Raw genomic sequence first — 127,001 nt, 5'->3', positions numbered from 1 at the left:
CGAGCAACCGTTACTATGTAAATAGGGTCTGACATGCTCAGAGTAGGCGCAACGCTGAAGCGGTGTGCTCATGGCTTGTGCAGGTCAGATACCAGGTACCCTAAGAGTTTGGCTGGAGGAGTCGTGTTCTTTCCGTTCTCAAAGCTGAAAACACAACTGGAGCAATGTCTACATTGGAATATAGAACTATAAAAAAATCTCAGGGATGTGTGTGTGTCAGTATGCCTGTATATGTAGTATGGGAGATGCAGTATGTATGTTTTTAACATTATCTTAACTTGTCTGCACTCATGTGTATGTTCAGCAAAATGACATTTATTTTGATTAAATTAGGAGACATAACTATACATTCACGTACCTTCGCATGCCGGGTTAGTAGCGCCGCTAGCTCGTCCATCTTATTGGAGATAGAGCTAACATTCCCCATGATGACAGACAGGAGGACAGGCTGATATCTTCTCCTCCTTGCTCGGCGCTTTGCCAGCTCGCGTCATCCTTGTCGTTTCCTCCTCAGTTCACGGGGGAAGTCGGGTCTCGCTGCATATGCTGGCGTAGCATTAGCACGAGGTGCTAACAGTTGATCTTGGTGTAAACAATCCGAGTAGTATTTCCCGACACAATCGCAAAAATTGCAGACACAAGCAGCAGAAACAATAGTGCAGTTTGAGCGTCCATGTTTGAAAGAAATAAAGAAGCCATTCCAGATGAGACCAACTAAGGAAAATGTTGGACCTCGCAAAAGTAAGGAGTCTTTGACAGCTCTCGCTGCACTGGTGCTCATATGACGGTGCATAAAAGTATTTTGGCACCAACGGCACTGAATGTTTATGGAGCTTTTCTAGCAACTGCGTGTCACACTTCCAAATTTTTTTTTTAAATATGATGCATATTTTTTCTGTAATTTACTAGTTCAAACTTAACTTTGAAGACTACATGCACCGGTTACTATAACTAAATACAGAATATAAAATGCAAACTCACCTGGTATAATGTCATCTGAATTAGCACAAAGCTCCAGACAAAAATGCGTCCGCAGCTGCAGCCGCTCTATTTGACTCAGAGCCAGCTGAAGTCGTCTCCGCAGGTCCTCGTTTTCAGTTTGCAACTCGTTGGCCATTACCCCAGTTGCCAGTGAATCACAATAATCGTGGTCAGGAGGGTTTTCCTGCCGTGGCCTACGTTCCCACAAACTGGGTCTTGGCTCATGCGATGAGTAGTTGTTCCACTCAAATAGAACTGGCACAGCCCCCCTTTTTAGCAGCCTTTTTCCCAGTGTAAGCACAATATCACCAGGTAAGAAATGCCGGCTACATACTCTTGTGTCTCTATTTGGAGTGAAGTTATCTCTCTGGATTTTGGCTAGCCATTGCTGACGCGCTGCATTGTCAGCAGGGAAGCAGTGAAAGCTAATGCAGGAATTGTACCGTGAAGAACAGGTACATCTAGGTACACAACAGTGTAATGCTGAACCTCCATCCCATTGATAGGCCAATATCCTCTTTTGGACACCGTACATACTCGTTTTTTCCACCACTCGCTGGCTTCACTAACAACAACTATTCAGGTTGATTGGCAGGACCTATGAACCTCAAGTCCTCGCCCACACACACTGTGACCAGACGTTATTGGACGCCATATTGTGCACATAGCCAATAGTAATGCTCAAAACAGCTCATGGACCACATGTGTTTGTAGAAAGATCTCTGATTGGCTGACATCCAGACTCCAGGAGTGTGACACTCCTGGATTTCTAAACTTCATTCACAGGGCCAGGAGAAGGAGATGAGATTCACTGTCCACTCAGAACACTTTGGATTACAATATGCTCAAAGATGATGATGGATTTTTTACCACATTATGCCAAAAAGGTTACAAACTGCAGCTTTAAGTCAGTAATCATTCCTTGTGTAAAACAAAAAAAAGCTATGCTCTATAAAACATGACAATTATTTATGAGAATTGTTTTTAAAACAAACAATGAAGATACTTGCAGCCTATCCTACTTAAACTGTAAGCACACCCCCAGGTTTTTGCTGATCTGCCATAAGGGGGAAATTCAAAAAATGTCTTGGTTATGAGCATTGCTCTTAGAGTAGTTAAGACACGCCCAGTCACAGCAGCCTTGCCCCCACAGCGCTGCACAGTTGCACATGGAGCTGTCAATCAGTGCTCACTGAGTGCTGTGGGAGGAGGAATCTGACGGCCAAAAGTGATGGTTAGTGACGTCATTGATCCAAAAAGACGTCACTGATATAACTCGGTAAGATTTTACTTGAAGTTTTATACAGAAAGGCTGATATTACGCTGTCATTATCATGACATGACACCTGTCATTCGCAAGGTGTCATTAAGTGTTGTTCATTACCCTCACCCCTAACCCTAAACCTTACTATACCTAACCCCACGAGATCCCTCCACCTAGCCCCAAAAATGCCAACATAGCTCCAAAGGTGTCAAAATGTTGTGAACAACACTTAATGACAGCCTTCATGCTAAAGACAAATAATGACAGTGTAGTGTCAGCCTTATGTATAAAACTTCAAGTAAATTGTTACCTCTAACTCTGATGTTTTACAACTAAAAATGCTAAATTTAAAAATTTAGACTAAAATGTGAAGAATGGGACTAGGATCAATAATCTACATTACTTTTTACCTAATCATATATGAAAGCTGTTTTAATATGGGTAAATTCAGTGAATATTTCTACTGTGAGATTTTTAAGTGTTTTTTTTTTTATCTCTGTTGATTTCCAAACACTCCTGCAGTCTGCTCCCATACATAAGATGGCAGCGCTTTGTCACGCCTCCCGATGGGCGATGACGTCTGTGGGTTTATTAAAGAAGCAAAGCCTGTTATATTATCAGTTAATTATATTGGTTGAATAACCAATGTCCGATACTTCATTTTAAAGCATTTTATTTGATGATACTGATAACAAGCCAATAATATTGTGCATCACTAATTACTGCATTTTTTTTCTTTCTTTCTCCAGACAAACTGAAGGACTCTGAGCTCCCAGGTTTCCCAGCACTCAAACCCCTGCAGTCCGGCCTTCACTCCTCCCGGGGCTCAGTACCACACCCTGTGCCCAGCCTTCTGCCTTCTCATCTGGGGAAGCATCATCCCGCTGCCTCCCTGGGGATTCATGGGGCTCTGACAGCTGCCATGATGACTCAGAGGGCCAGCGAGGAGGCATGGTTGACACGACAACGGGGCCTGGCACAGGAGAGGGACGGTCCTCAGGACCTGGGCCTGAAGTCCCCGGGGCGAGGAGCAGAGATGAGGAGAGAAGGTCACAGGTGAGACTGACTGTTGGATCCCAATTAAACCATCACGACAACCAAATTCAGTGAAATGTAACGCTAGTGTACGTTATCATCGCACACCAATATAAATTACATTAGTATTTAGAATAACAGAGCATTTATACACCAAATAACTAAGGGTTTAAAGTGTGAATAATCATGGTACCATGAACAGAATCACTGACAATATCTGGAAAAGAGTAGATTTGGAGCTTGGTGTGGTTTTCTGCAGTCATTTTGTATATTCTTATGTAATTTGGGGTTGTTTTGTGTATTTTTGTCATCCCTTTCTTTGTTTTTCTCTAATTTTGTATATTTTTTACTATATTTTGTGTTTTGGAGTCATTTTCTCGGTATTTTATGCTGTTTTGTGTATTTTTATTATCCTTTTTTTATTTTGATGTGTATTTTTAGAATTTTATTTTAATTATTTATGTTACCATTTTATATATTGTTTTTTTTGGAGCCATTCTGTCAGTATTTCTGTGTATTTTATGTTGTTGTTTTGTATATTTTGTTATCCTTTTCCTTGTTTTTCTGTAATTTTGTATATTTTTGTATTTTTTCAGTTGTCGGTGTGTTATTTTTTGTGTATTTTTGTTGGATCATATTTGGAGGACACACACAAACAGAATTAGACCAATGTCTGCATGTGGCCCACTTGTGTTCTAAGTCACACTGTAAAGAATCAGCTTCTTGTCCTTTTCTCCAAACAGAACCAATTCCATCTATCACAACCCTGGCAGCAAAGACACCCCGTCTGGCCTCGGTGCCCCACCCCCCCTCATCTCCCCTAAAGGTCCCCTGCACGCCCCGGCCCCTCCCACCACGCTCTGGAACCCGGCCTCGTTCGTGGACACTCCGTTGGACTCCCACAGAAAGCTCACCCCCCCCACTCCCCCCACGCCTCCGAGCCGACCCCCTCCAGGACTGACCCGAGCTGACAGGCCTTCAGTGAACTGGGGGGAGAGGCTGGAGGAGGGGGGCAGGAGGTTGGCACAAAGCCCCGAGAGGTTCACGACCCTGAGAGGATCTGGTTTCCAGGAGTCCTGGATCAAGACGGAGCAGGACCGAGCCATCCAGGCCCTGTACCATCGACACCACATCAGTAACCCCCATCAGAGCAGCAGTGGGACCGCTTTGGTTCGTAGTACGTACCATGACCTCAGTGCACGGGGCCAGGAGACATCAGTGAGCCAACCAGCCAACAGCAGGCTGGTGTACGACGAGGTTCTGCAGCAACACCGACAACTGCTCAGCAAACTGGACCTGGAGGAGAGGAGGAGGAGGGAGGCCAGAGAAGGAGGTGAGGAACAGCAACACAAAGAACCACGTTTGGTTTTATCTCATAACTAAGAGATGATCCAAGGTCATAATTTCACCTGCGTTTATATGTGTTTGTTTGTCTGTTAGCAAGGTTGGGTTATGTCTAGATCAGGGATCTGCAACCTTTACTCTCAAAGGAGCCATTTAACCTCATCTCACCTGGATTAAAGTCCTCCTGGAGCCAGAAAAAAAACCTTCTCAATGAAGACAATACAGTGAATGAAATTCTATACAGTTAAAATGACATAGAATAATGTTTGATTTCATGATTTGATTTATATTGATCATGTAAATGGAAACCTAAAAACAGATTAAAATAAAATGAAATAAATTAACATCAAGAAATAACAACTAAACAGTATCTTGTATCTTCAAATTCTTACACATCTCAGTTTACATGAACACAATGTTATTTAAAGAAGATTATTTTTAGTTAATGTATTTGAAGGCTACAAAAAGTAACTTGAAGTTTGATAACACATGATCATGTGATCAACACATGCTAATTTCTCATTTCTTGCCACACATAAAACATGCATATTTAACCTGCACATTGGTGGTTAAATGAATCTGTCTCCACACAATTAAAATCTATATTTTCTTCCAGAATAGTGTTTTTGTTGGTTTAGTTATTTACCAGGGATTTAAAACTTATGGTTAGTCACAGGTGCAGGAAAGTTGATGGTCTGTAGATGTTGCAGAAGATGAAGTAGGAAGGTGCTGAGTCATTGCACAATGTGATTTATTTTTAGGTTAACAAATTGTTATATCTTGATTTTTATTTGTCATTAATCAATAATAGCCTCTGTTGGAAAATAACAACTCTTTATTTCAATAGGTTTTTTTTAAAGCTATAGGGAGCCATTGCAAAAGAGTCAAAGAGCCACATGAGGCTCCAGAGCCGCAGGTTGCAGACCCCTGGTCTAGAAGTACTTCACAGATTCTAACCAAAGATAAACCTTACAGCAGTGGTTCTCAAACTGGGGGGTGTGCAAGGGAAGGGGGAGCTAGAATGGCCTTGCTGAACCTTGAGCATTAAAAATAGAAAAAGTTTTTTCTTCTTACTTTATTTATGAAGAGCTTTATTACCGTTCTTAAATATGTGGTTGTTATTTTTTTTTATAAGATTTGAAGAACAATGTTGAAGAACAATTTATTTTTATTTTTTTAAATGGTCAGCACAGCAGAAAAAGTTTGGAATAACGACCAATCTGAGCATTTACACCAGAAACAACAAAGGGTGTGTGTGTTCTTGGAATCAATTTATGCATTTGTGTTGTCATTTAGTGTGGGGTTTTTTAGATCACTTTGAGTGTTTTTAGTTATTTTATTTTATGTGTTTTTGGAGTCATTGTGTATTTTTGTTGCCTTTTGTATATTTGCCATTTTATGTTATTTTTGTGTATTTTTGAAGTCATTGTTATGTCATTCTGTGTATTTTTGTCTTTTGTATATTTTCCTTACCATTTTATGTATTATTCTGTCATTTTGTATTTATAAAGTCATTGTTGTGTAATTGTGTTGTCATGTTGTGTATTCATCTGTCTTTTGTGTGTTTTTGGGGTCATTTTGTATATTTCTCTCTCATTTTATGTGTCTGTTATCGTTCGGTATATTTTTCTGTAATATTTGTTTAATTTGGTGGTTGTTTTGTGATTTTGTCATCCTTTTCTGTGTTTTTCCTGTAATATTTTCACCTGTGTTTATGTATTTGCTTGTTTGTCTGATAGCAGGATTACGTCAAGAAGTACTTGATTGATTTTTACATTTTTTATTTTATTTAAGAATTTTTAGAATATTGTTTTATTGTTTCAGTTATCGTTTTGTTATTTTGAAGTCATTTTCTCAGTATTTTGGTGTATTTTATGCTGTTGTTTTGTGTATTTTGTATTTGTTTTTATAACTTTTCAGTTATTTATTATATTGTTTAGGGTTAGGCTGCCAATATCAGGAAAAGAGGAGATTTGAAGCTTGGGGGGGGGAGGTGTTCTTGTTTCAGGTTTGTTTTTATCAGAGTCTCACAAACCAACTTGTTTCTAATACTCACAGGTTATTACTATGACATGGACGAGTCCTACGATGAAAGTGATGAGGAGGAAGTCAAAGCCCATTTGAGGAAAGTGAGCCAGCAGCCTCCTCTGAAACTGGACACGTCATCTGAGGTGCACACACCCACTGACTAGTGTAGAACATCTGAAAAGTTGTGTTTGACTCACGTTTCCTCTTCCCCCAAAGAAAGTAGATTTCCTGCGCGTGTGCGGCCTCACCACTCTGTCCCACCGTGACCAGCTTCTGGATCAGAAGAGGAGGAAGAGGCGGAGGATGATGAAGGAGCGGAGCCCCTCTCCTCCTGTCATTCGGGAAAAGAGGAAAGCCTCTTCACCTTCCACGGCGTTAACCACTCAGTACTCTGCCGAGCAGATGGACAGCACTCCTGAGCTGGAGAAGAAGAAAGACTTCCTCCTTATGTTCGGCCTGTCCCATGTCAGCCCTCGGCAGAGGAAAGGTAACAACACACACATCCCACGTGCTGCTCCACTCTCCTCAGCGTGCGTTGGTGCTTCCCTCGTAGAGTAATGCTGACTCTCAGCTTGGTATTTTTACTCAAGCTGTGGAGGTGTGAAAATAAATCAAATATGGAAGAATTCAGGGAAGGAGTTTGTAATTGGAGACTCACAGATTTTAGTCCGGAGTAAAGAAAAGTGATACGCTGAAATATAGTTGAATTCAGCAAAAAATGGCTAGCAGATGAAAAACATTGCAGCCAAATCTGGCCCTTTAGATCAGTAGTTCTCAACCTTTTCAACCTGTGAGCCCCCAAAATAAAGGTGCCAGAGAGCGGGGACCCCCACTGTAGCTGAAGGTGGTTGAACACAGACATGAACACTGAAGAACAGTCTGGTTATCACAGATTCATAGAACAATAGACCATCATTTTGCTGACTTTATTGATGGGCCCCAAAAATCTCTCTTATAGATGACTGTTCTTCAATATTCATGTCTGTGTTCAACCACCTTCAGCTACAGTGGGGGTCCCTGCTCTCTGGCACCTTTATTTTGGGGGTCGTGGGCTGAACAGGTTGAGAACTGCTGCTCTATGGCATTGTATGATAACTTATGAAGAAGCTTGTGTCAGAATTCTGTTCATCAGGAAAAATTGCATCAATTTGCTTTAAAAGTGTTCAGATTATAATTTAACATATTATGAGTATTTTGTTTTTTAATAAAAAATAATTATAAATTTATTTTAAAATTGGTATGGAAAATACTGTTGGGAAGTGTTTTTTTTATTTTTATTTTATCACGGTTGTGTATAATCATCATCTTTAATGGTGTGGAGGTTTCACCAAAGAAATCAGCATTTTTTATGAAATTTGTTACCGAACTCTATCAATTTGGTTTGGATTCTGCATTAACAGACCCAAATAATGAAATATGGACTTGTTTCAGTTCTTCCTTTTTGAGCGCTGACATCAGTTTTCCATCAGTGACGTGTTAATAATGCTGCTCATGTCTGATGTTTCAATGTAGATAAAGACAGAACGGAGGAGCTTTTGAGGGCCATTCAGAGGAAGACTGTCACTTTGGACACAATCAGATATAATCCTCTACCGGCATGTAAAAGTCCTCTGGCGCCCTCTGCTGGTGAGACAAACCCTTTCTGTTTGTCATGTCAGCATCATAGATATTATTATTAGGCTTGAGTTATCACTTGTGTGTTTTTGAATTTGTGTTTAGTTCATGAGTGTGAGTAGTTACATGTTTATAACATTTCATTTTTAGGGGACTCCTCCTCGACCCCACAGTCTAATGGACACCCATACCCAGACTCACCCAGTCCCTCTCCTCCTTTCACACACAAGTCCCTCAAACCCTCCGCAGACTCCCAGCAGCCCCGGGTCCCTCCGCCTTTGACCCCTCACCCTGAGAGGGCTGACTTCTCCGAGGGCCACTCAAACTCAGCCATGCACAATGGTGTAGTAGCTGCATCCAGTTCCCAGAAGAAGGAGGTGAAAAAGGAGGTCAGCCCCCCACAGAATGGACGAAGTCGGCCGTGGGAGAGGTTCACGTCAGAGGCCTTCGCTCAGCACTTTCACCAGGCTGTGCTGCAGTCCACACAGCACCACACGCTGAAGAACAAAGGTATTGGTGCGTCACCAGGGTTGGGGTCAATTGTAATTGGTAATTAATTACTAGTATGACGTAATTATAATTGTATTTTTAAATTCCGTTGTAATCATAATTGAATTGTAATTGTGTTCAGATAAATTACTTTGTAATTGGAATTGACATAGACATTTTATAAAAAACTGTCAATTACAATTTAACGAAAAGCAAAACTGGGGAACCTTCTACAGCAGGGGTGTCAAACTCATTTTAGTTCAGAGACCAAATGTGGAGCAGTTTGATCTCGAGAGGGCCACAGATTTTATGCAAGAAAATGAGTCATTTCAACATTATTGTGTCCGAGTTTACACTTTTACGTATACATAAAATACAAAATATGTAAGAAACCGACAACATCCAAGCACGAAGTGATAGATATCAGTCCCAACAGGGTCTTTACTTCAAATGCCCTAGATTTGTGACTGATATCTACTGGTGACCGGGGCTCAGGTGGTAGAGGGTCGTCTTCTTATCGAGAGGTTGGGGGTTCGATCCCAGTACCTGACTATGTGTCGAAGTGTCCTTGGGCAAAACACTGAACCCTAAGTTGCTCCCAGTGGTCGACTAGCGCCTTGCATGGCAGTCCTGTCCCACTGGTGTGTGAATGTGAGGGTGAATGAGCTGATATGTAAAGCGCTTTGAGACTGCTTCAGTGTGGTGATAAAGCGCTATATAAATCAAGTCCATTTACTGTACTTTTTCCTTTTGATGAAATTATTTCAGTGGAATTTATTCAAATTTGACTTTTTTTTTTTAGTCCCTTTCCTTTTGTGTGCATTTGTTATCATTTCTTTGGGATAAATGGAAAGGGTAACGTTTTGTAACATTTTTAAAAGCTACTTTTTGTTTTTGGTGAAATCATGTCTGGAATTTATTCAAATCTGACATTTAAAAGAATAGATATGGTTTTCCTGAGCAATTTTATTTGTTGAAGGAAATGTGTGTGAGTGGGTACTTTGGCTTCTTCCCACAGTAAAAAAAAAACTAGACTCATATCTCAAAATGTCTCCAAAATGCTGCAGAAGCACAGTTGATATATACATTTTTTTGTGTTTTAGGAGTGTCTAACTCATTTATTTCAGGGGCCAAATCACAGATTTTTTTTGCTGGAAAACAAGTAATTTCAACATTATTGTTCCCTAGTTTGCACTTCTACATACAGTATACATAAGATACTAAATATGTAAGAAACCAACAATATCCAAGCAATAAGTGATAAATATCAGTCCTAACAGGATCTTTACATTTCCTAGATTTGTGACCAATTTCTATTTAATTAAGGGAAATATTATATAATAATTTGAAGGATTTTGTAAGAATTTTGAGTTTTTTTTTTAACAGTTTAAGAATAAAAATGACCGCAATCATACGATATACTCACTGTGAAAACTGTGAGCCCCTGCAAATATTCAGTTTTATTTACCCATTGATTCATGTTGTCATTTTTACTTTCTTCCACAAATTGGAGTCTCCAAAGGGCCGGATTTGGCCCCTGGGCCATGAGTTTTACACATTTATTAAAGTATGTACCCGTTAAAAAACAAATAAATAATTTGAGGGGTATACTGAAAACAAAATTTGATGACAAATAATATTTTTTAGTGTATTTTACAGCTGATTTAAGACATGTGTCAAAATTGACACTTTATCATTAGAGATGCTAACAGAAAGCTAACACAAGAGGAATGTTACATTTTATGAGATTATTTATCAAAGGTTCAGTAATTGTGAATAATTAAATTTAACCTTTAGTAATTAATAATATAATTGTAATTGACTTTCAGGGGTAAAATAATAATGATAATAATAATAATAATAATAATAATAATAATAATAATAATAATAATAATCTTTAATTGTAATTGGAAGAACTGTAATTGCCTCCAACCCTACTGCTGTCTGACGCTGCTTTACATCTCAACACTGTTTCTGTCTCATCTTCCAAGGTGTTTCAAACTGTGTCCCAGAGGCAGCGGTGAAGGTCTCTCACAACCGTTCTCATGTGAAAAGCTCCAGTGTAAACCACACGTTCCAACACGTGCGAGTCAACGGACATCACTTCCACACGGCCGTCGCCAGCCGGGATGCTGCGTTACCCCGAGACCAGCTCTCTGACGAAGACCAGGACACGTCCACGCAGGAAGAGGACGACGAAGAGGAAGAGGAAGAAGAAGCTCCGAGGAAGTGGCAGGGCATCGAGTCCATATTTGAGGCCTATCAAGAATATGTGGATGGTTAGTCGAACTAATTTAAAAAACCAGTCAGTAAATCATGTATTTCATTCAGGCATGAGGAACTGGTGGCAACCCGCAGCCATTAGCCTAATTTTGTGCAACCCCAAAATTAACACATAAAGTTCCCCCAAAACACGTGCGTAATTTTGGTATTGTTTTGTCAATTTTTGTTGTTTTATTTGATTTTCTGTATGTTTGTGTTTATGGAGTCATTTTGTGCATTAACTTTCTCACTCACCTATAGTTGACTGGAATGCAGATGAATAACTGTGATTAAATAGTATTAATTTAGAGCAATTATGTAAACTTCAAGCGTTTTACAAGAGTTACCTGCTCAACTAGTGCGCACACACAAATTTAAGTTCCCATTTGGTCGTACGACCAACGTTTGATTTATGTAATATTCGGATCTGACCAATCCCAGTGTACAAATGATCGGGTGTTGATAAATGCGGCGACTGAATTTGATCGTCATTAACTTGTTACGCCCTCCTGTTTCGGAGGCCCTGCCCACTGAGGTCAAACAAGAAAATAAGCTTTTCCAAGATGAAAATCAGCATCTTCACATCTGAGGTTAAACAAAACAAAGACGTCCGCCCCCCCTGTGTGCGCTGAGAACAAAATGAGATTCTGCCGACACACGGAAATATGACGTTCATATCGGCCTCAGTCTGCACGCTTCAGGCAATAAATATCACATTAAAAGAAATTAACGAGGCTTAAAAATGACTAAATGTTGTCTCTTGTCTGTGTTTATTATGCCTTTAGTCAATTTCACCTTTACTCCCTCATATTATTGATTACTGCAGCACATTTGTGAAAGTTTAGGGAACTATTTACATTTAAAAGCATGATTGAGGTCATGTTTTCTCAGTACAACCCCGAGAGATGTGCTGTGTGGAGGAAATAGACCTCATTCTCCAAGACTGTGTGTGTGTGTGTGTGTGTGTGTGTGTGTGTGTGTGTACTGGGTGAACCCATGCGCTCCTGCTCATTTTAGCCACGGGGTTATACGGTATTCCGTGAAAGGAAAACCAAAAAAGTGGTATCAGTGAAAACGGGGGCTTTATGAAAATTAATTTTGTTTAATTTGTTTTAGCTGAGGTTTGTATAGTACTTTATTTTCAGTCTCACTCAGATTATCGTACACATGCTCAGACCTGACGTGAGATCTGATCATAGCGTGCGATTTTGTCAGAATTGATAAATAACGAAGCTTGCGTGAATTACGTGAACACACGGGGCAATCTCAGATCTGAACGTATGAACAGTTGATAAATGAGGGCCAGTGGGTGTAAATCGCTGGAAAGTGTTTTTTTTTTAACTAAAAGTTTGTATCTTTAGAGCCAGTCGTGTTTAAACACAATGATTCATCAGGACTAAAGCTTCCTGTGTGTTTCCTCCTGACAGACTGGAGCATAGAGAGGCAGGTTCTCCATAGCCAGTGTAAAAGACTTGAAGCACAAAACTACAACTTGAGCAGAACAGCAGAGCAGCTCTCGGTCTCCATGGGGGTGAGTGATGCTCTCTAGTCTGAAGCTGTGATGGGACGACCCCAGTCGTGTTCTTTTTCATTCACGTTCCTTCATGTTTCTCTGTCTATCAGGAGCTGGTGAATCACAGGCAGAAAATGAGGGAAGAGAGAGAGCAATTGCAGGCCCAGCTCGAGCACTTCAGGAGATGTTTGACATTACCCAGCATCCACTGGGGCAGAGGGCCGTTCAATGGCCACACGCCGAGGTGACCTGACTTACTGATGGAACATTCACCAGAACAAGTCAGACTGGATCCAGACCAGATCCCATCCCTGTAAGCACTTGAAGGAGCCAAAACTTTATTTCCAGAGTTTTTTGTTTTTTACCACAGGAACCTTAACTCAAATGTTCAAGTGTCGACAGCATCACGTTGGTCAAAGAGCATCGTTCTACCACCTGAGCTGAGCTGACACTCTGTTTTTGTGCATATCATTGAATTCCTGCATCACGGTGAGATCACCTGTTCGGCTCTCAGAGGGTCGAAGGTTGGTATCCAGGAATCAAAGCACACCTCAGGCCTTAAACTTGACAGGATGCACTTGAATTAAAGCTGCTGGGGACAATTCCCTAACATTTTCTAAACTACCTGTATTCAGTGACGTGCAGTCAGGGTAGGCAGAGCCTCATCTGACATCATGGCATGTAAAATGCTAACAATTAAAAAAGAAAGTTAATTCGTCCAGTTGACTGCTCTATACATTTGTTTTCTAAATTTTATGCTTTTCGGGCTCTATTCTCCCATGTGCGTAAGTCCAAAAATCTGCGCAGCGGTGCTGTTTTTGGTTGTGTGCCATTCTCCCCCTGTACTTAAGTCAGTGCTGCGCGCCTTCATCCAAGTTACTCACTGTGGATGGAGCAGCCCTGAAATGTGGGTGTTACCATTCAAATCTGGCTTTACACGCATTCTCCGGTGTGCGTTAGTCCTTTTCCTCTTACGCACTTCTAACCCTGGAATAAGTGCAGCGCCCCGATAAGGTCAAACATTATATTGCACTAGAAATATGGACTTAGTTACATTTGAAGCCACACGGACTTGTGCGTCGTGCAGCTGCAGCTGTGATCACTCAGCTGCTGCTGCGTGATTAATTAAGTCTCTGACAAACGCAGACTTCTGTCCACGTTGGTCACAGTGATTCAACTATTTTCATACTATGTCCAACATAAAGTCACAGTTTGATCCACTACAGAGTGAAACAAGCTGTCATATGCGGATGAGGATGGACCAGAAACTGTTCCCACACATATTTTAATGAGGCTCAGCTCAGGTCGCTTTAAACTATTTATATATAAAACTGCGTATTATGGAAGCCAATAGTTCTGTTTCACAGCAAACATCTCTCTGTATTAAAGCAGGACGCTCTGCGGAAGAAAAAACACTTTTCTGTTTTGGCGCCGTCTTTGCGTTGTTCTGCGGGACTCCAAATCCCACAATCTAATGTGCCAAACTTTCAAAAAGTTTAAGTCACATGACCATTTCACAAATTGTTCATTATGGAGTTAAAAAAACAAACCTGCAGTCGGTAATTTCAACATTTGTGAGTGTGAATTATCACGTTTTTCATAAGAAATACCTTCAATTTATTGATCAGTGATGCCGTTGCCTACACCAGTGGTTCTCAATCTTCTCAGCGCGCGACAACCAAAATAAAAGTTCTAGGGACAGGGGACCCCCACTGTACCTGATGGTGGTTGAACACAGACATGAACATTGAAGAACAGTCATGTGGAGACAGGGTCATCTATAAGGGGGAATAAAGGGGAGAGATTTTTGGGGTCCATCCATAAAGTCAGTAAAATGATGGTCTATTGTTCTATAAATCTGTGATAATAACATTTATTTATTTATTTACCTGAATAATATCCACTGTTATTCAGGAAGTTTACTATTATTTGCATCATAGTATATAGTCATCTTAAAGATGGAATAAAAATGACCAAAAATGGTGAAATTGGATTCTAAAAAAACACAGAAATTGGTTAAAAGTGACAAATTAGAATGGCTAAAAATGGGCAGAAAATGTAGTAAAAATGGTTTAAAGTATCAATATTGGTTTAAAAGTGGCAGAAATGGGGTATTGTAATTTAAAAGATATAGAACAAGTAATAAGCAGGACAAATGGTAAATTTGGTTGAATTGGCAACAAATAAGCATGAAATATGGTGAAAAGAAGTAAAAAGTGAGGATAACAGGTCAACATATGCAATATTAGTTGGGAAAAGTGGTGAAAAGGTTTTATAAGTGCCAAAAATGTCTTGAAAGCAGAAAGAAATAACAGAAAAGACATTGAAATTTGATGGAGAAGTGGCAGAAATGGGAGCATTAAAAGGAGCAAAAATATGGCAAGAATAAGAGATGGAAATGGGTTAAAATTTTGCACGTTTGGTGTAGTTGCAGACAAAGGGAAAAAATAAGCAAAAATGGCCTCAAATTGTTAAAAAATATATTTTTAGTTTCTTGAAGGCATCTGGCGACCCCCTCCTCAACCCTGAGGTTGAGAATCCCTGTCCTACACTACTGTATGTCTTTATCTGTGTGATGAAAAATGTTAGTTATCGTCCCCAGCAGCTTCAAAATTGGAGGAAATACTTGTTCTTTATCTGCGTGGCGTGACATTTTAGTTTCTACTGAGTGTGTGCTTGTAACGGTTCTACAGAGAATAGACAAATATCTATATAATTAAAAAACGATATCAATGACGTTTTCTAGGGGGAGGATTTTTCCATTGACAATGTTGCTTGTGATAGATGAAGAATTTTTGTACTTTTCACTGCTTTAATGTGTTTCTTGGGAAGCCATATGTTTTGTTGAACTGCTGCTGGTCAGGAAAAAAAAGCCTACAGAAATTTGAGGCCCATTGGGATGTTTTAGTTTAAATATAAACATTTTGCTGCACTGGAACAGAGGCGGGTAAGTCATTACTGAGTGTGTCACGCGTCTGCTTTCAAACAATAGCAAAATGTCTTCACACTTTTACAGATCATGAGCATCACGATGAGTATTATGTCGTAGTTTTAGATTCAGGATCAAACCAAATCCAATCGTTTTAAAGTAATGCTGGGTACGCACATAAGAAATTTATAAATCTAAACTGATCTTCCTCCAAGACATAAATCTCAAGTGATCAAATGTGATCTAACCAAGAAACTCTGGACTCTGCAGTTTCTGACCTCCTAAAGCAGTGGGTCGTGACCCCATTTTAATATCACAAATTTCTGGCAATATCAGGGACATTTTTTCTTTGGAATTACTTTTTGTTCATTTTAGTCATACTGTGTTTTAAATACAAAGAAGCCAGGATTAGTGCACAAAGTGACAAGATGCACCAGCACAGATATGTTTATACTTTGTTTATTTTAATTTATAGTTCTTTATTTATTTACATTTTATTTGGACTAGATTAATATTTGAGAAAGTGAAAGTATAGGATAAAGTTTAGATTTGAAAAAGATTAAAAATATTATTTTCATTAGTATTTTTTTTAAGCAATTACAAGACATTTCAGGCGAACCCATTTAAATTCCAGGCGACCCCACATCATGGGGTCACGACCCCAAGGCTGAAAAACACTGTCCTAAAGTGCTCTAAAAGTGACTTGGAACACCACCTAAAATCTTAGATTCTACTCGGAGAAGTCGGGGGAAACGAATCGATTAAATTCAGAGATTGGAATTTTCAACTGGGAAAATCTGACTTCCCAGTGGCCTTGAACGCAGCATTGTGTGTTTCTCAGTCAGCTCGCTTCTTGATTAGCTACTTTTCGTTCCACATCATGACAGGGTCATGAGTTAAAAGAGTTGTGAGCTTTCCTCAAACACACAGGAGGAGTTTTGGTCATAAATATTGAGTTTAACAATTAAGATTGTTGGCACCGCCCCTTTTCAGAGCCAATTATGAGGACAAATTCACTTTGAACACACCTCAGATAACATGATCACCTTATAAGACATCAGGAAAGTGAGGAATTGGGACAAAAACAGCCCAATTACTGTATCTTCTGAAGTTTATTATGTGTGTACCTGACTAAAAGCCAAAAGAATAATTTGTTTTTTCAGGACTTTCATACCTGAGACGTATGCTTCTGTTCTTCTGGGACTTGAAACTCTTCTGTTTATGTGTGACATAAACAACAGATTCCTCTGGATGATGATGAAACATTGCACCTGCTTTGAACTTTTGATGGGAAATGTTTGAGATTAAAGCAGAAAATGTAACTTTCCTTCCATCTAAATGACAGCTTTTACAAGCACAAGCTACAGTAGCAGATCTTCCCTGGTTTTTCTCCACCTGCAGCTCAATCTGTCTGCAGCTCGCTTCAATCACTCCTTTTGTGTATTGTTTGGACTGTATAATTGCAATGAACTATTTATTAACATATATTGCTGTACATTCGGACGGGAATTTACATAAAAATATTTGTAAAACGTCTCTTGACTTTTGTGGCTGTTATCGCCCATCACAATTTAACAGAGGTTTTGATTTATATTTCTTCAACATCATGATTACAAAATTACACAATACAAAATAACAATACATGAAATGACAGAAAAATACACAAAAACAATACAAAAACTATAAAAACTCCAAGAAAATACACAAAAGTTATAGTAAAAATAAGTAAAAACACAAGGTGACGCCATACAATAAAATATGTATAAGGGCAACAAAAATAAACAATTAAAAACACAACATGAAATACTCAACAAGGATGGCAAAAAAATAACAAAATTACAGTTATTGATATTGAAAAGTTATTGATATCCTTTATAAAGTTTACATTTTTTGAGCAGACATGGTGGCCCAGGGGCCACATGCAACGCTCGCTCTAATTTTGTAGGCCCCCAAAATATACACACAAAATAACAGAATTTCTTTTTGCAAAAATTCACCAAATGACTCTTAAAATACACAGAATCACAGAAGAATATACAAAAAGACAATATAGATATGGAACTACTCCAAAAAAAAAATGAACAACACAACATAAATATACAAAATAACAAAAAAATAAAATGTCTTGATACACACACAAAAACAAGCAAAAATACAGAGAATTACAGAAGAAATAAGTTCAAAATAACAAGACAAATGCACAATGACCTCAGAAAATGTACAAAATGACAGAAAAATACACAAAAGGACAACTAAATACACAAAACATACTCCAAAGACACACATATTGAGTAAAAAATACACAAAAATAACAGCAATAAAAAGAAAAAAAAGACAAAACTCTCTGTTATTGGTCATTATTCTAAATGCTGACATGAATGTCAATTATGTGACCCTCGGATCAGACAATCACATTTTTCCAGCCCGTTTCTGTTTTAGAGTGAGGCTCACAATACGTCTCGGTTCTATTAAAACAGATTCCCTTTGAAACTAAGTAGTATGGGGTGCCGATTGTAAAGTTGTGCATGCTAAAATAAACTGCAACTTATAGCAACCAACCACGTTTAAAAAAATGTATGTTCATTTTGTGTTTACTTTTGACCAGATTTACAGCAATATTTGTGAAATTTGTGGGGTTTTTTTGTCTTGTAAGAATATAATGTCAATGTCAACGTTAAATAATAAATGTTAATATTAAATCTAAATCTAAATCTAAATGTTAAATATTAAATCTAGACCTAAATGTTAAATATTAAATATTAAATCTAAATGTTTAATATTACATAAAAAAATATTAAAACATAGTTACGTGGCCTGTTGCTAAATGTTGCAAAAAGTTGCTGTTTATTTTAGCATGCACAACTTTACAATCGGCGACCTATACAGTTAATAAAAGTTAAAGTCAGTTTTATTGTTGATTCCAGTTTAGCCTATGTACAAGACATGTAGAGAACTGAAATTACTGTTCTCTCTGCCCAAAACATTTACAATCATAAAAACACAACAATGTAGAATACCTATTTATAGATAGAAACGCAACAAGAACTTACAATGTGTGCAGTGAGTGTGAAGATATGACATATATATATATATCTGGACAGAAAAAAACAGAAATGTAGACATTTTTGCAAATTCATTAAAAAATAAAAACTTAAATATCACATGGTCATAAGTATTCAGACCCTTTGCTGTGACACTCATTTAACTCACATGCTGTTCATTTCTTCTGATCCACCTTGAGATGGTTCTGCTCCTTCATTGGTGTCCAGCTGTGTTTAATTAAACTGATGGACTTGATTAGGAAAGGCACACACCTGTCTATATAAGACCTTACAGCTCACAGTGCATGTCAGAGCAAATGAGAATCATGAGGTTGAAGGAACTGCCCAAGGAGCTCAGAGACAGAATTGTGGCAAGGCACAGATCTGTCCAAGGTTACAAAAGAATTTATGCAGCATTCAAGGTTCCTAAAAGCAAAGTGGCCTCCATAATCCTTAAATGGAAGAAGTTTGGGATGACCACAACTCTTCCTAGACCTGGCCGTCCAGCCAAACTGAGCAATTGTGGGAGAAGAGCCTTGGTGACAGAGGTAAAGAAGAACCCAAAGATCACTGTGACTGAGCTCCAGAGATGCAGTAGGAGAAAGTTCCACAAAGTCAACTATCACTGCAGCCTCCACCAGTCAGGGCTTTATGGCAGAGTGGCCGGACAGAAGCTTCTCCTCAGTGCAAGATGTATGAAAGAACCTCATAGAGTTTACCAAAAAACACATGAAGGACTCCCAGACTATGAGAAATAAAATTCTCTGGTCTGATGAGACCAAGATTGAACATTTTGGTGTTAATTCTAAGCAGTATGTGTGGAGAAAACCAGGCACTGCTCCTCACAGGCCAATACAATCCTAACAGTGAAACATGGTGGTGGCAGCATCATGCTATGGGGTGTTTTTCAGCTGCAGGGACAGGACGACGGGTTGCAATTGAAGGAAAGATGAATGTAGCTAAGCACAGAAATATCCTGGAAGTAAACCTCTTCCAGAATGCCCAGGACCTCAGACCTTCTAACAAGACAGTGACCCTAAGCACACAGCTAAAATAACAAGGAGTGGCTTCGGAACAACTCTGTGACCATTCTTGACTGTAAACCATCCAACCTGACAGAGCTGGAGAGGATCTGCAAAGAAGAATGGCAGAGGATCCCCAAATCCAGGTGTGAAAAACTTGTTGCACAATTCCCAAGAAGACTCATGGCTGTACTAGCTCAAAAGGTGCTTCTACTCAATACTGAGCAAAGGGTCTGAATACTTATGACCATGTGATATTTAAATTTTTCTTTTTTAATAAATTTGCAAAAATGTTTACATTTCTGTTTTTTTTTTTCTGTCAAGCTGGGGTGCTGAGTGTACATTAATGAGAAGAAAAATGAACTTTTTTGATTTCAGCAAATGGCTGCAATGAAACAAGAGTGAAAAATGTAAAGGGGTCTGAATACTTTCTGTACCCACTGTACAATATAAATATATATATACATTCAATATAAACTCAATATTTATATCATATTTTTTAAAAGTGAAATTATAAAAAGCTTTTATATAAATGATACTCTTTAGACAGGACATATATGTTGTACAATAAGTGGCGGCTTTATTTAAAAGTTAACGCAAAGAAAATCAAACATAACGTTATATTTAGGAGGTAATATTTTAATATTTATGGTACGTATTACATGTGATCATGGGACAGTTTTGTCTTCTCTGAGTGACAAAGGCTCACTGTGATGAGGATGCCTGGCAGCTATTCACATGGGTTCTGGATGACTATCAGCAGGAAGTTGTTCTCTACAGGGAGACACAAACAAGGAGAACATGCAAACTACTGCACATCCAACAGCTGACGTTTATCCAAAATGTAAAAAGTGCTGAACTCACCTGGTGACACCATGATCTCGTGCTTCTTGGAGCGGATGCGGAGGAAGGTGAGGTCGTTCTGAGGGTCCATGTCTCTGACTGAGCTCCTGGCCCTCATGGTGAGGTCCTGGAGGAGTCCTGCATACTGCACCGCTGAGGAGTTATCCAGAGAAGTCCTGATGGGGATTCCTGAACAGGAACAAAGCTACTGTGAAGGGCTAAAATATGACTTTTTTTTAATATTTGATTTGTTAAGATGATTCTACCTTCAGCGTTGACCACTACGGTTCCTATCACCCCTTTATGGGCTTCAATCCTCTTCAGGGTTTCCTCCACGTCTGCCAGTTGAGCCTGGAAAATAAAGTTCAACTTCATACCTGAGGATGAAGAATAAACACGATTTTACTCAACTTAACATTGATTCCTGAGCTCTGCTCTTACCATTTCAGTCTGTGAGCTGTTGGGGAAACTTTCTCCAGTGTCTGCCTGTTGCCAAGGGAGACGGAAACTGCGTTGCCAAATCCGGTGGTTCCCCGCCTTATTGGTTGGAAATCCAGCCCACTGGCAAAAAAGTGAAGGGGAAAAAAATAGAATTTAATAGGGTTTGGGATTGAAGTGTATCCAAGTATTTAACAACTTGATATTAAAAGGTTTATACTTTTTTCAGCTGATCTGGCCAGCTGCTCTCAGCAGGTTTTGACACCCTGTTTTTGGACTCTGATTGTACAATAGATGTCATAATATTTGCAATTCAGTTGTCCCGAAGATTTCTTCTACACCACCTTTTTTGTCACCACCATCCACACCACCAGATGGAACAGGATAATTATATAATTACATGTACAAATGGTACAGATCATATTGTTTATTATATTATAGTGTTTCTCGTTTATTAATTTATTTTTTGCACCATCCACCAAGCCACATTCCTTGTATTGTGTAAACTTTATTTGTTAAATAAATAATTTGTTTCTGATTCTGAACGTTGAAATAATGTGACCCTCGGATATATATATATATAATCTACTTATTTTTATTTTAAATTTCAAATGTTTTAGATTTTAAATTTCATTTCATTTGGTTTGATTTATCGTTCATTGATTTTCAGACCCGCTTTGTCCTATTTCAGTTATTTTATTTTATTTTATACTAACAGTGTGAGTGTCAGATCAGACGATCACATTTTTGTGTCCCTGCTGTGATAAATGTGACCTAGCTCTATTACCTACAGGTAATAACTACTGGTAAATAGAGATACACCTCTGATCAAAATACAATAAATAGAAATACGGTGCAGTTTTTTGACGCCCACTGTATTTGGCAACCCTGGAACGTGGTGACGTCAGACGCACACGGACGTGCAGCGCAGCGTCATTGTGTCGGAGGTTGTGGTTGCTGTTTATATCCACTTCCAAAATGCCGGAGTTAGCGGTTGATAATGTGGTCGTTCACCCGCTGGTGTTGCTCAGTGTGGTGGATCATTTCAACAGGTGAGTGAATCAAACAGAAGTGTAAGGTTTAATCACTTACATACGAAGAAAATATTCATTAGCGACAGGCTGATGCTAAGCTAACGGCTAGTCCTGCTGAGTCAGAGCGCCATTGGTAGTGAATGAAGAGTGACAGAGCTAGTTAGCTTTACATAAGTGTCAGCTAACAAAGCGCAACATTGTAATAAGTCAACAAATCTGTTGGCTTCTAACACATATCTTTCATAGAAATCCTAAAAGTGAGTTGGGAAAATAGCAGGACGTGGACGTTAGCTTAGCTACCACACAGCATGGCTAACAATATACATGAATGTGAATGAATTATGATGTGATCATAATACCAGCTTGTTCTGGCATCCAGGATAGGAAAAGTAGGAAATCAAAAACGAGTGGTCGGTGTCCTCCTGGGGTCGTGGCATAAAAAAGTCCTCGATGTCTCCAATAGTTTTGCAGGTAAGTGTCACTAATATACAAAAGGTTATTAATTTATTATTGATTTGGACAATGAGGTTAATGGTTGAGTTTGATTTATTTTTCTCCACAATCAGCAGGAAGTTTGATTGACAGCACTCTGATTTGAACAAACTCCAAACTTTCAGGATTTCAGGATCAGTGTGTACTGGACTTCGTAGCTTGCTAACATCTTACAGAGCTAAATCACCATGGAAACTTATGCTGAACAGCTAGCCTGGTCGGGAGCAGGTTTTACTCTGGTTAGGATTTGAGCGAGTGCTAAAGTTCCACCTCCTGACCAATCAGTTCTCTTACAAAGCAAGCTGTCCAGTTAAAGGTGATGTGTGAACACGTCACTGTGTGGAGCTGACAGGAGAGAGAATATTAGACATTGATGCAATCCTTTCATTTACTGTAGATTATATCCTATAGGAAATATATAGATTTATATCTGATAGACTGATCTAAAGTCAGCTGATGAAACCTGTGTCTTCGTAAGCGTGGACGGGTGAAGTCATTAATTAATTAATTTATTCATACGCTGACGGCATCAGCAGGAACATACTCCAGACTGTGAAACAATGTGCTCTCATCCAAGTGTGTGTGATTAATAGGTCTACTTGAATAGGAAAATGTGTGTGCTGTAATAAAGTGAAACTGAGTGCTGTCCGTTTATCATCCAATAAATTAATATCTTAAATAATGTCACGCTTTTATGCATTAACAGTGTCAGCAACTTCCTGCCTGGGTTCTTTCATTCCTGCCTTTTCTGTAACAAAAGTGTTGTTTTTAGTTTGAATTATGGATTTTAATTATTCATAATTTCAAACTTGAGCAACACCTAACCTGGTCGGGACCAAATTATGAAGTGGATCAGATCTGAGCGAGTATAAATGCTCCGCCTCCTGGTGCGCTGCACTAACACTGTTGCTCTTTGCTGTCATCATGGATTTAAAGTCATTATATTTGTTTTAGATCATAAGCTGTTCCTCCATTGTAAAGACTGTTGCTCTGCCAGGTTCTCCATTGATTGGTCAGACGCTGCAATCTCAGTAAAAATTGACACTACTACACCATAAACCAGGGGTGCTCAATATGTCGATCGCGATCTACCAGTCGATTGCAAAGGAAGTTTTGGTAGATCGCATGACATCAAAAAATAGACGTCAGCAGCTGATGACAGCCTATTATCCATCCCGTCAAAAAAGCGAGGGCTTAAAATCGGAGGTAACTCGCTGACTAGCTTGTTAGCTTTGTTGCACTTAGCGCCGTTGTTTGCGCATGGGCGGTGACCTAAAGGTCAGCCTATCAGCCATCGCGTCACTTGATTGACATACAGGGCAGCCAGTCAGATGACTACTGAATTTTTCTGACCTTTAGGTCACCGCGCATGCGCAAACAACAGTGCTAAGTGCAGCAAAGCTAACAAGCTAGTCAGCGAGTTACCTCCTATTGTAAGCTAAAGAAAGCTTATAGTCATCAAAAATGAGCGGGGTTGCTGGACCAAGTAAGAAGACAAAAATGTATCACTTTCATGGGAGGTGGACTTTTTTTCACAATGTCATTTTCTAAGTGCGTTTGCCTCATCTGCCGGTCTGCCATCGCAATACCAAAGAAAGAAAATGTGGAGCGGCATTTCTAGACTGTTCATGGAAAATACGACACCGACTTCCCGCCAAAAAGCGAGCTGAGAAAGAAAGGTGTCCGAACTAAAATCCCAGTTGTCCAGACAGCAGTCATTTTTCACACAACATACTTCAAAAGCAAAAGCCGCCACCGAAGCATCGTTCCGGGTGAGTCACGTCATCGTTAATAACATGATGGTAAAAGAATCATTCGTTGAAGCAGCTGACTCATTGTTTCAAGACTTTAAAAATAAGGCAGAAATATTATCTTCAATCAAAGCTCTGCAGCTGTCAAGAAGTACAGTTACACAGTGCTGTGAAGCCATGGCTAAGGATGTAACCCAGCAAATGTGGAAGGACATCGGAGATTGAGTGTTTCTCACTGCAGTTGGACGAATCTGACGTGAGTGACACAGCCGAGATGTGCATTTTCATTCGTATGGTGTTTAGTGATATCACTGCAAAAGAGGAGCTATTAATAGTACTTCCCATGAAAGAATATTTCAGTCGTTTAAAAACTTTTTTGAGAAAACTCAGCTCCCAGTGTACAAATTGGTCTCTATCACCACGGATGGAGCACCCGCAATGGTTGGCCGCGTGAATAGATTTATTGCCAAGTGCAGGCAGGACGACGCTTTCCCAGACTTCTTGAATTACCATTGCATAATCCACCAACAAGCGTTATACGCTAAAATGCTCAACATGAAAAAGATCATGGATGTGGCAACGAAGATCGCCTGTTCTATTCAAGCCAGATCTTTTCAAAGACGGTTATTCCGTGCACATCTGGAGAAGGCTGACTGCGACCACTCTGAGTTGTTGCTACATACTGACGTGAGATGGCTTAGTCGAGGGAAATTCCTGCAAAGATTTCGAGAGCTCTGTCCAGAGATTAAAGAGTTTTTCTGTGTAGCTGGACATGCAGAATACAAGCAACTAAATGACTATCAGTGGCTGTTAGACTTTGCATTTTTAACCGATCTGACAAACATGTTGAATTACCTTAATCTACAGCTGCAAGGAAAAGACAAAACAGTGTTCAATATGATCAGCTCAGTTAATGCTTTCAAACGAAAGATGCAACATCTCTCCTCAAAGCTGCAGCGCCATGATTTGGCAAATTTCCCAAACCTGGCGTCAGAGCTGGAAACACAAGAGAAGGCCTGTGTGCAACTTGACAGTGCACGCTACACGGAGCAGATTGACAATTGTCTGTCAGAGTTTGACAAACGCTTTCAAGACTTTTCTTTGCTCGAGCCAGTCGCTACATTCATGTGCTATCCTTTTCGGGAAGATGCTGATGTTGATTCACTCGCATCAAAAATTGCAACACTGTTTGACCTGAACTCTTCTGGAGTGGAAGATGAGATTTTGACTCTACAAGCCAACATTGAGCTGAAGTCAAGAGCTCATGGACAGTTCTGGAACTTACTCAGAGGTAAAGTACCCCAACATGAGGAAATGTGCTACCTCCTTGACTGCATTATTCGGCTTCACTTATTTATGTGAGTCAGCCTTTTCCCACATGAAGATCATTAAGTCCAAGTACCATTCCACCATGACTGATGAACATTTGGAAGTGTGCTTGAGGCTGGCTGTCAGCAGCTACTGTCCAGACTATGCATCCCTCGCTGATTCAGTTCAGTCCAAGTCATCAAAGTAAACTCGGGTAATTACAAAAAATGTTCATAGTTAATTATGTTGTGTTGTGCAAAATTAGCTCATGCGGTTATGCAGGGTACATCAACATACATTGTAAAGAATCCTCAATATATGTGAAAATAAATATATGTGAAATATGTTTTGCATTTTTGTGGTGGGTAGATCTGGGGTAGATCATTGTGACTTGGTAATTTTATAAGTAGCTCACATGCTGAAAAAGTGTGAGCACCCCTGCCATAAACCCTCGATTCCCACAGAAATAAAAGAAAAATATACAAAATGGCAACAATATTACACAAAAAACAACAAAAATACACAAAATGAAAGATAGAATTTACAATACTAGACCAAAAACACTTTCAAAAAACAACTGAAAAATATACAAAACGACAACAAAATAACAGTAAAAATTGACAATACTACACTAAAAACTCTTGATAACTACATTAATAACAGGAAATTATACAAATCATCATAGATACACAAAGTTACAACAAAAACACCCAAACACACAAAACCACAAGAACATAAAAAAATAGGGAAAATATAAAGAATAACAAAAACCTTTGTTCTTTTCTGTGTTAATGCTGAGATTGTTCATTATTCTAAATGCTGACATCAATGTTGATAATGTGGCCCTCGGATCAAACTATGACATTTTGTCAGTGATTAAAGTTGCTCATCTCTCTACTTAAAGATTTCACATTTTTGTATAAAAATCAAATAATTGTGACCTCTAAGATTAATATCCTGCTTTAAAGCTCTTTTCTGCATTGGATTTGTTCAAATTAATAACTTGAACATGATTGTTAAACTTATTTCTACAGGTAATGTCAGCCATTTTTATTGTCAATTTTTTCAACATGCACTGGACATACAGAAAAAAATGAAAAAATGTTTGTCTCTGAGCCACACCTCCATGTGGTAGTTTTCATTTGTGGTTCATTCATAAATCCATTCTAAATGCCTGGACTTTATATTCTGCTGCTGTTTTTCCACACAGTGCCATTTGACGAGGATGACAAAGATGATTCCGTGTGGTTCCTCGATCACGACTACTTGGAGAACATGTATGGCATGTTTAAGAAAGTTAACGGTGAGTCACCATCACAGAGATTTCTGGAAAGTCTGTCATTGCAATTGAACTCATCTTTACGTTGTTTTCAGCCAGAGAAAGAATCGTTGGATGGTACCACACTGGACCCAAGTTGCACAAGAACGACATTGCCATCAATGAGCTCATCAAGCAGTACTGTACCAATTCAGTGGGTTGACCTTTAATTAGCATCTTCTTTTCACTTAATGAAGATTTACTTGTAAATGCATGTTCACTGTCTATCTCACCAGGTCTTAGTGATTATAGATGTAAAGCCAAAGGATCTGGGTCTGCCAACAGAAGCCTACATCTCAGTTGAAGAAATACATGATGTGAGTGAGCAAGTCATCAATAGATTATTGCACTTCTGTGATATCAAAACCAACTTTGAGGAAGTTTAAAGAGGTTTATTGCTGATTTCTATGGACAACTGTCTGTTTCTAGGATGGCACTCCAACATCCAAGACCTTTGAACATGTAACCAGTGAGATTGGAGCTGAAGAGGCAGAGGAGGTGGGAGTCGAGCATCTGCTGAGGTAATAAACAGTATCATTTGGTTTGATTTTTTTAATACGCAAGGTGGCTGAAAAAAATCATCTATTTCTGTATTAAAATGTCAAAAATTCTGTTTTCCCGTCACGCTAAACTTTTCCATTTTTGTTTCATTGTTTTTCCCTGTTTTGATGACTTTACTGGCTATTAGGCTTCCTGAAATCATAATACACATGCTAAATAGGATCAAGAGAGGCAGCTACTGTCATGCTTCATTATTATTTAAAACGAGATTGTTATGCTGAAATCACGTGGCTTTATTTGTGAAACCTTGAATTACCGCCAACCAGCGAATCACCCTCACGTTTTGAACGAAACACTGCACAATTGTGTGCAAGATAAATGCACAAGAATGACACTAAAACACACGAAACAGAGAAATACACAAAATTACATAACAATGACTTCAAAAACACAAATATACGCAAAAATGAACAGTTGTCTGTATAAATTAAACCTTTACATGTTAAACTAACATCTACAGTAACTGTTCTGTTGGTATTGTAATAAAATTTGTTTCACAAATTTCTTCATCACGAAAACCCTGAACTACAACTAGTACACAAATTAAAAAACAACTCTATGTGACAGGGCTCTATATTGCAAATATTTCACTTGCATTTGTGCACATAGGTGAAAACCTTTCTGCAAACGGCAAAAATGAACTTTTTTACTGTATAGCTCTGCCAAAGCAGAGGGGCTGTGCCTGGTCTGCTTCCTGAGGCTACCATCTCGGCTACACCTTTTTGGCCAAAAGAACCCAGTTTGTGTTCAGGGCTTGTGCCAGAGCTTAGTTGGTTCTAATCCTGTTTATACTAAGAACCGTGTTTGCCGAGGAGCCTGTTCAGTTTATTCAGCCCGTGCAGCCACAAGGTGAAGGCTGCCTAAAAAAGTAGCAAATTTGGTACCTCTTCCTAGCATGTCATGTTGGGTCTTTTAAATAGAGAGAGAGAAAAAGAAACAGGTTGATTGCTTTCTCTGTTTTTTCTATGATTATGAAAAATCAGCTTTGATTCTACTTCCAGAGTGTGAGTAGAAATGATCAGCAGTGATTTTCCTGCTGTTAGCATAAGACGTCCTTGAAAAACTGAAAGGTTCAGACACATGCTCACTGACCTCCTGCTTTATGTTGGAACCACAGAGACATCAAGGACACTACAGTGGGAACTTTGTCTCAACGAATCACCAACCAGGTCCACGGCCTGAAGGGACTGAACTCTAAGCTGCTGGACATCCGCTCCTACCTGGAGAAGGTGACCACAGGGAAACTTCCCATTAACCATCAGATCATTTATCAGCTGCAGGATGTCTTCAACCTGCTGCCAGATGTCAACCTGCTGGTGTGTACTTCACTTTATTCTCTTCATTTATTGGTGATACCTGACTGATTAAAAAGGTTTTTGTTTTTGGTTAAAGAGTAAATTCATCTTTCCCACTCATTCATGTCATGAATTGTTTTGTTGCAGGAGTTTACAAAAGCCTTTTACCTAAAGACCAACGACCAAATGCTGGTGGTGTACCTGGCGTCTCTGATCCGCTCTGTGGTGGCCCTGCACAATCTGATTAACAACAAGATCTCCAACAGAGACGCAGAGAAAAAGGAAGGACAGGAAAAAGAGGAAGGCAAGAAGGAGAAGAAGGACGACAAAGAGAAAAAAGATGAGAAAGATAAGGAAAAAGATAAAGAAAAGGAGAAGGCAGATGCCACCAAGAAAGAAGAGAAGAAGAAGAAATGAGACGACTTCTTCTGTGGGTTCCTCTTAAATCACGTCGCCCTCGTACTACGGATGGTGCCCTACTTTCTGCCCAACATCACAACCTGGCTTTTGGCTCTCAGGCTGAAAGTAGGCCTCTATATGGGGTGGCAGTGCTATTTCAGATTTGACCCCATGACCTCATATGGTCCTCAAAGACTTTTATTATAATATGGAAGTACAGTCTTTCTTGTCCGGGACTTTGAGAACAAGTTGCTTTACACCGGGAGTTCCTTTTTTTGTAAGATGGAGAAAATTTTCTGTTTTTCTGTTTCACTTAATAAAACATGATCCTATTGAATTCTGTTCAATGTCTGTTTTCAGTTTTCAACTTAATAATAAAACCACAGAAAGCCACCTGTCCTCATTTTCTAATGTGATTTGTTTTGCTAGTCAATTACAGCATCCTTAGACACGCAGCACAGCTTCCTGTGTGTGTGTGTGTGTGTGTGTGTGTGTGTGTAGATGGTACTGTACGTGTCTGTCCAAAGTGTCCAGACTGTTTTCGCTTTTAGTACTCGCCTCCATCTACTTCAGTTTGTTACAGATGTTTATTCATCCAGCTTCATTCTCTTCACCAGACATAAGCAACTGAGGGGCCCCAAAGTAAATGCACAAAATTACAGAAAAATACACCAAAGGAAAATGAGAACAAAAACAACAGAAAATAAATGACAACAAAAACACACAATGACCTCAAAAATACACAAAATAAATATATTAGCTACATTGATTACCAAACAACAAAAATGCACAAAATGACAAGACTATACCACACAAAATGCAAATTAATAATACACAATCTTTGCTATAACAGAAAAATATAACACAAAAAATAACTCCAAAAGTATACAATGTTAGCGACATCAAAAACTGACAATAGAAAAAGCTAAAAAATATACAAAATAAAGGTATATTAGCTACAACAAAAAATGACAATTTACAAAATAACAAAAAGCACAAAATTACAGACTATCTCACAAATATACCGATATACAATATTAGCTATTAGAAATTACAGGAAAATTTAACAAATCTCAATGAAAACACAAAAATAACTCCAGAAACACAGAATTATAAAAATGCACAATATAATATATTATCTATCTATAAAGCAAGGAATCTCTGTGTGTGTGTTCCTCAAATATCTTGGTGGATCAGACTGCCATGAGACTTTCAACATGGCTGCTGCTTGGTTCAAGGGTGGGCAACGTTGGATTTGTTTGGACTGCAATGATTCTGTTAATAAATTATTTCATTAAATTGTCCACTGGAGCGGAGCCACCACAGTCGCTTGCGTACCAGAGCCAATCGCTGCACACCGCAGTCAAGTGCGCACCACACCAGAGCCAACCCCACCTGGCACAACCCTCACCTCCAACTGCGCTGGAATAAAACAAGTTATTTAAATAAATAAACCAAAATAAATCAGACTGTCTGATCCTGATCCACAGAGATATACAGACAGACAGAGATTCCTTGCTTTAGTCTGTCTGCCCATGTATGTATGAATACAGACTTCCTATGGGCACTACACTAGTAACAAAAAAATACACACAAAACTAAAAAAAAACATGCAAAACACAAAAATTACCAAAATAATACACAAAACATGTCTCGAAAATCGATTACAACAAATATACACAAAATGAATCTTATAGTGAACGGTACAAAAATGTACACAAAAACCTTTGTTCTCACCTTTATTGATGCTGATTAGCCATGATTCTAAACGCTTTTATGAATATTAATGAAACATTTGTGTGATTAAAGTTGCTCATCTCTGCTTTAACACGATTGGCTCATAAATAAGAGGCGTGGCCTGTGAGTAGCCACTCAGGATCTTTGAAGCATTAAATAATCAAAGTAAATTAAATCTGTCTCACAGGCTCAACAGGAAGGATAGGGGACGTGTGGACGTGCGCGTGGCACTGACAGCACGCGCACACGTACGCAAAGCGCAGTGTGTTGTATTTTTAGAAGTGCGTCATCTACAGCTCGGATAGCGACAGTCAGTGTGTGTGCGTTCATCCGATTAAAGGGAAGGTAAAGTGAAGTATGACGTAAAAAAGCTTTAAAGCCTCCAGGACCAGGACCAGCACCAGCACCAGCACCAGCATGAGTCCCCGTTCCTTCGTCTGTGTCTGACCGACCAGGATGGCTTCATACCTGCAGGTTCTCTTTCCTCTCTCTCACGCGGCTGGAGTGCATGTGATGATCATGGCTCGTGCTCAGCAACAACTTCAGACTGTCTGTTGCTAAGCACGAGCTTTATTTATGATGTGTCAGCTTTATGAACGCTTTAAATGGGGCTGAGGGTTTAGATCTAGCTTGTCTCTGTTGTTTTAGATCCATGACGACGAGAAGGGTTACGATCTGGACCTGTTCTGCGTCCCCAGACATTATGAGAAGGATTTGGACAAAGTGATCATCCCCAATGGACTCATTATGGACAGGTGAGAGACACACACACACACACACACACCTGCTGCCTTCATCACAGTGTGGATACAGGTGTGACAGAGCAAGATGTCATGGCCTACTTCAAATCCACTATTTGTTCCTTCAACCTACGAATAAACGAGAGCTCATGGTGTCAAACTCACGGTCCGGGGACCAAATCTCGCCCTTTAAAGCGACAATATACAATATTTGCTATAACAAAAGACAGAAACATGTAACAAACGACACAAAAATGATTCCAAAAAACACATCAAAATATAAATATACAATATTAGCTACAACAAGAAATCACACAACACAAAAATACACGCAAAAATCTAAAAAGACTTGAAAAAAAATACACAAAACAAGAAAAGTAACTGAATATACCAAACAAAAACACACAAGTGTCTTCAAAAATAATCAAAAATATACAGTATTATCAGCATAATCAAAGTAAATCTGCCTCTCACAGGCTGAACAGGAAGGATGGGGCGTGTGATCGTGCACATTTTTTCCCCCAAAAACAAGAAAATTGAAAAGAATCTCCTGCAGTGACAGATATCTTCCACCTATTGCTTGAATATAGTTGGTGCCTTACATAGTTTACATCAAACTCTGTGGTATTTGGCCCCTAAACTAAAGTGAGTGGTTTAGAGGAGCTGAATCCATTGGGATCTCAGTGCAGTATGCATCACTTGTGACTCCATCCACATCAGGGACGTGTCCTCCCTGCAGTTTAACTCTGGCTTCCTGCCACGGCCTAATGGAAGTGAGTCATTCTTGTCCCGCTGTGAGAGATCCAGGGATGTGTGCAGTGCACGTCCGCCTCAGTCGTGCGTTAAACAAACCTCTGCTGCCCACATCCAGAGGAACATTTGAATATGGATTTAGGATGGAGGCGGGGAGGGGGTGCTCAGGCAAAACCAAGCCATGACCCAAAGAAATGCAATAGTGTTTGTTTTAAAATAAGCCATGGCTATTTATACGGAAACGTATGAATGGACTGGCAGTCTCATTGGCCAGTTTAGGTGACGTCATACGGTAGGTTCACGTATGTGACTTAAAGTTCCCTCAGTTTTATTTTCGCTACGCCGCTAACCATTTTAGCCCTAACCCAGGTATTACCCTAAAATATTTTTTTCGTATATGTATTTTTAAAGGTGGAAGTTACTGTGTTAAAGGGGACATATCATGCTAAATCCACTTTTTTAGCCCTTAAATGCATTTTGTTGTTTATTTAGAGTGTTTAGAAGCACAGAAAAGTTCAAATTAATCTCTTCAGGTGCTCCGTTGATATCTTTATATTCTGTTTTGGTCATATTTTTCAATCTGTTTCGATTTTTTGATTCTCTATTACGTTTTTTGAACAATAACGTCAGCGGAACTGCCAAATTAGTACATCGACTCCAGGTCCAACACTTCGAGCAATCCGCCATTTTTATTTCTCACTTTTATTTTGTAGTCCAAGCTCCAGGATGCAGAAGTTACGAGAGGATAAGTCAAAATGTTCGGTTGTTGGATGTAGTAACCCACACGCTTCATTACACCGTCTCCCAGCATCAGAACCTTTACAAAGTGCCTGGTTGAGTTTTATTTTTCACAGAAATGTACCCACATCTGTGGCTAAGGTCATTTTTGTGTGCGCGAAGCACTTCAAGGATGACTGCTTCAGCAACCTCCACCAGTATAAAGAAGGATTTGCCAAAAGTCTTTGTCTGATTGAGGGTTCAATTCTTTCTATCTTTGGAGACGATGAACAGAGCACTTCGGTAAGCTGTAAATAACGCTAAAAAGTGTGATGATAAGACGTCCCTGTCATTGTTTTGTTAGCATTAGCAGTTGCACCGTCTTCAAATGTTAGCGCTGTGTGCTCGTTTTAGATCCTTGATGATATGGCCTACGTGATTTAATTTAAGTCTAAAGTTTTCATTAGTCATTTTATTTTGCCATTTTTGTCTTTGAAAAGACTGTATTAAAATGCATTTTGTGACGTTAGCTTGGCGCTAGCGTTAGCTCGGTGCTTGTGTTAGCTCACTTGTTAGGGTTCTGCAGGTTCATCATCTTCATTTTCATCTCGCTCCGCCGGGTCAGACTCTGGCTCGAACATGTAAAGCTGGATGGACAAGTCTTCCTTTGTTGACATTGTGTAAATAACGTGTGAATAAACTTTTTCTGCGCTGCTACATAGCCATATCTCTTCTATCAAACTACAAAAATGGCCGAGCAGGGTGGAGTTGAACCTGGAGAGGTTGCGGGGTATGAAGTGTCTCATTTGCATTTAAAGAGACAGCACCAAAACGAGTTGCTCTTAGAAGCACATCAGAAAAGGGGTAGAAAAGAGGTGGAGCTATAATAATGAGGAATTCAGACCCAAGCAGTGCAGTTCCGCTTTATATAGACCACAACTGTATGATTTATATCTAAAAAGGAAGGATTTAAAACCATGATATGTCCCCTTTAAATATGTTAAAATGAAAAAAATATATATGACAAAAGTGGGATTCAAACCCATGTTTGAAGGAAGGATACTTGAGTGCAGCACCTTAGACCACTCAGCCATCCTGGCACAGTGAAAACAAGCACATTACGCTTAGGTAGAAAAGGTCCAGAAAATGCAACAAAAAACGTACTCATAGTCCCGGAGTGTCTATTGTCGTATCAATAGACACTCTGTTGAAAATATTTCTCTTTCTTGATGTTTGGTTTTGTTTTGGACAGGACGGAGCGGCTGGCTCGGGACATCATTGGGGACATGGGTTCCCACCACATCGTAGCTCTGTGTGTGCTAAAAGGAGGCTACAAGTTCTTTGCAGACCTCCTGGACTACATTAAAGCCCTGAATCAGAACAGTGATAAGTCGGTACCCCTGACTGTAGATTTCATCAGGGTGAAAAGTTACTGTGTAAGTACGCAGCCTATCTCATTAGTTCTCTGAAAAATAAAACACGTGTCGCTCGTCAAATGGGAAACGGACTGAACACATGATCGGCCTCTGGAACATTTACATTCATAAATATTTATTCTGTGATTTAAAGATTAATTAACCCCAAAAAGGTTTTTTTTCCTGCTAAAACCAATGTCCAAGTCTTCACTTTTTAGTCAAAGTATTTTATTTGGCGTTATTTGTTGTAAAAATATTAGTGACTGCCCTCTATGGGTTGAAACAGGCTATTACAATCACATTTTACTGTTGAGAATGGAGGTTTGTGACATTTTGGAGGTTCTTCTTGCATCACAAACCACCACCAATGTTGGCCAGTAGTCATTTTGTCGACTCAATGTATTTGTCGACTATATTTTTTTTAGTGACTAAAACTAGGTTATGACTAATTAAAAAAATTACACTTGAGCAAAAACTGAGTCAAAATATAATACAAACTAAACTATATGGTTCACGTGGGACGAAATCCAATCACAACAAAGTTTATTTTTATGGATAGTATCCAATCAAAAGTACTTTTGTTACATGAAAGACGAGAGAAGCCTTAGTACCATCTCATATCAAGTTGATCAATGGTAATTGAAGCTTTCAGAAAATGTATAAACTCGTATGCTTTGTATTATAGTCGACTAAAATCTTAATGCTATTTAAATGACTAAAACTATACTATAACTGAAATAATCTTGACTAAAGCTGCATTTTAGTTAACCACTGTTAGCTCCGCCCCTTCTAGAAAAACTATCACCTGTGGACTCTACAATCTGTTGACGAGTCGATTGGACTGAGAGAATAGTGAATAGAGAGCTATAGTGAGTATTGAGTAGCTAGTTAGCATAGCATAGATTGTTCCTTGGAGATTTTATCATATGAACTGGGCGTGTCTTAACTGCTCCAGATGCTCCGCCCATAATCAAGGCTTTTTTTTTTTTTTAAATTTCCTGCCAAAACCTCCTAGTTTAGTTGCTCTTTAAGCTGTAGAACTAAGTGGATGCTCCTGACTCATCATCAGAGAAAGATAAAACATAATATTTAAATAATGTTTTTTATCTTTGTGTTTGCTAGAATGACAAATCAACCAATGATGTGAAGGTAATTGGAGGGGATGAGCTGTCAAACCTCTCAGGAAAGGTCAGCCCTACTCTTTCTGTAGGAACACATTTATCTATCATTTCTTCTTTAAAAGTCTCTCTTTTTTTTCTCTTTTTGCAGAATGTTTTGATTGTTGAGGTAAGAGCTTTTTAAGTCAGATGTGGTTTAAATAAATAAAAAACAATGACTCATAAAAGCAATGCATGCATGACAGAAGTTACACAGTTTTGAGTACCATCAACAGCTTTGTATTTGCATGGGGGAGTTTCTTTGTGTCTCATTCAGTCTTTATTAATGTTGGTCCATCTGTTGGTGACAATATATATATATATATATTTAAATCAGATAAAGTGTAAGCCTCATAGATCATTACATCAAAACAATCAAACAAATCCAGCCTGAGAGGTTGTTTTGATCTCCACTCTAAACACTCTGTTTGTTGACATTATCAGAAAAGTTTTGTGCATTGTTGGATATGGAGTCCCTTTGACCAGGGGGTTGCCAGAAAACTTGCCATATTTTAACCTGTTTTCATTTGTTATTGCTACATTACTCCCATTTCTGCCACTTTATCAAATTTGAATGCCTCTTCTGCACATTTTTTACACTTTCAGCACCTTTAAACCCTTTCCACCACTTTTCCACCTAATGTCGCATATGTTGACCCATTATTGTCACTTTTAACCTCTTTTCACCATATTTCATGTTTATCTTTTGCCATTTTAACCACATTCATGATTTGTCATGCCCAGTATTTGCCAGTTTAAACTAAGTGTTCCTACATTACCCTCCTCCCCCCATTTCTGCTAATATTGACACTTTGAACCTTTTTTACCACTTTTCTGTCTTGTTTTCTCTAACTTGCAACTTTTAACCAATTTCTGTGGTTTTTAAAATCACATTTCCCCACCTTTTCCACAAATTTTGGTCTTCATCTGATGTTTTTTTTAAAAAATAGGATTGGTCATCTTTGTTATAGTGACATTTCTTTGTTTAATTGCACCATTTTTTTCTGATGATTTAAGGACATTGTGGAGACGGGAAGGACGATGCAGACGTTGCTCTCTCTGCTCAGTAAATGTAATCCAAAGATGGTTAAAGTTGTCAGGTACTTGCTTTTATTATGAACTTTGGCTTGAGGTGGCTGCTCTATGCTCACATCAGAGAATAGATCTACAGCTCTCTCAGCTAATGGATGTTCTCCTTTAAAAGTGCCTTAGATGAGATGTGACAGAGGGATGGAGCAGATTAACTCTTAATCTGCTCATCTATTAACTGCTCTGTCCACGTAGAGACGCTTTCATTCTGAGAGCTGGTTAAAGCAGGAAACATGCACAATCATCTGATGCGTTTTTGCTAAATATAGAAACTTAAAATGTGTTTGATATGCAAGGAGTAGGTTGGATCATTTCTGTAGCTTTAACTTCCACCACATATTTGTGTGAAATGATCCATTTGCAACTTGCCTTGAGGTAGAAAGAACCCATTTGTTGCTGGGTTCAACAATTTCATGTAGAAAACTTCTGCTGTTCTCACACAGTTTTTACGGAGAGTTTTTCTCTCTTCAGAAACTGTAACAATGACTTATATAGTGACACGCTTCTTTTGACTGAAGGGGTCTATGTTTGTGGAGAAAATGACTCCAAAAACACACAAAAAGAATTTAAAATGAATGAAAGTGCAACAAAAATGACAGTAAAACACACAAAATGACTCTCAACGCACAAAAAACCCCAACAAAATTACAAAGAATGACAGGAAATATACATAGCAATATGTATAACTACAAAATTTAGTAACAAAACAAAACACAAAATGACAAAAAAAATGCACAAAAATTACACAATGACTTCAGAAACACATAAAATGACAGAATACATAAAAGGGCAAGGAAAATACACAGAAATGACAGAAAAATACATGAAATTAGAACAAAAATAGCAAAAAAAAGACTTCAAAACTCGTTAAATGAGTTAAGAATGCATAAAAGGGTAAAATAAATGCACAAAAATTACACTGAATGACACACACAAGACAGAAAAATGTGCAAAATTACATGACAGTGACAAAAATATGCAGAAAAATTACAAAAAACACAAAATTTCAATAATGCATAGAAGGGCAACAAACAAACAAACAAGCAAAAAAAAATTTCAAAATTGCATACAATGACAAAATATACACACTAAACAACAAACCAAATGCATCAAATGACCACACAAACCCTTTATTTCCTGTATTAATGCTCAGATTGGTCATTATTCTAAATACTAGCATTGATGTTGATAATGTGGCCCTCAGATCAGATGCATTTACATGTTTGTGTCCCTGCTACAATAAATGTTGTTCATTTCTGGCCTAGATTCTATCTGATTGTTGATATCTTGCTTTAATGTAAGAATATTAAAAATTCAGATGATTTTAGATTCCTATGGTGGAACCATTTGTTTAATGATTTGAAACTTGCTACAGTTGATTCCATATCCTTGTGTTTGACATGCTCGTTTTCCCCTGAACGTTTGTAGTCTTTTACAGGTTGTATGTTTTTCTTGTTATAACTTTGCAGCCTCCTGGTGAAACGGACCCCAAGGAGTTCAGGATACAGACCTGACTGTGAGTTTCTATTTGCTCGCTTGTTTATAGATAGTCATAGTCATATTTCTGAGCTCTTTTAAATGCCTGGGTTTGATTATATGTAAGTGTGTGTGAGGGGGGGATTAGCATGGATTCCAGTTGTATCTGAACCTGGCACTTACACTAATGCATAGTGGATAACCTTCCACTCACACTTTCTGGGTTATGTAATGCTTTTAGGTTAGTTGGATAATCTATTTAAGATTGTCCTTGAAGGGCAGCTGTTACTGTAAGAACACTATGACTTTACACCACGCAGCTTATATAAGGCAGCAAAAGAGCCTGATCATAGTGTCGTCTTCTACGCTGTCACTGGTAACTAGAGTTTATGGTTTCTAATTTCATTTTTCAGATATTGGTTTTGAGGTTCCCGATGCTTTTCTGGTTGGCTACGCATTAGACTACAATGAATACTTCAGAGATCTCAGTGTAAGTTCAACAAACTCTCCGTTACTCTTTAAGCTGGTCCTGACCATCATCATTCACATTGTAACAAAGCCATTTACACATGTAATATGAGTGGAACATCTCCGTGCCGAATAGCACGTACCACGTTCCCGAGAATTCAGTAAAATTAGTAAAACAAATGAAATTGTGCGACACAAAATTGTAATCTACGTTGAATAGCCTTTGAAACGATGTATCATACGACTGTGTTCCGATACATTTAGAAATTACCAGAAAAGGGGGTGGGCTCCTGGGCCCCCGCCCCCCCCTTCAAAAAGGTCTCGGAGAGGTTTTTGATATCATCATTTGAAAAATGTGGCCACCGTGGCACATACGGGGTAATGGGCCCCATTTATATCATGCTATGTGTCAATAATTCAGTTATTCCAACTGTCGTAATATTTGACTCGCAAATAAATAAGAAATCGACTTTCATTTTTTTTTTTTCTTTTGGGGCCCCCCTGGGCCCAAATCAAAAATCGGACTTGAGCGTCGATGCATACACATCCATAGATGATACCTACAAAATGTCAGCCCGATTTGTTCATGAATAACAGAGGAATAGCTATTTTAACAAGAAGAAGAAGAACAAAGTGAGTAGCGTTTTGAGTCCGATAGCTCGGCCTAAGAAGAGTCCTGGGTACAAACATCACACCCAGTGGATCCAGAAACACATTATAATCATATGCTAAGAGTTCATTTATTCAGACAACTGTTTTTCTGGAAAATTTACTTTGATCTCCTGACATGTTTTGACTGTCAAATGCCAATCAAAGCGATCAGCAGACTCTTCTGAAGAAGACTGGCAGTTGACCGTCGAAACATGTCAGGAGATCAAAGTGCATTTCCTGAAAAACAGTCGTCTGAATAAATGAAACCTCAACATATTATTCAAAAAGAACTTTCTGGAATTAATTGAGGCATCAACATTGATAATTTGCTGTAATCAGTTTTTTATTTATTTTTAATTCAATGAATCGTTTCAGCCTCAGTGTTTAATTTTCATCCTTTTTGTGAGAGTAAATGCTTTCCAGCTGTGGTTATTAATGGAAACATGCTATTGTCTTGTGTTTTCACAGCACATCTGTAAACTGAAAGAAGAAGCCAAGGAAAAGTATAAAGTGTGATCCAAAGGTCATGAAGACTGCCCTTTGTTTTGTTGTTTGAATTTTTATTAATTCATTTATCTATTTTTCTATAAGAAATCCACAAGTTTAAGTTGTGGGTTGAAAACTAACCCCAATAAAAATGTATTTTCCTTTTAATGAACCAAAGGGATGAATGTAAAAAAAAAAAGGAATACTGTATTTAAGTTGTTCTATTTTAGCTGATGTAGCTTATTTATGTGGAAATACTTTATTTATTTAGTTTTATTTATTTATTTTCTCTTATCAAATCATATTTCTCAGGCTTTTCACAAAGAGTGAAGAATGAAATTGTGTTCATTGTATATTTCCTTTCATTGATGCTGTACATCTTGTAATGTACTGTATGCTTTATTTAATACCAGGTGAACAGCCTGTTCACAGCAATACACATCTCTGAATCCTTCAGCTGCTTCTATCCTTATTTATCACCTTTTCTGATGGGAAAACATGGTAAACATGCATCTTTGGAGGTTTCCAGTCATCAGATAAACTAAACTGGAGTATTATGAAACAGCCGTATGCACAACAACCCAAAATAGACTTTGTATTTGGACACTTTCTGTAGGAATATGAAAGTTTTTCTGCACTATAGCGACACCTGCAGGATAAACACACATTTAAATGCCTTCATATGAGCACACTGATCATTTGCTGCTGTTCTACTACTTTAAAGTAAAGCACTTTTAATTTATCGATACTACGTACTGTATGTCCAGCCAAACCTGTTAGACTCTGTAAAAACTCAGCCAAGGAGCTTTATTATTACTTCTAGCATGAAGATAAAATGATGGGCATCTTTACTCAACGGGTCTACAAAAATGTTCCATTAATCATTCATGTCAACATTTAGAATAATGACCAATCTGAGCATTAACGAAGGAAAGAACAAAGAGTTTGTGAATTTTTCTTTTTTTTTTTTCTTTTTTTTTGTGTGTGTGGTCAGTCATTTAGTATTTTACAGCCTTATGTGTTTTTGGAGTAATTTTGTGTATTATTGACATTATTTTTTTTTACCTCATTTTGTGTTTTTTATTACAATGTATATTTTTCCTTTCATTCTCTGTATTTTTTAAATTTTTTTATTTTTGTCTCTGTGTGTTTTGGAGTCACCATATTTGTGTAGTGTTCTATGTTTTTGGAGTAATTTTGTGAATTTCTCTTGTCCTTTTATAGTATCCTTCAATCTTTGTTTTAATCTCGTGTTTTTCATGGTGTTTTGTGATTCATTTAGCATATTTTTAGTTTTATGTGACATTTTGTGAATTTGTGTATGTTTTCAGTTTTGTGCATCTTTCAGTCAATTTGCATACTTTTATATCTCGTGTGTTTTTGTTATTACAATGTATATTTTTCTGTCATTCTTTATATTTTTGTTGGTGTTTTTTGTATGATGTGAGTCATTTGTTTTTTTTTTTGTAGCCTTTGTTTTTGTTTGTGTATTGTTGACCGTTTATTTGTTGACCTTTTATTTTTTACTGTTGTGTATCTTTCTGTTTTTTTTTGTGGTTTTGTATTTTTGTTGGTGTTTTTTGGGTGATGTGAGTCATTTTATTGTGTGTTTAGATTTTTTTGGTCATTTTGTTAATTTTTGTTCTCTTTGTATTTTAAAAAAATATTTTTTCAATCTCATTTTGAGTATTTTTAGTGTCAATTTGTGTGTTTTTGTTACTACTTTGTGTATTCTATTTTACCGTAGTTGTTTTTTTGCGTGTTCATCATTTTGTGAATTTTTGTAGTCTTCTGTGGTTTTGGAGTAAATTTTGCAATTTTTTTTTTAATTTAGTGTTTCTTTTTTTTTATGTGTCATTTTTTGCTTTTACTTTGGGAGCGGCGCAAAATTACGTATTCCTTGACGGTAACGCCCTCCCCTGTTGCTGATTGGCCAGCGATCTTTGTCTACAATGGGCGGGTTGTTTGTTGAGCTTTGAGGGGCAATGATTGGTTAATATTGTGATTGCAATCTCTCTGCGCCAATCACAGTAAACGTAGGTCTGGTTTTATTGACGCTCTGAACATCATGTACTTTCAGATAGTTCACTGACCGGGTTTAGCTTAATAATGGTGTTAAAAATTACCTGACATTCGCCCAGGTTGGTTGAAAACCGTTTGAAGCCGTAAAATGTGCTTGGATTTAATGGTGTCTTTGGGGCTAGCTTTAGCTTTAACCTGAGTTTCACACCGTGTACTGTGGGACTGAGACGAGGATCAGGTCGTACAACTTCGTGCGTAATGGTTTTATTTCGTGTATTTTCCAGTTGTTTTAGTGTAAAGGACATTTCTCAGGTGTTATTCCACACATAGAGCTTAGTGTTGCTCATAGGGCAGGTTGTTAGTGTCCAGTTCTTGCATCCAGAATGCAGATTAAGGAGGAGACCATAGCCTCTCTGAAGCAGTTTGACATCGGGGAGAAGTTCTCGTACCTGCCGGTTCTGCCCAAAGCTTCAGTCCTCATTCCTCTGTTTGTGAAGCAGGGAGAGCTGCACACTTTACTGACCCAGCGCTCCACACAGGTAACTAATTTTCTAGATAATTTAGCTAACTTGCTAACTAACTTACTGACCCTGCGCTCCACACAGGTAACTAACTAATTTGCTAGATAATTTAGCTAACTAGCTAGCTAACTAACTTACTGACCCTGCGCTCAACACAGTTAGCTAACTAATTGTCACTACTGTGTGCTTATTCATATGGAAACGTATGAATAGCGAACTTGTCTATTCATACAGAGCGCTCGTCATTAGCCAGTTTAGGTCACGTGATAGGTACACCACGTGACTTAAATTTCCGTCAGTTTTATTTGAGCTCATTTATATTTTAGCTACCCCGCTAACCCTTTTATTTCAGCCCTAACTCAGGAAATATCCTAAAATGTTTATTTTTTCGTGTATTTATTTTTAAAGGTGGAATTTGCCGTGTTAAATATGTTCAAATGAAAAAAAATATATATGACAAAAGTGGGATTCATACCCACATTAGCTGAAGGAAGAATTCTTGAGTGCGGTGCCTTAGACCACTGGCCATCCAAACGTACCCATAGTCTGGGAGGCTATTGATATGTTTCCATATCAATAGACACTTCGGTAAATAAATTAGATGATAGATATATGTTTTTAGTGTATTTTACAGCTGATTTAGTTATTTCTTTCAGGCTCAGTATTTGTGAATAATTGTAGTTAAGCTTTAGTAATTGAGAATGTAAATGTAATTACTTTCTGAGGATGTAAAATAATTGTGATGTAATTGTAATTGGAAAAAAATGCTGGTCACTGTATTTGTAATTGAACATGGGTAATGGAAAACGTAATTGTAACTGAAAAATGGAATTGACCCCAACCATGGTACTCAAAGTAAAAGTTACTAGTTACTTTCTCCCCCCACGTTACGTCTTACCACGTTCCCTTGTACAAAGTAAAATATAAACTTAAAAAGGAAGAGACCAAATCTCTTCCACAAAGGCATCTGTATGAAATAAAAGGTTTGTCAAAAATATATATTTATTTTTAAAATAAAATAATACCAATGAATTCAATTCAAAATAAAAATTCTAATTCCCAGGCTCTAAGTATAGCTACATTTATGAACTCTAAAACAGTGCCATACCATATTTACCAGGTGGGTAACAACATAATAGGTAGAAACCATCACCTGAACCATAGAAAGTGGCTGGTTTTGAACAGAAATGCCATGACTAGTTATGGATTATGTTCAATGTGCCATGAAACGGAAATAAAAAAATAATTACAAAAAACTCAGTTATGGTTGGGTGTAGAAATGTAACAAATGACTTTTTAAAAAACTGAAATTACTGATAGAAAAAATAACCAAAAAAAGCAACTACAGTAACGTGAGTACTTGTAATCCATGAATTTCACCACTGTTTACCAATAACTCACTGTCTCATGGTTTGTCTGTGAGCAGCTGAGGACCAGTGCTGGGGAGGTGTGCTTTCCTGGGGGGAAAAGAGACCCCACTGACCGGAATGATGTGGACACGGCTCTGAGAGAGGCAGAGGAGGAGATTGGCCTTCCTCCTGAGGAGGTCCAGGTGGTCTGCACACTGTTCCCTATCATTAATAAGGTAATGCTGTCTAAACATAAAACTGGGCATTTTTAAAACAAAAAAATAACAAAAACAAATGAAAATTCTCACAGTCAAGGGCAGAGACGATCTAAGGCTTTGGTTGAAACACTTTTTATTTTCTCATTTCCTTTATTTATTTCATTGTTCATATATTTTTATACACTATCTTCTATAGCAGGGAGTGCCAAACTGTAGGTTTAAAATATGGAGCAGTTTGATCTCAAGTGGGCCAAAGATTTATAGTGAGTACCGGAATAAAAAATGATTTTTATTGTCATTTGTGCGACAAACAAGAAATGTTTTTTCTGCTTTTAACCCAGTAGTTCTCAAACGGTAAGGCATGTGACATCAATATGTGTGATTGCATCATACCTATCAAGTATCCTGTTTTGGCCAGGAAACTCCCGTATTAGTATTTTCCTGTAAATATCCTGTATTTTAATGTAATAATAATGACTTACTAAACTGAACGCTATCACTAGCCTCGACACCTGAAATGGCCTGAGTGACAGTTCTTGCGAGATTAGTGCCGACAGCGGCAACAAACCAGGAAACAACTCAGAGCAGAGATGATGATCACTCACACGTGCTGTCCCTACAGGAGAAAAAGCCAAAAGTGGCACATATTAATTAGCTGTTTGTTAATAAATGTCCTGTGTAGCATTTTGCATCAGCAAATTTAACCCAGAATTGTCTTTCTGGTCAGACATTATTTGATAAAATTATCTAAGATTTATATCATATATCACCATTTTGAGAAAATAAAGTAAGATATGAGTTTTGGTCCATATCACCCAGCCCTACTAGGAATGTTCACAGCATTTCAATGTTAATAAAGGTTGACCTACCAGATTCTAATCACATATCTGTACTTAGTAAGTGATTGACAAGTGGGTATTTTAGATTTCTTGTATACTTATCTTAAAATATAAGAGATAATGGAGCTTGGTTGGGCAGGTGGGACGGCTCGTGATGGGCGCCAGAAAATTTCCCTTATTTCCACATCTAAAACTTGATTGGTAAGTTTGCACTATTTATGTTTTTTTCATGACCAATCTGAACACTAACACAGGAAACGACAAAGGGTTTTTTTTTTTGTTGTCATTTAGTAATTTGTTGTCGTTTGAAAAAATAAATAAATAAAAAAAAGTTTTACATTGTGTTCTTTGTGGAGTAATTTGGATTAATTTAGTTGCCTTCTGTGTATATTTGTTGATTCTCATTTGTGTATTTTACTTTTTAAAATATTCCTATTAATTGTTTTGTATTTTATTGTATATTTCTGGAGTCATTGGAACTGATTTTGTGGCTCCTGGAGCAAGTCAAATTGATGTTGATTGGCTGAACATTTGTAACTGGAGTAGTTACTTGTAAGCTCTTAAACAATCGCTGTGTTTGATTACAGATGTATTGTAGAGGGTAATATTAGGTCCTCACTGCACCACACAATCACTGTGATTCTGATTAAATGTAATGTTAAAAAGCAGCTTTTCTTCGTAACAGATGAAATGTGAGAGACTGCAACGTTGGACCACTTTGATTTACATTTAAATATTTCCTGAACATGTTTTTACACCCTTTACCCCCCCCTTCCTTAAAAACATTAGTATTTATTGACTGGTTTTCTTTGCTGTTGGTTAACAGAGCGGTCTGCTGGTCACGCCCGTCGTTGCCTTCATCAAAGAGTCTTTCATTCCTCGTCCAAACGCAGCAGAGGTCAGTGCCGTGTTCAAAGTGCCACTCCACTTCTTCACCAGTGAGAAGGACCACTACGCCACTCATGGCGCCGCTGGGCTGGTGGGACCGCTGCATTCCTTTTATTTTTCTGACCTGGACTCAGGAAACCAGTACCACATATGGGGGCTGACGGCCATGTTGGCCATACTGGTGGCCGCTCTCGCGCTGAAGAAAAAACCAGAGTTTGACGTTGGTTTTAACTCCGAGGATCCGTTAGCCTTTTTCCAGCACATTCTAGACAGAAGAATCAGCAAACTTTGATAAACTCTCACATTTTCTGTGAAATCCACCAATGATGGGAGCGTTTAATCAAACCTAAACTTGGATTATGGAGCACTTATCTCTCAATTTTTCAACTTTTAAAACACAGATTGCAACAAGTTCCACTGATGTGTCTTATTTGATTAAAGACATTGATTTTTGTGTAAACAGTTGAAATCCTTTTCTACCAGACTCTTCAAAAAGCCGACATTTTGTTTGGAATTCATTTATTTTAGCAGCAGGATTACAGATATAAACAGAAGAGTATACAAATGATCAGACAAAGGCAAAAACATGTCACTACTAATAGATCAGATGTGTAACACACAGGGGTTTGTTTGCCTTTCGTCCCTACTGCAGGGCCTTAAGGCTAAATACTAGAGCAGAAGCTACACAGAACGGATACAACAGAAACTGCTGGAGGAGGATGTGAAATAGAAAAGCCAACGAGGTGATTTACGCACAAGGTACAACTCGCACTGTTGGCAATAAACGGTTTATCATGGTCACCCCTTTTGATCAAGCAAATTCACAGCAACGATAATAAATGTTGACGAATAAACACATCAACGCAAAGTTCTTCGTAAAACAATCCACGCCGTCTCGTCCCTTTTACCTCACGTACAGATCTCACGAGGCCTTTGACCTTTAGTTAAAAAAACAAAGCAAACTATTCACTGGTGAAGCTGCGCTAAAACATTTTTAATTTAAACGCTCCAGAAACATACAAAACGATGAGAAATCATTAGCATACTTGTGTTGAGATCTTTGAAGTCCAACCACTAAAATAGCAGCGTCAAACTCATTTTAGTTCAGGGGCAAAATACGGAGCAGTAGGAGCTTAAGTGGGCCACAGAATTTAGGTGGAAAAAGAGCGAATTCAACATTAATGTGCCCTGGTTTGTACTTGAAGTGTGAGAGTATATCAGTCCCTGCAGCATCTTCACTTCAACTTTCCTGATCTTGGGAATTTGGGGAGATTTCATGGAATAATTTGAGGAAAAATTAAGCGTTCATTCAATAATTTAAGATTAAAAATGACTGCCGTCATGTGACATAAGAACTGAAAAAACTGAGCTCTGCCAACACACTGGATTTTAATTGAATTTTTTTTGTATTTGTAGAGGCTGATATATCTACAACTGAATTAGTTTTTACATTTACAAAATGTTATATCTTTTTTTCTATTTTTTACTTTCTTGAGCAGGCCGAATTTGGCCCCCGGGCCTTGAGTTTGACACGTGCACTAAAAGGTTCCTCATTCTTGAACAGAACAAGTGAATCCAAACGCAGAGCAATGATGACACAAAAGGGACATCCAGTAAACACAGCAGAGGAAAAGTTTCAGTTATCAAGGCACACCAAGTTCTGTTAAAAGCATCACACTTGAAATTTAAAATACCCCTGCAGTTTATTTCACATTTAAATATTACACATAGATATTCATTTACATGAACCGAGGGACAAAGAGACGTTATGAAATGATTCTGTGCTCGCTACCACTGTTTCAGGGTTGGGGTCAATTACAATTTTCAGCTACAAATACGTCTTCAATTATGTTCAATTACAATTCAATTATGTTCACGATGACCAGCATTTTTTCAAATTAAAATGATTATTTTTTCCCCTGAAAGTCAATTAGAAATAGGTCCTTAATTACTAAAGGTCAAATTTAATTTAATAATCACAATTACTGAGCCTTTATTAAACAACTTCATAAAATGTAACCTTCCTCTTGTGTTGGCGTAAACTAAAAAAATATTATGTTATAGTTTTATTTATTCAGACTTTAATCTCCTGACAGGTTTCAAGGCGTCTGCTGATCGTTTTGATTGGCAGTCGAAACATGTCAGGAGATCAAAGTACATTACTTAAGAAAAAAGTTGTTTGAATAAATGAAACCATAACACATTATTAAAAAAAACTTTCTAGAATAATTACAAAAAACATTAATCATCCAATTATGTTTTAGTTTTTTTTAATGGTAAAATGATTCTGAAGAGAACTTACAGGTAGTGGGAAAACTTAATATGAAACATTTTAATAATAAAGTATGTGTAAGCTGTAAAACTATAACAGTTCCTCAGTTTAGCTTTTAATTCAATTGTAATTGGCTCTAACATTTTATAAAAACTGTCCAAGTCAATTATCTGAACTCAATTGTGATTCAATTATGATTGTAACACATTTTAAAATTATAATTAGGTCATAATAGAAATTACTTCCCAATTTCATGATTGCAATTATAATTGATCTCAACCCTGGTGGGCGTGGCCATCAGAAAGTCAGGATGAACATTTTTGGATTGCTTGAAATGAACAGACAGGAAGTGGGAAAAATCCCCCCCCCCCCCCCCCAAAAAAAAAAAACTCACAGTGATACTAATGACAGCTGCCCCCCCCCCCCCCCCCCACTCCATCTCCTTTGCCTCATGTGCACCTTCCAAAACTGCAATTGGTCCGATGTCGGATGTATAGCGCGCTCCGTGTCCACACACCATGAGGTAAAGTTTACATTCATTAAAGGTGAAATCACAGGTTGACTTTCTGCGTCAGTATGGCTTCAACAGTCGTTTCTCTTCTTTATTGTTGTGTGCTCTTAACCCCCCCACCCCACCCCCACCCAGACGAGAGGAATGGAATGCTTGGAGAACTCCCTCAGAACTCCTCTCTAACCGCTTCAACGTTGGCTGAATGACGACTGAGATGTGACGAAGGGCTGGATGATATGGACCAAAACTCATATCTCAATATTTTTTTCTCGAAACAGCAATAAGACAATTCTAGGTTAAATTTGCTGATGCAAAATGCCACACAGGCTCATTTATTACAAACTGTTCATTTTGTTGATCAATTAAGGATTCTGTAATCTGGGATGTTGGGCTTCTTTGTTGAAAAATAAAGACATTTTTGGTCATAAATGTTAAATATTCACAGGTGGACATAATGGATTTTTAAATATGGCCATGCCAGTCAAGGTTACTGTTAAACAGGTATATTTAGAATCCCTGAGGTCCACAACCTTAGAAATGTTTTTTTGATTGGTTAGTAACAGAAAAACATGATTTTGGGTGGCCTTCATTTGGAATCTACCAATATGGCAATCCCATTGAGAATGGGTTCGGCTCCTGGCAGATTTGAAGTCAGCAGGTGAAAAATTGCTAGTATGCCAAATTTCATGATGCTTGTAGACAAATTTGCACATTTTTTCCCCTAACTGACCAGTCTACTATAAGAGACAGCACGTGTGAGTGAGTTCTGTAGTGTGGCTTGTATTAAAACTAGTGTTATAATACAATATAAGCTGTAAAAAATTATATTGCGATATTGCAATTTTCCATATTGCCAAAATGGAAAATTTGATATATCTTGATCTATCGCCCAGCCCTAGTGTGATGTACACAAAAATAGACAAGAGAAGAAGAAACCCTAAACACATACAGTTTTAAAGACAAACCAGGATAACCGTAAAACTCATACGCAACATCTTTCCGTAACTTCACTCGACGTCTGATTTCAGTCGCGTTTCGTAACAAACCTGTATTTCACGTCGGCGATGATATTCTGTGCTAGAATCAACCAAAAAAAAAAGTTTAGTTTTTTACAAAAATACTCTACATTTTGATACATGGATACAAAATTCTAAAAAAGATAAGTTACTTTAACATGGATTACAAAAAACTGCAGGATGAGAAGATGTAAACAAATGTACACGCGGGCAAATATCGCTCTATGTTGGATGTTTTTCAAAAAAGTTGGCTTATTTGATGAACTCACATTTGGCTTCAGTTGGATATGTAACTTACGTCAAAAATAAATCAAATGAGTGGAAATGTTAACGAGACAAAAGGTCTGTGGAGTAAAGTACCGTCACGAAATCTGATGAAAATGACACGAAAAGCTTGCCGTCAATGATTTAGTGAGTAAACGACACCAATGGGAGATTAACATGGAGATGGGGCACGATGAAGCGGGGCTTTGGTATGCCTGGGCGTGCTGCAGGCTCCACACACACACACACACACACACACACACACACACACACACACACACACACACACACACACACACACACACACACACACACACACACACACACACACACACACACACACACACACACACACACACACACACACACACACACACACACACACACACACACACACACACACACACACACAACAGCCTTCAAAGCGCAACATCAAAAGTCAGTCAGTCAGTGCTTTAGTTAAAAATAAACCTACCAACAAACGTCAGAGCAGGAGAGCTAGTCACTCCTTCATGTAGCACCGAGGATAAATCCAAAAGGCAGTTTCCATGTAGCAATTCATCATCCACGTGGTGTGCCTTTTCACAACGCCAGGGATGCTAACGTCACGTGTTGCTAACCGACACACATCACGGGTTTATGGAAAGAAGTTTGAGAATAAATGTGACATCAGTGATAACTGTACTCTGCTAGTACTCAATTTAGGTTTACTAGTGAAGCAAAAAGCGTCACCAGCATGACAAGTTAGCATTTTATGCTAATAAGGGGGTGGGGAGAAGCAAATTCAGGCTAGCCACTGGCTTTTGAAAACATTCCAACCAATCAAGGAGCTTGGATTTCGTCAGAATTCCTCCTACTTCATTTGCCTTAGGTCTACAAGTCAATCTTTTGGCTTTACTAGTACTACTAGTGATAGCATGAGTGTAAAAGTAGTGCTAGTAAACAGCAGGTTTGTTCAACTAGTAAAGGGTTTTTACTGCACTGGTGTGCGAGTAGATAGTAATCTACTAGTAACACACTAGTAGTACTAACAAAATTGTTTACTATTATTATAAACTCAAAGCTTTACTAGTATAGCAGAACATTCTCACTCAAAATCTCACTAGTAGACTGTTTTTAGTCTACTAGTACTACTAGTGAAGCCAAAAGACCCAGTAGTAGTACTAGTAGAGCTAATGAAGTATGGGGGACTATAACCAAATCCAGCTCCCTGATTGGTTGTAATATTTTCCAAAAGCCAATGCCAAGCCTAAATTTGTTTTTCCCCACCCCTTATACAATATAACACCTGATTGCAACACATTTTGCTTCACTAGTGAAGCGTACTCACGCTAGTAAACCAAAGTACATGTGCTCTAAATATGAAACTATAAAGCTTAACTATTATTAACTATTAACTATGATGCCACCGATATCTTGTTTATGCTCAAACGTCTTTGTCTTTACAGGTTGAACAAGGAAGGGGAAATAGCGTATCCTTCATTTTAGCACACACTAAAAACATCAGTGTTTCACCATACAAACACTGAGAAACAACAATGTTTTTTGTGGCTTTTGGACAATCTGGACTGAACCACTGAGGCAGAATACAGGGAGGGATTCAACAACGGCGAGCCAGACTCAGGCTTTCTATACAAAAGTGGAGAGCTCAAAATATGTAAAAACGTTTGAATATTATGTAATGATTTTTTTTCTTCTTTTTTTTTTAACCTTTACAAAGACGCCCGCTTCAGTTTCTTCTTGGACGGTTCCTCAAGTACAAAGTCAGCTGCTATAGAGAGCTGTGGACGGCTATACGTATTAGCAGGATACACAAAGAGGTTATAAAGTGCTTGAGATAAATTGTTTCTTACGAAAGAAAATAAATCATACAACTCATTTTGAAAGTTTAGACAAATCCACACTTAACTTGTATACATTATAAACTTTTTTTAAAGCAAAAAAAAACTAAACACACGCATACACACACACGCACGACGTATTAGAACGCTATTTATAAGTCACCACAGAAGCTTCGCCTGAACACTGAGAGGGGCCGAAACCAAGGCCGAGTCACATTATTCACCAGCTAGAATCTGGTTTGTGAGTGTGTAATATCCTGTTGGTGCGATGCCCTTTCATTTGTAGAGCTGATATAATCACAACAACTTCCTCTGTGCAACACAAACGCTGCTGCTGCCAATGAACAACACATGACTCCTAGTCTTATGAATAAAATCTACTCTGAGCATGTTAGGTGATACGTTCAACTATTTTCCAAAGGGTTTTTAAGAAGTTGGGGGAAATAAATAAACTTTTTTTTATTACATTTGAATCCTTGTTTTATAATAGATTCTCTAATTGCTGACCCATTTGTAAATGGGTTGGAGTTCACACACTCACAAGAAGAGATTCAGCCTTTAACTGACACTTACAGTATGTGCAATCAGGTATTCACAACTTGAATTGCAAAGGGGCAGAGAATTCAGAGTAAATTTTCACGGTAACTTTAAGAGTAACTAAACCCTGAGATATTGGCTGGAAATTGAAAAAAATGCCTCGATTATGGGCGGGGCTCCTGGAGCCCCTGTTCCAGATGTAGTCCACTGAAATACAAAACAGTTTGTGCATTTTTTAAAGCTGCAATTACCATTTATCAACTGGATATGGGATATTATTAAGGCTTGTCCCGCATTTCAAGTAACAAAATAACAAAAGTGGTTTTGATTTAGTTGTGATTGGATTTCGTCCCATGTGAGTGTTATAGTCCAGTTTTTATTAGTCGACAAAAATAAATTTAATCAATAAATAATTCTAATTTAGTTTTCATTCACATGAATTTTTTTTAATAAATTAGTCATAGTTTACTAATTGTCACTTTAGAAAAATAGTCGATGGAAACCATGATGAAAACTTTCAGTCAAAAAAATTAACACTGGCCAACAGTGTTGGTGGTTGGTGACGTAAGCCGTGACCAATACGTCACAAACCTCCATACTCAGCCAATAGCAAAATTTGATTGGGAAAGTATATTTTCGCATCAACTGACTTTTTAAAGTTACTCCCAGTTTCCTATTAATTCCCACTATATATGTTTTTCCATTTTATATATATATATATTTGAATATTCCCAAAATTCCCAACCTTAAATTCTTGTGGAAATTCACTGGAAATGTTCCGCCCCTTTGCAACCCTATTCACGACCGTGTTTATCTCCTCTGGCTACCTTTATAAACCACTCTCAAACCCAGTAATCCCAGTCATTCATAGTTGGCTTTTAGCCGACATTCCTTCCGGGTTCACCAATACCAAATGCCATTGTCATCTCTTAGGGTCACATTAATACAGGACTCCAACAACCACTGCATTTCTGAGATTGATGGATTAAGCTGTAATTACAGGCCTCTTATCCTGCAAGAGGGGTAGTAACAACTAAGGCAGATTCATTATGGATGGACAGGCTATATCTTATAAATATTCAATAAAAAACAAATTTATAGGAGTTTATAGTTTAAATTTGTTGTAAAAGGGGCATTTGATTCTTAAATCAATGATACTTAATTTTGTGGCATGGTCCCGTTTCAATCATGCATTGTCACTTCCCAATGTATAACTCTCTGCTACATTGTACTCTACTGTGCTCATATGGTCCAAACATGAGTCACGGCTTCTGCAGACTTTCCAGTATGTCCTCGATTTTGTCAATGTTGGACGCCTGCAGTTGGTTCTGTAAGCTGCTCTGAATCTGTAGACTAGTTTGCATCGGGGTTGGCAGGCTCGTGTCTATGGTTGCCTGCAGAGTGGACTGCGTGTTTGACTGCATTGCGTTCTCTAAGCTGGACTGCATTTGTGCCTGCAGGGTGTTCTGCAGGTTGCTGTGCATGGAGGAAGGACCTTGGCCCATGGGCTGCATGTGACTGGAGTTCTGGCTCTGGCTTTGAGCAGAAAGAGTATTTCTAGAGGAACTGATCAACTGGGGTGAATCTGAAGAGAGAAAATGGCAAAAAACACAAACTATTAGTCTAATTTAACCGACTTACATCTGACAACATAGCAGAATTAGATAGTAACTAATCCCTGAGGCTTTGGCTGACAATAAAAAAAAAACTGCCTTTATTATAGGGGCGTGGATCCTGACACACCCAGTCTACACTATAAAATATCCAAAGAACAATCTACGCTCACTAGCCACTCAATACTCAGCTTCTCTTTTTACAATTTTCTCAATCCAACCGACTCGCTAAAGATGGAAGTTTTAGTTTACAAATGCTAGCTTTTATAGAAGGGGCAGGGCCAACAGTGATGGTTTGTGAAGTAAGAAGCCTCCAAGATCTCATAAACCTCCATTCTCAGCCAATAGCTAAATTTGATTGTAATAGCATGGTTTCATCCCATAGACAGTCACTCTTACATTTTTACAACAAAATACATCAAACTGAAATACTTTTGACTAAAATGTGAAGACTTGGACAAGAATCAATCAACATGACTTCATACCAAAAACATTTGTTTTCAGCAGGAAAAAAGATGTTTTGGGATTCAGTTGTTCTTTTAAAGGTAAATTGTAGAAACTCTGTTCTCTCTCTCTTTTTTTTTACTGAAAAAAAGGTAAAGATTACTTTTTTTTACCATTCTGGATGCCAAACACAAACAGGTTGGGCTGTCCTTGTGGGGCCACTCCCCCTCCAACAGTTGTCTGGAAAAGCTGCTCTGGAGGCTGCTGGCCAGGGTTGGCCACCACTCCCACACTGCCCTGCACCACATAGATGGTTGTCGTTGGCGTGGGAGCTTGGTTGTTCATCTCTTGTGTGCCAATGGCGCTCTGTAGACCAGACAGAGACGACTGCGGTAGAAACAGCTCCATGGTTTGACTGCTTGAGCTCGCACCCACCTGCATCGGCTGCTGTTCTTGGAACAAACCTTGCTGTTGGCTCTCTATGGAGGCCGAGTTGCTGCCGGATGAGCCAAGGTTTTGAAAGGACATGGGCTCGGCCGAGTCTGGTTGGGGAAGTCCTACACTAATGTTCCCTATAGAGGCAGGGCCCTGGGGTGGGGAGCTGAACAGAATGGTGGGGGGAAGAGCTTGAGGGTTGAGATCTGTGGTGCACAGAAGCAGGCCTGTTTGCTGAGGTTGTGGGAGTTGGTTCTGAGCAATGGGATTAGTCTGATTTGGGATGCTTTGGAACAAAGAGCCTGGTTGGTTCTGCTGTGTGGACTGCTGCTGCTCCATCGGGGTGCTTTGTTGCTGCATTTGTGGGAGCTGAGCTTGTGTTGGATTCTGAAACATGGTGACAGACTGTGGCTGTGAGGCAGACGTCTCCATTGAGGAGATGAAAGTCATCTGCTGCTGTGGAGGTGGCTGAGGGTTTGGGGACAGGTAGAGGGTTGAACCTGCTGAAGACTGCTCTGAGCTCAGACCCCTCCCTGTGAGGACACTCAGAGTGTTCTGGAGCAGAGCAGCCTGGACCTGCTGGGAACCCTGGGTTTCGGCCAGGGGCCGGGGGGAATGGAAGAGTTGTTGTGGGGGAGACGTGTGGGATGGAGGTTGCGTTGGGAAGCTGGTTTGAATGGTGAGCAGTTCCCCAGTCTGCTGGAGAATGGAGACAGGCTGCTGCACTGGGGAGGGTGTATGTATCTGAGGCTGGAGTAACTCGACCTGAAGCTGCTGCTGCAGATTCTCCAGGACCTGTTGCTCCTGCAGCTGTTGCTGCTGTTGCAGGTTTCCTAGTGTTGGATTTTGTTGCTGGTGTAAATTGTTCAGAGTTTGATTTTGCTGCTGCTGAAGTTGATGTTGTTGCAAGTTGGTCAGAATTTGGTTCTGCTGTTGTTGATCCTGGAGTTGGATGTTGGTGAGGACTTGCTGTTGCTGATTTTGTTGCAGCTGTTGAATGTTCTCCATGATTTGCTGTTGCTGCAGCTGCTGTTGGTCGCTCGGCTGTAACAAAAGTTGTTGTTGTCGGATCGGCATGTTGCCAAGGACTTGCTGCTGTTGTTGAAGGTTTCCAATGATTTGCTGTTGCTGCAGTTGCTGATGTTGAAACTGTTGCTGTTGCTGCTGTAACTGGAGCTGCTGTGCTGACAGCGAGTTGTCCGTCGTCCCTAACCGAAGGCTGTTCATGTTCTCCTGGACATGCTGCTGTAGGGAGTCTGCGGAAGGTGTGGGACTGTATAACACGGAGCTGAGCTGCTGCTGTGCCACAGCTGCTTCCAGCACCTGCTGTAGTGTGGTGCTCCCCCCAGCCTGCAGCTCCCTCACTGCCCTCTCTAGCTGTGCCACACCTTCCTGAGGGAACAGGGATGGTTGTGTTTGCGACTGAGGAGCTGCCATCGTTGGCATGGTCACGACCACGACTCCTCCGCTGTTATTGGATGTTTCCGTTGGCAAGCTTTCCTGAGGATCTCTGAGAAACTGCTGAGGGACTTCAGGGGTCACAGGGGGAATCGTGGTATCTCCGGACACTGGGAAGGAAGCTGTTGGAGTGATATCTTGCTTCTGTATGGTGCTGAGACTCTCTAAACTCGGGAAGACGGGTGTCGCCTGGGGAAGCTCCACATCTTCAGGTTGAAGGGGCATTGTGGTCTGGAAAGAATCTCCACCTGGATGTGGACTAGATGTCAGCTCCAGGGTCTGCTGCACTGTAATGAGTGGATCAGTGGGTGCCTACAAAAGAGAAAAGTATCATCAGTTTTCTCTGAAGTGGACGTGGATGTTTAGAACTGATGGGATCTTACTTTGTAGACGTCGGTAGGGTTGGGATTACTGGAAACCTCCATCGGCATGTCCTCTTGTTTGGGAGGCAGCCCAGAGTTTTCCTGTTGCTCAGCCGACAAAGATTTGATCTGGCCATCAAATATACAGGCTGTGACCAGGGTGGATCCTTCAGTTTTTACAGTCTGAGCGTTTGAGCCATCAGCTGAGAGAAAACAGCAAAATTTTAAGTTAATGCTTTGTGAATGCACTTCTAGAAAGAAATCTGTTCATTTGTGTTATCGGGTAGATAACATTTATCAGTATTAGAATTTTTACTGATGTAAAATCTAAGGATGCACCGATCGATCGGCCGGCCCATTGATGGGTGCCAATTTCCCTTATTTTTGCATATAAAACAGATCTTTTAGGGCGATCTTTTCTACCTCAGCAAAGGTCTTAAAGTCTGTCTTAAAGTCAGCCACCGTCCTCTTCTGCTATGAGGTGACTGACAAACCCGCCCACCAGGTCATGTGTGCATGTACGTGCAGCATATGCTACACAGGATAACACCAACACCCGGAGCACGGTTAGCTTAGCATGCCAGTAGTTCGGCAGCATTACACAAAAAAAGAGCAAAGGATCGCAATTTGTAATTCCTGTAACATGGATATAAGTCTCGGTGGAGCTGCAAACAAAACGCTAACTCATTCACCATTTAAGTTACCACCACGCCGTTGAGTATGCAACATTTGAAGCTAGCAATCAAGCTAATGCTAAAGCTAAAGCTAGCAGAGCAAAAAAACAGTGGCCCGCTGAGAGCACTTATCTGTGAAAAAAGCAAAGCGACTACGAGCAAAAGGGTGGAGTTCACGGCTTTAGATTTAAAGAAAAACCTTCCACTAATGAACAAATGACTGCAATAAGTCTGTTGAACTTATGAAAATGTTACACATGATGCACTTTATTATTTCTGTAGAATGTTTGACTTTTATGAGTTTTTATCCTGTAAGCTGTTGCAAGTTTTTTTTTGCTATACAAGGACACTTTATTGGTAATTTAAGATGTTTTGTTAGTTTGCCATGTAGATTATTATTATTATATCACCTACCCCAAACCTTGTGATTTTCTTTATTTGTAAAATCAAAATACTGCTGTGCACTTTCTTTTTGTCCAAGAGCTCCAAACAGGTCTGCAGTGTATCCTGCTAGACACGTTTATTTTGTTTTTAAAATGTGAAAAATGAAAAACTAAAGGAAGTGATATAATTTAGTAAATGAAACAGCAATGTTCTGTACATTTCATTTATATTTGAGATAACTACCTCATGCGCAGTTAAAACAACACATTTGTGTTGATTCACAGGTATTGTTGAATGTTTTACAATAAAATAAGATTGGAACATTCAAGGTGTATGATGTCAGTTATAAAAAAAAAATTTTAAAAAACAGGAGCGGCAGGTCAGGCTTTTAAAAAATTGGTGATCAGCCAGAAAATTGCAATCGGTGCACCCCTAGTAAAATCACAAAGTGCACCAATGTAAAATCAATGAACTTGTCAATGATAACTGTCTGCTATAGTCCTTAGACTTAAGAGTCAGTTCCAACAATGGTAAGTCTGATGCAGCTGCTTTACCTGAGTCAGGAGTGTACGTAAACGGTTGGGCGTCATGAGATTTACCCGCGTTGGTCATCACAAAGATTCCCGCAGAAACGGGAGAAGTTATGGACTGGTTGTGGAATGGAGGAACTGTCACTATCAAATGATTCTGGAAAACACACAAAACATTTAACCCACAGTGTGAGTGAGGAAGTAAAAGCATGTTTCCTTTTTGGAAAACTATTTAAAGTATATAGATCTTTTTTTTTTACCTGATGAAAAAGGTCCATATCGATCTTGGCCTCTGCTTGCCAAGAGTTATCATCTATAAGAAAACAGTTAAATAAAGAAAAATCAGGCCTACATGTAAGAAGTTATACACAACAAAAAGAAATCAAATGAATACAGCACCTATGATGTTTTCCTGAAAAATCACTTTGGTTCCTTTAAGAAAGTTCTTTCCAATTATAAAAACCTCTTCCCCTCCTCTCACTGAACCACTGTGAAGACTCTTTTTAAGGATCTCTGGCACTCCAGCAGGCTGGGCTGGAGATCGACACAGAAAGAAGGTTTAGGGACAGATGATACCAGGACGATTCAGTGGGCAACACTTCTGAGTCATGTGATTAACTCACTACAGAGGATGGAACACGAGGGGACCTGGAGGGTGAGGAGGGACCCATCGGGTTTGGGGATGCTGACCCGGAAAGCCAATCTGGCCCGTGTGCTCTTCTTTTTGGACCCAGCCATTCCAATCCGAGCCTCTACGTCAGCATTACGGAGTTTCAAAATTCCTACACAGTCTACCCTGTAATATCAGGAAAATATTGAATACAGAACAATGCAAAACTTTGGCTAACTTTTTGAAGGTTTAAAACACTTACGCAAGTGTCATGTCTGTGCTGGGCTCCAGGGGGATCTCAATGACTGTGGTACCCTCTATGTCCACTTCTGTGCAGGCAGTGGTGTTGCGTCCTGTAACTCTACACGCCTGGTAGAAACCGTGTGGTTTTACTCTGCCAGCATCGTTTGCCACAAAAACTTGTAACACAACAGGTTCACTGACACCTTCCAACTGTAAATAAAAAAACCACAATTTTTTAATATATGTAGAAAAAACAAAACACAAGCTACTATAAGTCTTATTTCAATGCACACTAAGAAATTATTGAAAATATAGCAATGAAAATCAAGTTAAAGCAAAACACTTATTATTTGGGTTTGTGTTGAAAGTAATATTCAAAACTTAAAATACTATTTTCATATAGTACAGGCAAAAAAGGAAACATTTAACTAATAAAAAAAGACACGAGGAACACAATCGATCTATAGTACACTCGCAATTAGCAACAGCTCATCTCTGATTTATTCAACTACAGCTAAATGGCATGTTTTCATTGCTGTGTCTGAAATGGAAATCAGTGACCCTCTTGTTTAACCAAGCCTTTAAGGGTCTCAAGTGTAAAAATAGCATGTCCTTACAGCTTCATCAACATTCCATACAAAGAGGCAACTTTCATCAAACCTTGATGGTAGGAAATCCTTGCTGTGTACGATCTTTGACCGACCCTCTGCTGCCTTCAGTCAGGTATCGAGCACGGTGCTGGGTTTCTGGTTGGACCAGGATCTTCAGCTCTTTCCCATCACTCCTTTGGGGGAACTGAGTAGACAGTGACCCACCTTTCACTCCAGCACCAGCTTCAAGAGAGCTGCAGAGAAATAATCATTGTTAAAAAATCTGGAAATAACCCCTAGAAGAATGAGGGTAAATGTGATCGTAGAACAGGGTTATTGTTTCTTTAATATAAATGAATAGATTTTGCTTTGTGGATGAGGTCACAACACCTGGAAATGGGGCCAGCCTTATCTGTGCTCAGCTGGGACAGGACAAAATGTGGAGCCTTAGCACTGTCGGCATCAAACACGTCCATGCTGTCCTCTGGAGGAGTTGGTTTGGGGCCCGGCCGCTGGCGAGGGGTGCGTTTTCGTGACTTGCGCGGCACTTCAGTGTTGTCGTTGTAGGAGATGGAGCTGATAAAGCTGAAGTTAGACACGGAATCATCGGCCCACATGCTGCTGCTGTGCTCAGAGTCCGGACCTTGAGCACCAGGTCCAGTCGGCTCGTCTTGACAAGACATTTGGCTTTCATCGAACAGATCCTCAGGTGGCGGCGATATGCTCAACACAGGTCTTCGTTTTGACGGCGTGTTCTGGGGCTGTTGGACTCCCGGGCCTGTTAGGGTGCCTCCTGACCCAGAGTCTCCTGCTGTAGTAGTCTTTGCTCCACTGTTGCCTCTGCCAAGCACAGATGCAGCACCTTCCATTTCTGGTGATCCGGCTCCATCTCCTCCGGTGGGATGGAGAGGTTGGACGACCTTGAGGTGGTCTGAGGACAAGGTACAGGGACCGGACGTTGGCCCTCCCATTGCGTGGGAGGTGGTGGCTGAATGGCTGGAGGTGGAAGAGGTGGCATCTGCAGTGTGTACAGATCAAAGCGTTAGGACGGATGCTCTGTGAGGAGCAGGCTAGCAGTCCCATTCAAGCAGCTGAATTTGTGCAAGATTTGTATTGATTGCCCCTCTTCCCAACTCTAATTTCACAGAGTGAGTTAAATGCTCTCACGATGCATGCAAGAGCTGTCAAGCATTGATTAAAAATAATCTGAAGTTAAAGTTGAGAAGGGTACCATTGGTCCCACAATGTTTTGATTCCTACAAAAACGTCAATTAAAATCAATGTGACAAAACTGACATGCTTTGTTTACAAAAACAAAAGCAAGCTACAAATTTTTTACATACACATTGCCAGAAAGAAAATTAAGAAAATCAGTTTCAAAAAACTACTTTGTTGTAAAGCCAAATTGGAAAGCCGACAATGTGGCGCCAAATTAAATCTACTGCAAGGGTTATAGTTACAGTTTGTGCAATGTGCATTCAGTAGTAAACAGTAGTTTGCGCATGCCAATTGGAAGATTTGGTTGGGACTGAGCGTAGCCATGGAGACAGAATAAACAAGCCTCTGACCTATGGAGCAGTGAACTGCAGACCATTTTATATGCAGACACTCCCTGCCTCAGAGGGAACTTCCTGCAATAAAAACGAGACAGCCAATGAGCAACAAGAGAGCTGATCATTCAACTTCTGTCAATCTGTAAATTGGATGAGTTGAAATACCGGAGGAAGAGTGAACTTCTGACGCTCATCACCTCTAACTTTAAGACAGTTTCAAGCATGTGCACGTTTGCCAGTGCAGATCTGTAGGCCGTTACAGTGAGCTAAACTTTGAATCAGCACTGCTTTGGGTCAGACAGGGCAGCAAAAAGGCAGTGTTCCACTATTGTTGACCAGTTTGTTTGTCCTTCATATAAAACTGTAGACTGCGCTGGTTCCTCAAGGCTACGGCTGGTTAGGGCTGACCTCGACCATAATCCAAGATCAGACTGCATTTTATCTGCTAAGTGAGATTATCAAAGACAGCCCAATGAGTGCTAAGGGCAACTTCACTGTCTTTTATGTAGTCATAACCTTAAAAAGGACTAAAATACAGTTGCTTTTTCACTAATTACGTTGCATCAGTGCACTGTTGAGGTTGGCTGAATAAGAAAGGTGAAATTGACATTTCTTTGGGAAATTGTTGCGGCATTCAAAAACCAAACATGGATCTACTTACATCTTTTAAGACATGCACTGGCTTAACAAAAAACAAAAAAAATGAAAATGAAAAAAAAAAACATCAAATGAAAAGAAAAAAAGAGACAAATTGGCTAATCCGTCACTTTACACCACAGTTTGTTCAGAATACTGCTGCTCAGGTCTTAACCAGAACAAAGAGGTCAGAGCACATTACTCCAGTTTTAAAGACTACACTGGCTCTGTGAATGGTTTGGTTTAGAATACATCAGTGAGATGTTAGTCAGGCATGAACCCAGCAGGTGTCTCAGATCTATGGTCAGATAGCAATCATGGTGATGCTGCTTTTAATTGCTATGCTGCAAAGAAGTGGAACAAACTGCCAGTCAGCATCACATGGGAACATTTTTAAATCCAAGTTAAAGGCACTCTTGTTCTCTGTGCATGACAGAGGGATATTTTTAATCGTTTTATTGTTGATTTTACTTTTTTTTTTTTTGCTTTTCAATCATGTAAATGAGCTATACAAATGAATTTGCATTGCCTTACCTATAATGTAGGATGAAGGAATTAAAAAAGCTGAATAACTGATATATCTACTTTATTTTTGTTGTCAAAGCCAGATGCTAAAAAAATTAAGCTCAGGCAGAAATGAGTGCTGCAAATATGTAACAATGAAATGCACATCAACATTTTAGCCTAATTTCCAGAATAAAGAAGTAAAATTGAATGCTTTTTAAAAAAATAAAATCCAAATATGACACTTAATAATACCTAAAAACAAAGTTACAGTTTTCTAAAGCTAATTATTTTTGAGAAGAACGTCTACTATATGAATTTTATTCTAAATAACACACTTCCATGCTTTTGCTCAGACAGCGGTGTTCACAAAGGATGCACTCAAAAAGCGTTAATGTATCTTCATCAATTAACAAAATGCAGAGGCAAAGAGACATTTAAATCAAATCAATATTCAGTGTGCCTCCTGGTTAGCTTTAAAAACAGCAGCTCCCACTTGTTTCTGTATCGTTCTGACGTGACACATTTCTAATTCTTAAGCAACATGTCTTGTAAGTATGGCTGCTGTGAAATCTTTGCTGATGTAAGTACTGTGTGTCGTGTTGTCATTGTGCTTGTACGACCCATAGCAGGAAACTGTCCTCAGCATTTCACCTTGGCAGCATTGTCTTGCTACTCCTCACCCAGTTTAAAGCCACCCACAGCTGTGGGAGGCTTAACGAAGTAGAATCAATACTTGTCTAAGGCAAAGGAAGGAGGGCACCACTTCATACTGATTTGTTTTAGACTTTTTCTCACTTTTGACTTTGTTAAATGATTGAAAAATACTTGTTTTTGAAAGCATCCTTTGTTCAACCTCTCACTATACGTGAAAAGTTCCAGTTCAGAAAGAAAAACATCAATGCTTCTACAGCTGCTTCTTTTGGGTACGCCTTCTCATCTAAATGAGGAGGTGTGTCGAAACAATAGACTGGTAGTTCCTACATGTGTAGTTCAGGGGGGGTTATGGTGGACAATTTCTCCTCCTATCTTACCATTACCGTTCTCTTTCCTTCACACGCTTGGTTTTATTACTGTTGCTCAGTTTGTTGGCGCTCTGTTGTACCCCAGTTTTCTGTCGTTCCTTTACGAGTTTAGATTGTCTGTTATTTTAGTTTGGGTGTACAAGCTCGGTTGTCCCATATTATTTTATTTTATTTCCTCCGTCCTCCTTTTGATAATTTCAGCCGACACCAACACCCCCCCTTTCTTTATGTTTAATTGACTTCAATTAAAACTGGATCTTCCTTTTGAACTTAAATTTTGTTGTGACGTCCTTTTTTCTAAGTTACTGGGCTCTCTTTGAGAAGTTTACTGTATAATGTCTCAGTGGAAACATTAGCGATATTGCTGCCTTGCGTATTGGCTGATACCAATTAGAGCTGAGTATCATGGCCAATTTCCTGAATTGATTCAATTTTGATTATTAAGGTTTTAACTCGATTAAGCACGATTAGATTTAGATTCAGTATTCATCTTTCATATTTTACTTAGATATTAATAAGATGGTTCCAAACTTCTGATTTATGAACTTCTTCTGCCATGTTTGCACTGAACTGAACTCTCACATTGAACAGGCACACTAGGCGACTTTTCTAATGCAAGACTATAGCGCAAAATTACAGGGTTAAGAGTAAAAAAATGATGTGAACACCTTATTATTTTACTCTGCACTAATAACAATATCAATCCAATAAGGTATTAGCACAAATCATGTATATGTTTATTACTTATTTTGTTTTTGTAGTGTGTAATGTTAGAAAAGGTTAAGTGATATTACTCAAACAGAGAAAAATAGTCAGCAATAGTAGGTAAAAAAAACTGACTCATTTATGATAAACCAATGGGTTACATACATGTTAACCTTATACGTCAGAACATTTTACAATTGATTAAAATATTTAAAACAAATTATGTATCTGAGCGCTCATATCAGTGAATTTAGATGACGGCCGCAATAATCCGATACTTGCTTTTTTGCTGATATCGGACCGATATCCAATAGCAATATCGGATCGGGACACCTTTATCCACTACTACACGAGTAATGAAAAAAACGTTTTGAAATACAGAAAAGTCGGCAAATGGTAAAATGAAATGCAACAAAACAAATATTGTTTTGGAAGTGAAACAATTAATCCAATTTCACAAGAGGATGCTTTTCAGTAAGGAGTTTTAAAAAGCCGACTTAAATTCCATTAAATTTCTGTTCAGTGAATTTAATTGTATGTTTTGTATTTGTTTCTTGTTTGCTTTAAATTTATTTTTCATTTTTTAGTTAAATTAGACGATGGAGGCCTCTCATAAGCTCAAGTTTTTACCTCTTCTTTCACTGTAATTATACATTTGTTCTTGTTATTTGTATATTCTAAACTGTGCAAATAAATAATTCGATTAAAAAAAATTTAAATCCAGGGTCGCTGTAAGCTAGGGATGTAACGATTAATCAGAAGGCAGTTAAAAATCGATTCATAGGTATCACGGTTCATATCGATTTTCTGAAAATTGAATCGCAGTACTTTTTTAAACAGCAGAGGGCGCTATATATTTATCCTTCTCTTGTCCAAATGCTGAGACGGCGAGCGGAATCTGCTACTACTTTCTTTCCGGCTGCCTTCTACTCTTAAACATATTCTTAAATGATTCCTTACCCCTTTAGCACAGAAAAAATATCAGTAATATTACGTGAATATCTGTAAAAGTCACATTTTTCTATTAGCTCTGTCTGCTAGCATAGCATCTCTTCTTCACTGCAAGAATAACTGCATGTCAACCGAACACTGGGTTACCAGCGCCCTCTGCTGGTCCAAACAAAAAATCTGACGTAAATACAGTGCAAAATGTTTTTTTTTTTTAAGTCCAATTGTTAAGGCACAAAATAAATTTTCAGTTGCACTTTTAAAAAGAAAAAGAACTATTATGCAGTTTTGCATTGTTTACTATAAACCGGAATTTAAATTTGTATTATTCCTTTATTTATTTCATTCAAGATTTATTTTTCGTTAAATTGCATTGTTTTGAATAGTTTATCAAGGGATTTTTTGACAATGAAAAATAAAAGGAAAATAGTACAGTATTTTCTAGTTTTTCCCCCCCAAAAAAATAAAGGAATATTTTTCAATCATCATTTGTCTACAGTCCCATTTTGTAAAATAAATCGTGAGAGAATCATATCGTGAACCCAGTATCGTGAATCGTTACATCCCTACTGTAAGCTAAACAAAAACATGTCATTAATGTATTAAAAGTGGAAGTAATGTCAAACAGGTAAAAGGAGGAGAATACAAATACATTTAGTACTCAAAGTGAGCATGCTAAAGCTAAAAGTAAAAAGACATATTTGATCATTAAAGACTGGATTATATACATTTAGAGCCTGGGTGAGCCCAAGGACATTTATACTAGAGAGCTAAGAATTCTATATTTATCCTGACATTACTATTGCATTTATTTTCTTCAGACCTGGAGCACAATTTCTCTTCATGAATGCTAACATAGTACACAGACAGATTTTAATTTTGATGGCTCCTGTGTATAGTTATCGGTGTGTTTTGTTTAGCGACTCCTTTTATTATAGCGTTTAATGACGATCTGTTGTAGTTCATGATGTCTTTCTTATATTGCCTCACAAACAGATGCATGGATGAAGTTGCCCCTAGTCACTCATACAAAGCTGTATCAGGCTTTATTAGTCCTGCTGACTGGGCGTAAACTGATCCCAGATTATGGTTCTCATATGCTGGGCAGGTGGCTCACCTGAGGCCAAAGCAGCAGCAGGAGGAGGTCCTGCCTCTCCCCCACTCTTCTGGCTCATGGTGGATGTTTCGGTTTGGGTGGACGATGGTTGGAGCTGGAGCTCTTTGGGGAGGAGGTCATATACCGACTCTGTCATGAAGAATAAATGAATAAATAGTGGTTTTAGGGAGGACAAAACAGTAACTCTGCTGTTCTGATGGAACCTTAGTGAATATACAATAAAAACAACAACGTATAACTTTGAAATGAGAACACCAACATTAGCAATTGCTGTAAATTATACTGAATCAATTCTGTTCTCATTCAGGCAAATGAAACCACTTGAGTACAGTTTCATGGCTTACTGTGGATGACAGTTCTAATATTAATGTGCCCTAGTTTTCATTAACACAAATAAATTATATTTGTGATACAGTATGTGACATGATAAAAACTATAGAAATAAATCTATCCAGGAGCCACTTAACACTGCTTCTTACCACTTTTTTTTACAAAATCTTTTAAAATGTGTGTTATTTCATTCCATCATTATGTTCTATAGTTGTTTTTCTAAAGGAAAGGGGGTACTTGAGGTAAAAAAAAAAAAAGTTTGGGAACCACTTTTCTAAGGATGTGATTCAAATGATTCAATGATTTTAATGATATCGATAGAACTACAGCTGCAAATCCCTGGTTAGTAATACTAATTTTTACTTAACTGCAGAAGACATAATTGGACTGCGGTTTGAAACATCACGAGCATCTCTCCCATACTACAAAACGCCTCCAAAACACAAGGCTATCTCATGATAAACTAAAAGGTTCCCATAGGAATAGTGTAACAAAAATTGCAAAGACGAACTTGTATTTAATAACCATGGCAACATGAATGAAGTAAACATGATCGACTGCTGGAGCTATGCTGAAATAGGCAACATGAGACGGTAGAGGAAGACATAATTATTTGTTGCTAAGAAACTGGTATCTATCAACATACTGGAATGGATATTTCAGCTTTGCATCAGTTGCACTAAACTGTGTGTCGCAGACATCTGACTCTCAGCTATGACTTGGCAGAATCAAGAATCAAGAAGCAGAAGAAGACTTGATGTCTCTCATTAGCGCCGCCAGCAGCAAAACTTCACTGAAGGCCAAACAAAACATTGGCGGCCAAAAAGGGTTAAGGAAGCGGGATTGTAGCCGGAGAGTCATAGATTCGAATCCACTGTGGGACATTGAGCAAGTCCCTTAACCTTAACAGCTCCCGGGTCATCATTGCAAATAACATGTTCTCATTGACTTTTCTGGTCAAACAAAAAAGCTACATGGTGCTATCCTTTAAAGCATGGTTCTCAAGAAACTAAGAATATTTTTAACAATTTGAGCCCTATTTTGGTCAATTATTCTTGCCATATTTTTGCTACTTTTAAAGCATTTTGCTACATTACTCCCATTTCTGCTACAAATTTCAATGCCTCTTCTGCGCATTTTTCCCCACTTTCATGACATTTTTGGCACAGATAATTCATCCTTTTTTTTTTTTTAACCACTTCTCACCCTTGTTGCATAGGTAGACCCATTATTTTTCACTTTTAACACCTTGTCATCACATTTTATGTTTTTTTTTGACAATTTAACCACATTAACAATTTGTAAAGCCCATTATTGGCCAGTTCAATTTAATTTGCCCAACATTTTTAATTCCATTACCCACAATTAGCAACTTTTACCCAAAAATCTCTCCCCTTTATTCCCCCTTATAGATGGCCCTGTCTCAACATGACTGTTCTTCAATGTTCATGTCTGTGTTCAACCACCTTCAGATAGAGTTGGGGTCGTTGATCTATGGAACCTTTATTTTGGGGGTTGTGGGCTGAAAAGTATAAGAACCCTTGATTTAAAGAAATCCTCCACTGTTTACATAAATGTGGCCTAAAACCTTTGAAATGTCCTCATTAGAATATCAATGTCTAACAAAACATATTATTTTGCACCATATTTGTTTTTTTAACTTTTAAAAATTGGATTACGTTATCATTTGGGAGGCTGTGCGCCGCCATCTTGAAGTGATGTCATTGATGATGCCAATCACCCCTTTTAGTCCATTGAGTCCAATAGGATCATTTAGCAGCTTTTTCAATGAAAATGAAAAATTTTGCTGCTATGGGTTGCTCTAAAAATCAGTAAAAGTTAAAAAAGTCGATGTAAACCTCTTGTTTGTTTTGTAGACGGCATGAAGAAGAGAAAAAGAGCTCCTGTTGCATATAAATACAGGAAACCAGGATCAACTGCTGCTCATTAATGCCGAGCCAAGTTGAATCTGACTGCTGCAAAGAACCGATGTTCTTGTCAGAAATGGTTGAAAGTATGGTTTAATGGTTTAAGTCCGGATTTTTTGCTCTTCTTCTCTTCTTCATGCCGTCTACGAAACAGCAGAGTTGGAACTGTCGCCCCCTGCGGTCACAGATTTTTTTAGGTCATGAATTTTGCTTATCAAATTTTGGTAAACAAAAGAGGTTTACATTGACTTTTTTAACTTTTACTGATTTTTAGAGCAACCCAAAGCAACACAAGTTGTCATTTTGACTGAAAAAGCTGCTAAATGATCCAGAATGCTTCACTGCTATAGAACTGAATGGACTGAAAGGGGCGAATCACGTCATCAATTATGTCATTTCAACATGGCGTCGCACAGGGTAAAGTAGTCCCAGTTTTAAAAGTTAATAAAAATGAATATGGTGCAAAAAATAATGTGTTTTAGGCATAGATCTGGAGGATCCCTTTAAAGCAGGCTCTAGTTAAAACGAGATAATTGGTGTTTTTTTTTAATTTATTTATTACCAAACAACAGTCTGTAAAATGATCTTGGACAAAGAAACTGTAAGCAAAATCCTCATTAACTGTCTATCTTTGTACATTGTTTAGAGTAAAGACAGAGAGTCTTTGTTAGAGATTCACTGCCCACCCAACATGACCTCAGCTTGAATTTGAGCCATTTTCACATAAAACATACAAGTATGATTGAAGTTAAAGTAATAGCACAACCAATCTCCTGCTGAACAACAAAAGCCATGTTAAAAATATCTTTAAACCTTTGCTTGGATCACAAATACAGACAGCATGACTTACAATGAGCTGATGAATACAGTTAGCGGCACTGTGTTATAGCATTAGCATGAGCACAAGCGGCTCACAGAGCAAACAGGAATAACCACAGAAAAATCAGTTAACTGTAAAAGAGGCCCTTGTTCACGAGACAACCACCAATGCATAGACTGGTGGAACTACTGAACTACATCTTATGAACAATGACAAATATACACATATTTTAATTATTTGCTAATGTATCACAACTGGATAGAGCTTTTTAAAAAAATCAATAGACAATATATGAAACTAACTAAAACAAATATTAAAACTATACCGTATAATATTGAATATTAGGCTTATCTAAAACTCAACAACCGCTCTCTCCATTTTTGATCTACAAAAAAGCTTTGAATTTAATTTTTTTTTACAACACCAGAGGAATTTGCAATTCTTTAACAGCTCCCCTGGGAGTCATAAACCATGAAAAACCAGTAATAAAACCCACCATCTGCCATGCAGTATTTCTATAATTCTGTCTTAATATGCGCTACTGTTTCAGTAAACTGGTTTTGAATAAAACATACAATACACAACTGTTTGTCGATAGTTGCAAATACAAATTTATCAGACACTTTGTATGAGCATGTGGATTAGCCTTGGTTTTTATTCAGTGTTTTGAATGCACTCATAAGCCCAGATTGTGAACAACATGCAAAGCAGAGCTTGGAAATACAAACCACAAGGAAATGTTTTGCTTGTAGGGAATTACAGGAGAATTTAACATGAACTCAACAGCACTCTCTGCCTCTGCAGTGACTTCAATCATTAGTAATACTGTTAAAACTGGCTGGCAGTAACCATAGATAGCTATCAGCACTGCGCTGGCTAATTTAAATGCTAGTTATACCTGTTTTTTTTCTGACCTATGAACAAAAGAAATCATTTTGAATTTCTATTAAAAATCATATCTACAGAAAACGACATCCTATAAAGTGGTGTCATGGCACTACAAGATTAAGAAAACCAAGCTTGATATTGTTTAGAGACGTCTCAATACAACTTTTTCACTTCTGATATGATACCGATTAGGGGTGTGGATTGCCTGGCATCTGGCGATATGATACGTATCCTGATACATAGGTAACGATAAGATTTATTCCAATATTAAAGTATAAGGCGATTATTGTAATTTTTAAAAAAATATGGCTTAAGAAACAACTAATCTGTAAATGTGTACACCTTCATGAGAACATTATGTATGAAATATATTTTATTGGCATATTTTACACTTAAAACATTGGCTTTAACATGCCATGTGCCAACAACTTCAAATAAAAAATAAGACAATCTGCCTGTGGCTTTTAAACCAACTTTGACTTTGGTGCAACGTGACTGAGGTATATGCCTAGAACAACAAATAAATGCAGAAAGTTAGTACTTTATTTTTAGATTTTATTGAAAAAAACACAAGCTGGTTAACATGCCCATGTTTCAGAGCACTTCTTTGTGCAGTTATAATGTCTCCTGCAGTGGAAAAGACTTTCCTGGTTAAATAAAGGTAAAAAAATAAATATGTTTTTGTTTTTTTAATTAAAAAAAAAAATTGATGCATCTAGAATCGATCCGAGAACCGTGTGACGTAATATCGCGATATATCACCAAATCATTTTTTTTCCAACACCCCTAATACCGATATTGCAGCCTTGTGTATCGACCAATACCGATATTGATCCAGTATGATATCAGCACGAATCATACATACTTTTATTACTTATTTTGTAGTGCGGAAGATTAGAAAAGGCTTGATCAAGTGATGTTACTCAAATAGAGAACAATAGTCAGCAACAGTAGGCTACTTTGTTGGAGTTTGAAACACGGTCGCCTATGAATAGAAGTGCTGGTATGGAACATACCTATATCGGTGATTTTAGTTAAAATCCGAAATTTGTTTTCTGGCTGATATCGGATCAATATCTTTTATCAATATCAGATCGGGACACCTCTAATATTGTTTAATATTAGCGTTAAACTTAGAACAATTACCATACATCATATCATAGTGATGCACAGCTCATATTGATCTGGATATTGATCCAGTATGATATCAGCACGAATCATACATACTTTTATTACTTATTTTGTAGTGCGGAACATTAGAAAAGGCTTGATCAAGTGATGTTACTCAAATAGAGAACAATAGTCAGCAACAGTAGGCTACTTTGTTGGAGTTTGAAACACGGTCGCCTATGAATAGAAGTGCTGGTATGGAACATACCTATATCGGTGATTTTAGTTAAAATCCGAAATTTGTTTTCTGGCTGATATCGGATCAATATCTTTTATCAATATCAGATCGGGACACCTCTAATATTGTTTAATATTAGCGTTAAACTTAGAACAATTACCATACATCATATCATAGTGATGCACAGCTCATATTACACACGTCATTTATTTTGTAAAACTTCTAAGACAAGGCAACACAATCCATTCATATTCTCTGTAGCTGCCAATGGGCTAATATGGGGGAGGATAATTCATTTCTTTTCATTTTATTTATTCTTTTTTCATGGTAATGCAACATAAATTGGTACAACAATCCAGCAAACACAACAATAATACATTCCATGAAAAGAAGAACAGGAGTAGGAATCAGAAAAAAAGAGTGTAGAAGAAAGAATGGCTGGTTTAAATACAATCCTGAACACACTTTATTTTGATTTATACATTTTGATAGGGCCTTTATATATGTACAATTCATAGCACTATTATTGAATATATTGAGGTTATTTTGCAGAGTATTCTAATTTATTTTTCATTTATTCTATTCAATTGTTAAATGCATATGCTTAAATCAAAAACTAATAACTAGTGGTTATTTTGTAGTTCAAAAATATTTTAAAAATTATCTTTATTGAGGTCATTTTTCTAATTTTTTTTTTTCTCTTCAATTTATTTTATTCTTTATGCGAAAAATATTCTTTTGTTAAGGTTAAAATGTCTGTAACCCATTGGTTAATAATAAATTGGCCAGTGGTTCTCATACCTACTGTTGCTGACTATTATAATTCATGCAGATATCGGATCAAATCAATATTGTGACTCTTAATACTAAGGGCCACAAAATCATTATAAGAACACCCCTATTTTTTTTTTTTAACATTTATTTAAAAAAAAAAAAATCAGGAGAAAATGGCAATATTACATGCTTGTTTTGAGTCAAAATCACACATTTACATGCTATTTTTCCACCATAAAAAAGTGACTGAACACACGACAGAGAGAGAAATGTGAAATCTTGCACAAATTTGCAATACAAAATTTCAGGGGATACTGGCCTAACCTACACGTTTTGGGACAATATAATGCATTTCCACAATATTACTGCTCTTAAAACGGGCAAATTTGTAATGTGGCATTTTACAAATAAAAAAATAGTAAAACCAATGACAATTTAGCTATTTTCAAAAAAAAAAGGTAATGATGTTATAAGCTGAGAATCAGCAAAAGGCTTGGGCTTGATTCCCAGTATGAGAACCTTCCTGAGGGGAGTTTGCATGTTCTCCGTACCTGTGTGGGCCATATTCAAGCACTGCAGCCTGCTCCCTCAAATCAAAAAAACATGCAAGTTAAGGTTTTTAAAGTCTGTAAACTGCCCTTAGAATAAATATCATTCAGTGTGAACATGTGGTAAATTATGGTTCTTGATTTGTGTTGGCTCATCATTCCTTTTAGCATCGCAGCCAAACAGATGTGATAATGAAAGGTGAAATGGAGGAGAGGTTAAGTCCATGTCAGGTTAAATAACACTACAGCAAGTTGCACCACTGTCTTCAGAAGGTGCTAAAATGCACAATTGCATGATGGTGTTTCATGTTACCACTTATAGATGAGTGATTATCACAAAGGTCATTTTAATGGAGAGGAATCTCAAATCTACTTTGACCCTAATGGTGCAAATATTGCACCTCCACCCAACTGTACTTTATACCTGCATAATCAGAATGGATGGATAGAAGCACTTTAAACAGCAAACACAGCAGTTGCAGCAATTGGCTTCATATACTGGTACTGTAAGGGACGATTGATGGCCCGGGGGCCACATGCGGTGGCCTCAAAACAAACACAAAAAACAGTCCAAAAATACAAAAAATAAAACTAAGTAACATGCACAAAATGACAGAAAAATACACAACAAAAATGCATAAAATGCCTAAAAATATATTTTTAAAATCCCAACAAAATGCACAAAATGACAGAATTACACAAAATGACTGCAGACACGCAAAGAACCAAAAAAATACACAAAATACCAAAAGTACACAAAATGAAAGAAAAATATACAAAAGGACTCCATGCATACAAAACAATAATAAAAATACATCAAATAATCAACACACAATAAATGACAACCAAAAAAAATGCACAAAATGACTCAATCAATACAAAGAAAACAACAACAAAATGATCAAACTGACAGAAAAATACACAAAATGACTCAGGACACAGAGGATGAAAATAAATATACACAAAATGGCTAAAGAAAATACAAAAAAAAACAACAACCAACACACAAAATAACTTAATTGAAAAAATTATATCAAAATACCCAAAGGGCATATACTACAAAGCTGGAGTTCCTCTCATCGCGTTAACTTCTGGGATTTATTCCATGTGTGCTAGACTACAACAAAGCTGGCTAACCTCTTACGGGGCTAAATCACTTAACTTATGCTCAACACATAACCTGGTCAGGACCGGGTTTTGTTCTGGCTAGGATGTGAGCTAGTACTAAAGTCCCGCCTCCTGACCAATCAGATCTCGTAGAAAACGACCTATCCAATCAAAATAGGATCATTGTGTGAACACATCTCTGTGTGGATCTGATGTGACGCTGACAGGAGAAAGAATATTTAGACGTTGATAGGAAATATAGAGATTTATATCTGATGGACAGACCTATATTTGTCAGCTGATAAAGCCTGCATGCATTAGACGCTTTCAGACCCATACATTAATTAATTAATTCATGTATTATGTGGTAGCGCAAAGCGCATCAGTCCTGTAAGATAATGTAAAATACAAATATTGTCCACCTTATGATGTAGGCTGAGCTGTTGCTGCTTTTTCTGAAGTAACAGTGTTGTTTTTGCTTTCGGTCTGAATTATAGGTTATAGTTCTTCATATTTTTAAAGAATTAAAACAAAATAAAATGCAACAACAATACATTAAATGACAACAAAAACACACAAAATGACTCCAAAAAAATGACAATGAAATGCACAGAATGACAAAAAAAAAAAAAAAAAAAAAAACTCCAGACATACAAAACATCAACAAAAATAAACAAAAGGGCTAAAACAAAATACACAAAATGTAGGGGAAATGCCCTAAATGACTCAAGACACACAGGACGACAACAAATATACACAGAAGGGTTAAAAACACACACAAAACAACAACCAAATCACAAAATACGAATCTACATTGGATTAATCTCCGTTAACTGGCTTCAACTAACCAAACATTCCCTGTCAGACTGGAGCTGTCTTAAGACCGTCAATCACCTATGATCATAACACGCTAATTGATTACAGCCTCGCTACGTGCACGTGCACATGAAAGGGGTGGAGATTGCAGCGTCTGACCAATCAATGGAGAGAACTGGCAGACTGAGCATCCTTACAATTAATGGAGGAACAGCTTATGATCTTAAACAAATAATGAATATAAATCCATGATGACAGTGAAAATTAACAGTGAATTAGTGCAGTGTACAGCAGGAGGCGGAGCTTTTATACTCGCTCAGATCTGATCCACTTCATAAATTGGTCTCGACCAGGTTGCTGAAGTTTGAAATGAAAAATAATTATAATCCATAATTCACACCAAAGGCCACTCTGTTGTTACAGAAAAGGCAGGAATGAGAAAACTCAGGCAGGAAGCTATTGACTGTGAATGCATAAAAACGTGAGATTATTTATTATATTAATCCATTGGATGAGAAAAGGACAGTGCTCTGCAGTTAAACTTTATTACAGCACACACGTGTTTCTATTCAAGTACACCTATTTGTCACACAAATAGAATGAGAAATGAGAGCACATTGTAGTAGTATGTCCTTGCTGAGGCGGTCAGCATATAATTTAATTTAATTCATTCATTTGATTTCACTTGTTCACACATACGATCGAGACACAGGCTTCATCAGCTGACTGTAGATTAGTCAATCAGTTATAAATCTACATCTGGTCGTGCCCAGGTTAGCCGTTTAGCATTAATTGCCATAGTGATTAAGCTCTAGCAAGCTTTGTAGTCCAGCACACACTGATTAAATCCTGGAAGTTAGCACAAGAGGTAATCTAGATTTGTAGCATACCCCCTTTAAGTCTCTCTCCAGACACAAAACTACAAAATTAACATAAAATGACAACAAAAATGCTTAAAATCAGTACAAAAATGCACAAACACTGTTCTTTGCTGTAATAATGTTCCTAGTTGTCATAATTCTGATATGTGGCCCTCAGACAGGACAATCACATTTTAGTGGCTCCTACTCCCACAAAAAGTTGCTCATCTATGGCGTAAGAAGACTGTGTAATTAAGGCACACAAGCTTGACTCTGGTGTGGTTGAGAATCAGCCTCCTAATAATAACATAACAGTTGGTTGACACATGTGCACAGGCATCAGAGACAGACAGGGCTGGGTACTGGCACTGCAGGGGCCTCTGGTACATCCTGACAGAGCGAATAGCCGTGGCCTGAGTGTTGAAGTGCCAAATAGTTGCATTCTTTGAATGTCACCAGAGAATGTGAGGAGGACAGCTTTGGCTCAGCTCCACCAAACACAACAAAACAACAGAGGGACTGTCAGTCACTATCACACAAGGGTAACACAACTGGAAGACACCACTCACTTTTTGTCCTTGTGACACGCACGCGCACACACACACACACACACACACACACACAGCTAAATAAATGAGGCGTGAAGGAAATGTCAGCAGTAAGCAGCAGGACAAACGTGTTAATAAAATGCTGCTGAGGTGGGTTTTATGTCAATCAAATGACGTTTAATTCATAGCTCAAAGTCACAGTCTGAGGGTTAAGAAGGCGGATAAACAACAACGCATGTGACATGGACCATTAACAAGCCAGCAAACTGCCTGCCTACTGCTACTAGCTAGTTTAGCTAACACAGCACAGAAGATGCTAGCTACTGTTAGCTAGCAGCTTAACATGAGCCACTAAGACAGGGACGAGTAATATATGGTGCGCATTAAAACGAGTTGTTTCCTCCCCGCCTGTACTTACCTTTAGAATAGAGAGATTTGGGTGAATTGAGGTCGATGTCCGAGCTGAGGAGGGATATAAAATCAGAGGGCATCGCAGCGCTTCATGGAGGGGAGGGGAAGCGGACGCAGCTCCAGGCCGATCAACATCAACGTCTTTGGGGCTGGGGATGTGTCCGTGGACCCGGTGCAAAGTCCGAGCAGCGCTAAAAGCGGCAATGATACAAATCTCAGCATTAAAATCGACGTCTGCTGCGTCCCACGTTAGTGTGTGTGTGTGTGAGAGAGAGTGTGTGTGTGTCTTTGCTGTGTGAGAGGAGACACGTTTCGTGCTAAGAGACGAACACACACAAACGCACACTGGTCCACAGTTGGTCGGCCCACCTCCCTCTGCTCTGAGCATGCGCATTAGTCCTCCATCATACAGTATTCACAGTACAGTAGACCTGCAGTTTAACATTCAACCGCTAGGGTGATATTAAATAAATAAATAAAAAGAAAAAAACATTAATTATTAGAGACAGATATTCTTTTTTACGGAGGCGTATTAGGGCCACATTAAAATAAAATTAAGAAATCTGGGCACTACGAGATTAAAGTCGTAGTATTTTCAGAAAACAGTTGTGCTTTTATGATAATAAAGTCTTTTTTATGAGATTAAAGTAATCATATTTCGAGAATAAAGTAATATTTCAAGAATCGTAATTTCATGAGAATAAAATTTAAATACGAACAGGATATTGTCTGTGCTGTACGACGGCGTATTAGGGCCACATTAAAATAAAAAAAATAATTAAAAATAAAAATCTGTGCACTACGCGTTTAAAATCGTAATATCTAAAGGAAAAAGTTGTAATTTTATGAGAATAAAGTCGTATCTTAATAAAATCGTAATTGTGTGAGTTAGTTTGTCAAAACATTTTAATATCAAAGTCGTAATATCTCGAGAAACCTTTTTTTAATGAGAATAAAGTCGTATCTTAACGAAATCGCAATTTTGTGGGATTTAAATCAGAAGAATTCAAGTTAAAGTCATAATATTTCAAGAACAATGTCGTAATCTTCTGAGAATAAAGTTGAAATGCAAACAGGATATTGCGCGTGTTCCACTCGTGCGTTATAGAGAACGTGGGACATTTAGTGATATTATATTTCTCTTTAGGTTTCACACATGGTGAAATACTCAGACTTTTGGTTCATCATCGCCACACTGTTATCAGTGTAAGGACTTTAAAGACACTTTGTTTGTTCCGATGAAAGAACCAGACTGATTTAGAGCCAATAGTCTCTTTTATTGTGGAGGAGGAAGTGACTGGAAGTGGTCGACAATCGTGTTAATTGCTTTCACGTCAACGGGGAATTCTGATCTATATGCCATTACCCATTACTAGTTTTATTTATTTATTTAAGATTCTGCTTCATTCTCATACAATTGCGTATCTATTCTCAAAATGTTACGCCTTTAACATCGAAATATTATGACTTTAATCTAATAAAATAACGACTGTATTCTCATAAAATTACGAATTTAATCTCGAAATATTACGATTTAAATCTCATAGTGCTCAGGTTTATTTTAATTTTAATGTTGCCCTAATCCGCCGCCGTGCTAAACTGACATGATTTTAGTATTAAAAGTTGGTAGTTTTGAGGATAAATAAATGCTCTTCATATAGATTAATGACTGAAGGTAAACGAATACAAACGCTCACTGCAATGCAGTCACAATTATTTTTATTTTATTTTTTCAAACAAGGTACTCTTATTCTGAAAATGTACCTTACATTTTAGCGTACATCTGGCTCAACCGGATGTACCTTACATTCGGTTCAGATTGTAATTTGATGGATTAGCATCGTTCCTGAACTATAACGTGGACTAGTCGTTCTTTTGGCACATTAAAGTAGTAAAATCTGGTGTTATTGAGCTAAGATGGATATACTGAAGGCTGAGATCGCCAGGAAGAGAAAACTTCTGGAAGAGAAGCAGCTCGTTGACGTAAGTTTCAAGTTAGCCCGATGCTAACATGTTTACTACGTTATGTAGCACTAGCTTAGCCTGTCCTGCCCTGTCGAGTCAAAGCTTTTTTGATATTGTACTGTTTTATATCGCTGTTAAACATGCTGTAGTGTTTTTATGTGCATACTTTAGTATTAATCTATGTCTCTGATAGACAATGTTTGGTTGGATGAAGCCCACTAACGAAGAGAAAACCCAGATATACTTATCTAGCTTCATAGTACAGGCCATTTGTTTACTTTTCTCTACTTTTTTTTGTTTTTTTTTGGAGACATTTGCATTTATTTTGGGGGCCACACAAATTAGCTCGAGGGTTGCACATGGATCCTCATCATTGAAACTCATTCTATTCTAACAATGACTTTAATAGCACAATTGTTTTTAGTTTCTCTTTTTTGGATATGAACACAAATGGATCACTTTTGTTATTCTGGTTGCATACGTCTGTGTAGTATTAATTATCTGTCGTATTGTTTCTCTTTTATATTTGGTTGTGTTTTCGGTATTTGAAATATATCAAGGATCCTAACGGCAAAATAAATTATTACATTTGAAATGAGTATTTCCAATCTTCCTAATTGTGAATTTTACCAACTACTTTTAGTAGTCTATCCAGCATGTGCTCCATTAGATAAATCTTGGTCTGATTCAGATTTTTTCTAAATTAGTTTGACAATAAATTGAGCGAGGATTTTAAGACTCAAATTTGGTAGAAAGTAAGTTTGATTCAAGCACTAATAGTCATTCTTTTTGTTCCAGGACTCTAAAAAATTCTTCAAAAGATCTGACCTTGCACGCAAAGAAAAGGAGGAGTACTTCATCAAATGTGGATATAAGGTCATTGTCTGCCTCTTTTTTGCCCTCTCATTTTTTCTAACACTCTCAACACACACAAAGTTTCACACCATTTTTCGGGTCTCAGTGTTTGTATCTGTGTTTACTGTGACATTTTTCCCCAAACTGCCTCTGCCGCATGCTTCTGTAGGTTCAGAGAGAGCCTTCTGAGAGCCAGGTATGCACAGTGAAAGCAGCACATGGGATGCATGACAGACAAGATCATTAAACGCACCGTGTTAAGTTTCTACTTCCTTGGCATCCTGTCTTACAAGTACACAGCAGAAGTCTTGAAAAAAAAGTCAAAACTTCTTCACCGTTAATGATCGAATGATGGAGATTAGTAAATATAGAGCCTCCGATTTTCCATTTCAAAATTTCCCAAATTACATTTTAGGGTTTACTAATTTCTGCTTCATGTTGAAGTTGTTCAGAGTTACATCTTTCTGTTTTGTTTCCATTCTGTCGTCTTTCTTTATTCACTAATCACTGAAAATCGGAGGCCTTGTATTTAATATCACTCGGTTAACAAATAGAAATATACAACGTAGATGTGATGCTTACTGAAATGGAAGATTTTTCCAATTTCCCTTTTTGTCAAAATTTGTTAAATTCATACATTTCATCATTCACTTGTCTTCTCTTCACTTTTTATTTTGTACTGTCTGATGGTGTAAAATGTAAATATTATAAATAAAATATTTAGTGTTTTATTTTAATAATATTGACTTCATGAGTAACAGACAATGTTTAGCTTTTTTAAGATAAATATATGGACATTATTTCAATTTGTTGACTTGTTTTTCAACAGTTTTGTAAGTTTACATCACTAATCATTCACAAAACTCTGGGACAAACTAAAGAAAGGATGCAGCAAAGCTAAAGTTGGATGCGTTGGATGTAGCCTCTGGGTAGATTTTAGCATGAAATGCTGAGCTGATACCATTTGATTGATAGATAAACTATAAATGCTCCCTTTATTTGTGTCAGTAGACTGCACTATTTTTATTTGTTTTTTGCTTTTGTCTTGAAAATGAAGAAAACGCTTTTCAGTTCTTTGCTGTTTAAAGACAAGACAAGTCACCAGGGGCCTCATTTATAAATGCAGCGTACGTACAAAAGAAAGCGTAGGCCACATATTTTGTTTTTTTATAAGTTTGGGACTTATAAAAAACACCTCCATGGCAGCTCTGACCCTGTCATACGCACAAAATCATGAGAAACGGGAAACTCTGACGCCAACAGGAGAAGGATGAATTTAAAGACAGCTCTGTAAAATGCAGACATTTGTGTGAAATAATTGAACATTGCACATTTCACAACACATATCATATATGAAGGATATATTTGCAAAAACAGAGGAAAAAAATATATTGATGCCCCAGGGAGTGAGTGACATGCGTGCGCCTACAGATACAGTTTTATATTAAAGCTGCTATCCAGAGTTTCTGAGAAACGCCTCAATGTCCCTCCCTAAACAGCCCCACTTCCTCCCACTGCCTCTCCCAATCTACCAGAAGCCATGCCTCTACTTTTCTGCATGCTCATCGCAGAATATAACAAGGTCGCATCGATATAGGTCTATGGTTCAGGTAAGAGCCAAAATCATATTTGCCTGTTTGCTGTTGTGACGCGCGGCTTTGTTTTCGTACACAGTTCCACATTCATTTTGATTGACAGACTCCAAAACAGGAAGTCGAAGCCTATTGGCTGGGCGCACTCGGCGTATAGGGGTCTGTAGGATGAAGGAGGGACTTTTATACATTAATGTACTGTATGTGAATGACCACCAGCAGTAGACCATAGTAAAAGACTAGTTCGGTGCTTTTTCGCATTTCAAAAGAATTAACCATAAACATAGATTTCACAGTAACTCCGGATATCAGCTTTAATAAGAATAGTAATTAAAATCACATGATCATTGCACAAAACTGCTGATCAATTGACTGCAACACCTGTAGCTGTTATTAAAAGGAATGCGCGCACAATGCGTAAAGATGCACAGTGGCTTACCAGGCACTACTGGAGAACGAGGCACACAAGATACTCCGGAGAGAGAGGATGATCAGACACCTGCGAGACTTATACAATTAATACCCCCACCTTGCATTGAGTGAAATTTGTTTTATTTGCTCGTTTTCCCCCTCGGATCACGATGAAATTTGTATTTGTGAATAATTATTCAGTGCGTTCACCGGACCTTTTATAGGCACCGTACGGGCGGAACAAGGTTTTTCCTCACGTGCGACAACTTTCTGAGTTGATTGTGATTTAAAACAGAAACAGGCGTAGGACGAGCGTGTATCCTCATTTATAAGTTGTAAAAAAAAAATGTGTACGCACTTCCTGGTTTTTATTGTACGCCAGCTGAAGTGTGCTTACCTAGGCACACTTTTATAAATGAAGCCCCAGATGTTTTGGTCCACGAGTCAAAGCTTTTATTAAGCAACAGACGTTGTTTGTTCTTGTGAAATGCATTGTGTCATTTATTTTTTGTTTTAGAGTGTGTATTTAAAGCACAATCTCGGGCTGCCAGCTTGCATGAGCCTATAGAAGCATGATCCCAATGCCGACTTCAGCTGATTTTATCCCAAACTTCATGAAATTAGAAGTAAAGTTATCGTAACAGGGAGAAAAATCCAACAACTTGCTTTTATGTTTCTTGGACTAACAGTTGAGTTGCTGCTCTGATGCCTGGAATGTTGATGTGGGATTTTATTTTTTTTTTTCAAAATAAATCATGTCTCAGGATCATCTTACCTTACTTTTCATTAGTTGTGATCATTTCTTATTCCTTCTTCCATTTGTTCTCCATTAGGTTGAGAAAAATGAGGAAGAGGAACCATCCAGTTCAGCTAACCCAGTTTTGGAACTGGAACTAACGGAGGAAAAGCTGCCAATGACGCTGTCGCGCCAAGAGGCGAGTCCTTTTTTAAACCTGAAGCGTGCTCGTCTTGCTCACCTGTTTTAAATGTATGGTGTGCACTGTCTCTTCTTGTTTAGGTCATCCGACGGCTCAGAGAGCGAGTAGAACCCATTCGACTGTTTGGTGAATCCGACTATGACGCCTTCCAGAGACTGAGGAAAATTGAGATTCTGACACCAGAAGTTAACAAGGTAGAACTAACAAACCAATATGCAGCATCTTATTTTGAAAGATGTACAAAGACATTCCCTCTGAACCCTTGGGGCACCTTTAGGGATTAAATGTTTACTTTCTGCTTATTCAGTGCTTTTAAATTCTCAATATCTCATTCAGTTTAAAGCAGAGGTCTCAAACTCAAATTACCTGGGGGCCACAGTAGGCAGAATCTGGGTGAGGCTGGGCCGCATCAGGTATTCCACAAAAAAAACGGTTTGTTTTTTTTCCATTGGTTGAAGTTATTACAGGTTTACAGCTGCTACAGTTGATGGATTTTCTTCGTTCCTTTTTCAGTGCACTTAAGATCTTAATTTCCGTGCTCAATGTTCATGTATTTTGTGATGACATAAACATCATGACATTTGTAGATGGTAGAAAGTACCGAGATAGAGAGTGGAAAAAAGGCGATCACCAGTGGAGCGTTTACTATTTGTCGGGGCAATGGGACAATAGCCGATTATAGGCGATATAAACCATGGGACGCAACCACAGAGGCGTTATTTACTGGCTTTTATTTTCTATAATAACCCCATGGAATCAGCTGTATGTTCAAGTCAACACTGACGTTTTGTTGACTATAACCGAAGTGGGTAGGTCCCCTATGAGCCCCCAGCCTCGGAAGCGGGACGGCAGGTGCGAGCTGGCTGGATGGGTGGCTCCATCGGAGGTGTGCTTCCCTTGGTGACATCGTCAACGCACAATGCTGTAAAGTCTCATTCATATTGTAACAGACTGGATCCCATTTAACTGAGTTATGTTCCTAATGTTCTAATTTATTCAATATTTAACAGGTTGTGGTTTCCCATGGCATTTGAAGCATCGTTACGTGCAGCTTTCTCTGCCAATGTTTGTCTTTGTTTACATGTGTTCTGTGTGTTGATTGGCTGGGAGGCTGGGGAAGGGCGGGCGTAAGCGGAAAATAAGGGGTACATAATGTTTTAAAGACTTCCATTAAAGGCTGATAAACCTTTGTTAACGGCTCGAGTCATGTCATTACAATAGAGTATAAAACACTCGGGCCGCACTAACATTACATTGTCACATTGTCCTGCGGGCCACAAATTATTGTCCAGCCCACGAGAATGAGACGTCTGGTTTAAAGCCTGATTGCATAAACCTTGGCCAGGAATTTTCTTTTATTGTCATGTTCATAATTCCACGATCACTTTTGTTGCAAGAACAGGAAATATCAAATTTACTGACCGATTTGGTCCCATTGATTCCCATTATAACCACAAATTTTGGTTATACTGTTATGACATATAACAGTGGTTTTCCCATAAACACCTAATAAATCTAAACCTCTACCTTCAAAATACTTTGTAAACTGGGTTTAGGTGGGATGAAAAATATTTATATATGACACTTTTATAAAGGGAACCGTTGTGGTACCTACGCTCAGAGTGTCGGTTTTTTTTAAAAAATGTTCATGGCTCTAAAAGTAATAATGCCTCAAAATCAATTATTGACTTACTCATGGCTGTAATAACTTCATATCAAATATTCCACTTTGCACCAAAAGTTTGAAAAAAATGCATATTTTCTGTTTATCTCATTAAACAAAATGTGTTTTTATGACAGAAAGGGCATAAAAACACATAAGTACAAAAATATAATGAAAACTTTATATCTATGGTTAGGTCTGGAGTTGTCGAAAAGATCTGATGTGACACAACGGGAAGAAAAAAAATGACATGACATTTTTATGACACTTTCATGAAGGGTACTATTTTGGTACATAAGCTTAAAAAGTGTAATTTTTTTAAGGTGCCCCAAGGGTTTCCCCTCAGTTTACATCAGCTTTCGCTAAACTGATGTCATTACTAACTTTTAACCTTTCCAAATTACTATCAAACACAATAAATACTGTTAATGGATTTAAATATTGTGATTAATTTATATTTCTTTGTGCCACATGCACACTACTGCTGTTTGTCTGTTTGCTAAAGTTGCTAAACATTAAACCACTCATTTTACTATGAAAAATTGGGTGTAAATTAGAGCCCGACGGATTAATCGGGCTGATTTTGGCATGTCACAGATTAATTAATATTGGTTAATTAGTAACCGATGTTGGACTGATGGACATCGAAGAAAAAACTCAATGCTTTAAATCGAAGAATTTAAGGTTTTAAAACAGTAAAGTTTGTGTTGAATTTGGCTCTTTTTTAGTGTAAAATCGATTGATTTTTTAAAATACCAGCTTTCTTTACCTATTCACACATTTTTGTTCTTGGTTTCATCGTCAGCTCCATGTTATTGTAAAACACGATACAACAGCACACTAAGCGCAGTGCGGCTACTTAAAGTGAAACAGTGTTTGTGAATGAACACTGCAGCTATGAATTAAAGAGTTAATGTTATCTATGAATACCTCCAAACATCCTGGTCAGACTGTTGTCATGGAGTGTCACAGAATAACTATGAAGTCCCACATCCACCATTAATATAGGACAACTACACAGCGTCCCGCTTCACTTCATGTAGGATTTACCAGACTCAAAGTCACAAGTTAATCATTCAAATACTTTTTAAAAGTTTCCATCTAATTTATTTAATGTGGAGACACTTGGAGAAATGCAGTGCACCACTTCATTGTTCTTCTTATTGATCAGGGTATGTTGACAACTTGACTGTCAATAGTTCCTTAATTTAAATGTAGTAGTGTTCTGCGTCTTTGTCTTCAATTATATTTTGGTTATTATAAGAATTTGTGTTCATGTACAGTATATATTCTGTGTATATTAATGTTCTTCTTTCATATATCAGCCCATTTACTGGTGTTTGGCCGATGGCTTTTTAAGCCCCCCAGTATTGGTATCGGGATTGCCACCAAAAATCCTGAACCGTTTGGTATCTCTTTTAAATGTGTGATATTGTCCCAAAACTTGTTTTTGAGAGTTTATTCCGTGTCAATAGCTATTTACATTTCATTTTCCGAACAGTTCAACCACAAAAAATTTGGGGTACTAATTACATCTTTGAGTTAGCACACCTTCTTGTTACCTTTGTTTTTCTTCTTTTTTTTTTTTTTTTAGGGCTTTTCATTTTAAATGACCTTAAGTGAAAGATGGGAATTCAGGGGTTGTAATTCTTTTTTTCTTTAGCGCTCCAACGTTTCACAAATGCTGTGGTCAGACTTAAAATGTGTTTTTCTGTTTTCAGGGATACAGAAACGACTTGAAAACCGCCATGGATAAAATCGACGCACAGTACCTGAACGAGATCGTTGGAGGAACAGAGCCAGGAGAGGTGGACACGCAGCTTGACCTGAAAGTGCACGAGGAAAACACCACCATAGAAGAGCTGGAGGTATGAGGCTCTCTGAGAGTTAGAGGTGTGACAGAGGATAGATTTCTACTCACTACACAGTGTAAACCTTTGACATTTCTCACACAGGCTCTTGGAAAAACCCTCGGCACAGGAGACGACGATGGAGACCAAGATGTTATCGACAAATTTTTGAGGGTAAGATTAGAAGATCACCAGGGAAATTGTTTCTAAAAGATACAATCTCCCTGGTTTGATGTAAATATAATCCTCTAAAACATTACTTGTGTTGTAGTTTCTTCTTGGTGTTTGGGCTAAAGATCTGAACAGCCGAGAGGAGCATGTGAAGCGCAGCGTGCACGGAAAGCTCGCCAGTGCGACACACTCTCAGACCGAGTCTTACCTCAAGCCTCTTTTTAGGAAGCTCAGGAAGAAGGTAACAAAAAAACAAAAAAAAACAAGACAAACTATCATTGTCGGTTATCAGTGATTTTACAAGTTTCATTTGTTTCAGAGTTTACCAGCTGACATCAAAGAGTCGATCACAGACATCATAAAGTTCATGTTGGAAAGAGAATATGTGAAGGTAATTTTCCTGAATAATTAATGTCTTAAACTCAAGTTTACCAGCGTTGATTTTTCATTTGTTGGACATATTCCTTACAGCATCCTGCAGTAAGGGATAACATTACAATCTTAGGCACGGTAAACACATTTTAAAAAGTTTAACTTTAAATTTAAGATTTTCTTAATCTCACACACACACACACACACACACACACACACACACACACACACACACACACACACACACACACACACACACACACACACACACACACACACACACACACACACACAGAATCATTCTCAAAGACAGAAATCTCCCGTGATCAAACGAGATCTGACAACGTGATCTAACAGTGCGTTCTAAGCAACTCGGAACTCTGGATTTGCTGATCTCCTACTTGAAAAAGTAACCTTGAATGCCACCTGAAGTCGGGGCTCCTACTCGGTAAAGTTGAGTAGCGGTCAGCCATGTTTGAGATATTACGACGTGAACTCAAATTGACAAAAAAAAAAATACACAATAGGACTCCAAAAACATGAAATGATCAAAAAATACACGGAACAACAAAAACGCACAAGAAGACTACAAATATACACAAAAGTAACAGAAAATATGACAGATTTGACAATGAAATACACAATACGCATAAAAAAAAAAAAAAAAAATTAACCCCACGAAATAACTCTACACACAACAATTAAAATCACAAAGTCCACAGAAACACGTAAAATGGCCCGAAAAATACATATACAATACTCCATATACAAAATGACAACAAAAATGAACAAAAGCAGGATTATTTATATCATATATATTATTATTATTATTTTCATGAGAAACTGAAATTATGGTTGATGCTTGAATTATATTTCTTATCTGAGATTGTTTTTCTCAAAAAGCGAATGCAACAAATATAAAAAACCAGGCCTTGCATTCTAAAGCTGCAGTAGGTAATTCTTTATTTCATTATTTAATTAACTCATCATTGGCTGCCATATATTTTTAGAACAGATACCCCCTCACTGCCAGCCATTTTAGAGCATTTTGACTGATCTTTTAAGACTTACAGAATGTTTTGTAGGATGACTATGTAAAATCTGAAAGAGAAGACTCACTACTTTCATCAGTAAAACAAAATTGTTACTAGCTTGTTTTTTTTTTCTGTAATCAGCAGTTGAATATAGGTAGGTTTCACACAAAATGCCAGTTTCTGACCAAAAAGCTGAGAAAAAAGGCTTTTTGTGAAAAAAAAAAACCTGTCAAGCAGAACAGTGATTTTGAGGCTAATGTTTTTAGTGACACAGCTAATGTTTTTAGTGACACAGCAAACATCTGAACATTGGTTTCCTCCTATAAAACAACACTGAGACCAGGCTTTGATGGTAAAATCATTATTATTTTACAAATACATAACGATGTACATTTACAATGTTTACATTTGACAAAAATATATTAACTTTGAAGGGCACCGCAGGCCCTGTGGTGCAGTCATCTCTAAGCAGATGGGCTTGTCCCTGGGGAGGTGCAGAGTCGTGGAGCGTGCCGGGTCTTGCCGCTTGGCCCGGGTCGCTGGTCGTGAACGTGACACTCTCGGCTTGGGTCAACACATGCTCTGCTCGAGTGTGAGCTGCCCGGGCTTTGCTGTCCTCTCTCGCTGCGCCACCCTCTCCCTCGTCAACTCTTCTTCTTCTCGGCTAAATACGCCCATCGCGGCTAATCTGTCATCCAAAGCTGCAGTGCTGCCATCAACAGGGCACCAGTTGGTCACTACACCACAGTACAAGTCTGATATCCATGGTAGAACTCCGCCACAGTGTCGCCTAGCAACCCCCATTGAAAAACACAACTGACGTACATATACAACAATGGCAGTGAACGGTTGGATTTTAAATGATGTATATGTACTTCAATGGCAGTCAATGAGTTAATTGACCTTGAGCTCCTACTCATAAAGTGGAGTAGCGGTCTGCCATGTTTAAGATATTTTAACGTGAACTCAGAGGTTTGAATTCTCAACTGGGAAATGCGGAGTTCCGAGTTACCTTGAACACAGCATTATGTGTTTCTCAGTCAGCTTGCTTCCTGATTGTGATTCACAAATCAAAGGGAGGAGTTTTGGTCGTAAATATTGAACAAGTTTAATATTTACGATTGTCGGCCCTGCCCCTTTTCAGATCCGATTATTAGGACAAATTCACCCTTAGATCACAGGATCATCTGATTGAATCAAAAGATAATTTCCGCTTAGAACCTGACTCACAGGTAACATAATTTGCAGAAAATCATTTGTATGTCTGTTTCAGAGATGGTTTCACATTTCAAATATGCATATTGGATACTTAGCCGATGTCTGTTGACTTTAACTCCTCCCCTTTGCACCATTTAATGACTTTATTCTGAACATTTACTTCAGGCAAATGATGCATATCTACAAATGGCCATTGGGAACGCTCCCTGGCCCATTGGAGTGACGATGGTGGGCATCCACGCTCGTACCGGACGAGAGAAGATCTTCTCCAAACACGTGGCCCACGTTCTCAACGACGAGACTCAGAGGAAATATATTCAGGTACTTCTCCAAAAAAATTACGTTTTCTATTCAACGGGAATTAAATTAAATGAAAATAGGTACACAACGCAATTGTTTGTCGCATAAGAATAACATGATTATCAAGCTGAATGTTTAACTTTGCCACTTGAAAGGAAGGCTGTGAGGTTTTTTGTTTCAAATATTTTAATAACGTTGAATAACTTTTGATTTCTCACAGGGACTGAAGAGGCTCATGACGATCTGCCAGAAACACTTCACAACTGATCCATCCAAATGTGTGGAGTACAACGCTCTTTAAGTTTTATCTTGATCCAAACCAAAGGCCTCGAGCGGACGTGTGACTGTCCGAGAACGTGAAGAGGGTGAGCAGCAAAGTAATGGAATAAAAACATCCTACATTAAAGTGCAACATCTGGAAACATCTGGATCTAAAGAGCGAGGAAAAATAAAAACTCACAAATAAGGAGAACCTCAGAGAAATTTTAAGTTCATACTTCATACTGAATCTGATCGACTTCCCTTCATCTGGTTTGTGTTCCTTCATTATTGAAACTCTGTTTAATTCCATCCTGAGGACGATGTCATTTACAAAGGAAATATGGAGCCGTGTAAGTTGTATTACACATTAAATACCACACACACACATGGATTGGCATGATGTCGTTGGTGAACATTTGTGTTTTTTGTGGAAAAATAAAAAAATGTGTTCTAATATGTCCTTGGTTGTGTTCGGGAAAAAAAAAAGTACTTCTTTCTTTTAAGAGAAAAAAATACCTCCATGACCACTGGAGCCTTTCTTTTCCTTTGCATTTGATCTAACTGAGCATTCAGGATGCATTTAGAGAAGACATGGGCAACTGTCCCCCAAGTAAAAGACAAAACTACAGAACAATACACAAAAAGGACAACCAAAATGCACAAGATGACTATAAATATACACAAAAATAGCAGAATAATTTTACAAATTGACAAAAAAAAAACAATACAATTCCAAAAACATAAAATGATAGAAAAAAATGCACAAAAGAACAACCAAAACACACAACAATACAAATATACACAAAAATAATAGAAAAAATTAAGAAATTGACAACAAAATACACAGAAACATAAAATGACAAGAAAATAATCCCCACAAAAAATAATTCCAAACAACTAAAATACACAAATTTACTCCAAATGCACAAAACGACAACAGAAACACAAAATGACCATAAAAATACACACAATTTATCCAAACACACAAAATGACAACAAAATGAACAAAAGCATGAATTTGTATAATAGTAGTTGAATAGTTACATGTTTATGTGCAACTGAAATTATGATTGATGCTTTAATTCTATTTTTATGTAAGTTTTTGTTTTTACTCAAAAAGCAAATGTAACAGATCGGATGAAGCTGTGGGGTATTTCATCAAAGTGTTTTTAGTAGATTCAGGCCTACGGTTTAAACCTGATTTAGCCAAGCCGTCCGAGACCATGCTGGCTTTTCCCATTCCATCAAACTCTTCTCAGCTTGGAGCTCCCCAGCCGAGCCAAGCCAGCTGACAGTGTTTAGGTGCGTTCACACCGACTGTAGCGCTACAGTTGCTTCCATCGCCCCTGATTTGTCGTTAGCACATAGTGGTGCTTTTTGGTCACTCTATCACTTCATCGCTCCAGTGATGCAATCACCAGGTGTGTGTGTGCGTGTGCGTGTGTATTAAGCCGGTGACAGGGTAGAGAGAAAGAGAGAGAAGGTTGATCACTTCTTTTCCTTCTTGCTCTGCTTTTACGATTTAAATGATCAACTTACGGAGATATTAAAGGATGAGGTCACTCAGAATGTGTTATGATCAGTAGTTACTGTGGTTTTCAAGAAGTTAACCGCTTTAATTTTGTCCCGATAAATTGAGGAAGCCGTACAGCTTCAGCAGCAGCCATCTGCACTGAAGCGGGAGGGAGCAGGGAGGGGCTGCAGCCTTCGTTCTACAGACAGTGAAGGACGAGGGATTTGTCGCTTTAAGTTGCTTAAAAAGTTCAGCTTGACCTTGTCGCTCAAATTACACGTCACGTTGCTTGAGGGGAGATAACTTGAGGTTGCGTCATTTACATTGATTTTAATGTAATCGAGTTGCTTCAGTCACTTCAGTTTTGTCAGGTGTGAACGGACCTTCAGGCTTAAGTGCACATCTTCATAATGTAATGATTAGAGACGTGAAAGAGCATGCGCTGCAGCTTTTTTTAAGACCAACAGGACGTGATGTCGTGTTACTGAGCAGTGAGAATAAAGGACGGACATGTTTAAGAAGCTTCAGTGGTGTGAACATTTTAAAAGTAGTAGAGTTAAAGATGGTGTTATTTTGTATCACAGGAAACAACTGAAGCATGTGATCACACACTGATCATGTGAGTTTGATAAGTTTGTTTTAACACCTGTCAGCGTTTAATAAATTAAGGACAATGCCATAACTCACAATTAATTAATATGTAATTTATGAGACTTGTGAGTGTGTGAGGAATAGTTTGTTGAACTCAGCACTAAACAATAAATTTAAATGAACATCCAACACTGCAGACGTTGCATGTGAGCAGCGCGCACGGGAGGTGTAGCATTGTGCGCACATCCCTTTAAGTGATGGTGTGTTTTAGAGCCTTAGTGCTCTGCCCTGAGACTGTCCCTGAACAGCCCCTCCCTCTCTGTATATTCAGCACTTTCTCATTATTCATCTCTGATCAATGAATAGACATTTATACCATGCTGTAAACGGAGGCGATGGATACGCACGTATCCTTACATAGACATATTATTACTGATAATTTAAACACACAGACTGTGATCATCTCATTAAATAGTATGGTACATATGGTACACATCAAACATGTAATAAGAATGATTCTATTGTCATTTGTATCAAATTAAAATCATATTTAATGAGTGCGTCAGCAGCTTAAGCCAAGCCTACTGCTTAAGCCAAGCCTACTGCTTAAACCTGGTCGGGAGCAAGTTTGCTTCACGGACTGTGTTGCTATGGTAACCAAGGTGTTTTCTTGTTGATGAAACCGCTGTTCCAGTTAGAACCCGGCTTAATGGAGCCGGATTCTCAGGTTAAACTTGGACTTTAACCCTGAGCTGGGTTTGATGAAATACCCTTCAGGCCTTTCAGTCCGAAAGCTGCAGTTGATATTTTTTATTTAATTATTTAATTTTAAAAGACAAATTATTTTCTGAATTATGTAATACTGCTTAAACTCTTTGTGATCATTACATTTTGGATGGCAGTGTTTTTCGTCTAATGAGCTAAAATCAATGGCGTGCCCTGGTATAGAGGATGTAGTCGAGCTGAAAAACAGCCCCTTGGCCTCCTTTTGTGATGGCGTAGGACTTCTGACAGAGCAGGATGTGTGTGTGAGGAGTCCACTCAGCACAATTAGCACATTCACATCCCCAGAAACAACATCTCATGTGGCATTGTATATAATTGCATTCCATTGGCTAAAACAAAGCACAAATGGTAGTCCAATGATTTTGTTTCCAATTTACAATGCTTTACAGTCACATGTTTACCAGTTAGCTGCAAAGAGAGAGTGTCACACATTTGGTTAAACCAATAAAGAAAAATGATTTATTTTTTAGAAGTACATTTTCATACAGCAGACTGCGTGCAGAATATGCACAAATGGATATAGGCCTTTTTTTAGCTAGACTTTTTTCAACTTTTGGAAAAAAAAGTTGTGTTTCAAAGATGCATTTTTTAAGCTACAAATTAAAGACATTTAATTTAAAGTTAAATTGAACATTTTCCCTTCTAGTCTCATTGCCTGTGAGACAAATGGTTTTATTGTTGTCTTACAGACAGTCATATTCTGTATTTATTCAGGTTCAATCTGTATCCACTTTTCCCAGTATACGTTTAATAATTTGAACATTTTCCCCAGTTGGTCTCAGCTTCTGATCAATGGAAAGTTTTTGGGTCCCACAGCCATACCAGAATATTGATTGAAAGCAGTGTTTCCCAAACAGGGGTACAGGAGCACATTGCTTTATACTATAGATAGATAGATAGACAGATCCCGCAGTGAAGGAATTTTACTGTCATGGCAGCTCACATTAGATAAAGTGCAGTAAAAAAGACAACACACAGAAAATGCGCCATGCACTGTAAAGTGACCTGAAGGCACTGGTTTTCAAATAAAATGTATTATTATTATTATTGCAGAGGGTAGTTGGGAAGATTTAACGATTCATTTAAAAATAATGGGGAAATTCACAAATGTATGCTGTAGAGGACATTTTATTTCACTTCTGACAGTAGGAGACAATAATTAGCTACATTTTACTGCATTTACTTGCTAGTTCTTCAGCTCCCCATTCAACAGTTTTGTAAATTTATAGGGTGGATGGACTGGAGATTTCTGGTAGTCCTGTTTACGTGTTTCTGTAGATTTAGTGTTTTATACTTGTTGTAGTTTAGAGGGTGGATGCCTGGTGCAATGGCCTTGTATAGGGTTGGCCCAGTGTCCTCATTACTTTTGTTGAGTTTGGCCAGGATCTCCAGTCCCATTTGTTTCATTCTGTTGCTACTTTTAATAACTTTTGTTAATAAATAACTTGATAATCGTTATTTCCGTGTGGCATCCTGTTTATGTTGTGGCCCCTCAAGCCTTTGGGTACACATCCTGGAGGGAGCCGTAACATGAAGTCTTCACATTAAAGTTGCATTGGTCATTGTTTTGAATTTGTAGACTAAACCTTAGGGAACTAATGTTCAAGACACATTTAGGGGTTTAAGGGATCCCACTGTTCCACAAATGAAAAAGCATATGAAACTAGGCACTCGGAGAGTGCAGACCTCGGCCAAGCAGCTCAAGCTCAGCCAACACGCTCCGGTCACGGTAACATGGTAAACTCAGGATTACCATGACAACCTGTCAACATTGAGCTGTTGACTCTGAGAGAACCTATGACATCATCAACAAGAATTTCCACCGTGTGTATGGTAAAATGAATATGAATGAATATATATATATATAATTTTGGTAGCCAGAACATCACCAAAATGTAATCACCTGTTCCTTGTCCCATTTATCAATTTTCCTGAAAGTTTCATCCAAATACCGTTGATAATTTTTTGAGTTATCTTGCTATTGACAGACAAAAAGAGGGTTGAAAATAACCTTCCGCTCTGCGCTTCACGCTTGGCGGAGGTAATTATGGAGAGCAATGATATGAAGAGATGGTACAAATGATTTGACAAAAATTCAAAGGGGGTACACGGGACAAATATTATTCTACAAAGTTAACAGGGTTGTTACTGAGTTCACCGACACATTATCAGAATTACAGTGGTGATTAAAATGTCAATAGGTTTAGTTACAACACAACATTAATGCAGTAGACTTTCCAGGAGTGACAAAAGGGGAAGAAGAGAAATCAACAGAATGGAAGAGTCTGACTTTTTTTTTAAATTTAATTTACTTTGTCTGCACATGCTGTCAAAGGTCAACACTACAAGAAATGCAATGTTTTGTTATTGCAATTAAATAAATGAATTTATTTTATTGCATAATTGTGACCATCACCAGCCCTTCCTAAGGAAGGGTAAGAAACACTTTATTAAAGGGAGGATATAAAAAAGAGAGGGCAGTGTTACACCTAGGTAAGGGGGAAGGGAACTGGGAGGAGAGACTCAAGGTAGGAAATGGAAAGGATGGGGAAGAGTTGATTATTTTAAAGTGAGAGTGAGATGTGAAGTTGTAGTTGCACATATTGTGCTTACATACTGTGTTATGTAATCAAGCCAGTCTGGTGACAAGTGTGAAGCTTAGCTATAATGGTGGTGGGAGTCCGACTGACCACTTGAGGCGGTACAGTTCTTTCCCTCCCATCAGAGTCTACTGTTGGTCTTGTTGATGAGTGAATCTGATCAGCAGATCAATGAGTCTGGCTCCTGCTCACTATTTGTTTCATGAGTGAAGTACTGCTTAGCAAACACCAGATGGCACTGTTGTGTAGATGTAGTCGCTTGAAGTTGAAACAGCACATTGTGGTAGATTGTCAATGACAGAAAGGTTATAGGAGAGTCAGTGTGTTGACATATTCGGGTGGTGGGAGTTGCGAGTTTTAGCTGTCAGTCAGTTCACACAGAATGTTGCGCCGCCCATCAGGGAGGTGTTGCACCGCTGTTGTAGTTTTCAGGTGGTGCTCAGGCACAGGTGGTTGGCTGGTTAGCTGGAGACGGGGAAGGGAAAAAAGAAACAATGGGATTGAAATTAAAAATGTAGAAATGATTAACAGAACAAATCTAGATGGGGGGGGGGGGGGCGGGGATAATGAAACAAATGGAAATGTTGGAAACACTTTACTTGAACTTTTATAGATAAAGGTTGACACTGCGATTGACACCTGTCATTAGCATGAATAAGGTGTCATGAAGGCTGTCATTAAGTGTCGTTCGTTTCCATAACACCTAACCTTAACCCTGCCTAACCCCACTAGATCCCCCTCATCTAACCCATAAAATGCCAACATAGCTCCAAAGGTGTCATAATTTAGCTAAAAGTGACACAATTTAGTGAACGACACTTAATGACAGATAATGACAGCATGATGTCATCCTTATGTATCAAACTTCAAGTAAAGTGTTACTGAAATGTTTTAGGAGAGAAATATTATGTGAATAGATAAACTATTTTTTTTTTTTTTAAATATACTCTATTTTACCAATAATGTGTTTTCTTTTTTAATCCCAATCTTTTGAAAAGATTAAAATATTTCCTTAATCTTCTTCTCTTTCGTTATTTCTCCTAGAGAGAGAGAGAGAGAGAGAGAGAGAGAGAGAGAGAGAGAGAGAGAGAGAGAGAGAGAGAGAGAGAGAGGACACATGTTGGAATGAATCGGTCTCTGATCGCACAGGAAGGCTCACCTCTCTGACCGTGAATGCAGACATGATGAGTGAACGTTCATCTGAGTAGAAGACTCTACTGTAGATCTGCAGCTCCGTGCATTGACTCTGTGCATTGACTCTGTGCACTGAGCGGGATCTTCGCCTCACTTCCTCCCGCAGACATGAGCTCTCTGCAAGGAGAGAAGGCAGCAGGAGTCGGTTCGGAGGACCAGTACCGCGCCTTGGCCTGTGACACTGCGCTCAGCACGCTGGTGGCCGTGGTTCTCTACGTGCTGCTCAAAGTCAGCCTGGACGGCTTCAGGCAGTGGAGAGCACGGATCTCGGTGCTCATCGTGGGATCGGGACCGGTGGGACTGACGGCCGCCCTGGTCGCTGTCCGCTCCGGGAAGGTGCTGAGGCTCACCGTGGTGGACGAGCGTTACCGGAGCGCGCTGCTCTGTCGGCCCCAGCAGATCGCTCTGGATCCCCGTAGCGTAAAGTTCCTGCTGGGACTGGGGGTGGACTTTGATAACATGGAGGGCTGCTGGCACAACGAGCACTTCTTCACCAGGATAGGAGTGTTCCAGGAGTACCTGCTGAGCATCCTGGAGAAGAAGAAGCAGAGTGTGGACGTCCAAGTCCAGCTCGGTACCAAGGTGAGGTACTGCCAGTCTACAGCCGACCTGTCTGTGTCTGCTTGTTTCCTCTGTGCTTATAGTAACAGTGTTTTTTTCATTGAATTGGGTATAGCTACAGAATGTGTCCAACCCCAACAAGTGGATTGCACTTAGTCAGGCCTCTACCTTCAGACATGTCCAACTTCAGTGTCCCACCTGAAGACTAAGCTCCTGCTGGTATAGCTCTTAAAGTCACTGAGACAGCCAACCCCCCTGACCACAATAAGGTGGCAATCTCTCCAGGAGGGAAACTGAAAAATAAAAATAAATAGAATAAAATAAAATATCCTTCATTCAGATTTTATCAACCAACAACATAACATAACAACTTAACTGGATGATTTTGGTTCTGTGTTGATGAGTTCAACCAGAGGGAGGGGCCGAGGGGTCCTCTGGGGTTTTGGTGAAACTGTTTCGGTCAAATGGGAGTGAATTTGAACAGTAGTGGCTGTTTCAGTCACCTTAAATGGTGACCAATCCCCTGTAGGCTCTGTCATGGTCGCCATGGTAGCCGTGGTAACCATTAAGTATGGTCTGGTGACAACAGGGAGTGAAATGGGAGAAGGGGGGGCTTTGGGCTCGAAGGTAGGCCCTGGCCACCTCTGCTACAGCCCTGGAGTCAGCTGAAATGTGCACCTCAGCCCTGGTGGTGATGGTTGGACATGGTTGGACTTTTGGGGGGGGCTCTCTGGTGGTGATGAGACCCTCTCTCCCCTTCTCTCCCCTTCTCTCCCCTCCTCCCCCTGTTCATTCACATTTTCTACACGCCATATGAAGAGAGCTTCCACCTGCTCCAGAGTCTCATCCTGTAAACGCATCCCCAGGTTGCGTCTAGCCAGGGTTGAGGCTGTCTGGAAGGGGTCTCGCCAGTCTGCTGTGGGCATGCCCAGGGGGCTTCAAACTCAGCCTTGATGGCCACCGTTAGTGCAGTGACATGCAATGAAGTTCGTGGCTGGTGAACTACTGACCTTTTTTCAGATTTACAAATATTTGAACCTATTTTTGGAGTAGTTTAAATTCACCATTCAATTGGCAGCATGCTCATTGACCACTGGTTATGTTTTATATCTCATATCAACATTAAATGTAAATTTCACAGACAATGGAATTTGTATTCATCATCAAATTCTATCAAATTTGGCATAATTACATTTGAAGATGTTAGTTAACTACAGTTTGCAGAATTAACCTTATATTTTAACCCTCCAGCAAATGTGATTCAGCTCATGCAGCTGTTAGAAAAGTTGGCAACACATTTAATTCTACAGTAACACTTCCAGTGATTAGATTGCTAAAAACAGGAAACAAGTGTGAGGTGCTTGGTGCCTTGTGGAACAGCAGCCATGGCTGAAAGCCTGGCTCTCTGTAGCCGTGTGTAGCGTAGCTGCCCCCGAACGCTTGTGGCTGTAATAGAAGCGGTCTGCGCGGCTGCGGCCCGTCGATGGTGTCTGTCATGATCCCGACGGTAGGACACCACCGTCCACCCACCCTCATATCCCCGTCTATCCATAACAGGAGTAAAACAGCCAAAAGGAAGAAAAAGCAAGCGGGTAATGCAATGTTTCGGTCCTTAAAAGGACATTCTTCAGGCGTGCTTGCTAATACATGAGTAAAAACGTGTAATAGATGCGTCTCTCGGGAAATCTGAGCATGGAGTGAGGAATCATAAGCTTTGATTTGTGGGGGCAAGGCATTTATTTGAGGGGGCACTGCCCCCTCTTGCCCCTGCGTAGAGCTGACCCTGGCACTGTTACTTGATTGAAATTGTACTCAAGTACAAGTCATACATAAAATACTCAAGTACAAGTAAAAAGTAGCTCAATTAAATAATACTCAAAGTAAAAGTTACAGTACTAGTTACTTTCACCCCCCAGTTTATCTTAGGTCATAAATCTTGCCACAGTTCTCTTGCATATAGTAAACATCTCATGTATAAACTTTATAAAAAAGAGATGAAATCTTGCACAATTGGATCCTAATTAATTGTCCACAAAGGCATCTGTGTAAAATAAAATGTTTGTCAAAAGAAAAATAACCTCCATTCAATGCTGTTTTGGTGTCGTACATTATACGTGTAATGTGGTTGGTTGGCTATGATGTGATGCATTTGATTGTTGTCTGGTCATTTCATTTCTTGTAGTTTCACAATGTCCGTTGATCATTTTTAAACAAATGATAATAACTTACACAGTAACGGTTGGGTGTAGAAATGCAACAAATTACTTTACTTATTTCATAATGTACTTAAGTATAAGTAAAATTCGTGATTCAGAAATATACTCAAAAAAGTACAAGTACCCATAAAAGCAACAGAATTATAGTAATGTGAGTACTTGTAATCATTACTTTCACCTCTGGAAATAACAGCAGTGTTCACTGTTCCCACTCACAAGGACAAGCCCCAAGGCTGAATGTGATGTTTTCAGCCATTTTTCACATGCACTTCATGGTCATTTTCTGCTCGCTCAGATTTTTTTTCTCCCCTACACACTTTCACTCTTTGGAAAGAAAAAGCTCTTTTGTAAACTGACTTCAAACCATAGAAAATCCTTCTGTAGTTTCAGCCAATAGGAGGAAAGTGCTGAGTAAACTGATAACAACCACACATGGCATCTCAATAAAATCTACAGAAGTGGATCAGGGCCAATTTTGATAGTGAAAATAATTTTGGGCAAATCAAGAATAAAGTTGAAAAATCGAGATTAAAGGTAAAACTTTGAGAATAATGTTAAAATGTAATGTCGAGATTAAAATCGAAAAGACAAGATTAAAGTCAAAATTTTGAGAATAAACTCAAAATACAAGATTGTGATGAAAGTGAAAGGTTTGCTATGCTTATGAAGTCAAATCTACGGGTGATGATGAGGGCCAATTCACCATATATGACAACAGTCTCCATTCAAGCTGGCCCTAATCTGTTTCCGTAGCTCCTCAATAACCACAGACAGACTGAATGCTCCACCTCTTCCAAACGTCACTGTTTTTTCCTTCTGAACAGATTCATTTTTTGGAAATATCTCTTCATAGTCCTTAAAGAGATTACAACGCTGTGTTTATGAGCTAAAAGAGAAAAAATCTCTGTTATTAAACCCACTGAAGTATAGTTTAACGCATTCATCAATACACAGCATGTTGTTTTTCCATATATCGTGAATTGGCCCTAGTCAGCTTCAGTAGATTTGACTTGATCAGCATAGCAAACCTTCAACTTTCATCACAATATTGTATTTTGAGTTTGTTTTCAAAATTTCGACTTTCATCTTGTCTTTTTGACTTTAATCTCATTATTTCAACTTTATTCTTAATTTTCTCAAAATTATTTTCGCCATGAAAATTGGCCCTAATCCACTTCTGTAAAAATCAGTTTAAAACATAGTGACATTTAATTTAACTCATGATCGAATTACACAAATTGTTAGAGTAGGATTTAATGGTTAAATTAAATACCAAAAGGTATGAGTGGATGAAAATTATTTTCAGTGGCAGTATATTTATATTAGATCAGTGTGCCTTGAGGCCTTTAGAATCAGTTACGCTGCTTTCTATTGGCTATATTAAACTTCAAAGCTATTGCTTAAACTGTTGAAACTATCCATCCATCCATTTTCATACCCGCTTATTCCCGTTTAACAGGGTCACGGGGGTCTGCCGGTGCCAATCTCCGGCTCTCATAGGGCGCTGGGCGGGGGCACACCCTGGACAGGGCGCCAGTCCATCACAGGGCAACACAGACACAGACAACCATTCACTCTCTCATTCATTCCTATGGGCAATTTAGAGACTCCAATCAACCTTACAGTCATGTTTTTGGATTGTGGGAGGAAGCCGGAGGACCCGGAGGAAACCCACGCAGCACGGGGAGAACATGCAAACTCCACACAGAAAGGACCCAAGTCCACCCCAGGGCTTGAACCCAGGACCTTCTTGCTGTGGGGCGGACGTGCTAACCACTAATCCACCATGAGCGAGCTTGAATTTGAAAAACAAGGCGTTTTCCGTTTTTTTCATTTTGGTTTTGGAAATAAATATCAAATAATGAGTGTTTTTTTTTGTTTTTCATGTTTTTGTTACATACTGAAAAACCAATGAATGAATGATACACGGATTCATCCCTACCTGAGAGTGAACTTTTTGCTCCTTGGTCCGTCTCAACCTCTGCCTAGAAGATGCTTTAATTCTCAGATGTATTTAAATACGGCTGCTCCGTGGACTCGCTGGCCTGTTTCTAGACATGCACGCTGACCTTGGTGTTTGCTGCATCATTACAACATCCTGTTATGGTCGGAAAATGCTCTTTTTGGCTATTTTTGGATTAAAATGTTTAGTGTAGCACTAGGAATTAGCATTTAAACGTGGGATATTGTCCCAAAACTTCCATGTGAAGTATTTCTGTCATGTCGGAGCATGTTTTTAATAAAAGAGAAAAAACGATTGCTTTTCCATTTCATTACATGAATTCTGTGTTTTCGTCCGTTTTTTGCGATCATGGAACATCGGAGGCCCTCCTTTAGTAATAACATCTTATCTGATTACATCCGTTTTCTTCTGTGATGCAACAACGGGAAATACTACATTTCTGCTCTTTTGTGATATCAATGCTGGTGTGAAGTAATGGAATAATTCAGGGGAGGCACCACCTTACAGTTCTACCTGTAGGGGTTTCTCCTCTAAATATGACACGTGTTGCGTTGATTGCAGGCACATTCAGTGTGAGTGAAATGACTGAGTAAACATAAATGACCATTAAAAAAGCACTTCCTGTTTTATCTAAGCAGATTAAAACCAATCAATAGTCTCCTTTCACATTCACTGCTGGCTTCAAGCTGTTTGTCGTTGTCTTTACTCAGAGAAACTGGCAGATCTTTTCACTCAGAGCTTGTGATGCGTGGTAATAAATCTCTGTGTGAAATGTGCCGTTGCCAAGACAAGCACAAGCTCTAGAGCTGCTTTTAACAGCTTGCATTGGGATATTACATTACAGCTCACCTGCCACAGAGATTAATAGGCTGTGGGAGGACAAGAAGTCTGACTCAATAAAAGCAGATTATATGGGATGAAGAACCATAAAAATAAGCACCTGAAAGATTTGATGAAAATGACAGAACTTTACAGAACTTTACCTTTATTTATAAACTAAATTCTCTGTAAATTATCCCAAAAGTCTGAGAATTTCAGCGTTTTGCTTAGAGTACAATGCAAACTCCCAACAAGAAAGAACACAATTGATTCTTATCTGGTAACCCTGACCGTGGCTCAGGTGGTAGAGGGTCGTCTTCTGATCAAGAGGTTAGGGGTTCGATCTCAGTACCTGACTATGTGTCGAAGTGTCCTTGGGCAAGACACTCAACTCTAAGTTGCTCCCAGTGGTCGACTAGCGCCTTGCATGGCAGTCCTGTCCCACTGGTGTGTGAATGTGAGAGTGATTGGGTGAATGAGCTGATATGTAAAGCGCTTTGAGACTGCTTCAGTGTGGTGATAAAGCGCTATATAAAATCAAGTCCATTTACCATTTACCATTATATCAGAGTTAAGATAAAAAAATATTTGGATATAAATTTAAAAACAAGAGGGTATAGATTAGTACATTATTAAGAATAAACTGCCACATAAGGTTTGTGATTTATGCTTTAATAAATAAATACATTCTTTAGATTTTCAAAAATCCTGTCAGCCTTTATTACAATGGGGACCAAAATAATGTGCGAATAATGAGAATTCACATCAGTATTTAGAATTTAACCAATCTGAACGTTATTATTGTCTCTTTTTCTTAGTATTTGTTGTTTTGTTTTCTTTATTTTTTGCTTTCTTTCATTTGGTGTTTTTGTTTACACTGTGTATTTTTGTTCTTGTTTTTGTGTTCTGTGTATTTTTGGTGTCATTTAGTACATTTTTCTCTAATTTTGTGTGCTTTTACTGCCATTTTGTGTGCTTTTGGTGTCATTTTAAGTACACCTTCATAATTTTGTGTATTTGTGTTGTTGTTGGAGTGTTCTTGATATAATTTAGTAAATGTTTTCTCTGATTTTGTGTGTTTCTAGTGTTATTGTGTATATTTTTCCTCATTTTGTGTGTTTCTGATGTCATTTTGTGTGTTCTTTGTCGTGTTCATGCACGTAAGGACTCAAGCGACACATTGTAGAGCAACTGGACAGCATTTATTTGTGTGTCGTTCAACCTCCAAGCCATTCAACATCTGACAAGCTAGTACACGGCACATCCAGTACTTTCTGCTAAGCCTTTAGCAATAAAACATTACTGCAATAACATAGTTTACACCACATCCCCCTTTCTTTGAAAGGTGTGCATATTTAACTGAACATTTACAGCATGCTTTAAAACTATTTGTTTTCTTTTTGCCTTGAACTAATTTTTGAACACTTCTTACTTTTTCTTAACCTTTCCTTTACGTTTAAACATTTTACATTCACAAGTTCAGTCTTTGTGGTTTTATAACAACACCGCCACACCTAGTTTTGACCGGTCTTTGTATAACTCCTTGGGGTCTGAGCTGTTGACTCAGATCGGTTTGGTGTGGGCATCGCGCCCTCTGTTGGTCTGACTGGTGTACTTGTATTTTGAATCATGGGTGCGTTTTCAGGTAATGGCAATAGGTGATGCCATTTCTCCTGATGGCTCCTTAAGGGCTCTCCATCACATACGAGCGGGGTGTGGAGTGTTACGAGATGGCAGTCCCTTCACTCTTAGTGTCTGTAATCCACACTGGTTGTCCTGGTGATAGTTGAGGAAGATCTCTCACGCGATGTCTCCTGTTGAACACAGTAGTGCCATTTAATATTCTCTCTTTCTCTCTTGTCTCTACTGCAGTCTTGTTTGGCAAGTTGGGAACAAGCAAAGAAGAAAGCTGGGGTACTGGTGTGCAAAGTCTTCTCGCCATTAGTAGTTGTGCTGGGCAATTAGCCAATGGGGTTGCTCTGTACGATAAAAGGGCAAGATATGGATCTTCTGCTTTCTTTAGTAGTCTTTTCACAGTTTGGACATGACGCTCAGCTTTGCCATTGCTTTGTGCAAACCTTGGACTGCTGGTTATATGTCTGAACCCATAGGCTGGTGCAAAGTCTTTGAATTGTTGGCTTGAGAACTGGGATCCATTGTCGCTGTTGAAAAGTTCTGGAATGCCATGTCTGGAAAAGATTGACTTGAAGTGCACTATAATGTCTTCTGATCTTGTGGGGGTTAGTTTTGCTATCTCCACAAATCTGGAGTAGTAGTCCACCAGAAGTACGTAGCTGCTGTTGTTCAGTGTTAAAAGATCTGCTCCAACTTTTTGCCATGGTCTCTCAGGAAGCTCACTGGGCATTAATGGCTCCACTTGGTTGGCATGTTCTTTAATGCATATAGCACAGTTTTTGACCAGTTCTATTATTTGGCTAATCAGACCAGGCCACCACACAGTCTCTCGAGCTCTTTCTCTGCAACCCTGATGTCCTTTGCGTAAGGCTGCGAGGACAAAGTTGCGTATAGTTGTAGGGATTACTAGTCTGGTGCCTTTCAGTAACTGTTCATCACATTCGGTCAAAGAGTCTCTGCGTGGCCAATACATTTTAATTGGACCTGTAAAATGGCTGTAGTCTGGCCAGCCTCTCTGGCAAAATTACATAAATTCAGAACATACGCAGTCTTTTTTTAGCTGTTCTTTTAGTTATGTGATGTGCGTCGAGCTAGCAGGCAGGTTGTTGGTTATTTCATCCACATAAATGTTTGTGTCTGCCAGTAGTTCTTCCGTAGCTTTAGAATCTGGATCTTGGTTGACAGGTGCGTGTGACAGTGTGTCCGCTGTGAAGAGTGCGCGATAGAGTAACTGCACCTCATGAGCCTGAGTCTGAACCGCTGGATCCTGTGAGGAAGATCGGTTAGGGCTTGTTGTCCTAGCAGGCTGACGAGTGGCTTGTGGTCAATCTCTAAAGAGAAGTGTCTCTCAATGAGAAAGTCTTTAAATGTTTCACATCCCCACGTTAGTCCAAGCGCCTCCGTTTCCACCTGTGCATACCTCTGCTCTGTCTCTGTCAAGGACCGTGATGCGTATGCTACAGGTCTCCACTGCTTACCCTCGTTTTTGAATAGAACTGCTCCCAGTCCATATGATGAGGCATCTGCTGACAGTTTTAGGTCTTTGTTTAGATTATATAGTGGGAGAACAGGTGTTGATGTCAGATCGCTTTTCAGCTGATCGAATGCTTTTTGTTGTGCACAACTCCAAACCCACTGGTTATTTCTTTGATAGCGAGTAGGGGCCTGTGTTTTTCCAGCCAGTCCAGGAATGAATTTGCCTAGCTGGTTGACCAGGAAGCTGTGCACTTTACTGACGTTTGATGGCTCTTTCATGGCTTTGACGGCTCTGATTTTGGTTGGACTCCTTCCGCTGACACAATATGTCCAAGGAATTTTACCTTTTGCTTGCTCAGTTCACATTTCTTCATGTTTAGTGTGACACCAGCCTCTTGCAGTTTGGTAAGTACAATGTGAAGTCTGCTGTTGTGCCCAAATGAGGATGTCATCCATGTGACAAACTACGCCTGTCACTCGGGTGACAATTGAACCTGCCAAAAGCCTCTGTTTGTGTCTAACTTACTGAAAACTTTTGCTCTGGCCAGGGATCCAAGTGTCTGTTCAAATGAGGGCAGGATGTACTTTTCTCTGCACACTGTATTGTTAAGGTGAGTTAGGTCCACACAAATGCACACTGAGTAATTTTTGGTTGGCACTGGGACCATACCTGAGCACGATTCAGTTGGCTCATCGACTCTTAAGATTAGGTCTCAACAACGGTTGCTGCATTAAACCTAAACCCTGACACAGCTTTGGGTAGTTCTCATTCAACACTTTCATGTCAATGCTATCTGCTCAAGATTTAGCTTGACATTTGCTGCCCTGCTTAACAGTGCTAGGTGCAAATCTTTGATAATATACACATTTTTCTGTATTTCTTGTTGACATTTACACAGTGTTTCTCTGCACATACCCAATACATTGAGTGAAGTACCACTAGGTCCAAACAATGGTCTATCTGGTTGACATAACTGTGTCTCATTTTGGTTCATACAGTAGTACATCTGAGCTGGGATAACAGAAATGTCAGCTCCAGTGTCTATCTGAAATCTAACTTTGTGGTTTCTGATTTTGAGTTCTGCATACCATGGAACTGAACCTGCGTCTACAGAACCTAGAAACATGGGTGTGTCATTACAGTTCTCTGTTTCTGTTACATGCACAGAATTTACCGTTTTACAGTTTACTGCAATGTCCTCTATGACCGCATGTATGACAGGTCACGTCTTTTGCTGGGCATTGTCCTTTACCATGTGCTGGGATTTTACCACATCTGTAGCATGACTTCTCATTTGGTGTTTTGCACTTTGTTGAGTATTTGTGTTGATTTGGGGGCTTGTATGCTGAATGCTTTTGTTTCTCTGCTAAGCATGTGTCTCTCAGTCCCACTACAAGGCAATCTCTTATTAACTCATTGTGCAGTGCTCCATAGTTGCAGTTTTCAGCTAAAGCATAAGGCACGATGACAAATGAGTCGACATTTTCAATAGCTTGCTGCACTCTTTGATTAAACCGGGCTTTCTTGTAGATAATGTTTTTCCTGGGCACAAAATATGTGTCTAAAGTCTCTCTTACTGCTTGGTACTGAAGTCTTTCAGTGTCTGATAAAGCTTGACCTCGAAGAATGTTGTCTGCTTCATCCCCCATGCAGCGGATGAGCGTGTTTTCTTGGTTAGCTTCTGAGCTAAGGTGTAGGTTACTTGCTAATCTGAATCTTTCGAACCTTCTAAACCACTTTTCCCATATCTGGGGCTTTGAAAAATCAAACGGTTCTGGTGGCTGAATGGTAAATGTGGTATTCGGGGTGGATTGGCATTAGCATTGTTGCCATTGGCCACGGTTACATGATGTTTTTTCATTCAGAATGAGTTATTCTGAATCAAATAATTTGGAATTAAAGTGTTCTGCTTTGTATTTACATGGAAATAGTCATTCCTGAATTGAGGTTTACATTAGGGATGCACCGAATATTCGGCCACCAAATATATTCGGCCCAATATTGCAAAAAAAGCAACAATCGACCTTCAGTTTGGTGAGTTAAAATCAAGGCCGAATAGTAGCGTGTGACGCAATGACGCAATCAAACAACGTTTGAGTCGGAAAAGTGTGTGCGCGTTGCTGCAGGAGCAGAGCAGCAGCAGCAGCAGATCCTCCTTTTGCACACAAACACAGCCAGACTCTCTCCTTACCGCTGTTCGTCATCCGTCACCGCGTAAAAGTTGGAAACCGTCCAATTCCACAACCGAGTCCGTTGTTAGCGCTGTGAGCTACGAATCCTTAAACATCCCTTTCGTTTCCTCCTCAGTTTACAAGCGATGTCGGGTCTCGCTGCATCGGTTGTTGTAGCATTAGCACGGAGTGCTAACAGCTGATGTGTGTGAACAATGGGTCCATGGCTCCAAGCAGTGACTCCCAACACGATCGGCTGCAAAAAAAGTAGCGCAGTTTGGGCGTCCAGTAGTGCAGTTTGCATTTACATATATGGCAATAAAGTATAATATATCCATCCATCCATTTTCAGACCCACTTACGGCAACATGGGCAAAACCCAACTCGCCCATTTGGAGCTGACTTTTTACAAAATGGAGGGAGGAACCAGAACTTTTTCAACTTTCGCCCTCTGAATGAGACTAAAGGGATGTATATCACTATATCAAAAGCAAATGATTTTTTCATCATACCTCCCGTTTAATGCACTTTAGTTTTTTTTTTTTGAATGCGTTTTGTTTTATTTGAAGGGCTAATACAAATGAAAAACTTTGTTGTGCTTTTTTTGAAAAGCAAAGGCTACTGGAATATTTAAAAAATGTCAGAATATTCAATAAACATTTACTTTCTTTAAAAAAACATGTCTAAAAATGTATTCTAGGCTATTTATGCACTATAAAAAAAATAGTGAAAAACTTAACAACCGCATTCGATATTCGGTATTATTCGGTATTCGGCCAAGCATTTATATTTTATTCAGCTTCAGCTTCGGCCATAAATTTTCATTTCGGTGCATCCCTAGTTTACATGGAAAACCGGTTTATTCGGCTTCATTTAATTCCGCTTTAGGTCTGAGGGTTGGGAAGACTCTGATTGGACAGTGGGTGAACGTGACGTATCGTGTCCATTGGAAAAAACACACAACAAACCATTTATTGTCGGCTATAACACAGAAGACCACACATTAGAACTGTTTTCACTTTTATTTTGATTGTAGTCTTGAAGCAGCAGCTCGACAATAACATACGATTTCAGTTTGGACCGTGGAGCGGAAGGGAGATAGGAGCTAATCACCGGTAAATAGCCCAGTAAAACTCCGGAAAACAATCACCAGGAATAAATAGTTGCTCCCTAGTAAATATAGTAGCTCTAACAACTGGTCAAATGATAAATTTGGTGATATTACAGCCTGTGAATGTCGTACTGGTCCTAGTACCAGCTGTCCAGTGAAGCCTGTTCACTCTTTTTATTATCCATGTATTCTAAGGCTCTTATAGATAAGGCAATGACTATCAGTATGATTGCTGTATCAATATATGGACATTCTATCCTTACGCAACGCCCCTGATCAGATTAGGTCACGTGATAGGTCAGTCATTGGCCAGTTTAGGTCACGGGACTAAGACTAAACCTAACCATAACCCTAACCCTAAAAATTGTTGCGATACTGGGTTATATCCTAACCCTAACCATAAACCTAAGACTAACCCTAAACCTAAGAAGCTACGTACTTGTACTTCGGTAACCGTACCAATAGCACCAGGGGTTGTCCGTACGACAACCGTGCAAATAGACACTTTCTATAAATAAATAGTCTCGGCTCTAGTCCGGACAGCCATCATCGATTATGTTGTCATCACGGTAAATTGCGCATGCGCAAAACAACCCAAATTAACTTAAAACAGAATTAAGCAAGTTAATTCGGATTTAAAATTGGAATAAACCAGCCACCTAATTCGCATTTAAGGTTATTACGGAATTAAATTGGCATTAGGAATGAAGTGTTTACATGGTCAGTTTAAAGAGGAATTGACTTTTCTTGGGCTTTAAAGAGGAATTCAAGCTCCCATGTAAATGTGGCTATTGTTTGCTAGTTATTGGGGTGCCTGAGGCTATGTAGCGCTAGGCCCCTGCTTCATCTTGTGACATCTTTTCGGCCAGAAAAACTCACTTTTTTTGCGCCCAGAACTGTTTATTTTCACTCACCTGTTAGCTCTTACTCCTGCTCTGCTTCTGACAGCATGTCGTGTTCTTGCACGTAAGGATTCAAGCAACACATTGGAGAGCAACTAGACAGCATTTATTTGTGTTTTGTTCAACCTTCAAGCCATTCAACATCTGACAAGCTAGTACACGGCACATCCAGAACTTCCTGCTAAGCCTTTCACAATAAAACATTACTGCAATAACATAGTTTACACCACATTCTTTGCATGAATTTGTGTATTTTTGTTGTCGTTTGTGTGTTCTTTGTGTCATTTGGTAATTTTTTCTCTTTATTTTTTGTAGCCATCCTGTGTATTGTTCTTTCACTTTTTGTATTTTGGCAGTCATTTTGTGCACTTGTGGGGCAGTGCAAACGTATACGTGGCCCCAGGGCTGTATGTTGTCAATGTCTGTTCTAGAGGGTGTATGTCTACATGTATAAATATGATATTTAATTATCATTTTAACATTTTTTTGAAGAGTTCAGGATTAAACCACCCACTGTTTCCAGTTCACAGACGAATACCTGCGGCGGGTTCAACAAAGCGAGGGGCCTCGTATCATCGTGGTCGCTGACGGCTCGTGTGGGGACTCGTGCTCCGTGTTGGGAATCAGCTCTGACTACACAGTGGAGTCCTGCCACGCCTTCGGAGCTAACGCTTCCATAGAGAGACTGGACCAGAGGCAGGTCAGGAAACACCAGCAGGACAGAATCAGAGATGGGACACTTTTATCACAAAGTGATCAAATCTGACCCTAGGGCCACGTAATCTAATCAATCTGAACAATATTATTGTCATTGTTTTTTATTTCTTTGTTTCTCTTTGTTTTTCTTATCTTTAGTATATTTTCTCTTATATTGTGTATTTTTGTTGTCTGTGTATTTCTAGCCTTATTCTATTTCATTTTGTGTATTTTTGGCGTCATTTAGTATATTTCATTGTGTTATATTTGTCTATATTTCAGAAAATGACAAGAGTGAGACTTTAGTGACATGATGCGTTCCGGCGGAAAAAAATGTGTTCTTTTTTAACATGGCTTTGGCCTGTTTTAACATTGATTTATGCCTTAAGACTGATGTCCTCACCAGTGGCTCTCCCTGCCCTGTGGCCTCCTAATGCTAGTTTTAATCAACCAGAAATTAGAAATGAAAACAAGAATTTTGACAAAATACATGTATTTTTCAATATTTCATTTCAACCAACTCTCCATCATTTAGCTGAGGACATGTCTCATATTGTAGGTGTTTGTCTCAGATTTTGATGCCTTGATGACTTGAGGCAGGGGGCTCCCACTTAAAACACTGTGGCCCAAGGCAGTGCTACCTTTAGCTCAGCTCTCCTTGTCTGCAACAGAAAGGAGGTCATTAAAAAGCTAACCACGTAAAACATCAAGTGATTTTTGATTGAATGAATGTCTTAGCAGCAGACTCACTGTCCATAGAAAGACACTATTACATACAAAAATAATCAAATAAGAACAGGTCAAATGAACATTAGATTAGACAAGGCATTTGTTTAATTTACTATGTATTTATGCTGATATAACCTACAAGTGCAATTCAGCTACTAGCAGTGTTCATAACACTGCTAGTAGCTGAATAAGAGTTTTAATTAATTTAAGTTAATGTCTAGCACAGACACACACACGTAGGAGTGAGAGATATGGGGAAAAAAGAAAATCACATCACGATTTATTTTTGTAAAATCACGATCACATCACAATTTTTTTTATTAAAATTATTTAAACTATTTTAAAGTTATTTACCAATAAAACAAACTAATTAACCTACTTAAAATCATCACTCTAAATGGAAAAAAGGAATAAAATATCATTTATAAATTGTATGTAAGCAATTTATCAAACTGGTTCCAATTACAATTAACGTCAAACAAAAAGGCTGACATGTTCTAATAGTCACACACAGTCTTTTTACTGTAGCAAGCATTAGCAACACTTGCTACATAACAAGGCAGCATATCAGTCTAGTGATTTCCATTTGCTTTTTAGGTAACACAATCATGTTAATAAAATCCTACTTTAAACAGTGTTTGAACGCCTCATTTCACACACTTTCTACAATAATATCCTTTACAAGATAAAACGTTACTGCTTTGGTTACATTAGGCCTGGGTGATATGGACCAATATTCATAGCTCTATATTTTTCCTCAAAATAGCAATAGGCGATACAAACCATTTATTTTTTATCAATAGTTTTACAAGAAAAACAATAAGGTCAAAGTCAGTGGAGCCACAAAGACCCTTTTATTCATCACTAGCAGCACAATAATAACATTTGAGTCACTTTTGACTTTTTCCTTCATTAAGGCTGAAATGTGATTAAAATATGTACTGTTGCTTTTTTCAGGGCAGCTCTGAGTTGTTGAAAGTTGTTTTTAAAGTAAATCACATTCAGGACACTGTCTCTTTAAGAATGCCTCAGCAGCAGCTCTACTACAGAGGCATGGATTGGTCTGATTGGTTACCTCGATCAGTCAATCAGAGTTACTTGAGCGACGGCAAGCCATGAGGACCAAAGTTTATTATCATGAAAAAAATAAATAGTCTATTGAATGGGGAAATATAAGCGTGAGAAACGTCAAGTGTGGCGTGTGGTGTGAAAATGGGTTTAATTGCGTGACTGTCACACTCAAAGGGTGAGGCTTGGCAGCTCTGGTTTTTGTAGTCATCTTGGGCCTGTACTACAAAGCTGGATTCCTCTTATCGCGCTAACTTCCTGTACTATGACGCTGGCTAACATCTTACCAGCCTAAATCACCAAGGTGACTTAGGCTGAACACCTAACCTGGTCGGGACCAGGTTATAATGTGGATAAGATCGGAGCTCGTACAAAAGTACCGCCTCTTGACCAATTAGTTCTGTTAGAAAGTGATGATTATTAATGGTTAAATGCAATCCTTCATTTACTGATGACATCCTTTGGGAAAGATATAGATATAGATTTACATCTGATGGACTGATCTACAGTCATCTGATGAAGCCTGTCTCCAACACTCTATGTATCGCGAACAGATCAAGTCATTCTTTCTTTCAGTCATTCATACATACGCTATAAAATGGTAAATGGTAAATGGACTTGGTTTTATATAGCGCTTTATCACCACACTGAAGTAGTCTCAAAGCGCTTTACATATCAGCTCATTCACCCAATCACTCTCACATTCACACACCAATGGGACAGGACTGCCATGCAAGGCGCTAGTCGACCACTGGGAGCAACTTAGGGTTCAGTGTCTTGCCCAAGGACACTTCGACACATAGTCAGGTACTGGGATCGAACCCTCAACCTCTCGATCAGAAAACGACCCTCTACCACCTGAGCCACGGTCACCCTTAGTGATGTTATAGTGATGCTGACAGCACCAGATTCCAGTGTGTGTGTGATAAATTGAGGAGAACTACCTGAATAGAAACATCTGTAATCTAATAAAGTTAAACTGATCAAAGTGCTGTTCGTTGATCATCCCATGGATTAATATTACATAATCTCTGCTTTTTATGCTTTTATGCTTTTAGTTGTCTTCTTTTCTTCCTGCTTTTTCTGTATCAACTTTTTCATTTTTGGTCTGAATTATGGATTTTAATTCTTCATATTTTTAAAGAATGATTCCTTAATTGTTACGTACAGTAGGTTGCTGTGACCATTTTTGTGATTGGGCTGATGCTACAATCTTCATGCCTGTCACAGGAACTCGATATCAAGATATCCTGGATATACTTATCCAGCCTCGTAGTACAGGCCCCTTGTATTTTCTCTGTTTTTTTGTGTGTTATTCTCATTGTTTTATTTTTATTTTTATGTTTTTAATTTTGTGTGTTTTTCTTGATGTTTGTGTGGTTTTTGTATCTTTTAGTAGATTTTTTTTTCTATCTCATATTGTGTGTTTTTGCTCTTAAAGGTGCAATCCGCAACTCTCAGATCCCTCCCTCCCCGCTGCTCTCTTGCCCTGCCTCCAAAATTTCCAAAGTCCCTCCCTCAGAGGAGCTAACAGCTAAAGTCAGTCCGACAGCAACATCACAGTAATATAACATGCTCTGTTAAAAGCATATTACTGCAGCGCTTCTCTCTCTCTATGTGCACACACCTCAGCAGCAGCAGCAACACAGTGTCACTTACAGCAGCCCACACAGACGCACATGAACACATGCACCACAGAGTTCTAGTGTAACAATTACAAATCAAACATAATGTAAATCAAGCAGCAGTAATTACCTTTCAAGCAGAAAAGTCAGCAATTCCATCTTCTACTCCTCCAGACCATGCACTGTAAAAAAGACAATGCTCTAGCTCCGGGAAAGGGGCGGGGCGGGGCCTGTGAGCAACAGCTGTCAGACAGCCCATCAAACACAATCCTGGCTCTGATTGGTTCTTTTTGCTCCGTCGTGGTGCATTCTGGCAATCTGCCAAAGGCTGTAGGAGCAGCAGGGGGGACTCAATGAGTCTGTTTTTTTTTTACACAAACTACTAGTTTGATGTAAAGCTGTCCTTACATAGTGACAGCTTTAGAAAATATGACAAAAAGTCACTTTTATAAGAGTTGCAGACTGCACCTTTAATGTGCGTGTTTCTGACATTTTTCTTGCATATTATTTTCAGATTTTGTTTGTATTTGGTGTCATTCAGTATTTTTTTCTCTCATTTTGTTTGTTGTTGTGGTCGTTTTGTAATTTTTTCTGTTATATCTGGTTATCTTTTGTGTTTTTCTTTCATTTTGCATATGTTTGTGGTTTTTTTGTGTTTCTTTTGAGTAATTTTATGAATTTTTGTTGTCGTTTGTGTTACTTTTGATAAAATGTGTGTACAAAATTAGACCAAGGTCCACATGTGGCCCTCACATGTGGTCTAAATTAACCAAAGCACCTTATTTTTTTTTTTTTTACATGTTGACACACGTGTGATCGTGAACAGACAGGGAGGTTGAAGGATTTTGTCATTTATAATGATTACACCTCATAAAGACAATTTGAGCAAACAAACATCACCTGGATGTGTGAGTATATCAGATCACAATATCCTGCTCAGCCGTATTTCATCAGATTGGTGAACGATGTTAACAGCGATTAGGTTTTGATTTGCTCTGATCTCAGCAGAGCGTGACTAGAATCCTTTTGATTCATTTTCATAAATCCTGAAGTTCTAACATGGTGCAGCAGCCGTTACTTTGGTTACACACGCAGACGAGTCAGTCATTCTTTAAAGACACACGCAGAGTAAGTGTTTGCCATACATTGTGTGTGTGATATCTGCACACACATCTCATTACAACCACTCACATCTTGTTCTTTTTAATGGTTGTGTTGGCGCCTTTTATTGGCCAGTTTCCTCTCTGCCTGTTTCCTGCGCTGATTGAATTTACCTCGCAGGACATGACCAGAACGTCCCTCCTGTCGTCTCTTTGTCGCAGCTCAGCTCTCTTCCTCCATGGCAGTAAATGCAATTTGTTCTCTTTGTTCAGGGTTGTCTAACTCATTGTAGTTCAGGGGCAAAATACGGGGCAGTTTGATCTCCAGTGGGCCACATATTTTATGCGGGAAAAATAGTAATTTCAATATTGTATATTTCATTATTGTACCCTAATTTGCACTTCTACGTATACATATAATACAAAATATGTAAGAAACTGACAATATCCAAGCAAAGAGGAAAATACAGAAAACAAAATTACAGAAAGTGACCCCAAAAACGGACAAATAAATGCAGAAAACGAGAGAAAAATACACAAAATTGCAACAAGAACACTAAAAAACAAATCAAAAACACACATTATGATCAGATCATTCATTATTCTAAATGCTGACAAATGTTGATCATGTGGCCCTCGGATCAGATAAAATTTAATTTTTGTCCCCCCCCGCTGTAATAGTGACGCTCACCCCTGCCCTTGAGCTACAAACTATTTACGAGACTTCCTGGTTCTTCTTCTATTGTGTGTTGCCTTCAGGTTCCGACCCCTGAGATCCGAGCCCACAGCCTGTACTTTGACCTGTCTGCTTACGGAGTGGAGGCCCTGCGTGAGCATCGAAACCCAGCAGCTAAATCAGGATTTCACCTGAAGATTTACGGCACCTTCAGAAACCGTTACATGGCTCTGGTCTGCCCCTCCTCCGACACCAGGATGGTTCGCTTCCTGCGGCACACGGCCAACTCCTCCGTAAGCATCCTGTCCTCCTCTTCACTTATTTGGAGTCGTGGTAATCCAAACAGCACTGCACTGCCTACTTATCCTCACTGTTTATTCAGCAGTGTGGTGTGAGTCCATTAGTGTGTGTGTTTATGTGACCACAGCTCCTCAGTGGCTACTGTTTAAACTCAGACCTCAGCACAGACACTTTCTATGATTGCAGCTCTGGTTGCTACGTGGGTGATCATTCAAAGACGGTTACTTGGTAACGGTCAATGATGCAAGTATCGACTGAAGAAAAGCTGTTTGAGCTGCGAGTGAAAGGCTCGGCTGGTCACTGAAATGTGCTGATGACTCATCAACGCATCATAATTGAAGGACAGAATTCTGATGATTTGTAATGCATCATATAATAGGATTTTTTATCATGATTTCTATCATTTTTGATCAGAACTGGTATCTTTTATTACAGCAAGGGCCACATAAATGTGATTGTATCTGATCTGATCATTCATGTCAGCATTTAGAATAATAACCTGATCTGATCATTATTATTGTCATTTTAATTTAACAATGTTTGTTGTTGTTTTGTGTGTTTTTGTTGTTGCGTTTTGTATTTTTACTCTTATTTTATGTGTTTTCTGTGTCATTGTGTGTATATTTGTTGTTGTTCTCAGTATCTTTTTTGCCGTTTTGTACGTTCTTTTGTTATATTTGTGTGTTCTGATGTCGTTCTGTGTATTTTTCTCTCATTTTGTGTGTTTTTTGTTGTTATTTCATGTGTTTTTGTTGTTTTGTTTGTTTTTGGATCAATGTTTTGTAATTTTGGGGCCTATGCTACAAATTTAGATAATTATGTCCTGGATTAATCTCACCTAACCAAACATTCCCTTTCAGAGAGAAGCTGTCCTACAACGGTCGATCACAACACGCTAATTTAAGCCAAGTGTTTTCAACCTCGGTACGTGCACGTTCACATAAAAGGGGTGGAGATTACAGCGTCTGACCAATCAGTAGAGAAGCTGGCAGAACGACAGTCTTTACAATGGAGGAACAGCTTATGATATTAAACAAATATAATGAATTTAAATCCATGATGACAGCGAAGAGCAACAGTGTTAGTGCAGTGCACCAGGAGGCGGAGCGTTTATACTCTCTCAGATGTGATCCACTTCATAATCTGGTCCCGACCAGGTTAGATGTTTTTCAAGTTTAAAATTATGAATAATTAAAATCCATAATTCAGACCAAAAACAACACTGTTGTTACAGAAAAATCAGGAATGAAAGAACCCAGACAAGAAGATGCTGACACTGTTAATGCGTAAAAGCGTGAGATTATTTATGATATTAATCCACTGGATGATAAACGGACAGTGCTCTGTTTCACACACATTTTTCTATTCAAGTCGACCTATTTATCACACACACTGGGATGAGAGCACGTTGTTTCACAGTCTGTAGTATGTTCTTGCTGATGCCGTCAGCCTCACTAGCGTATGAATTAATTAATGAATGACTTCACCCCTCTGCACATACATAGGGCCTATGTTATGAAGCAAGATTACCTCTTATCGCGCTAACTTCCAGGATTGAATCAGTGTGCGCTGGTCTACGAAGTCTCACGGTGCTAATTCACCTTGGTAACTTATGCTGAACGACTAACCTGATTTGGAGCAGGTTTTGCTCTGGCTAGCATTTTGTGCTAAAGTCCCGCCTCCTGACCAATCACTTCTCTTAGAAAGCGAGCTGTCCAATAAAAGGTGATGTGTGAACATGTCACTGTGTGGATTTGTAGCACAGGCCCTTGATGATTTGTGTGTTTTTATTGTCATTTTAGTACAGGGCCTTTGTGTGTTTTCAGTGTTGTTTTGTATGTATTTGTTCTGTTGTCTGTTTTTGGACACAGTTTTTGTATTTTTGATGTTTTGTGTGTTTTTATCATCTTTTTATAGCTTTCTCTGTCATTTTGTGTACTTCTGTTGTTGTCCTGTGTATTTTTGTTGTTGTTTCGTATATTTTTGTGTAGTTTTGTTGTCATCTTGAGTAAATTTGTTGTCCTTTTGTATATTCTTCTGCCATTTTATGTGCTTTTGGAGTCAGTTTATATATTTACTGTAGGGGGAGTGGGAGTGATAAGAATGACAATATTATATATTAATATTAAATATTAAATAAAAATATTAAATTATTTTGCCACGAGGTGCCATCTAAGATAGAGTTTAAAGTTTAGTTGTTATTATTACCTCATCATCCAGGGAGTGAATCCTTGTCTAACTGTCTACTCCCCATAACGGAACATGCTATATTCCATATTTGCATAAATCACAGACACATTTTAAAAAACTAAAAGGGCACTACGCTCACTGAACCAAGGATACATTCATATACAATTTAAAGGTAAAAAGCTCAGTAAAGAAAGAAAGAAAGAAAAGAGTGTGATTTCAGTGTGTGTGTGTGTGTGTGTGTGTGTTTGTGATAGCTATGCTAGGAATTTACAATTACAATTACAATTACATTAGGCCCAATTAGAATTTGTTATCCAGAACACCTCGGGTTCTGATGAGTCTGTCGGTGTTCCATCTCTTGTGGCAGAGCGGACTGGTGAGGGGAGTCTGAAGCAGCAAAGCGTGGTTCTGGCTTTGGTGTGTGTCCGAAAGGGTCCGTTTCTGGACTTGGTTCTGGGCTTCGTCAGCCTTTTACTGGGTTTTCAGCACGTTTCACAGCTGGTTTTCACAGTTCGGCTCGGCAGCTGCAGGTTTCACCTGGTTTTGAAGTCGATTTCACATCTCGTTCAGTCAGCAGGTTTCCACTGGTTCTGACTATTGATAGGCCTGGCAGGCTTGTTCTTTGTTCAGCGTGTACGGGCTTTGTCCTCTGGTGTTGGTTCTTGTATGGCTTCGGCTCGGAGCAGCAGCAGTTGGAACGGAGGCGTTTTAGTGAAAATCTAATAAACAAAATACTGTGAGGTTGCAGGGAAAATATAAACGTACACAGAAAATAAATGTACACCATGGTGGGGCAGTAGCGTCCAGCACCACAGAATCCAATGATTTATTTTTGCGCTTCCGTTTTATCGTGGTTTAAGCGCTCATATTGGTCGGTTTTTCGGGAGCCAATCAGATTGCTTTGTTTGGATCATGGGTTGTAAGTTGTCATTTGGGTGTGTCCTTATGAGTTTGAATTGAAACTTCTTTGGAAAGAGAAATATGTAAATAATTCAGAACACAGTTAGATTATAACCTTCAAAGTGAGATGAGAGCATAGATCATATTTTTCTGAACAGTTTAACACTAAACATGATATATTGTTTGCAATTTTACGAGGAGATATTCCTTGAGTAACTTAAACCGTACTTAACTGTATTCTAAGCGTTTTGTGTGAATACAGAGTTAATGATGCAGTGTTGAAAATACATTTCAACGTTGCATCAAAGATTTTGAGTTCACTTTTAGTCATTGTTTTCCTTGTTATTTCTCGGAGCAGAGACAGAACAAAGAAAAGTTTTCTATGTGTTTCACCTCACAGTAAACATGGTGATGCTGCTTTTAGTTGTTATGCTGCAAAGAAGTGGAACAAACTGCCAGCAGAGCTGAAGTCAGCATCCAATGTGAACATTTTTAAATCAAAGTTAAAGGCACTTTTTTTCTCTACTGCGTATGATTGAGAGGGAGATTTTTGGTCATGTTGTTGATGTAATGTGTTTGTTGATGTTTTTACTGATGATTTTAATTTATTTTACTGATGATTTTAAATGTTCTTATTGATTTTAAACAATTGAATGTTTTATCATGTAAAGCACATTGAGTTGCCTTGAGTATGAAATGTGCTATACAAATAAATTTGCCTTGCCTTGCCTTGCCTCAGGGGGTCTGAGTGCTTGTGACTCAGTGAGAAAAAAGGGGGTGGGGGCACATGGTCTTAAAGTTCCTGCAGTAGCAAAGAGGGGTAAAGACAGGCAGGGGATAGATTCATTGTTGCTGTGGCACCTGTGATAGGCCACAGGTATGATCTCTTACTTTACTTCGGGGAACACAAATAAATCAGGCCTGGGGAGCCACATGTGGTTAAAGATGATTCCTATAACCAAAATGCAAGGTGTAAAAAATGAGTAATTACGGTGATCAAGACAAAACAAGAAACTCTTTACGATCTCAGTCATCATATCAAAGTTTCACAGCCTTGTGTAACTACTTTTGTACATAAATGATCAATGCTTACAATATAATATCGATCATTTTGGTCATCATCTTATTTAGTGTCAATTATAAGGACTTTTTTTTATATAGGAGTACATTTTTAATTGTCAATGGTACATAAATATTGTGATTATAATTATTATAAAAGGATTTTCTAACAAATGCAAACATTCAATGATAGAATCTTTGATAACACTTTAGTTTAGGGAACACCTATTAACCATTAATGAGATGTTTATTAGCATTAGTAACATATTGGCTCTTATTAAGTACTTATTAATGTCTTATTCTTATTATACACTTAATGGCAGTCTCGCAGTCCAAACACGGTTAGAGTTAGAGTTAGGGTTAGGATTAGGATTAATGTTAACCTTCATTCTAATCCTAGCTCATTGAGATCATAATTCATATACAACAACTTCCATACTTACTACTAATAAGTAATAATTCTGAGGTTATTGATGGAAAACTCTTAGTTAATGGCTTACTGGTTGTATAATAAAGCCATGCAGAATAAGGTATTAATAAGTACTTAATAATGACTAATTAAGAGTCAATATAGTCAATATATAATTTGCATGCTACTAAGTAACTAATTAATGATTAATAGGTGTTCCCTAAACTAAAGTGTTACCAAATCTTTTATTCATAATACAATAGCACTTGGTGTTCAGTTGTACTGTGTAAAGATTGTTAGTGGTGTGTGTTATGTGTGTAAATGATGGCGGTTTATAATAACGGGTAATATCTTTGCTGCACAGATAATGAAGAACATCTTCCACCAGTCCTTTAACGCCTACAAGACGGACATCGAGCCTCGTCTCAGCGACGTCACCCACCACCACATGCAGTGCAGTCGGCGTCTCTTTGAGGTCCAGCTGTCACACAAACGCGTCAGCGCCGCATACATCGAGGGCGACAACGTGGCGGTCACCGTGGAGGGCGAGGCAGCTCGAGTGCTCAATTTTGACACAGGTACAAAACATTGTTTATGTTTATGGCAGACGTTGACTGCTGAACTCCCACTTGTCACATTAGTCTAATTTTATACAGCCACTGAAAACTAAATCCCCCCAAATCTCTCCAAAAACACACAAAAGGACAACAAAAATCCACAAAATGACTAAAGAAAACACACAAAAATACACAAAGGGCCTATGTTACGAAGCTAGATTACCTCTTATCGCGCTAACTTCCAGGATTTAATCAGTGTGTCCTACGAAGCTCGCTAACGTCTTACGGAGCTAAATCACCATGGTAACTTATGCTGAACGGCGAGCCTGGTCGAGAGCAGGTTTTGCTCTGGCTAGGATTTTAGAGAGTGATAAAATCTTGCCTCCTGACCAATCAGTTCTCTTAGAAAACGAGCTGTCCAACAAAAGGTTTTGTGTGAACCGTCACTGTGTGGATCTGATCTAATCCTTTCATTTACCGATGCAATCCTTTAATAAAGATATAGATTTATATCTGATGGACTGATCTACAGTCAGGTGATGAAGCCTGTGTCTCCATCCGTATGCGTTGGCGAGTGAAGTCATATATTAATTATTATATGACTTCACTTGTCTGCGCATGGATGGAGACATGGGCTTCATTAGCCGACTCTGTGAATGCGTAAAAGCGTCACATTATTTATGTAATTAATCCATTGACTGGAATATCCCATGATCCAATGACTTTAAAAATACACAAACGACAACAAAAATTGACAAAATACTCAAAAGACACACAAAAAAATATAGAAAATGATAGAAAAATACACAAAACCACAACTAAAACACAAGAAATGACAAGAAAAATACACAAAATTATTCTAAAAACAGACAGGACAATTATGATACACAAAATGATGCACAAAAAACAACAAAAACATACAAAATGACATAAAAATAGATAGAACTGCAGCAGTTTATGAAAAGAAAGAGTCAGACGGAGAGAGACGGAAAAAGAGGAAATTCTTTTCAGATATGAAGTGTAATTATTTCTGATGATTTTTGGTGTGTGACTCATTACTGCACTCTGATGAAGATCTGATCAGTGGTTTTTATTAGCAGCTGCTGAAAGCAGCTGGCAGGTTTCCATCCATCCATCCATTCACATGTGCATAGACATAAACAGATATTCAGACCCCATCCCTCCATCTAAACCAAAAGTAAACGCACAAAATCACATTAAAAATTCATTAAATAACTACAAAAATAAACAAAATAACAGAAAATATACAAAATGACAACAAAAACAGAGAAACAACAACAAAAACATACAAAATAAGAGAAAAATACGCATAATAAGTTGATCACATTTGAGCCCTGACCTCATCAGCCCCTGCATGCCTTTATAAAATGCTTTATTTATGCAGGCTTTAAACCTGCTGTGAAACCCAAACTGTGTATCATAAGCACATACATCCTGTTTTTAAACATTCTCATACTTAAGATTTTTGTTCATCTTTAGACCAATACATGTTAACATCACAATGTAAAACTACAAACTACAACATGCAGCAGTTAAACATAATTTTCTAAAAAATATATTTATTTTTTGTCCAAAAATGGCTTTACGTTTGGGATGCTTGGATATTTGGAGTCCACAGAGATTTAGTCTGGGTGTTGCCTAAATCAGGGGTTCTCAACCTTGGGATCAGGACCCCATTTGGGGTTGCGAGATACTAGGAGGGGATCCCCAGATGCCTTCAAGAAACTTAGAATGTTTTTTTCACAATTTGAGCCCATTTTTCTGCAACTACACCAAACTTTCCATATTTTAATCTATTCTCATCACTTTTTCATGCCATATTTTTGCTCCTTTCAAAGCATTTTGATACATTACTCCCATTTCTGCTACTTCTCCAATTACTTTTCTGCACATTTTTTCCACCACTTTTCCCACCCACTGTTGCAAATGTTGACCCATTTTTGTCACTTTTAACCATATTTTATTCTTACTTTTGCCAATTTACCCGCATTCATAATTTGTTAGTTAAAACAATTTGTTCAAATATTGAGATTTTAAACCATTTTTACAATTTTTCTGTCCGTTTTTGGCCACTCTAATTTGCAACTTTTAACCAATTTCTGTGGTTTTTTAAAACCCAATTTCACCACCCTTTCTGCCGTTTTTGGTCACCTTAAACCATTTTATTTCTGATTAAAACAAGGATTTACATCTTTTAGCTGACTATATAATATGGTGCAAATAATAATAAACCTCTTGAATAACAGTGGATATAATGTGTATGTATTATAATCTGTGTAATACATACACTGAGCACCTGTGTGTGTATCAATGAAGAATATACTGTACTTGAAGTTCTAAAGACAGGACATCAAAAATATGCATGTTATTTGGCTTTCTGATGGAATTTTCCTATTGTCCAAATTCTCTTTTCCTTAGTGCAACGTCAGAATCCCTCCTCTGTAATGTTTCTGCTCTTATTGAAAAATATCATAACGTTCAAGTCACAGGATGACACCTAAGCACTAAAACGTTGGACTGAAATCCAATTTCTCCATACTTCCTATGGTAGCAGAAATACAAAGAGTTGTCCTGACTTGACAATTATGTAAATGCTAATTGGAAGAAATGTCCAAAATGGCGGCACCCAAATTTAAAGGATTAATACACCTGTTTGAGGCTAAAACATGATATTAATGACTCCAAAGACATTTCTTAAACAAATTAGTCACAAAGTTTTATAATTAACCTTTAGACATGTTTTGTGCTTAAGTTTAATCATAATTTATACCATTTTGTTTTGTTTTTTTGTTTTACTTCAAAGTCCAACAAGTTAAAAGACTAAAAAACACAAAAAAACAAAACAAAGATGTAGTCGTAAAGAAAACACTAGAACAAAATGATAGGATGCTTGGACTTTTTTAATGAAGTGTATTCCATTAAGGTCTAAACATCTGACACATTTTTTACTAGAAATAAATAGGACATTTTATCAGAAAGGACAGCAGGTGACATAAGAACATCTCCCATACTTCTGACCATGTGTAGCATTGTTATTTAAACACTACACATGGCGACCATGGCTCAGGTGGTAGTGGGGTCCCAGTCTATACCTGTCTATGTCTTTGGGCACGACCCTGAACCCTAAGTTCAGGATCGACTAGCATGGCAGCTCAGTCCCATTGGTGTTTGAATGTGAGTATGAATGGGTCTAAAATGCAAAAGACTTTGTCAAAGACGACCAGTATCCAAGCTATGAAAAGTTGTTGAAAAAGAAAAGACATAGGTCAGACATTTTTAAATGGTATTTAATAATAACAATGTTCCCATTGATGGTTAGAGTCCCAGTAAGGAGGCCTTGCCTCTGGTGGAGGAGGCACCCATAGTTTGTTTCTCCAGGGGTGGGGGGTTCTGTCATGGGGCCGGTAGCCGTGCTGAAGCTGTGGAATGCTGGGACACATTCCTGACAACTTTTTATTTGGATACCATGAACATACCAATATCTGACCCCTCCCACATATCAGGTTAAATGTTAAAACGGCTTGTCAGCAAGTCATTTTTTAGCCCCCCATTTTATGGGAAAAATACTTTGAAAATGTTTGATTTGGTGCCAAAACATGAGGGTTTAGTCTGTTATTTAGCCGTTGCATGAAAACCCACACAGCCATGTGTTATGTAGAGGGAGATTATGTATGTAATTCAACCATTTTCTCGCTCGCTATTTATGGAAGAAAGAATGCATGTATACTGTATACGTGATATCGTCCCAAATTTCCAAACAACTAAAAATGTTTCGATTGCTTTTTCCGATTCAGAACATGAGATAATCAGAGGCCGAGGAGTAGAAAGTCTAAATAACGGAGTGAAAAATAATTGTCTGTGTTTTTGTTACTCAACTGCCACAAACCTATCCTGGATCAACACACAGAGTGATCTCCCAGGCTGTACTGAATCCCACTTTTCTTAAAATAATAAAAACTTATATCATGATATAAATAAAACACATGACAACAATATAACAAAACCAACAGATGGAAAACCAGAATTCTGACCCATAATCCCAACCCTATAATAAAATCCAAAACATTTTTGTTTGCTTACTTGTAAATAAAAAAAAGTCTTGCTATGAATATCACTGGAAGGGAAGAAGAAAATGGAAAGAAGAGGAGGAAAAACATGGAAAGGTCAGAGGTAAGCCAGTGTTTTAAAACTATCATGTCAATTGTGCACAAGCCGTGCATTATCAAACCAGCTTAGCTAGCAGAGCGTCCATGCTAAGGTATGTTAGCATTGTTAGCAGCTAGCTCTAAACTGAAACGGATAAAATATTAGCTTAACAAAAAACATTGACTGCATGGTATCAGCGGTATATTCATTTATTTCACTGTAGTTAACGTCATTTTAAAATAACTGAATTTTTATACAAATTTAAAGAGTGACATCACAGTTTGTGTTTTATACAATTAGGATTAACTTAATAGCGAAAGCTGAGGACTAATTTATTAAATCCTGCTGTTAGATATATTTTAGAATGTTAAAATGAAACCTAATGTACAGCAGGCCATTTATTAATGTCGGATATTTCATATCTCTCATTTTACTTTTAATAAAACTGCATTTTATATGTAAACTTTTGTGTTATTAGTATTCTGTCAATCTATTTCATAAATAAAAAATCATTTTCATCTAATTTATTTGCTATGTGTGCTACATCTTTAATCTGTACAGCTTTGATTCTGTTTATAAATATATAAATATTCATCAATGTATAATCACATCATATCCTATGACTTGGTTTGCTTGATAAACTATAGCCAGTGGGTTCAGAATATATTTTTCCTTCAGATGCACTGAGGAAATATGACAGTCATCGATGACTTCACTTGTTTTTTTAGCTTGTGTTGGTTAATGCTGCTTTATAAAGCACCACCAGAAAATCACACGATTTATTTTATTTATTTATTTATTCAGTTTATTTCCGACATGGTTTCTGCTAAATAGTTTCTTTGGGCAATACCTCTGCCAACTGCAACTTTTTAAGTCAATGTGTGTTCATTACTGCAATTTTAATATTGTAATTGTAATCTGGAAGTTTTGGATCTTTTCACAAAATGTGAATGTCAATAGTTTTTAGTCATAAAGTATTTAAGTGAAAAAATAATACTTGATGAGCCAAACCATCACTAGAAGGTACTTTAAAGGTATTGCTCTTTTTTGTTGCAAATTTACAGTGTGCACTAATGTCTTCAAGCTGCAACTATTTAAGTTAGATTATTGTTTGGTTTGTTAGTTTTTTATTCATTTAGGGTAAGCCTTTTATATTTATTTTGTTTTTTGTGTGCAATGCCTTACTCTAATAATATTAAGAATTTGTATTTTGAACCTGTTACTTAGACGTATATTTAAATTGGCTTTTATTTACTTTTTTGTTTTCTTTTATATGAGTATGACATTTTAAGATATGAAATGTTTTCTTCTTCTTCTTCTTCTTCTTCTTCTTCTTCTTCTTCTTCTTCTTCTTCTGAGATAGTCTTAACTCTCTTCGTCTTCTTTATTACTTCTTCTTCGTCTGTCTTCTTCTTCTTCTTCTTGTCTTCCTTCCCTATTCTTCTTCTTCTTCTTCTTCTTCTTCTTCATCTTCTGCTTCTTCTTTTTTCTTCTTCTTTCTCTCTTCTTCTTCTTCTTCTTCTTCTTCTTCTTCTTCTGCTCTTTCTTCTTTCTTCTTCTTCTTCTTCTTCTTCTTGCTTCTTCTTCTTCTTATTCTTATTCTTCTTTCTTCTTCATCCCTTGGCATCCATACTCCCAGGACTTTGATGTGAACCTGGGCCTACCGTGGTATGGAGTCCCATGCGGAGGTTTATTTTACCGCACTGCTACAGCTGTGGACCAGGCCGATGTGATGGAGGCTCTGTCCGATAAAATGCAGCACTCCAGACACGTGGCCCAGTGCTTCAAACAAACAGGTCTGACTGAGTCCATGTTCCAGTGAATCAATGTGGAGACACATGTTTAATGTGTTCTACCAGAGGATGAGGAGAAGGAATGAGCTTTGCTTGGATAAAGGACGTGTTCTTTGGCCTCTTTAATTGTGATTCACTAATGACTTAAAATCATTTCATTTGTTGCACCTGTATTTGTATTTGTAGTGGAGAGTTAGACTCATTTTACCTCAGGGGTCACATGCAGTGCAATTTGATCCTAAACGTAAAATAACGATCCGTTAATAATTAGAACTCAAAGATTATTAATACATTAGGATAGTTACATGTTAAAAAACTATCATTTTACTTCACGTCATAAAAAAAAATCCTAATATTTTAAAATAACTGTAATTTCAACAATAATACGCCTCAGTTTAATCACAAGTGCATTAAAGCTGACGGACGTCAGGATTTTTTTAAAACTCATTTAAACATATTTACCCTCACTGTTACTGAAATATTCCAAAAAAATCACTCCAAAAACACACAAAAAAAAAAAAAAAAAACACAAAATCACAGAAGAAAACACAGAATAAACAAGAAAAATATACAAAATGACTGGAAAAATACACAAACTATTTCAAAAATACACAAACATACTACAAAATTACTAGAAAGGCACAAAAAACAACAACAAATATACAAAATGACAGTAAAATACATAAAAGTACTCCAAAAACAGACAAAAGAATGATATTAAACTGTTCTTACATCACATCTAATACATTTTTTAAATAAATGAACAGCAATTTCAACAATATTATATTAGTTTATTCACTTGTGCAATAAAGCTGACAGACCTCAGAGGATTTCTACTTTATTAAGATTAACAACAGGATCTTATTTACAACTAAAACATAGGGTTGTTCCCCTAATTTCACTGGAAAAAAGACACTGCAGTGACTTTTTTACTTTCTCATTTTTTGTAAATTCACCTGGCGGGCCAGAGTTGACCCTCTGTCAGGCCAGTTCTAGCCCGTGCGCCGCTTGTTTGACACCTCTGTTAGACAATGTAAAATGTGCCATTAGGTGAGAATTGTGAAAGTTTTATGTGTTGTCAAAGTGGCAAAATGTCTGTGCAGGTGTTGATCTTAAAACAAGGTTTTGTAATGTGTGTTTTATCACACATTACAACAAAAAAAACTAAACAATTAAAGATCATTATTGTTGTGCCTTTACACTATAATAATAAATACCAGTTTATGCCTTCTGCTTTATTTAATACAGACAGTTGACTTCCCAACCTTTTTCTAAAAGTTCTGTTTCTTGTAATAATCATGAGTGGAAAAACAAGGCAGATTGAAACAAGAAAAATATAAATGATTTATTGTCCAATCTTTAAGTCAGAGATTCTCAATTTGTGGGTCAGGACCTAAACGTGGATCTAGTTTCGGTGGCTCGCAGG

The 127,001-nt window shown here is 38.4% G+C and overlaps 8 protein-coding genes across 20 annotated transcripts in view; 6 read left to right on the top strand and 2 right to left on the bottom strand.

The window, feature by feature from the left end:
* Positions 1-13,378, top strand: part of LOC114464656 (genetic suppressor element 1-like) — a 70,828-nt gene extending 57,450 nt beyond the window's left edge. For 5 of the 6 annotated variants that reach the window (XM_028449066.1, XM_028449071.1, XM_028449069.1 and 2 more), the window contains exons 8-16: positions 2,995-3,301; positions 4,024-4,613; positions 6,683-6,795; positions 6,869-7,139; positions 8,165-8,278; positions 8,417-8,776; positions 10,747-11,034; positions 12,445-12,548; positions 12,641-13,378. In XM_028449066.1, the coding sequence (XP_028304867.1) occupies positions 2,995-3,301; positions 4,024-4,613; positions 6,683-6,795; positions 6,869-7,139; positions 8,165-8,278; positions 8,417-8,776; positions 10,747-11,034; positions 12,445-12,548; positions 12,641-12,778 (2,285 nt within the window). In that variant the 3' untranslated portion in view covers positions 12,779-13,378. The remainder of the gene's footprint in view (positions 1-2,994; positions 3,302-4,023; positions 4,614-6,682; positions 6,796-6,868; positions 7,140-8,164; positions 8,279-8,416; positions 8,777-10,746; positions 11,035-12,444; positions 12,549-12,640) is intronic. The other variant, XM_028449072.1, reaches the window with a different exon arrangement.
* Positions 13,379-20,159: 6,781 nt separating this feature from the next.
* On the bottom strand, positions 20,160-31,216 carry LOC114464711 (dynein light chain roadblock-type 2-like). 3 transcript variants are annotated; one of them, XM_028449194.1, is made up of 5 exons: positions 31,167-31,216; positions 20,807-20,926; positions 20,632-20,716; positions 20,387-20,554; positions 20,160-20,296 (listed from the first exon to the last, which is right to left on the bottom strand). In XM_028449194.1, exons 1-5 carry the CDS (start codon positions 31,206-31,208, stop codon positions 20,253-20,255), a joined length of 459 nt encoding a protein of 152 aa, XP_028304995.1. In that variant the 5' UTR covers positions 31,209-31,216; the 3' UTR covers positions 20,160-20,252. The 3 variants fall into 3 exon arrangements, with proteins under 3 accessions (XP_028304995.1, XP_028304996.1, XP_028304997.1); XM_028449195.1 differs by lacking the exon at positions 31,167-31,216 and adding an exon at positions 28,360-28,493; XM_028449196.1 differs by lacking the exon at positions 31,167-31,216 and adding an exon at positions 22,197-22,217.
* psmd7 (proteasome 26S subunit, non-ATPase 7) lies at positions 21,705-29,298 on the top strand. The gene is made up of 8 exons (XM_028449192.1): positions 21,705-21,855; positions 22,217-22,308; positions 26,599-26,691; positions 26,763-26,860; positions 26,943-27,023; positions 27,136-27,227; positions 28,385-28,583; positions 28,710-29,298. The coding sequence occupies exons 1-8, from the start codon at positions 21,782-21,784 to the stop codon at positions 28,977-28,979; spliced, it is 999 nt and encodes a 332-aa protein (XP_028304993.1). The 5' UTR covers positions 21,705-21,781; the 3' UTR covers positions 28,980-29,298.
* On the top strand, positions 30,876-40,058 carry hprt1l (hypoxanthine phosphoribosyltransferase 1, like). The gene is made up of 9 exons (XM_028449193.1): positions 30,876-31,172; positions 31,347-31,453; positions 34,161-34,344; positions 35,446-35,511; positions 35,593-35,610; positions 36,498-36,580; positions 38,039-38,085; positions 38,459-38,535; positions 39,633-40,058. The coding sequence occupies exons 1-9, from the start codon at positions 31,155-31,157 to the stop codon at positions 39,678-39,680; spliced, it is 648 nt and encodes a 215-aa protein (XP_028304994.1). The 5' UTR covers positions 30,876-31,154; the 3' UTR covers positions 39,681-40,058.
* Positions 40,059-41,684: 1,626 nt separating this feature from the next.
* nudt7 (nudix (nucleoside diphosphate linked moiety X)-type motif 7) lies at positions 41,685-45,947 on the top strand. Of its 2 annotated transcripts, XM_028451525.1 has the most exons (4): positions 41,685-41,875; positions 41,994-42,211; positions 43,620-43,778; positions 45,426-45,947. In XM_028451525.1, the coding sequence occupies exons 2-4, from the start codon at positions 42,056-42,058 to the stop codon at positions 45,777-45,779; spliced, it is 669 nt and encodes a 222-aa protein (XP_028307326.1). In that variant the 5' UTR covers positions 41,685-41,875; positions 41,994-42,055; the 3' UTR covers positions 45,780-45,947. The 2 variants fall into 2 exon arrangements, with proteins under 2 accessions (XP_028307326.1, XP_028307325.1); XM_028451524.1 differs by having other exon boundaries at positions 41,685-42,211.
* A 5,250-nt stretch (positions 45,948-51,197) lies between these two features.
* On the bottom strand, positions 51,198-76,525 carry nfat5a (nuclear factor of activated T cells 5a). 3 transcript variants are annotated; one of them, XM_028449150.1, is made up of 12 exons: positions 76,145-76,525; positions 65,760-65,888; positions 59,662-60,289; positions 59,342-59,525; positions 58,701-58,891; positions 58,452-58,624; positions 58,228-58,362; positions 58,089-58,141; positions 57,853-57,985; positions 56,262-56,443; positions 54,159-56,190; positions 51,198-53,513 (listed from the first exon to the last, which is right to left on the bottom strand). In XM_028449150.1, exons 1-12 carry the CDS (start codon positions 76,215-76,217, stop codon positions 53,191-53,193), a joined length of 4,236 nt encoding a protein of 1,411 aa, XP_028304951.1. In that variant the 5' UTR covers positions 76,218-76,525; the 3' UTR covers positions 51,198-53,190. The 3 variants fall into 3 exon arrangements, with proteins under 3 accessions (XP_028304951.1, XP_028304953.1, XP_028304952.1); XM_028449152.1 differs by lacking the exon at positions 76,145-76,525 and adding an exon at positions 60,840-60,902 and having other exon boundaries at positions 65,760-65,890; XM_028449151.1 differs by lacking the exon at positions 65,760-65,888.
* Positions 76,526-77,930: 1,405 nt separating this feature from the next.
* prpf18 (PRP18 pre-mRNA processing factor 18 homolog (yeast)) lies at positions 77,931-89,223 on the top strand. 3 transcript variants are annotated; one of them, XM_028451430.1, is made up of 11 exons: positions 77,931-78,120; positions 78,901-78,978; positions 79,127-79,153; positions 81,794-81,895; positions 81,979-82,092; positions 85,283-85,429; positions 85,517-85,585; positions 85,683-85,823; positions 85,902-85,973; positions 88,372-88,527; positions 88,727-89,223. In XM_028451430.1, exons 1-11 carry the CDS (start codon positions 78,055-78,057, stop codon positions 88,805-88,807), a joined length of 1,053 nt encoding a protein of 350 aa, XP_028307231.1. In that variant the 5' UTR covers positions 77,931-78,054; the 3' UTR covers positions 88,808-89,223. The 3 variants fall into 3 exon arrangements, with proteins under 3 accessions (XP_028307231.1, XP_028307232.1, XP_028307233.1); XM_028451431.1 differs by lacking the exon at positions 79,127-79,153; XM_028451432.1 differs by lacking the exons at positions 88,372-88,527; positions 88,727-89,223 and adding an exon at positions 87,433-88,348.
* A 6,164-nt stretch (positions 89,224-95,387) lies between these two features.
* Positions 95,388-126,109, top strand: LOC114465444 (uncharacterized). Its single transcript, XM_028450462.1, has 5 exons — positions 95,388-96,033; positions 108,830-109,006; positions 114,284-114,493; positions 119,423-119,637; positions 125,424-126,109. Exons 1-5 carry the CDS (start codon positions 95,560-95,562, stop codon positions 125,602-125,604), a joined length of 1,257 nt encoding a protein of 418 aa, XP_028306263.1. The 5' UTR covers positions 95,388-95,559; the 3' UTR covers positions 125,605-126,109.
* The last annotated feature ends 892 nt before the right edge of the window (positions 126,110-127,001 follow it).

The sequence above is a fragment of the Gouania willdenowi genome, chromosome 6, assembly GCF_900634775.1.
Source record: "Gouania willdenowi chromosome 6, fGouWil2.1, whole genome shotgun sequence".
NCBI lineage: Eukaryota > Metazoa > Chordata > Actinopteri > Blenniiformes > Gobiesocidae > Gouania > Gouania willdenowi.
This window is presented reverse-complemented; position numbering and strand designations above follow the sequence as displayed.

Coding starts and splice junctions, on each gene's coding strand:
- LOC114464711 (XM_028449194.1), bottom strand. CDS start 31,208: ATGCACTCCAGCCGCGTGAGAGAGAGGAAAGAGAACCTGCAG. Junction 20,927..31,166: donor AGAGGAAAGAGAACCTGCAG/GTATGAAGCCAT, acceptor CTTTTTTGCCAG/TGGGCTGGATTTCCAACCAA. Junction 20,555..20,631: donor CGTAGTGGTCAACGCTGAAG/GTAGAATCATCT, acceptor GTTCCTGTTCAG/GAATCCCCATCAGGACTTCT.
- prpf18 (XM_028451430.1), top strand. CDS start 78,055: ATGGATATACTGAAGGCTGAGATCGCCAGGAAGAGAAAACTTCTGGAA. Junction 82,093..85,282: donor TGACACCAGAAGTTAACAAG/GTAGAACTAACA, acceptor TTCTGTTTTCAG/GGATACAGAAACGACTTGAA. Junction 85,586..85,682: donor TTATCGACAAATTTTTGAGG/GTAAGATTAGAA, acceptor CTTGTGTTGTAG/TTTCTTCTTGGTGTTTGGGC.
- nfat5a (XM_028449150.1), bottom strand. CDS start 76,217: ATGCCCTCTGATTTTATATCCCTCCTCAGCTCGGACATCGACCTCAAT. Junction 58,625..58,700: donor AGCACAGACATGACACTTGC/GTAAGTGTTTTA, acceptor CTGATATTACAG/GGTAGACTGTGTAGGAATTT. Junction 53,514..54,158: donor TGTGTTTGGCATCCAGAATG/GTAAAAAAAAGT, acceptor TTCTCTCTTCAG/ATTCACCCCAGTTGATCAGT.
- hprt1l (XM_028449193.1), top strand. Junction 34,345..35,445: donor TCAGGGTGAAAAGTTACTGT/GTAAGTACGCAG, acceptor TGTGTTTGCTAG/AATGACAAATCAACCAATGA. Junction 38,086..38,458: donor TTCAGGATACAGACCTGACT/GTGAGTTTCTAT, acceptor TTCATTTTTCAG/ATATTGGTTTTGAGGTTCCC.
- LOC114465444 (XM_028450462.1), top strand. CDS start 95,560: ATGAGCTCTCTGCAAGGAGAGAAGGCAGCAGGAGTCGGTTCGGAGGAC. Junction 96,034..108,829: donor AAGTCCAGCTCGGTACCAAG/GTGAGGTACTGC, acceptor CACTGTTTCCAG/TTCACAGACGAATACCTGCG. Junction 119,638..125,423: donor GTGCTCAATTTTGACACAGG/TACAAAACATTG, acceptor ATACTCCCAGGA/CTTTGATGTGAACCTGGGCC.
- nudt7 (XM_028451525.1), top strand. CDS start 42,056: ATGCAGATTAAGGAGGAGACCATAGCCTCTCTGAAGCAGTTTGACATC. Junction 42,212..43,619: donor TGACCCAGCGCTCCACACAG/GTAACTAATTTT, acceptor GTCTGTGAGCAG/CTGAGGACCAGTGCTGGGGA. Junction 43,779..45,425: donor TGTTCCCTATCATTAATAAG/GTAATGCTGTCT, acceptor GTTGGTTAACAG/AGCGGTCTGCTGGTCACGCC.
- psmd7 (XM_028449192.1), top strand. CDS start 21,782: ATGCCGGAGTTAGCGGTTGATAATGTGGTCGTTCACCCGCTGGTGTTG. Junction 21,856..22,216: donor GTGGTGGATCATTTCAACAG/GTGAGTGAATCA, acceptor TCTGGCATCCAG/GATAGGAAAAGTAGGAAATC. Junction 26,861..26,942: donor AGCAGTACTGTACCAATTCA/GTGGGTTGACCT, acceptor CTATCTCACCAG/GTCTTAGTGATTATAGATGT.